This window comes from Muscardinus avellanarius (assembly GCF_963383645.1).
Source record: "Muscardinus avellanarius genome assembly, chromosome: 17".
Lineage (NCBI taxonomy): Eukaryota > Metazoa > Chordata > Mammalia > Rodentia > Gliridae > Muscardinus > Muscardinus avellanarius.
Genome location: NC_137803.1, coordinates 52268573 through 52411989, shown reverse-complemented (window position 1 = coordinate 52411989; position 143417 = coordinate 52268573). Strand labels below are relative to the sequence as shown.

The following is a 143417-nucleotide window of genomic DNA, read 5'->3' as shown; positions in this document are numbered from 1 at the left end:
CCCACCTGGTGAGTGGAGTTCCATGTGCCTCTCCAGGGCTCAGTGCTTCACAGACCTTGTCTCTTTCTCACTCTTTACTGGGGGTTGGACCGGGGGGGGGGGGGGGTTCTACCACTGAGCTACCCTCCCAGCCCCTTTTTAACTTTATTTTGAGAGCAGGGTCTGGCTAAATTGCCCATGCTGGTTTCCAAGTTGTGCTTCTGCTGCGGCCCCCCACATTGCTGGGATTGCAGGCGTGTTGGCAGTCCTGTGAATCAGGGATTATATCCACTTTCAAGTTCCAATGAAGGACTGAGGCTGGAGGTGAAGAAAATTTGCCTAAATTCACTTAGCTGTAATCTCAAGCTAGAACCGAGCCCTGGCTTTCCTGGCCTCTAAGCCGGGTTTCTGCTCCATACAGCAGTGTGCTCTACCTGGCTCCTGTGGACTTGGTAGGGACAGTAGAGGACTCAGCGCTATTGGTAACCTAAACTATTTATGGTGGGAGTATTTACACCACAGGGATCAGTCAACACTGCAGGTCAGGGCTTTCTTCACATCTTCCAGAGAGCTAGCTTCTTAGTGTGTATACCAGGACTACACCACACACTTTTCTACCTCTGGGGGCTGTATAAATGTCACCATCAAAGGAAGTGTGTAGAAAAGCATCTTTTAAAAAAATTTGCTGCTTAACATAATAATGTGACCACTACCCATTTTTCTACCCCAAGACCAAAACAAGTCGGGTGGGGTGGCATACACCTGTAATCTCAGTGCTTAGGAGGCTTAGACTAGAGAGTCACAGGTTTGAGGTCAGCCTTGGCAACTAGACTCTCAACAACCTGGTGAGAATGTTGCAAAACATTAAAAAGGGCTAGGGGTTTCTCTCAGAGGCAGAATGCCCCTGAGCTCAATATCCAGTATAAAAAATAAAACAACACAAAATACCTCTTCTCCCCCAGGTTTCAGCTTGTGTGCCATTTAATAAACCAAACTTTTTGGAGCTGAAAACAGACTGCTTAGCACTACTTGTAGAAACCATAAAACCATTAGCTATTTCTTTTACAAACTGTAATGCTGTGTTTTTATTTTTGTTTGGTTCTTAAAAGCCTCCAAGAACATAATCCATCAGGGTTTCCTGTTTCCCCCCTCTTTGTTTGTGTTAGTAGTTGGGGTAATTGCTCACTAGTTTATATTTAACGAGGTTATCATTAATGTGGTTTGGGGTTTATTGCTGCACATTTAGACACAAAGACAAAAGCTTATAAAGCAGAACATGCAAATGCTAGTGGCTTAGGACGTGGACCATTGCAGTGATGTGGGAGTGTCTCAGAGAGCCCAGTCTTGTCCCTGACTTAGAGGACACTGTGTACTTGAACCGAAGGTACGTTTCATGACGAATGGACGAACCAACCATTCAACAGGAGGCTAATAAAATATTTGAGAATGCCAATGTGCTGAGCGCATTGATTTTTATTTTAAAGCATTTTCCTCACTGACACAATTACTCATACAGCAGGGTATTTTATTAGTTTTTGGAAGGTAAAAGAGTATGAGGAATGGAAGGCAGGCAAAGTCTAAACAGTTTTTTTGCTTAAGGACAAAAGTTGGTCATGGGAGGGGCAGATGGCTGACCGGGTGTTGAGCTGGTTCTCCATGCCTTCTTGTACTGAGTTGACTGAAGTTCCCTTTCGGAGGGTGAATAGTGAAGGAGGAGGAGGACACTGCAATGTCTAAGGTAATTGGGGGTTCAGTTTACCCATCCCCGAACTGACAACCCATAATGTAAGTTGTGCTGACTTGCCTGGTGTTCGGTAGCTCACCAAGTGCTTTCACATATATATATACTTGGTCAAAGCATTTCAAAAAGACAACAGAATAGCAGAGACGACATTGCTGCGTGGGTTAGAGATGCAGTTGTGAAATCCAATTCTAAGCTGAGTTTTAAAACAAAAATGTAGCCATATCACTTAAGAAAAACAAAAGTTTCGCTGGGCGTGGTGGCACACACTTGTAATCCCCGCACTTGGGAGGTGGAGACAGGAGGATCGCGCAGGTTCGAAGCCAGCAGCACTGGCTTAAGAGACCCTGTTTCCAAATAAAAAAAAGTATAAAAATAGGTCTGGGAGTGTTAACCGGAGGTAGAAGGGTTTCCAGGAACCCCAGTACCACCAAAAAAAAAAAAAAAAAAAAAAACCCAAAGGTTTCTATTAAGTGCTGTAAACATTTATTCTCCTTCCACCCCCAAATCTTTGTTTCTATATTGTTAACTGCAGAAGAACAAAAATCCTAGGGCCCACTTGACTTCCAATCTATGAGTTAGAGTCAGTCAAGGTCAGTTTGTTAAAGTACAAAGAAACACTGTGCTCTACTTTGGGCTGGCCAAGTGCCTTCTCATCAAGCTGGGTGCTGATTTTCACATGATAACCTCTGGGGCCAGCCAGCGGACCCTGGGGATGTGGCCCAGGGTGGAAAGTTTTCCTAGGAACGCAGCTCTCTCCAGATAGCAGGTGCCGTCAGTTCCTCCCACTGGGAGTAGACTCCTGTTTTCCTGCACCCTCCGCACTGGATGGCCTTCTCAGCAAAATGTTGGATTCTCTCTCGTAATGAGAGCAAGTTTTTGTTTTGTTTTTTTTGAGGGAGCAGGTAGACTTGAGCAAGGACGGGTGTGAATGGAGCTGAAGTTGAAGCTCTGAGCACGGGATGGAGAAAGAAAACAATACTGATTCTTGTTTTTACCCTTTTGGCATCATACTTGTCCTTTTAGAAAAATAAACTTATACACATCCAAAATTGTCAGCTCTAAGGCGGGCAGACGGAATTTTAGAAAGGGTTTCAGGTGACTCAGGGACACCCTGGGAGTTTCTCCCCAAGGGAGAAGATGAGCAAGGAAGCTGTGAAGGAGGGTCTCAGGGAGAGGGGGTGAAGCCAGAGGCAGTGTGGGCCTCTCCACCATGGCCGCTCGGGAGCGACGGTGCCCAGCGCGCCTCGCCTGCAGCCCTTCAGGATGTCTGTTGTGCAGCACCTTGTCTCTTGCCCTTGTTTCCACCAACTTCTGTCCACCTAAAATCCCAGACTAACCTTACGTGGAAAGACCTTCATCAGTGCAGTTAAGCTGATGTCACAGTAGGTTAGGATGGCCCTAAGCCCAGGACTGGTGTCTTCCTAAGAAGGCCATGGGCGCACAGAACGGGAGGAGATGGCTTGTGCAGACTGAAATGGAGCTAGGAGTGAAGTGTCTACAGTCAAAGAATCCAGGAAGTGCTGGCAACCCTGTGTGCTGGAGCTGGGAGGAGCAAGAAAGATTCTCCCTACACATCCAGAAGAAACTAGTCTTGCTAGCACCTTGATTTGGACTTTGAGCCTCCAGAACTCTGACACTGTACGATTCTGTTTTAAGCCACCCAGTCTGTGTGTTGCAGTAGCCCTAGGAAGGAATACATGGCGGTGTTTGGGGTTAGAGCTGGGACCCAGTTTTCTATGTAGATGCACCTGCCTCTTCTCCCTGGCCAGTGGGAATGGACAGGAGGGCTGTTAGCTTTCCATCACTGTAACAAACACTTGAGATAAGCAACTTATGGAGAAAGTTTAGCTGGGCGTGGTGGTGCATACCTGTAATGCAGGCTGAGACAGGAGATTCACAGGTTCAAGGGCAACCTCAGCAACTTAGACTCTGTTTTAAAATAAAAATGGGCTGGAAATGTGGCTCCGAGGCAGAATGCCCTGGGTTTAATAACCAGTACCACACATGCATATAAAGAGAAGGGTAGGGAGAGAATGAGTGAAAGAATTTTGGCTCATGGTTTTAAAGGTCCCACAATGGGTTGGTGCCATTGCTTTTGGGCCAATGACAAGACAGCTCGTCATGGTCTCGATGTGTGATGGAGCAGAGCGGTATAGCCAGGAAGCAAAGGGGAGGGGGGAGCGGCTGGCCTCAAGTCCCCTCCAGGGCACCTGTGGTGACCCAAAGCCTCCACTAGGCCTCTTAGAGGCTCTGCCACCTCTAGTGACAAGCCAGGACCAAGCCTTGAGCACGGGGGCCTTTGGGGGACAGTCTAGAACCAAATTACAGCAAGTCCCAGTAATGAATTGGGAGAAGGAGGTCTCTAGATGGCTGAGGCACAATGGAATCGGGGAAAAAGCTAAACTGTAGACTGGATATTGCTATTTTTGTCCAATAGATCAGTAGTTCTCAGCACGTGCTCTGTGGTCCAGCAGTACCTGGAAACTTGTTAGAAAGGCAACTGATAAGTCAGTGCAGTGGGACACACCTGTAATCCCAGTACTTGGGAACCTTAGGCAGGAAAATTACAGGTTCAAGGCCAGCCTCAGCAACTTGGGCCCTGCTTCAAAATAAAGTGCCTGGGGTGTAGCTCAGAGGTAGAATGCCCCTGGGTTCAGTCCCTACTACATCAGAAAACATAAAAGGGCAGTTGATTCCCAGGTGCTATCTTGACCTACTGCCACAGAAGCCCAGGGCAGGGCCCGTCAGTCTGTTCCTTTGAAGCCTCCAGGTATCTGATGCCCATTCACGGCGGGCACAGTCACTGGCACACAAAGCTTCCTGTTCCTCCAGCCTTGTACTGCCTGACAGATGTAAACAATGCCTGCTACCTTTACTGTGAGGTAACTTAATTTCACTCAAAGCATTTATTCTAGCCCACATCAGTAGAGGTCACCTCGCATGCAGGGCTCTGCCGAGAGCTAGGTAAGTCGGGTTGGAGGCTCGCAGAAGCATGAAAGCTCAGGCCTCCTCTTCTGTCCACCCTGAGCTCACCATGGATCTGTTGATTATCTAGACTGAGCCCCGTGAGTTCTTTTGCTTTAGCTTTCCCTGCCTCTTCCTATCTGGGGTTTCTGTTCCCTCATCTGTCCTAAAGCACTTTATATTTATTTCTATTTTAAGGTCTTAGTGGTTTTTTTCAAGTATTCAAACATTTATTCAAAGCTGCCTGCCACGTGCCAAGCCCTGGGGATCCGGGGGTGCACCAGAGAGATGAGGCCTAGTTACCATGAATCTTAGCGTCTATCCTGGAAGATGGGCAGGAAAAAAGGCAACCAAAACGTTGCAAGTAAAATCCGCCTGGAGGGTGCTGTGGAGGAGTCATTGAGGCTTGAGGACATCTGCTGGGTATGGTGGCCAGGAAAGGCCTCTCCAAGGAATATGAAGGAATTCAAGCCACCCAAAGAATGGGACGTGGGTTGCCAGCACTGGGAACTACGCATGCACACGGTCCTGGGCGCTGAGATGTGAACGCATTTGAACTGTTTAAGGGAGCAGGCGCGTGGCTGGAGCATGGTGAACGCAGGGAGCCAAGGCTCCACGATTGGTCCAGGTGCCGCGCCCTGAGTCCCCTGTTTACTAGAAGCCACTGGGGTGTGATGTGCACTGGCAGCAGTGTGCCGTGGCTTAGGTTTTAAGGTCCTGCTGATGGCCACATGGAGGCTGGGTTGAAGGGGGACAACGTGGTTGTGAGAGATGTTTGGGAGCCTTGTGCCTCTAGGTAAGAGTGTCCTGAGAGCCACAGTGGCCCCGGGCTAGGACAGGGATGCCAAGGGCTGTTGGGGGGGGAGGTTTCCTGGTGTGAGTTGGAGATGGAATTGATAGGACATGTAGGTGGGTTCGATGGTCTCTGCTATCACGGGGTGCATATCTAACTGGAAAAAGACAGCAGGTGGGAGGCTGCGGGTGTGGTTTGTGTGATAGATGGATTGGCCTTGACCCTCTTAGCCTGTGATTTGTGCCAAGTTGGTGCGTCCAGGAAGGCTTGCATTTGGAGGTAACTGCTTAACTAAGGCCTAAAGACAAATGGGAAGAAAGGAGATCTGGGAGGACCGGAGAGATTCGTGCAGATGAGAGGAACAGCAGGTGGAGACCAGAGCTGGGAGGACTCCTACAGATGGGAGGAGCAGCAGGTGGAGGCTAGGGCTGGGAGGACTCCTGTAGACAGGAGGAGCAGCAGGTAGAGGAGGCCAGGGCTGGGAGGACTCCTACAGATGGGAGGAGTAGAAGGTGTGAAGAGACCAGAGAGTGTCTATCTCTGGTCCAGATGGCAAATGGCGGCCACCTGGAGCACAGTGGTAATGGTGAAACGGGGGTTTCTTGAGAGAAAACCCCGGCGAGTTCTTGTCTACAGAGAGCGAAGAATGACACCCGCAGACCTCAGGAAGGGGAGTAAAAGGTTTATTGGAAGCAGCAGGGAATGGGGCAAGGGCGGCTGAACACCCCCAAAGGGGCTGGAACTCTGGGTCCAGCAGCTGCCTTCAGGACAATACTTAAGAGTAGCCCAAGCCGAATTGCCTTCAGGTGCAGGCTGCTTTCTTCCGGAGTCCACGCGATCTGCCAGAAGGGAATAGAGAAAAGTGGCCGAACACCCCATAGGGGCGGTCGGAACTCCGGGGTCACTACCCGAGTGTCGCCCGAGCCAAGTGCCCATCAGTTGCAAACTACTTTCTCCCAGAGTCCATGCGATCTGCCAGAAAAGAGGTACAGGTCACCCCTAGGGGCCTGGCCAGCCATGATGTCCAGCAGAGGCCTTCAGGTCACTACTCGAGAGTCGCCTGAGCCACGTGCCCTCAGATGCACTCTGCCTTCTCTCAGGGCCAACACGACCTGTGAGAGAGAGAGAACAGCTCCCCAAAAGGGGAGGGGTCCTGAGCGGGAAAGTCCCGCTTTGCCATCCGACTGGCCAGTGCCTGACCACTTGCAAGTCCGTTTGTGGTTAGGGTGACTTTTGGGATTCCAAGGAGAATTTGCATAGGGCATTTGCAAGTCCTTTGAAGGGTCTCCTTTCAGGAATGCCAGACTTGCTCGGTGGGTGATGGGTTTGTTGATTAGGAAACTCAGGATGGCTTTGTGAAGCTCTGGTCCTTCTTATCTCTGAGCCTTTGGAGTTTCAGGCATTTGTCGCCCCTCGGGAAACTCAGGAAATTAGCTGTTTTCTACCAAGGCCTTTTCCCTATCTGCCTATTTCCTTTCTATCTCCTCAATGGTGGTGAAATGAACAGCTTCAGCAGACACAGGGTGCAATTAAATGGATTAGGAGAGACTGGACCAGGAGGGCAGGGACAGGAAGGGATCAGGATTTCTGGTGTGTGGATAGACTAGATGGTGGTGCCATCCTGAGACAGGAGGAAGGTGTGACAAAAGGCAACATTAGGAGTTTAAGAAAATGCTACCTAGCAAAGTTGCACAACCTGATATGATCCTCATTGTCTAGTCCCCTAAATCTCATTGTGTGTGTGTGTGTGTGTGTGTGTGTGTGTGTGTGTGTGTGTGTGTGTTTACTGGGGAATGAACCCAAGTATGCTCTACTGCTGAGCTACGTCCTAGGCCATTTTAATATTTTTATTTTTAAATGGGGTCTTGCCAAGTTACCCAGGTTGGTCTTTAACTCGTAATCTTCCTGCCTCAACCTCCCAAGTTGCTCTCCAGACTCATGTCTGTATTCCTTTAACAGAGGGGTTTAGTAGCTTTGTGTGTGTGTGTGCAGCTCTGGAGATTGAGCCCAGGCCCTCGAACATGCTAGGCAGGAGTTCCCCACTGAAGATGCACACAAGAGGAGTTTCCTTATTTTCCCAAAGCAGAAAATGATGTTTGTGCTTAGAGGTCATCCTAAGTTGTGTACTTATTTCCAGCTTATATCGGCTAAAAATTCTAATATCTTTTAAGGTAAATGTCAAATATAGCAACTTCAGAAAAAGAATACCCCAATCAGGTTTTATTCATTTAATTTTAAGGATAATATAACTCCTTTTTATTAAGGAAAAAATTCTTGTGCTAGATCATTAGATTTTCCAAACAATTCCTGGTTCAACCCGCACAGATTTGCAACTAATTACCAGGTGCTGAGTTCTGAGGCCTCTCAACTGTGAGGGAGGATCTGTTCTCCAGGAGAAAAAAAGATGCCTTTGGGCAGCCGGATAATGGTGTGTTGTGGTAACTGAACCAGGACCCAGCGTGCGGGCGATTTGCTCTTGATCTGTGGTTCAGAGCAGCAAGGCTGGTGCGGTCTGCACACCACAAGCAGCAATCGCATCTTTCTCTGGTTTTCTTGGTGGTGTTTCATAATGATGGCGTGCTTATTGAATCTCACTCTATGAGCTTATGGAGCAGAGCAACAGAGATCGCTTGTCATTTTACAGCTGCCTTTTCCTGGGGGCATGGCTTAGGCAAGTTCCTGAATCTCCTTGAGCCTCATTTTTCACCTGTAAAGGGGGAGCTACTGTTGAACAATTGGATGTCTCGACTGCAGAGAGCAGATCTCATGCTCTCTGTAAAGCTTATCACAGTACCTGGAACTTAGTTTTCAGTAAATATCTCACGTGATAATTATATCTCAGATACTTGGATGGTTTACAGATTTAGTCAGGATTGCTATCTCCATATGAATGAGGGAACGGAACTTGAGAGAGTTAACTCTCCCCAAGTCCCAGCCAGCAGGGCTGGGGGCCTGCCCAACTGGAGATCATAGTCAACCCTTCTGCTCGGTTGCTTTTCTGTTTGTTTCTTTTCTTTTCTTTTTTTTTTTTTTTTTCAGTACTAGGAATTGAACCTAGGGCATTCTGCCTTAGCGTTACACCTCCAGCTCAATTTTTTATTTTGAAACAGGGCCTCACTGAGTTGCAGAGGGCCTCACTAAGTAGCTGAGGCCCCTGTCTCAGCCTCCCAAGTATTGGGATTGCATCGGTTGCTTTTTGAAACATGAGCTTTGATCTAAGCATGTTTTGTGACCTTCCTGCTTTGGGACCTGGGTGGTACTTCCTTCCATATGCACTGTCAGACACTTTTTCTGTCTGAGAGTCCATGCTGGTGTTCTGGTCACTTACCTGCCAGCCCGTTTGACCAAGGTCAAGCCCGTGGGAAGTTGGTACGTGTGAGGAGTGATGGGGCCAGATTTACTATTTTGCCTGGTCTGCTACAAACACAAGTGAGTAATTGGGGCCGGGCAGATTGGAAGCAGTGGGAACGAGATATTTCACTTCAGTCTTCAGTCTTCCTGTGAACAGTATTTCACAAAACTGGAAAGAATTTAGCTTGCAGAGCTTAGTCAAGAGGTGCGACGTTCATCCTGCGTAACTCTAGTTCTTTTCGAGCCAGGAAAATAGAACTCAAGACTGAAATATAAGGAAATGAATGAATAGGATTCGTGCAAGCTGGTGAAATCTGGCATAGAAAGGAATGTACATGGGGGTTCGGCTTCGATTTTATACTGTCGCAAATTGGCGCCAGCTGCCTGCATTTGTGACCATCTCCCGCGCTGCTATGAGCGTGAGTTGGACAGCGCGTCGCCTTGCCGTTTGGAATGCTGATGGACACTTTAGAAGTTTCTTTTTGTTTTCAAAGGGAAAAGATTGTGCAGTAAAGACCCAGAAAACAGAACTTTTATAAATGGCAATTAACAGGAGATGCCCAAGGGAGGAAGTCTCCAGTTTCTTTTTATAGCCCTGGCAGAAGGAATTGAGGTGACACTTTATTAGCATGGGCATCTCCCGCTTGCGCTGGGAGTACTTTCAGCCTTGTGTATGGTCAGAGCTGGCCGCTCCGTGGCCATTTGCCTTCAACCTCAGGGCCGGAGGATAAGAGCGTTTTGGTCCAGGGCTGCAGGGCCTCGTGTGCGCTGGTGTGGCGGGATCCCAGACCGTGCGGGGCACGTCTCCCCATGTTGCATGGCTTTCCTTCTGACTCAGTGTTGGTCTCAACAGTGTTCCTACAGGCTGCTCTTCTTGCTGGCATTTGGATGCCTCGCAGTGAGGGGGAACGGGCCGATGCCTCTGTCTGCTCCCGTGGTGCCCTTTCAGTCAGTCTGCCACACGAGGGTGCGCAGATTCCCCGGGAGCTGTCAGGGGGCCACCCGGACCCCCAGGAGAGCAGAGTCCATTCTGGTTCCAAACCAGGAACGCTGTCGGACTTTGGTGAGAAGCTCTCCCCGAGCGAGGCTCAGCCTGGGAAAGAGGAATGTGGGTTGTGAGGATGCGGTTGGAGGAGGGCCGGAGGGACTGGGGCCACCGAGAGCAGAGAGGCCTGCGCCCACGGACAGGCCTCGGAATTGCCCACCGCGGCTGGGCCAGCCCACTCGGGCGGACGGCGAGGGCCGCTTCGTGCACCTTGGAAGTAGGCGAGAGCTCGGCCCTGCACTCGGCTGGAACCGGCCCAGGGCTTCCCGGCTGCGGACAGGAGACCAGAGGCCTGAGGCGCTGACGCTGCTTTCCAGTATTTTACCTCTTCTAGAGCCAGCCCTGAGCACGCAGTGTTCGCTCTTGGTCTTCCCACCCTAGCCACCTCTAAGGGAGTAAATTTCTGTGGCACAAACTAGCTCACAGTCAGCTCTCATCATGCACAGTGGTTTGTTTTATAAATTTGATGCAAACGCTGAGCTAGTGAATGCAAGCCCCGGCTCGGCTCCGAGGGAGTTCACATTCCTGCGAGCCTCCGGCCACAGCAGTTTCATCGTCCCAGTGCTGTGACCTTGTTTTCTGTGCGTTTCTGCTTACAGGTATTACTGTTGTTGATATTTATTATTATTATTATTATTATTATTATTATTATTATTATTTGTTGTTGTTGTTGTTGTTGTTGTGTGTGGTACTGGGGATTGAACTCAGGGGCTTTTTACCTCTGAGCTACACTCACAGCCCAACTTCATTTTTTATGTTAAAACAAGATCTCACTAAGTTGCTGAGGCTGGTCTTGAACCTCTGATCCTCCTGTGTCAGCCTCCCAGGTTCTAGGATTACAGCTACTGTATTTACTATGCACCGGCCCGTGAGTGACCTCTCCACCAATGGTGCTGAACTCCTGCCTGGACAAAGCTGCTCTCATATGTTTGGTGCCTGAAGCGCAGTTTCTTGGGCTGAGGAACACGAGACCGCACTTCAGCATCATGCTGTTATTTATTTATTTATTTATTTATTTATTTATTTATTTATGTGTGGTCCTTGAACCCAGGGGCTTTTCTACCTCCGAGCTACACCCCCTGCCCTATTTTTTATTCTTTATTTGAAACAGGATCTCATTAAGTTGCTGAGAGCCTCACTCAGTAGCTGAGGCTGGCTTCGAACCTGCGCGATCCTCCTGTCTCAGCCTCCCAAGCGCGGGGATTACAAGCCTGCGCCACCACACTGGCACCATCATGCTTTTAAGTGGTGAAATTGCCAACAAAACGTGCAGACGTGCAAACAACATGGTACAAAGTGAGTCTGAGCTGAAGCACGAGGCAGCGGTGTCGCCTTGCTCACTGTAGGTGGGCGTGTGCGTATTCTCACCACTCCGCCCCACGTGTGTGCAGGCCTGTGAAGGACACTGAACAGCGCTGTGGGTGTTGCTTTAGGAGTTACAAATAAGTTGGAGCAAGCAGGCAAATTTGCAATATAGAATCCACTAATGAGGGCCCGGTGTATTTCATTCAGGCATGCATTCTATGCTGTACCCCTGGGCTGAGAAGAGCTGGATTCATCCTCTTCTCTCAAAGGAAGGTGATTCGAGGCACCAGGTCACAGCGGAAAATGAGTGGGTGCAGACCTCCTGGCTCTGACTGCTTTCCCTCCCATGATGCTGTTGTCTGCGGGGTCCATGATAGGCTGAGTGCCTTGAATGAAGGACTGCAGGTGCTGGCATCATTTTTTTTTTTTTTTGGTACTATGGATGGAACCCAGGGGCATTGTTCCTATGAGCTACACCCCTAGCCCTATTTTTTAGTCTTTTTATTTTTTGAAACAGGGTCTTACTGAGTTGCGAAGGGCCTCACTAAGCAGCTGAGGCCATCCTCTGGTCTTCACCTCCTGAATGCTGGGATTACAAGCTTGTACCACCACACCCAGCCTGGCATTATATTTTAATGCCACTGAAAAATTATATTCTTCCAGCCACGTGTGATTATGCATACTTATATCCCCGATATTTAGGAGGTTGAGCCAAGAGGATCACAGTTCAAAACAGGCACAGTAACTTAGACCTTGTTTCAAAATGTAAAAGTAAGCCAAGTGTGGTGTACATACCTGTAGTTCCAGTACTGGGAAGGGTGAGATGGGAGGATTGCAGGTTTGAGGCCAGCCTCAGCAACTTAGGCCCACAGCAACTTAGACTCTATATCAAAGTGTAGGTCTGGGGGGTGTAGCTTAGATTTAGAATGCCCCTAGATTTGATCCCCAGTACCAAAAAGAGGGTGCTAGAAGTATAGCTTAGAGGTAGAAGACCCTTGGGTTCAATTCTCAGTACCACATACACACATATAAAATTGTCTTCTTCCTATTTTTATATGATTTGATTAGACCAAAAGTAGTATTTCCTTGTGCTGAAGAGCATGGATCTGGAGCCAGACTTACTGTTCTGCATCCTGGCTTCACTGTTCCCTACCTGTGCACTTTGGGCAATTCAGAAATAAAACCTTTCTGATGCTTGGCTCCCTTATTTGCAAAGTAAAGATAGCAATAAATCCAAGGGTGAAGCTACTGTGTAACTCCAGTGAATTAATTCGGATTCTGCGCTGAGGCCCATGAGGCACCCTGAAGGCCCTTTGGTCTTCCGCCCCCAGGATCATGTGCTGTGTTTAGTGCTCAGGAAAAGCACGTCGAGGTCGTCAACCTCAGCTCCAAATACTTGAGGGAAATGGTGGTGTATGGCTATAATCACACAGCCGAGAGCCAAGAAGGGATTTTGTAATTTTCCAGACCTTATAATCTGTTTGGGTTACATAGTATGGACTTGGAAAATCTGTTTTATTTATCCAGTTTGACAGTCAGCTGTCAGCAGATTCAACATGTCGGTTTTGGGAGTGAACAGCTAGCCAATCAGATGAGTAGATAGTAGCGGGCACCTGCTGGATCTAATATTCTCTGCCTCCAGTGTGTGAAGATCTAAAGCGACAGGCGGTAAGAACAGAGCGTGTCGATGATTACCATGGAAGGAGCACATTTCCACGGTACTCCCAACCCCCATCTTTATGGCTACTATGGACAGTCTATCTAAACCTGCCAGTTTCCCGTCCCTTCCTTCTGCTACCCAGCGTCTGCTTGGTGAAAGGCAGCTGCATGTCCCCCAGGGATGGGAGGAGGAAGCCACCCCACGTGCAGGGCCTTGGGGCGGAATCTGCCCTGCAGACTTCTCTCAGGCAACCAGTCCATCCACCTGGTGGAATGCCTTTCAAGTCACCAAGAGAAGATAATTACAAAGCACAGTTACTTTCCACATGTATACTAACTGTGCCTTAGTGATTTGGGAAGTGGGTGGTTTTTCCTTCTCTTTGGGAGCCCTGCTTTCTGCATGTCTTCCTCCATTGACCCTCCTCACTGTTGAGTTGCACAAAATTAATCCTTTGGGAATGTTTTAGAGACCAGTACAGAGGACCTTCCACAGTGAGAACAGCTTAGGAATTTCTTCCTAGACTCCTGGTCTCTGCACCTTCCATTCCTAGAAACCAAGAGGGAGCTTTCTGTTATTTTTACAAAACGGCAGACCTACCTAAGATCCTATTTGCCCTCTTCTCTACTATTAAACTTTGCTTTGCCTAAACTGCAGTAATAATGTGCTTGCTGAAGCAAGGTTTTTAGAACACTATTTCCTTGAGAGAAAAGGGTACGTTTCCTCTAAGCCGATATTTTGTGACACGTATTAAGTGGACCTTGTACCCTAGGAAGTTTCTTTTCTCCTGTGTATACTTTTATCAGCATACAAGTGATTCTTTCTTCTGTGGGTGTTGATTCTGCCCTGGGCGACGGTGGGAGATGCGCTTCTAAATAGATTCCAGTCAGATGATCCCGACTGTGTGAGCTTATAAAAGGCATCTGTTTAAGTTTAAAAATAAATAATTAACACACACGCCTAGACAAAGGGTCGTTGCTCCTATCAAGATTAAAATTAGTCTGCAGTTGTGGACAGGCACTTTGTATTTGTCTCAAAAGAATCTTTCATTTCACCTAATGATAAAATTTTAGGTAAAGAAAACAGTAAAGCTTTCATTTATTCCTTTTTTTTTAATGCATTGGCAATTAAATAGGATATACTTTCGTAGCCCCAGGACTCTTTTTAATCTCTCTGGAGAATTATAAGGCAACTTTTCCTTGGCTACTTAGAAATTTCCTAAGTAAGATTAGCCCACGCAAGGACTTTTGAGAAGATGTTGATTTTCAAATAGTTTTTTCTTTTTTTGGTAGTTGTAGATTACACTTAATCGGCTTAGGTCTACCTTTTCAGAAAAAAAAAAATTACTTAGCATCCCCTGCCTGGGTGTTTGGTCTGCACCCTTATTTTTATTCAATACCTCAAGGTGCACTGGAACCTGCTACTGCACCTGGATTGGCCCAGCACCTTGGGGGCGGGGCGTGGTAGCCCAACCTTAGGAGTCTGTGCTAGATGGTTTGTTACTAGACTCTCGGCTTCAGAAATAGAAAAGACAAGGGAAAGCTGCCTTACAGGATGCTCCCCCACACTCGTCCTGGGCGAGTGAGGGTGCAGAGCAGGAGCGTGGCTGCCGCGGTAGCCCTGTGGTGTGGCCTCTTCCTGGAGGGTCTTCAAGCATGTCCACTGTCTGAAGTCATCACGGTAGAAGGCCAGGTGTGAGGGAAGGCACCCGGTCATTCCCCCAACCACCAGCCGATGTGCTTTGTAGGGCTGTGTGTCCTGTCACCTGTGGCTGGATGCGGTGCTGTGCGCGTGTGGCCCCAGCTACTTGGGGGGCAAAGGCAGGAACACTGCTTGAGCCCAGGAGTCTAGGGTCAGCTTGGGCAATGTAGCGAGATCCTGCCCTGCCACAAAAGTTAAAACTGACCTATGTATGATAAGTCTCATTTTTACCAGACATTGTGGCGCACGCTTGTAATCCCAGCATTTGGGAGGCCGAGAAGGAAGATCGCGGTCCTCCAACAGCCTCAGCTACTACTTAGACCCTTTGCAACTCAGTGAGACTCTGTTTCAAAATAAAGAATAAAATAGCACTGGGGTGTAGCTCAGAAGCAGAATGCCCCTGAGTTCCATCCCTAGTGTCCCCAAAATACATGTGTGTGTGTATTGTTTACAAAATGTAAGAATCGTTCCAGATAGTGGTGCACACATGTAATCCCAGTTCTGAGAGGCTGAGACAGGAGGACATGGGTTTGAGGATAGCCTATGTCCTCAGCAACTTAGTAAGATTTTCTGCAGCCTAGTGAGACCTTACTTCAAAACAAAAATAAAAAGGGCCAGGGGTATAGCTCTGAGTTAGAATGGCCCTGGTTCAGTCCCCAGTACCAAAAAAGAAAATGTAAAAACCAACAGTGGTAACTCTGACTTTGTCATATCTTGTCTATTTTCTCCTAAAATGCTTTACTGCCACCTTTGGGGTGCTGTTTCCCAGGAAAGTTGTGCCTAAGTTACAGTTCTGTTAAAAAATGAAGGTCAATTAAATCAGTCAGATATGCACAGTCCCATCCCCGCTCAGTTTTGGTGCGCTCACCCCTAAGGTGGACTCTGTCTCCATCCAGCCACTCAGCTGTCTGGTATTTCTTTAACCCCCACTGTGCCAAGCACTCTTCCTGGGCACACAAGATGAACCCCAGCTCTGCCCTCATGGAGTTGGTGGGCGAACGTGTACGTGTCTGTGTATATGTACACCTATTTGTAAAGCGGGATCAGGCTTTACACATATTCTTTGAGTTGTCTTTTTTTGCTTAAGTCATGACTTGGCTTCTTGAGATCTCTGAGCTGGCGCAGCCCCCAGGGAGCTGATTTCACTGGGAGCTTCAGGGAGGCTGTTTGGCTGGTGATGTTTGTGCAGTCCCTGAGAGTGCTTCATGGAGATTTAAGGAAGGTATACTGATGCACAGGCGCCTGGAGCTTCTAAGCAAGGAGGTGTTAGAATCAGGGAGAGGGGCCATCAGTATATAGATGATGTTACAGGCAGGGGTAGGGATGGACTCACCAAGGGAGAGGTGTAGAGAGAAGACAGAAGCTCCAGCCTCAGATGGTCTCCCATATCGAGAAGTCAAGGAGACAGGGTAGCCAAGACGTGTAGCAGAGCCAGGTGTCTTGTGCTGTCACTGTTGGGGGGGGGGAGGACAGGAGGGTAATGGAAGAGAGGAGAGGGAGAGACGAACACAGGCTAACCTTTGGGGCTGTGGAGAGGGAGCGGTGCAGACATCGCAGGTGAAGGGGTGTCATGAAGCGCCTACCTGAGGCTAGCAAGTGTGCATTCCTAGTGATACCAAGCCATTGGACTGTGTGCTCACCTAACACGAGAAGCAGGTTATGGTCATTGAGAGCAGGAGTCCCTGCATGGAGGAACAGGTACGTCTCCAGCTACCTTTTGCTATATAATGCTATACTAGTATGTATTTGTTTTGCTTACTATTATTTATGCTCACTCATGTTTACTTTCTTTAACAAAATTGAAAAGCAAGAACTTGCCGGGCGTGGTGGCGCACGCTTGTAAATAAATCCCCACGTTTGGGAGGCTGAGACAGAAGGATGGCACAGGTTCGAAGTCAACCTCAGCTACTTAGTGAGGCTCTGAGTAACTTAGTGAGACCCCATTTCCAAATAAAATATAAAAATAGGTCTGGGAGTGTAGCCCAGAGGTAGAAGAAAGAAAAAAAAAAGAAAAGAAAAGAAAAACAAGAATTTACGAATATTAACATATGTAATCTGTGTCCTGTAGGGTTGGTCCCATTATCCACGTTTTACTGAGGGGAAAACGCAGGCCCAGAGAGCTTACTGAGCTCATGTGAAATCCCCGTGCAGTTGGTGACGTTGATTCTGGGGTCTGGGTTCTTGCCCTCTGTGACTTGCTGGCCTGGGTTCTATTCAGTGTCGTGGTCTTAATCACTTTCGTAAGGCGGTGGATTTGTTTCAGAAACCTAATGCAGTCTGAAACACAACTTTCCCCTGAAGTATCTCAGAGCTCTTTTATCTCAAACCACCCAGAAACAGCACCAGGGGCTAACTTTGCTTTGCAAGTTGGATTGGGCTGACTCTAGCCCGCAGAGTGAGCCTCCTGTGCAAACAGATTCTTGTCTGGCCCCTTCTCGAGGTCCACGCTGGCCAATGCCCCTCACCACCACGACGCCTCACCTTGATGCTGCCCTCTAGGGCCCCACTGTCATTCTTAGGTAGGACACTACACAGGTACTGGTGTCTGTGCTCTGTAGTGTATTAGAAAATACATTCTAAACATCTGGGACCATGTTGCCAATTGTTCAAGCAGGAAAGATTCTTTTTTGTGTTAAGTTTAACTCAAGGCCAGGCTTCTGCTGAAAGGTGTATAATACCAAGAGAGGTTTCTGTGTTTCAGAAATTTCTCCATACATTCACAAATCAAACTGAGCACAGGGCAAACACCACCATGCTAAAGCCTTTTTTCTTGGGGGACTGGATAATTTAAACATTTTATTATGATAGAAATATATTAAACTGTACGTCCATTCTTCAGTATTTTGATCTTACAAAATGAAATTCTGCACCCACTAAGCAGTTCCCCTTATTTCACTCAGCCTAATGCATTAAGGTCCACCCATGTGCTAGCATGCGCCAGAATCCCCATCCTGTTTAGTACTATTACGTTGCAGTATAGACCACCCTTTGACATCTGCTCATTCATCAGTGGACACCGGGTTGCTTTCTGTCTTCTGCCTGTCGGTGACACTGCTGTAGATGTGTGTGTGTCCTGATAAAGTGTTTGCTCTTTTCCCCACTTGTGTAGAAGCAACATCGCATACACATGGTCGAGTTGCAAAGGGAAGGTGGAGGCTGGTTTGAATACAGTGATTCCTCCATGATGCCCAAAAATTTACACTTCAAGGGAAATGAGTAATGTTTTTGTCTGTTGGAAAGCAGCATTTCTAGGAAGTTTCTATGTGCGTAAGCAACCAAGAGGTTATTTATTTTTAGTATTAGTCTTTTATCCTTTTTTCTCGCTCTTCTACCCATTACGTTCAATACTGTTGCTAATTGGTTCTTTACTACTACGTGGAATACCATAATAGTAAACAAACACACACACACACACACACACACACACACACACACGTGTATCTGGGTAGAATATGAATACATCAGTTTTTAAAATTATTTACTTTTAGCCAGGCATAGTGGCGCACGCTTGTAATCTCTGCTCTTGGGAGGCGGAGACAGGAGGATCGGGCAGGTTCGAGGCCAGCCACTCTGGCTTAAGAGACCCTGTTTCCAAATAAAAATATAACAAAAATAGGTCTGGGAGTGTAGCCCAGAAGTAGAAGGGCTTCCAGGAACCCCAGTACCACCAAAAAAAAAAAAAAAAAAAAAAAAAAAAAAACTATTTACTTTTATTCTGATAAACAAAATTTCAGGAAAAAAACTCAAATTGTCCATAAACCTACCAATCAGAGAAGACCATTCGATATTTTAATATAGAACATGTGCACATGAGGATGGGTTAGGTTGTCAGGTATGTGTGTGTGTGTGTGTGTGTGTGTGTGTGTGTTCACTAGGGATTGAACCCAGAGGCATTCAACCTCTGAGCTATACCCCCCAGCTGTAATTTTTTTGAAATGGGGTCTCACTATGTTGCTGAAGGTCTTGGCTAAGTTGTTGAGGCTGGCCTTGAACCTGCAATTCTCCTGCTTTAACCTCCAAAGTACTGGAGTTATAGGCATGCACCATTATGCCTGGCTATACGTGTATATTTGATTAAAAAAAATTGAAGCCAGGCATGGTGGCACATGCTTGTAATCCCAACATTTGGGACGCTGAGGCAGGAAGATTGCAGTTTGTGGCCAGCCTTCGCCCGTTGCAATTCTGCGAGACCATGTTTCAAAATAAAGAATAAAAAATAGGGCTGGGGTGTAGCTCGGAGGTAGAATGCCCCTGGGTTCCATCTCCAGTACTGCAACAAAAAAAAAAAAAAATGGAGAGACCAGTCTGCATGTATTTCTTTGGTAAGCTCCCTTTTTTCGCTGACCAGTACATTGTGATTACCCTCCCATGTCCTTCAGCCCCGCTTTGTGCATGGCTGTGAGTCGCTGCACAGCACGCCATGCTAAGATCATACTGAGTTCTCGGGTTGCTCTTGGTCAGAAGTTGGGATGCGCTGAAGTGTCTGTTCTGTGTGATTTTTCTGCTGAAAGTCTTCATGGAGTAGGAGGGGTGTCCCTGGGAATAGAAGCTGGCTCGAAGGATTTAGCCAGGCGCGGGGAAGCTGGAAATAGAAACCAGATCACTCACTCACTGCCTTTTGTGCCTGATTCACCTGATAAAACTAGTCAAGATCATTATCAGCGGAAGTTATTTCCCCTAATATCCTAGGAGTATGCTTCAATAGTTTTATGTTTGCTTAATGGTAATTTCAGTGCTGCATTTTTTTAATTAAAAAAAGAAATGAACACTTCCTAGGCTTCCTTAGGATGCTTTTGCCTCTTCCTCCTGCATGGCTGGAACTGGTACAACCACTTCACAGTCCAGTCCTGAGAAGGGCCTGGACTGTCCTCCAGGACTGTCCCTGGGGCTGTCCTCCCTGGAGGATCAGCAAGTCCCTATGGCCCAGGGGTGGGCTGATGTTTTCAAAAGCTATTTGGAAATTTTCTGTGTGTTTTATTTGCCAGATGCCTCTTTTCACAGTTTTATTAGCTCGTTCAAAATATTCTTCCAAAGGCCTTACAAGAGGCCGTCATAGGGAAGGTATGTTTTTTAGATTCTCTCGATTTGTGTAGTGTTAATTTGGTGCGATTATTTTAGGGTCTTGAGGTGTGCCGAGTATTTTGGTTTGTTCGGTCATTCATTGTATACCTAATATGATCCAACCCTGGGCCTGGGGGACCCTGAGAAAGCTAGACCGGAAAACCCACCGGGCCTGTGCAGGGCTGCAGTGGAGGGATGGATTCCCAGGAAGTTGGGCTGGGCAGGGAGGAGGGAGGAAGGTAGAGGGGCATTTGAAGCCAGGGCTTGCTGGAACCCACAGGTATTCCCTTGGGGACTGAAATTGGGGCAGGCAGGAGTCGAGCCCTCAGTCCCTTCCCACACCTAACAGCAACAGGCAGGGTCCTGTCAACAGCACGGGGCTGAGCTGACAGCTCTTGCAAAGGACTGGGTGGTGCAGCTCCCTGGGCCCTGGGGCCCTGCTCCCTTCACACCAAGTTTGCTCAGGGCCACACCAGAGCGACACATGCCCTAGAGGTGGGACCAATGCCAGTATGCCCTCTCTGAGTGAAGAAACCAGGTGTGGGATTTTCACACCTATGTTCACGGGAGCATTACTCACCTTGCCAAAATTGTGGGAGCACACCCAGTGTCCACTGAAGAATGGACGGATAACCAAGATGAGGTCCGCGCAAGCCTGGGTGATCACTGAGCCTTAAGAAGCTGATAGCACGTATGTGCTCCATGGACATTTTACTCAGTGATCCGAGCAGTCTCAGAAGGTCAGAGGCCGTACGATCCCACTCGTTGAGGTGCGTGGGGTGGTCAGATTCACAGATGGCAAGGCTGCCGGGGCCCGGGGGGAGTGCTCAGGCAAGTCAGTGCCTGGGACAGTTTGGAAATAGGAAAAAGTTCTAGAAGTTCTAGAAGGGTGGTGGTAATGATGGAAATACATGTAATGCCAATGAACACCACACTTAAAACACAGTTAAATGACAACTTTGACATATATATTTTACTATGATAAATCTGGACTTAGAGCAGTGCGTCCCAGCCAGGCCCACAATGGAGGCCAGAAGATGTCTCGGGAGACACCTGGCCTGTTCTCCCTCCCAGGTCTGCCGGGGCCTTTTGTACTGAGGCTTCCTTGGTAGAGTTCTCCCCAGCAGAATTTTTAGGTATGCAGGATACATTATCACCACTAGACCCCAGTCACCTAACACCTGATTTAATGAAAAAGCACATTAAATATGTAATCTCAGACCTCTTGCAAAGAAGCCTCTGCTCTTTCAGAAAAGCAAAGTTCTCTCTGGTGTTGATGGTGCCTTAGAACTCCCAGAGCAGAGCCCCCACCTGACCCAGGATCCAAGGTTTTAATTCTTAAAACTCAAGTCATTCCTTCTCAGTTGGTTTTCTTCTTTTCTTTGGCAAAAATAACTTTCATTTGAAAATAAACTTTGAAGTCTTTTAAAGCTTAAAAGAAGAAGCTAAAAGCTTTCCTCCCCCTCATCCCTCCAAAGGGGCAAAAACAGAAAAAGCATCACTCCTTTTGAAACAAACTTCAGAATTTAAAGGACTGGGAGACAGATTCCCTGTGCAGGAAGGGACAGGTACTCCAGGGGCTTATTTATTTTATTTTATTTTATTTTATTTTATTTTACTTTTTTTTGGTGGTACTGGGGTTCCTGGAAGCCCTTCTACCTCTGGGCTACACTCCCAGACCTATTTTATATTTTTGAAACAGGGTCTCTTTCGCCAGCGCGGCTGGCTTAGAAACTGCGTGATCCTCCTGTCTCCGCCTCCCAAGCGCTGGGATTACAAGCGTGCGCCACCACGCCCGGCTCCTCCAGGGGCTTAAAGGAGTGTGTAACCTACAGAGACTTCCAGGCTTCTTTGAAATCCAAATGTTTGAGGAGATGCAAATGCTATCACCCTCATCTGATCATTATACCTTGTGTGTGTATATATATGTATGTGTATATATATTAAATTATTGCACCATCCCTCATAAGTATGCATAAATATAAAATTATGTGTTGTTAAAAAAAAACAACCTGGTGGTGCCCCCTGATGGCAGCCAGCTCCTCGGTGGGATGAAAGACAGCGGGGAGTAGGTGTCTTGCCTAGACATGATGGTGGCTGTGGGCTGCAGGCTGGCCCCCCGTGTGGCAGACCGCTGAGAGCCAGCTGTGGGAGGGGCAGCCTTCCCGTGTGGGAGGGGGGATGGCCAAGCAGCCCCCTCGCTCTGAAGACAGCCCCACCTCTTCCTCCACTCAGTGAGCTGCTAGCTCAGGAAGGTCTCTGCACGAATGTGCTCCTATGAAAGTGGGGCCACAGACTTATTCCCATCCACCGTCTCTTGGCTCTGAGGCCTTGGGCAAGTTACATACCATGTTGCAGCCTCAGTTTGTCCATCTGCAAAAGGAATAGTACTCATGTTACAGGTGCTGTGAGAATCTAACAAAGAGACCTGTAAAGCTCTTAGTAGAGTACTTGGTGCAAAGTGTGCCCCAAATAAAATGTAAGCTTGTAACTCGGGCCTGTCTGTTTTTGATGTGTTCCGATGTCCAAGACCCTTTGTACCTTGTGAAGAAAACCCCTAACCACACACAGCCTGAAGTCGTGCATGTCCCGCATCTGGCCTGTGGAGGATCTGGTGGGCAGAGCTGCTTCTGAGCTTTACCTCTTTCTGAGTTCTCAGACCACAGGTATCTGGCAGCACATAGATGTACCTTAGTCCATTTATGCCCTTATGCTTTTTATTGCTCTGATAGCAGAAGCCAGACTGCTGGGGTTTTATGAACCCAGGAAAATGGCCTCTTGATGATTATAAGGCATTAAATCTCAGAGCCAGTTTAATAGGCACAGGTCAGCATCAGCGTGAGCTTTGCAAGTCCTGACGCCTGACAGCTTCCGTTTCAAAGGACATTGTGAAAGTGCAGACTGATCCCGGAGAAGGACTAGCTAACCGGAGGGCTGCTGTGCCTTAGGAGGTTAAGATTGCTCTTTCCCATGGTTTTGGCTGCAAAGGAGAGAGTTGTTTTTGCCCCTCACTAAGTGGCTGACGCTGTTCGCGAACCGCGATCCTCCAGGTCTCAGCTGGGATTACAAGCGTGTGACACCATGCCCGGCTGAGAGTGGTATTTTTTAATACCCATTTTTTAAAGGAGGCCTTCATTTCTACTTCAGTGTTGCTTTGTCTTCTCGGCCTTTTGCCAGATCCCTGCTACTTACAGAAACCCTAGAGCCTGGGCCTGATCCCATAAAACAGGGACTCGGTCACCCACCTGCCACCTGTGCCCTCATTGGAACTTGAGCTCCCCATGACTCCACCAGCTGAGCAGGCCAGCACTTGAAGCTCTGGCCTGAGGCTACTGACCAAAGTCTTAAAGTTTCCTGAAATTGTTTGTTCCAGCTCCATACTAGTTTGTGAGCTACCTAGAGCAGACACTAGCCTTACATTTCTTGATACTTTGTTTCCTGTCTCTGTGGATTTGCCTTTTCTGGACATTTCAGATAAATGGCACCATATGCTGTGTGGCTTCTGTGACGGGCTCTGGCTCAGCATCAGTGACGGAGATGACGGTGATAACCAAGTCGTGGTGCCGGGGTTCGAGTGGTTCGCTGTGTGGGAGCCTGCTCCTCTCCACTCTGTCGCCACCTCTTGGGGTGCTTTTGCATTACAACCGTGGTTTTTCTTGGGATCATTTGGTCTGTTGTACAAAGGAGGGCACACAAATACACACTTTAAATCTGATTTCAGGTTTCACAGAACCCCTTGGGGGCTCAAGGGCCCCGATTAAAGATCTGGCCTTAAAGAATGGCATAAACACTCTTAGGGGAAAAGAAATGGTAGCTGATTGCATTTATTTTAACCTATTGCTTTCTAAAAAATATGGTTGAAAATAGTGTATCTCACACCCTCCCTAGTTGCTAATATGTTATTCCCACAGTAAACTGTTGTATCCCACCAAAGCCCTGGCATGAAGCAGCCTTTTGGACCTCTTGGGTTGGCTTTTGGGTCCAATAAGCATGGAATCCACACTACTGACTATTTGTATGGCTTTGGGCACCACTCTCTTGCTGCAGATTCACGTGGAAGCCTGGCAATTAGAACTGGTTGCTAATTATGTACATAGGGAGGCAGATGCACTTAAATATATCTTCAAAAGGCTCTGAGCGAGCTGTTAAAAAATTAAACCACTTTGCAGATGCTGACAGAGCAGCCTGGATGGTGTATTGGCTTCCCTCTTTGATGACTGAGGGTGCTCACTGGTACCTCTTCTGAAAAGCAGAGCAGCCAGCCTTTTTTAGGAAAGGGAATGATTTGCAAGGATGTTTTCCACCAGAGGCCAGGAAGTCGGAGGGGTAGTCTCAAGGATGCAGAGGGAGGCTTAAGTGTGGACGCCTCAACAGGTGCTTGAGGCAATGTGGGCAGGGTGTCTGTTGCAAAGGAGATCCGCACAGCCTGTGGGCAATGCTGCAGAATCTGCTTAAGTCGAGAGCTGGCCCGTCCACTGCTTTCACTTCTATCTTGAAGCCTGCTACTAAGAGCTGCAAACAGCAGCCAGGGGAGCAGTTCAGCCTGCAGCAGAAGGAAAGGGACAGGCTCTGCAGTGAGATCGCCCAGTCCCCATCCTTGTTCTGTTCTTCACCTCCCAGCTCTGACCTGTGTGAGCCATCAGTCACACCCATAGTTTTCCAAGTACATCGTCTGGAGCCCTGAGGATCTCAGCTGGGGCTTTAGCAGTTCCACAAGTGCTTGATGCCGTTTCTCTCTCTATTTTTTCCTATATATACTTTTCTCTATACATAGATTTTATATATCATATGTAAGTATTTAACAGCTTTATTGAGATACAGTCCACAGGCAATCTGTTTCAAGTGGTTTTTAATCACAAAGTTGTACAACCATAACCACTGTCTAATTTTAGGGCGTTTTAATCTCCCCATAAAGAAGCCCCGTGATCACTGGTGGTCACTACCTGTTTCCCATGCCCCCGCTCCCACCCCCTGCACCCATGGTACTTCTGTCTCTATGGCTTTGCCTTTTCTGGATGCTTCAGATAAACGGAGTGGAATGCTGTGCGGTCTCCTGTGCCTGGCTCTTTGGCGTGGCGTGGTGTTTTCAAGGTTCACGCCGTGGCAGGTATCGGGGCTTTATTCCTCTTCTGGTTGGATAATATTGCGTCTTATTCATGCATTCCTCAGCTGGCAGACATTGGGGTTTTCCCTTCTGTGCCGTAGTGATTGGTGCTGGTATGAATGTTCTTGTGTGTTCGTGTGGACATAGGCTTGCGTTTTTCTTGCATTATGTTTAGGAATGAAATTGTTGGTCATATGAGGTAACTTTAACATTTTGAGGTATTTATATGTGCACATGTGTTATACATATGAAATACACATATAGGTATATACAAAGCTCTAAAAACTAGTAAAATATATAGTATTCTGTAGCAAAGCCTAACACACCATTGACCTTTGCATTAATCAATTAACTGTGTACTAATTAAATCATCCTGTCAAATAAGTAGATTTTGTGCAATTAAGCTTTACCGGCCCAACTGAATTGGGTCCTGCGATGTTTAAAAATGGTCCCCATAGGCACCTACTTATCTCTATCCATGGGGATCATAACACTTCTGTACAACCAGGACTAAAATTAAAAAATTAGATGCTGAAACTGAACCTAGACTGGAGTGCCGTCCGTACCTTCTGGTTTCATCCTTGTTTAATCATCCAAGCAGCTTCGCTGCTCTAATAGTGACCAAGTTACTAGTAAATATCCACGCCTAAATTTGGGACATTTGGAATTGTCCTGGTCTGTTTTGTATTTGGAAGTTTGGTATGAGATTGTTTGGGGAAAGCAGTTGTCCGTGTAAGGATCTGTGTGAGAAGTGTCCTGGGTGGCCTGTGACGTCCTGTCTCATCACCCCGAGCTTTTCCCCCATTCCTGATGTGGCCTGAGCTTCTGCTTTCATGAGGACCTTCAAAGAGCGATGTTCAGCTGAGTCCCTGGGACCATGTACTTCCATCCTTCCCTCCCGGGCCAGATGTGCTGGGGAGTCATTCATGCTGTGCGTACGGACTCGTTGAACTTCTGTTTGCCAGGTCTTGTGCTAGTCGTTGAAGGGGCTTCCAAGAAGGAAAGGCAGTTACCTGTTCCCAAGGTACTACAGTTAGAGCGGAGGCAAATTAGTATAAAATAACAAGGTCATCTAACTTACAAGTACTTATGTATTAATAATCTCAAAGTGGTAAATAAACTAGATGTTGTCGGAATTCAGAAAATGTCAGGGCTGGCTTCACAGAGCAGGTGACCCAATGTGTCTTGGAATGAGGGAGGGCGCTGGTGGGTGGAAGAGGGAAGGTGCTGCCTGTTCTGTTTTCTTTTGAGCTGGGATTTAGTCCCCCAGGTATTCCTTACCCCTGTATCCTCTTATTAGGCCCTGGGTCTGCTGTGCCCAGCCCCCCTGCATCTTTCGATGAAGGGAATTAACACAGGTGGCCAAGGAGAAATCGGCACTTCGGAAAGGCACCCGAAGGAATCAGATAATTCAGGCCCCTTGGTAGGAAATAGTAAAGATGAGGAAAAGGTATCAATCTTTGTTTCTATAAACTGCTGTTCAGTGTGGACCACAGTTAATCTGAAAGACTCCCAGAAAATAAAGATTTACGAAGCTCTGTCAATCTCCAATTCGCTATAAATAATCACCTGCTGTTCCCAAGCTGTCAAAATCCATTTCAGCCGAAGGCCCTTCAGAACAGCGAAAGGTCAGGCTGGAAACCAACGGAGAGTCTCAGGGGAGCATTTACAGCCTGTGTCCTTACCAGGAGGGCAGCCTCCTAAAGGTCCCTAAATACCAGCTTGGATGTAACCAGCCGGCCTGACTCCCTGCTGGTTCTAATTAAATTAGCTCCTGTTGACATCCTGCCTCCCTTGTCCCTGGAAGAAGGGAGAGGTGTTCCCATGTGCAAGCAGGCACTCTCTTGTCTTTGTGTTGTTAACCTCATAGAGCTGGGCCCAGAGGTCCTGCACTTTGCTTTTTAATGAAATATAAGTGTGTATCTGACTTAGAAAGTCTTTAGCATGTAAAGGCATTCTTCTAAAACTCCAGTAAGTATGGGTGACTGGAAAAGGAAGAAGTCTCAGCCCATTGACAGGCATGGTAGAGAGGAGGGTGTCAGATGAAACCAGCTGCCTGAGGGGGCGCCACCAGCAGTGGGCTTGGTACTCTCCTGGCAACCCCAGCCCCCACAGCCTGCTCTCTGGGAAGAGGCCCTGCAGGAGTTCCCAGACCTCCTTTGTGCTGGGTCCACCAAGTTGCCAGTGTGTGTGTGTATTTGTCCATGACGTGGTAACCAGGCCCACCACCAGTGCCAGTGTGTAGCCAGGGGGTTTGCTTGGCCCTGGGGTCTCTGTCCTCTTCCTCCTGGAGCTTACCTAGCTATGTGCTTGGGGGCCTGTTGGTCCCTGGCCCCTCAGGGCTCCTTTCTGGGACCTGACCTCGCTCCAGGTGTTTCTCCTACACTTTGCACGAACCTGTTCCCCTTCAGCTCCACTCTGAAAGGCATGTGTGTGAGGAGCCAATCCCGACTGTGCTCCTGGAGCCTCCGCCACGGTCTGGTCACCCCCTGCCATTACAGTTTGTCTCTCCTTTGAGATCCTGTGTGCCCTCCTCTGACTCAACACCTGGTCTATCCTGGCCTTAAACATCCAGCCTAAGTGCCAGATTCCCAGCCATACTTTTCAAGTGGTTCTGGGAACCCCTGTACGGAAAACACCGAATTTAATTCCTTGAATGCTGATGCCCACTCAGAAATACACGTAAGGATCCAAAGCTCCTTGTGGACGTATCAGGCCCACAGAGCTCTTTTTAGGGTGAAGCTAGTCTTCTTATTTTTGTGGTTTTTCCAGTATCCTGGTGTAGCCCCTACTTGTTATCTCCACCCCCAAGGGGAATCCAGGTGGTTCTGTAGTAAGAACTATGCCCTTTCTCTTCAGCCCCAAGAAATCTTTCTGGCTCCTGACTCTTACACCAACATTCCTGCTTGTCCTGGGCACTGTTTGATCAGTGTGCACCCTCCCGCTGCCTGGCAGGGCCTCTCTTTTAGGATGGGGCTCATTGTGACTTAGACTGAGGCACTGCTACACAGTCAGTGGCCCTGGACCAGCCTCTGGATGTCCCCATATTCAAAGATGCCCCAGGAGAATGGGCAGGTGCCATCAGGGTGGCCAGATGTGTTGTCTGTGCCTGTTTCCTGACCCTCTCCCCAGTCCCCTGTCTAAGAAGTTGAATTTATTCAGGGGGAATCGGTGTGGATCTTCCATGGATCTCATGGAGAAGCAGCAGCAGATAGTGTGGATGGTGAGGTTTACAGGGATGAGGACCTGGCCGGCTAAAAAATCCTACCGACAGCCAGACACGCTGAGATAGATGACCTCATACCCAGGTTTTCCAGGACCTGGCACACGTGACGAGATACTTGAAACAAAGCAAACTGCAGCAAGCCAAATGCCCTCTGTATTCTCTATCAACATTTAGAGAGTCTTTTTTTGACCTGCCTTTAACAACGTAGAAACAGATCTTATTTGAACAAGCAAATTGACAGTCTTGGCGTATTGATTTTAACATGATTTTTGTTGCATTTATCAGTAGGAGACTCAATTGTAGCCAGCTTTAATCAGTTTTGTAGCTTTCTCATCTATTTTTAAAATTTTAACCATTCCTCCTTTTTTTGAAGATGACCTATCTTCCATCCTTTTTTCTCCCTAGTACTAATCTTTTTCATCAAAAATGTTTTATTGGTGCATTGCAGTTGTGCATGCCTGTGAGCATCATAGTGACCCACTCATCTATGCAAATAGTGCAGTTTGGTCTGTCTCCCCCCCTTACCCCCACCCCTCTGCCAGTCCTAATTTTCATGAGGGCCCTTTGTTTTCCTTTATGGCTTAGTAAAACTCCATTGGCCATATTCCGCATGTTCCTTCTTCCACTATTGGACACAAGATTGGTTCCATAATTTGACTATTGTGAGTTGTGTGCCGTAAACATGGGTGTGCATGTATCGCCAGAGTATTCTGACTTTAATTCTTTTGAATACATACCAAGGAGTGATAGTTGGGTCATATGGTGGGTCCATTTCTAGTCTTTTGAGGAACCTGCATACTGATCTCCATAGTGGTTGTACTAATTTATAATCCCACCAAGAGAAGCCCAGGCCCAGATGGATTCCCATCTGAATTCTACTGTACCTTTAAAGAGAAACTGTTTTCCATCTCTCATGAGGAAGTCCCATGAGCCTCCAGGGGATTAGAATTGCTCCCGGTGTTCACCTGTTAGCTGAGGCTGGGGTGGAGGATCTCTGTGCTTGAAGCCAGCGGGCTAGTACACAGCCCCTGGGGCCTCGGCCTGACTGGTTCTGGCCTGACTGGTATACCCGGCCCGGCCACAGCTCAGCCAGTGTGCCACAGATTCCACAGGATTCCTTGGCATTTCTTCTCCTGTCTCTCAAGTAGTTTGTTTCCAGGTGACCAAGAAAGGACCACGTTCATTAGCACCTCTGCGCTGGAAATCTTTGGATCTCTAGAAACAAGACCAAAACACTTACCTAATGAACACATCATCAGGCTGATGCTAAGCCCATTTTGCCTTAAAAATCTCTGTGGTGTCTGTTAGGAAGCGGCAGGTTGGCTTTGAGCTTTGCCAATTCACCCATGGGGTGACTGTAATTTACTGGCCCTCTGTGGCTTAGAACCCTGTTAGTGAAAAAGATGAGGTGGCGTGGGATGTTAGAGGTGTATTTTGCTTTAAGAGTGGCTAGCATTTGAAAGCCAGCATTTTCATAAAAGAAATAGAAATGATAGTATCCTTCTTGGGTTTACGCATTCTGCATTTTAGAGCTCCTTGAAGTAGTAGGCTTCCATAGTAAATCAATTAAAATGACAGATTTATGCCATGTGGATCGGGACTGCTTTTTCTGCATGAGCTGAACACTGTTCCCAGAGCAAAAGAATATGTGTGTGTGAGGTGGGGATGAAAAAGCTTCCACTCAAAAAGTGTCAGCTCTAGCCAGGTGTGGTGGCGCGCGCTTGTAATCCCAGTATTGTAATCCCAGCTGAGACAGGAGGATCCAGGTTTGCGGCCAACCTCAAATACTTAGTGAGGCCTCCACAACTTAGTAACACCCTGTTTCAAAATAAAGAATAAAAAAATCAGGCTAGGGGTGTAGCTCAGCAGTAGAATGCCCCTGGGTTAAATCCCCAGCACCCCCCCCCCACACACACACGTGTGAGCTCTGACATTTTAGAGAGGGATCATCCACTTGCCAAAAAGGCCAGGTCTGCTTTTTAAGCTGGCCCAGCCTTTTCTTGCTGGTCCTGGTAGAGCACGGAGGCCTAGAGATCTTTAAGTCAGTAGAGAGGGTAAGAGATGTACCTCCCTGGTGGACATGGTCCACTTCACTGACCAGACCCATTCCTTCCCCATGACCTCGTGTACTGAGGCATTGGGAAGCCTTCTCAGGATGAGTTCTGGGCTCTATTGGCCAGACCAGGATCTCATATATTAACTAGTGTCCATGGATCACTGTTTATAGAAAAGCACCTACTGCAAGGTTGAGTGCTACTTTGGGAAAAGTCTTGGAATACCCAGCTGCTTGATAAAAGAGTGCTTTAGTTCATTCAGCCCGCTTTGAGTACTTGCTGTGTGCAGAGGCTGGTCCCTCCCTAGGGCACCTGGAAGGAAAGCATGGTCCTCCCTGGTCCTGCCTTGCTGAAGAGAGGCTGGTCAGTGGATGAAAGACACAAGTACTAATGTGGTAGGTAATAAGCTTGTGGGTGTCTTGAGGCTACACTAAAATGTATTTTTATGATTTTTTGGGTCATAACTGTCTGAACAAATGTGAATCATTCTGACCTCAGCATGGCCGTCGCCTGCATAATCAGCGATGTCCTCGCTTCCCACACCTGTGAGAGCTAACTATGCCCTCCAGCAGCCCAGCGTACAGCCAGGAAGGGGAATTCTTATGTGGGGAAACTAGGGCCACAGGGAAAATCACCCTCATGAGCAGAGAGATGGTTGGCCCTAGTGTTCCTGAGGTTCCTTCCTGCTCTCTAAGCTGATGCTTTGTTCCCCGGAAAACAGAACTAGGTCTTCACTTACCTGATTCTTTGTGTATGTAACATGCACATATTCTATGCTTTATCCACCTGCTTATACCTGAAAATGTCCTTCCCTAACCTCATTCTCCAGGCTGTATAGCCCCCTTTCTTTCATTCCTTGAACCTTTTAAGATCCTCATTGAAGGATAAAGGGATATCCGGGGCTGGATATGATCATCCTGAGTGCCAGTGCAGGAGAGTACAGGAGTAACTGAAATATCAGGGGTAGACTCTCACCTCTGATCTGGGCAGGGTGGTGGAAAATGCCTCTCCTAGTGGGACCAACCATCTTGCTCGTCAGAATCTCCTAGGGTCTTAAAAAGCAAACCCTTTACCCAGCCACACCAGGCAAGTAAGGTAGATTCGTGGAGGTGGGCCCAGGTGTGGGAGACTTAACTTCCTCCAGGCAATCCTGTGAACACCAGCCTTGAGCAGTGATTGAACCTAATTTTCCTGTTTCACACGAAACAGATGAAGGCCAGGGTCACTTCCTGGCACATCAAGGGCCAGGCCTGACCTTGGCCCGGAGCCGCAGTGCCCGCTGCCTTGCACTGTCCTCAAGCCTGGGAAGCTTGCTCCGCTGGGCCAGACTGACCCTGTGGCAGACTCACGGGTCAGCAGGGCCAGCAGTGAGCCCTTGCCCCAGCGCTCTCCCTGAAGGCGAAGGTCTTCTGACTGACCACACACTGCTCCCACTGTGGCCCTCACTCTCCCAGGGTCCTCTGGGACCAGGATGAGGACAGTATTGGGAAGGAGGCCTTTCAGGATGGCCAGGTCTTGGGGCCTGCTTTCCCTGGAACAGTTGTTCTGGATGACTGGCCACTATTCCTGTCCATTCACCAATGCTTAAAAGACACTTCAAAAGTGCTGGCCCTGGGTCCGGCCTCTCCTGGTCCTCTGCACTCCAGCTGCATGGTCTTCAGTGGGCATTTTCCCCATTTCCTTCTACAGTGACCTCTCGTTAAACTCTCTAAATGGATTGATTGTGATAGGACCGCTGTGCCCAGTGCCAGGTCCTGATAGTAACTCTTCCTCCCAGATGAACCGTTAGTATTTAATGATGAGGGGATTAATGTGGTCCATGTAGGTACATTCTGATATCCATGTTGTCTTGGGTTATGGCTTCTAACTTAGAGTCATGCATTCAAAGAATATTGTTCTAAAACAACTCCAGGCGCTTTCGGGAGCTGACTCAGATGTGAACATAAGTGTGAACCACACGGCCTCTTAGTGTGGAAGGTCCTAACGTCATTGTTGAGGTACCTCACGTGTACATTCAGTTGGAGACTAGACACAAAGCCTTCCATTTGCTGATGTCAGTGCAGATGCTTTGGATTGAGCCCTGCCAGTCTATTACTGAATGTCGGCTTGGTTCATAAGGTGGCATGCTATTTTGGTCCAAACCTAAGTGTTCTTTATTAGTCATTAAAACTTGCAAAGACCTCTACTTGTTAACTGTGCCCTATGATGAGATGGCAGAGTAATGAGTTTAGCCTCCAGGGCAAATTGTAGGGTAGAATGTGACTGGTTAAGGTTGGCTGCCGCCTGGCTATCGCAGGCTTAAGGACAGAAGGCGAGGGGGGAGACACTAGCACACACCTTGGAAGGATCTAGCAAGGTGTTGGGGTGAAGGGGAGTGCCTTGTGGAGGTGAACAGGTCCTCATCCTGGGTGGGAGAACTGGTGGTGGTCCTTTCTGAGCTCCGTATCTCCATCTCGAAGACTGTCTATTGTTTTATAAACAGTTGGAGTTTGTTTCCTCAAAGTTCTGTAGCTTGGACGTTGGCTCTTGTGCCAGGGTAATCCTGGGATGGTGAGGTCCTCCAGCGAGCAGTCACCTCTCCTGTGTTCTTCTGTGGCAGAAGGGATCCAAGAGTTCTCTGGGATCCCGGTTAGGCCCAAATCTTATTCCTGAGGGTTCCACACTTATGACCTGATTACTTCTCGAAGACTTTTCCCAGCACCGTGACCTTGGGTGTAAGGATTTCAACATACACATTTTAGAAGGGGAGGGAATAGTCTATAATACTGTACATGTGTAGGTGAGAATCTATACCTCTTAGCTCATGAGGAAAATATACCAATGTGATATCTTTAAGAAAACAAAACAAGCCGGGCGTGGTGGCGCACGCTTGTAATCCCCGCACTTGGGAGGCAGAGACAGGAGGATCACGCAGGTTCGAAGCCAGCCACATGTGCTGGCTTAGGAGACCCTGTTTCCAAATAAAAAAAAAATATATAAAATAGGTCTGGGAGTGTAGCCCAGAGGAAGAAGGGCTTCCAGGAACCCCAGTACCACCAAAAAAAAAAAAAAAAGAAAGAAAGAAAACAAAACAAGCTGGGCGTGGTAGCACATGCTTGTAATCCCACATTTGGGAGGCTGAGACCGGAGGATCGCAGTTCACAGACAGCCTCGGTTACTTAGTGAGCCCCTTTGCAACTCAGTGAGACCCTGTTTCAAAATAAAAGAATAAAAAATAGGGCAGGGGGTGTAGCTCGGAGGTAGAATGCCCCTGGGTTCCATCCCCAGACCCGCAAAACAACAACAACAACAACAACAAAGTTCTTGTGCAGCTCAGTAGCATACACCTATAATCCCAGCTACTCAGGAGGCTGAGGTAGGAGGATGGCAAGTTTGAGGCCAGTTGGGCAACTTAGACCCTGTCTCAAAATAAACATTTTTATTCTTTAAAAATAAAAAAGGTGAGCCAGGTGTGGTAGCACATGCTTGTAATCCCAGCATTTGGGAGACTGAGACAGGATCGCCTTTAGTGGACAGCCTCAGTTACTTAGTGATGAGGCCCTTTGCAACTCAGTGAGACCCTGTTTTAAAAATAAAAGAATAAAAAATAGGGGTAGGGACATAGATCTCAGAGGTAGAATGCCCCTGGGTTCCATCCCCAGTACTGGGAAAAAAAAAAGATAAGGAAAGAAAGAAGGAAGATGGTGCACATTTGAAATCCCAGTACTTGGAAGGCTACCATAGGAGAATCACAGGTTTGAGGACAATGTCAGCAACTTAGTGAGATCCAGTCTGAAAATAAAAAATGAATAGGGTGTATGACTCAGAGGTAGGATGCCCCTGGGTTCAACCCCCATTACTACTATTACTATTACTACTACTACTCTTACTATGACGACTGCTACTACAAGTAGTAATCATAATAAAAAAAAAAAATGAAAGCCGGGCGTGGTGGTGCGCACTTGTAATCCCAGCGTTCGGGAGGCTGAGACCGGAGAATCACGGTTCATGGACAGCCTCAACTACTCAGTGAGGCCCTTTGCAACTCAGTGAGACCCTGTTTCAAAATAAAGAATGAAAAAAATAGGGCAGGAGGTGTAGCTTGAAGGTCAAATGCCCCTGGGTTCTATCCCCAAACCCACAAAAAATAAAAAAAAATTAAAAAATAAATAGAATGAAAATGGCTGGGATATACCTCCATGGTAGAGCACTTGCCTAGCATGTACAAGGCTCTGAGTTCAATCTCTAGTACCGCCAAAAAAATAAAAAAGGAAAAAGAAAAAAAAAGCAAGCTGTTGTAACTGTTTAGAAAAAAATTCTAATTTGGTTATTTTCCAAAATAAACACTTTCTCTTCTGGCATGGGAAGAGCTGGGTGCAGCTCTTTGGAAGGGGAGTGCTCGGGTTGGGTGCTTTAGTGAGGGGCCTGTGTTTGTCGGGCAAGCACCTGCTCTGAGCGGCCAGTGAACCTGGGGGCCTCGGCTGCCCTGCAGGGTCCCCCGAGCCCACTTGTGCACCGAGGGATGGGTGAGAACTCCCTATGCTGCCCCTCGGGAGGATGGCCCCAGAGGTCTGCAGGGCCTGAGGGGCTCCGGCGGCCCTGTGGATTCCCACTTGAGTATGAGCCCCAGGAGGATAGGAGCGCAGCCTGATGGGCTTGGTCTCGGGCCAGCCTGGTCCTGCTGATCGAACGGGCATGAGCTCGCAGACAGTGAACCTGGCTGGGCTTTGCTGGGGCCTGGGCATCGGTGGACCTGCGCAGGGTGCCTGAAGCAGGCAGTCCTCACGCCACAGTCACCTGTTAGCACATTCAGCAAAACATTGTCTATTTAATGGTCACCTGAAAAATCGATTCTCCAAGGAAGGCTCTAAATGGGACGGGATTTGTTGAGATTTCCAGTATCTGAAACTGCACATTAATTTTTTGCCTGAGGATATAAGCGATCTCCAATGGCAATTTACATGTGCACACTTCAGTTCCATTTCACTTTCAGTTTAAAAGCTCAGAATATTATCCTGAGATACGGAGGGTAAATATTTGAATCCAGTTTTTCATTGTTAGAAAAACAATGAAACGGGTAAAGGGGGTAGGGCGAGGAGACCGAGGGCGGCCACTAACTTTATAGGTGGCTGGTGCACCAGCCCCTGTGATGCGCAAAGTGTGGGAGGAACTTGTCAGGTGAGCCCAGCAGGAAGCATTTGGGGCCTGGAGGAGGGGCCAGAGCAAGGACAGTCAACCTGATGGAGTGAGCTGAACTGGCGTGCAGGTCAGGGTGCAGCCAAGGGAGAAGTATCTCCATGGACTAGAATTGCTGAGTGCAAGGGCTTTACATAACCACCTCATTTTTAGTTACTCTAATTTCTCCATTTTATAGTGGAAGAAGCCGAAGCTCACTAAGGAGCTTTCTAAGGCCCCAGAGCCTTAGCTCCTAGGCGTGCCCCTTGATGGAATTCGCAGCCCTGTGGATGGAGCATTGTAGGGGCACCTGCTGTTCTTAGGCACATGGGCGGGGGCCCGTTGTCCCAGTCCCAGTCATGAGACTCCATGGCTGCCAGATCTGGCACCTGCAGAGGCTGGGGGATCACTCGCCAGCTTTCCTTAGGGGTATTGTTATTTCAGAGGGACTGCACTGGTTGTGCAGATACTCAGCCACTGCTGCAGGGAGCTGTAACAGGGGCTTGGTGAGCTGAGCCCCTGGAGTTACAGCATTGCACTGGAAAGTCCTGTCTACTAGTGAACTGCCTGCCTTTAAACCCAGGTCCCCACCCCCTTACATCCCAGGTGTGCGGTTCCCAGGTGAGACCAGTGCCCCCACCCCACCCCCCACGGTTCTGGCTCACTGTTGGAGACCTGGAAATATCGTGCAGATGGAAACTCAGTGTTAGTTTATCGCAGAGTGAAACTGCAGATCCTGTAGAAGGTCCACTGTGTCCTGAAGACGATGGCAGTGATGTTGGGGAGCTCTTGGTGCCTGTGCATTAGAATGCGGACCTGAGAACACTGGACCAGTTTACAGTTAGAGAAAGGGGAGAGGGGAGGATGCCCAGGATCTGAATATCAAAGACTATGAAGGTGTCTTGGAAAACTGATGCAATCCTTGAATAGTTTGCAGAAACTAGTTTTTCTGATTGTCTTACAAAGAGTGAAACATGAAGCAAAAGGTTTCATGATAGTTGTTCATAAAAAGTAGACTCAGAAGCCAAAACAACAATAAACAAGGTATTTGATTTTTTTGTTCTTTTTTTTTTTTTAATGTGTGGTACTGGGGATGAAACCCAAGGGCTTTCTACCTCTGGGCTATACTCCCAGACCTTTTTTTTTTATATATATACTTTATTGGAAACAGGGTCTCACTAAGTTGCTGAGAGCCTCACTCAGTAGCTGAGGCTGGCTTTGAACCTGTGTGATCCTCCTGTCTCAGCCTCCCAAGCACTGGGATTACAAATGTGCGCTACCACGCCCGGTGTGATTTTTTTGTTCTTTAAAACAATCTAGAACATAGTTATAATTGTATGCATCTAACCTAAATTTTATCAAACTTAAGAGAAAGACTTTTATCATCTTATTTTTAATCCTATTTTAAAATAAAGACCAATTTCATCTCCCACCCACCCCATGCCACCAAATCTTTGCTGTGGAATGAATGGCTCTTGTCAAAATGAATTTATTTAGTTACTACCACCCTGTCCTGTACCAGATATTCTTAGTTAACTAGGACCTGTTCCTATTTCAGCCTGGCAAGAGAAGCTAGATTGAAGCTTTAGCAGGTGGCATGTGATTCTTTCACAGCCCAGAAAGTTACTGTTGTGCATGGTCACGCTGAATATTCATTCTCAGCAGTCTCTGAGAAGTTCTTTAATTTAAAAGAATAACTTCTTCTTTCTTTCCACTTACTTTTGAAACCACAGCCTTCAAGAGACCCGAACTTTCTTTTGCATCCACTGATTTTGAGGTTTTATTTAACGTGTTCTAAAATCTAATATTTATTAGTCCCTTGGTTCAGATCACTGATATTTGAATACTTAACAAAATTATCAAATGCTTTAGACAGCCTACATCCAGTGCCCAAGTTATATATCTCAAGAGGCACCTTAGGTTTCAGAGGAAATTGCAGCCTAAAAAAGGTTGGTCACTTCTGTAATCACCACAGAGGTTACCTGTCCCCTTGGAGAACAGGCCAGACGGTCCTGGTATCCCCGTGGGAGAGAACAGGCAGCCTCTGAGGACAGCTTGTGTCTAACTTTTTCCTTTCTTTCTTTTTTGTGTATGTGTGGTACTAGGGCTTTTCTACCTCCGGGCTAATACTCCTAGACCCATTTTATATTTTATTTGGAAACAGGATCTCACTAAGTTGCTGAGAGCGTCACTAAGTAGCTGAGGCTGGCTTCGAACCTGTGTGATCCTCCTGTTCCAGCCTCCCAAACACTGGGATTACAAGTGTGCGCCACCACACCCGGCTTAACTTTTTTCTTTCTTAATTGGCTTTTTTTTTTTTAAGGATAGTTCTAGATTTATAGAAATGTCTGATCCATCTTATGATGCAGTTTTAACTCCTAGTGGTTTTTTCCCCTCTCTCTTCAGACGTCGCCTCATCTCCCAGAGATCATCCCTGGAGACCTTGGAAGATATTGAGGAGAATGCCCCTCTCCGCAGGTAATTTTTTAATGTTTTGTTTCTGTATATCTAAGTGGCTGGTAGTACAAGATCCATTTTATAATCTCTATATTTGCAAAGTTCAAGTTTTGAAATGAATGTCTGACTCCCAGGAATGACGAGCCTGTGGAAGCCTAGCTCTGAGGACCATCAAGGCTAGAAAATTAGAATAGCCAGGTTGCCTAAGAGTTTGGGCTGCTTTGGCACTGGGGCTTGGACCCAAGGACTTGTACCTGCTAAGCATGCACTCTACCACGGAGCCTGCGTCCCTTCCCATCCTTTTCGTTTTGCACACTGCTGCTTAATGGAAAGGCAACGAGCTCAGTATTGCCCCGAGTAGAATTACACAGTAGTCATGGTCTTGGAGCTTCCTGTTCAGTGGAAGGGGCAGCCAGGGCTCCGAGGAGGAGGCCATGATGTCATGTCATACCTAGCTGGTTGTTGAGAAAGCCTGTGTGAGGCAGTTTTCAGAGCACCCTTGGTTTTGAAAGCATTCCATTTCCCCCCTGAGATTAGAAAAGTGCTGGCGAGGCTTGTCTCTTGGGTGATGGATATTGCTGAGCTGTGCAGTACCTGTGACCGGCAGGTCCCCCCTTCTAATGCTGCCTTCACCATTGGCCTGCATCTGAACAGAGGTCCAGGCCCTCTATGTGGAGGGCATACTCCCATACCACATCTCCTGGTGTCCTGCCTGCAGGCCCGATCAGGATGGGGCTCAGCCCTGCAGAAAGAGCTAAGACAAGATGGGGATGCCAGGTGGCAGGCAGAGGGCCTGTGGGAGGCTGTGAGTCCTGTGGACTGGCATTGACTCCCCTGAGCCTGCATCTGCACTCCATGCACTTTGGCTGCTTCTCAGAGCTTGGAAGTCCCTGGCTGCCCCTGAGCCTGGGAGGTGCTGCTGAGGAGGGCAAGGTCTCCTGCCCCACCCCCTCACCCTGCAGAAGGTCCTGCCCTCAGGCCCCACCCACTGGAGAAGCAGAGGACTAGGCAGGCCAGGGGCTGCTGGAAGTGTCAGGCCGCAGTGAATCTGGTTTCCAGTGTCATCCCAAAGGAAAGGGCAGGACAAAGAATCTGAGCTGCAGATTTGAAGCCTCTGGGAATACCTCAGGATGGATGGCACAGAGCTGTGTGGCGTGGCGCAGGCATGGTGTTGTCCTGTGGGGTGCTGTTACGTGTTGGGAGGAGAAAGGCTGTTTCCCTGAAGGAGCCGTGTGACAAGCCACATTAAAAGGCAAGATAGAGCCGGGCGCCAGATAGAGCCGGGCGTGGTGGCGCACGCTTGTAATCCCTGCGCTTGGGAGGCGGAGACAGGAGGATTGCACAGGTTCGAAGCCAGCCACGCTGGCTTAAGAGACCCTGTTTCAAAAATATAAAATAGTTCTGGGAGTGTAGCCCAGAGGTAGAAGGGCTTAGGGCTTCCAGGAACCCCAGTACACAGACACACACACACACAAAAGGCAAGATAGAGTGCTGGCTCTGGTCCAAGCAATTGCTGAGCGTGGGAAGCAACATCCTTGGGTGGCAGCAGTGGCTTTGTGTGCCTTTGGTCCTGGAATGGTATGGTCCCTCTGCAAGGCCCCGGGTGCTTTGAGAGGCTGCTGAGGCTATGTGTGGAGCTGTGTGGGACACCAGCAGAAATGTTACCCCCTCAGGGCCCAGGGATTTCAAGGCGGGCCCTGTGCCTAGGGAGGCAGGTGCCCTGTGTCCCCAGGGAGTGAAGGGGAGGTCTGGGGAGGGCCTGGGGGTCACCCCTGCACCCTCCTTGGAATCTGCCCGACTGGCCGATGACTTGAGTTGAAAATGGCTTGTCTACCTCAGCTGTGCCTATCCAGCTCTGACTCAGAGAATATTCTACTGAGTTTCAAACAAATTTTGCATAAATATGAAAAAATTTTAAACATTCAGAAGTCAAGGAAGTTCTAGAAGTTTTTATTTTTCCAAATGGTCCTTTTTATTAAAAAGACAGCTTTATGAATTTACTTAGCAGTGCACTTGCTCTGCGGGCACAGAGTTCCGGTGATGTGAAGGACACTTGCCTGGGCGCCTAGGGAGCGGGTGCTGGGCTGACCGTGGTCTCACAGCCTCACTTGGCATCTCTGGGGCCTTGTTTTTCCCATCTGTAAAATGGAAGTGCCAAGTTCTTTCCAGTTTGTGACGGGGTATGTGTATGGGGGATCTGGGGGTGGAAGGCTTTTAGCCCAACTTGCTTTTAAGTTTTGCACATAGAACAAATGGCTCCAAGGCAGCTGTTAAAACTTTTGCGTAATTACATGTATCCTGTAATCAGTGCTAACAGGAAAGAACTCATCTTTCATTAAATTAGTTTTTAATTTAATTCTATCGCAGCTTAATTTTGCATCACTTAGAATGTATGTTTTTACATGGATATTTACACATTAATGCAGGCGGCTTTGAAGTTAATTTGCTCTCTGCTTAACCTGCCGCGCCTGAGCACTCGCTGTTCCAGTTTCCTTGACAATTGTTGCTAACGCACAGTTCCTTCAAGCGTTTCTTAGATTCCCTGGTGGTTGAGTTGAATGCTTTAAATAAGCAAGACAACAAACAGCTTGCCGAAGGAAGGGGCAGATTAGTAGGGTGCACAGTGGGACTGGGATCCGATCTAGGAATACTGGACTTCGAGTGGCCTGTTTCAAGCCCTGCGTTCCTCGTACACGTGTGGTGTTTTAGTGTCCCTGTATCCACCCAACAGAATTGAGCGCTTCACAATGGGAGGACTTGGGCCGAGGGGTTTTCACCAGCCTGATGGTTACCTGGTATTCTAGAAATAAGGCTTTAGGGCCTCTCTACGGGTGTTGAGGAAACCCCAGTTTGCGACAGATAGGGCAGCCGTCTGTGCTGTCCCAGTTTCCCGGGCTGTCTGGGTTGACAGGTGCCCGTGGCTGCAGCTGTCCACGTCAGTACTCCTGCTGCCCCCTTCCGCAGCTGGCATGGGCAGCTTCTGTTGACTTTTGGTCCTAAGGGAAGGCCAAGGAATTGGGTGCCCTCTTTCTAAAGCTCAGGAGGCAGGGAGCAGCTCGGTCGTCCCTCCCCAGCTGGCATCAGTACTTGCCTCCTAGGTGGCAAGAGGAAGGTTCCAGAGCAGTGAAGGTGGCACGGTCAGTGAGCTGACTGCATTTGTGCACCATCTAGCTCCTGGCCCAGGAAACTGTCTTGGGGTGGAGTGAGGTAGTGTGAGGATACTTCTGAGCCTTCGGCCCCAGCCTAAAACCACTGAACACATACTTTATGCTTTCAGAGGTTCTCTTTTCCAGCAACCCTGTGTTTCTAGAACCTTCTGTGTGTGAGATAGTTGGGAACTTTGGCCCATAGATTCAGCAAGGCAGTCTCAGTCAGGCTCGGCAGGGAGTTCAGGGTGGAGATGGAGAGGACATGGTCTCTGCGGATGCTTCTTGCCCCAGTGGAGCAGACAATGATCAGACAGTGACATGGAGCTATTCTCTGACCCATGGCCTGCGGGAGGCCCTTTCTGGTGAAAGCCACCAAATGTCTGATAGCATGCCTTTACTTTGGTCTACTCCACTCACTCAGTTGTATTTATCTAAGTTAAATTACTTGGGTGTGTCTGGGGTTTTTCGTTGTTGTTTAAAAAAATTAATTACCCTTTAAACTATTTCTAAAGAAAAAATAATGTTCAGCTCTCTGGAAAAGGCTTTCAGAAATACTGGTCCTTACCAGAAGGGTGTGGTTCAGGGTAGACTTGGGATGTGCCAGGCATGGCCTCCCCGGATAGCCTAGGAAGGCGTGAGCCTAGGACTGCACAGTAGGTCTGTAACCTCACCTGCGCCCACTCCATTTCCCATACCTCCCCCACACCGGCCTCCCAGAACTCTGCCTCCTGTTGGGTCTTGTTCCCACTCCTTTGCCTGATGCCTTCAAGTTAGGACTGATGGAACCTGGGTGACGTCCCAGCCCAGAGCTCGGGGTGGGCTTTGGGGAGCTGGTCTGCTTTTCTGGAACAAGGTCATGAGCACCAATGTCCCACATAGGGGCCAGCTTTTGGGGCCCTTGGTCAGAAAAGTCTTTTAGTAGGAAAAAAATTTAGAAAAGTCACAGACAATTCTTTATTGGGTTCTTTGGCGGTGATGATTGGTGTTGTTGTGGCCTTGTAACTTAGAATTTGCCAGGTAACTTTGAAAAAACCATATGTAGATACAGTCTAGAAGGCCTGTGGTCTTTGTCAGACTTACGACACAAGCAAATGTCATATATTCCAAGGGGAAAAAAAACATTTTTAACCTAAGTCATTTTGGTTCAATAGACATTTATTTAAAATTTACCTAAAACAAAAACAAAACAGCAATCGGCTAGCTTGATTCTCACTCAGATTTAAGCTTCGAGTCCGGTCATGTCAAGTTGGGAGTTGAGGCATATGGCCGGGTAAGGCAGGCCAAAGTTCTGCTATGGGAGAGAAATGGTTCAGGGTTGTTTTTAAGCCGAATTTCCCACGTTATCCTTCCAGCCCAGACCTTTTCAATTTACAGCTTTCTGTTCCCTTTACCTGTGTTGATGCAAAAGGATTACTTTTCCTATTTTGATAGAGAGTAATGTCTGGAATCTGTGTAGGTTATGTTATTGTAACTGGGGACAGTAGTTTTCATTAGCTGGCATTTTGGAGACTCGTATAAAATATTATCAGTATTATCAAGGAAGCTGTCTGTCGCTGGGTGTTTTAAAGCTTCCTTGCTTCCAGCCGAATTGTCTTCATTATCCCAGCGACTCCTGCCTGCCTGGGCTGACTCAAACCATGTGTCTGGTCTTTCCTTCCTGTCTTTGTGTGGAGATGTCTCAACTGTCCAGCGGGCAACTGACTCTGTTTTCCAAACTATTTTTTCAGATGTCGAACTCTCTCAGGTTCGCCCAGACCAAAGAATTTTAAGAAGATTCATTTTATCAAGAACATGCGGCAGCATGATACCAGGAACGGCAGGTAGGACATCATGGCAAACGTCCCGCCGGCGGTGGGCGGGGAGGGGGAGGGGGCCCGTCACAGGCCAGAGCGGGGCCAGGCTTGAACCAGGACAGGAACTGCTGTAACCTCCCCATCCCTCCCCACTACCCCCACAATCACCTAAAGGAGGCTCCAGAGGACTGTCCTCCCTGAGGCCCGCGAGAGGCTTAGACCAGCAACAAGCAGAATTTTTGCTAGCACACAAAATAATATTTTTATAAACTTTGAACACAAAAGCAGTCCTTTTTGCTTTTGTTTTTCTGCCTTGTTGGTTTTGTTCCATTTTCACCACTGTAAGCGCTGGTCAGTGACCCCGGCACCAGCTTTGCGCCTGAGCTGGGCCCTGCCCGTGGTGGCTCTGTAGGAGAGAGCCGGAGCTTGGCTGGCTGAGTCCTCCTCAGTGCTGGCCTGGGTTCCTGGCCTGCCAACATCTGTTACAGATGTCTCTCCAGCTCTACACTTGTTCTTTTGAGAAACATTATTAAAAATTACTGTGATTGGAATCAGTATGATCATGATATTAAAACTCCCCAGAGCACATCAGAATTGGCATTGCCAGATGCTTGAATGATTGCTTGGCCCATTTCTCTCAGCCCAGGGCTGGGAACAGAGTTGCCAGGTCTCTGGGATCCCCAGATGCTCTGTGGCCCTTCGGGATAGCTCCTCTCTGCCGGCTGGAATGAGTGATTCAGAGACCCTGTCCCAGAACAGGGTCCTGCCGCAAAGATCATCTTGTTTGACCTTCTGATTTCAAGAAGACCATAGGGACCCCCCCTAATCCTCGAATCCTTACAAAACGAAAATTGCTAAAAAATGTTTTAATGAGACTCATTAATGCCCAGAATTCCTGTGATTCAGCCATAGAAAATAACCTATATAATAATATTAATGTCTGTGGCTTGAAAGGGTTATTTTCTTGAAACTCAGACCTTTTTTTAAGCCTTATAGGTAACCTTATAAAACATATTTTTTGAAAATTTGCGATGGTTTTAGAGTAGCATAATTAAAGTTTCCAAATTAAAAAACCACAGTATATGTTCATACTTTGAATATGGGCCTTTTAGTTAAATTCACGCACCTGTTATTTGTTAACTGGGTTACTCTCACCTTTGTGCTCATTTGTCACTTGGGATTACTGTGCCCTATGTGTTTAACCCCTAACCTTTTTTCTTTTGAGTCTGTTTTTTGTGCCATCTTCTGTATAATTATCATTTATTTATTTATTTATTTATTTATTTATTTATTTATTTATTGGTGGTACTGGGGTTCCTGGAAGCCCTTCTACCTCCGGGCTACACTTCCAGACCTATTTTTACATTTTTATTTGGAAACAGGGTCTCCTAAGCCAGCGCGCGCGGCTGGCTTTGAACCTGCATGATCCTCCCGTCTCTGCCTCCCGAGCGCGGGGATTACAAGCGTGCGCCACCACGCCCGGCTAGTTATCATGTATTTATAGTGATAGTTTTTTCTGTAATATCTTTAACCATAGCATAAACATAGAAAGGTATTAATTCCTAAAAAAAAAAAAAATCAATGACAGTTAAAGGAAGCAGCCAGCCAGGCGTGGTGGTGCACGCTTATAATCCCAGCATTTGGGAGGCTGAGACTGGAGGATCGCAGTTCGCGTACAGCCTCAGCTACGTAGTGAGGCCCTTTGCAACTCAGTGAGACCCTGTTTTAAAATAAAGAATAAAAAATAGGACTGAGGGTGTAGCTTGGAGGCAGAATGTCCCTGGGTTCCATCCTCAGTACCAAATAAATACGTAAATAACAAATAAATAAATAAATAACAAATAAATAAATAAAGGAACGGGCCGCATTCATAGTATTCCCGTCTCTCAATGCTGGCTGTCTAGGACACAGAGTCAGATAATTCCCTGGCATGGTTAGGTAGAGAGAGGATACAGCACATACAGGATTTGGAATAGTGCAATTTCCAAAATGCACACAGAGCTGCCTCTCCCACCCCCTTGACCTAGGAGAGGTTGCAGTGGCTAGAAGTTTTCTTGGGGAGTGTCTAGGGGACATCGAGGGGCCCTTGGCTCATCTCAAGATCTGAACTGGAGGTGAGGGCAGGAACCAGAGTGGGCAAGACTCCGGCTGCAGGTGGCTGCACCTGCCCCGGTGAGAGTGGGTTTTCCCGAGCCAGCAGAACTGGCCTTGGCGTGTTCCCGAGGAGTTCCCTGCCTCCCTGGGGTTTATTAGCAAGGATGGATTGTCTTTAGACCAAATAGGACCTGGGAGGAAACCAGGGAGAAAATAGAATTTCTGAGGTGACAGGAGGACATTGTGGTCAGGAGCTGGTGGGTGGGAGGGTGTGGCCTGGCTTTTGAGAAGGAGCTGTGGGCAGCAGAGGGAGTGGCCTCCCGTGGAGGGGTGGCAGGGCAGCCCCAGCAGTGGTGGGTGGGGTCCTGGTTGTGCTCTCAAGGAGTGTGACCAGAAGATGTCTGGAGTCTCTGATGCTCCCGGATCAAGAGTGGGAGATGAGGTTGTGGACCCTGCACATCCTACAAGGCCCCCCGCAAGCTCCCTCCAGCCTCCATCACTGCTCCCCCGCTGGGCTCTGGTGACCACCATACAGTGTGGCCCAGCCTTAGTCTGCAGGCACCCTGAGGCCCATCCACTCTTCTGCCCTAAAGGCCCTGGTGTTGAGGGTCCTGTGTCCATCTACTGATCGGGTGATAAAGGCCCCATTAAGTAGGGGTGTCTGGGCTCCTCATCTCAGTGAGGACCAGGGGCAGCCCACGAAACAGGACTTGTCACGAAAGAGCATTGTCGTGAGACTGTCTGACCTAACCAGGAGTGCCAAGCACAGTTTTGCGGTGAAAGGGGGAAGGTAGCCTAAGACAGAACCAGAGTCATTGAAAGACAACACTTGTAGCATTAAAGAGCCAGACCAAAGAGCCTGAGTGGACCTGAAGCCCAGTGATGTCAAAGTAGCCGCCAAGGAATAGAGCTCGGGGCCTGAGGTGGCCCCACGATCAATCACACGTCTGTGGTGTCCACTGAGTCCAGCTGGCCTGTGAGTCAGAAGCGAACGCCTTGGATAGAAGCCTGTTGGGGTGGGGGTAGAGTCACTTTTGGCAAAAGGTATGCTCATTCATCTGGAATCAGGGAGTTTTGCGAGGTTGGCCTTGGACCTGCCAGAGGGCTGTGTGATTCGCTGGAAGTCGTGCTGCAGCCACTGGCCAGTGGAGGCAAGAGGGACTGTCCCCAACACAGGTTCCTGGGCAGACAGAGTGAGGGGCCTTCAGCTCCATGGCTGAGCCACGGGGAGCAGCGAGCTCACAACTGGCCCTGCAGGTGGCTCTTATCACTAGCCGTGGGGAAGCAGCTGCTCTCCTAGGTCTCATTCTGTCTTAACACAAAAGGCAAGTGGGCTTGTGCTCCAGGACCTGGGGGCAGTCAGAGTGGACTTGTAGTTAGAAAAGAAAGGAAGGCGTCCCTGAATTCTAGGAATACAGATGTCAAAAAGTTCAGTCTAACCGGGCATGGTGGTGTATACCTGTAATCACAGTACTTGGGAGGCTGAGGCAGGAGGATCAGAGGTTTGGGGCCAGCCTTAGCAACTTCGTGAGACTCTTAGCCACTTTGTGAGACTGTTTCAAAAAAAAAAATAAGGGCTGAGAGTGTAACTTGGAGGTGGAATGTAACTGGGTTCACTCCCTAGTACCCAAAACAGGAGCTTCAACTAAGAAGTGGATTCTTGTGGCTAAAACTATATTTTTCAAAAATTATAAAGTTATGCATATCACAAGGTGATAATGGGTAACATTGAAGTGGTTAATGGCAGCCAGGCTGAAAGAACTTCAAATGCTTTATTTCATTAACTCAGACTTAATCAGTAGCCAGGTATGGAAGCACATGCCTCTAATCCCAGTACTTGGGCAGTTGAGACAGGAGGCTTGCAGGCCCAAGGCCAGCTTCAGCAACTTGGGAAGACCCTGTTTCAAAGCAAAAAATAAAGGGCTGGGGGTGTAGTCTAGAGGTAGAAAGAGAGATAGAGGTGATAAATTAAGATGGTTAATGAGCTGACCTTTAAGTAGGAGATTATAGGCCCAATGTACTGAATCCTTCAAAGTAGAGAGGGATTACCAATGTCAGCTCATGTGATATAAGATCCACCTAGCCTTGGCCGGCTTTAATGATGGGGCCACAAGTCAAGGAGTGAGTGCAGACGCTAGCAGCTGGGAATGGCCAGGAAGCAAGTTCGCCCCAGAGCCTCCAGTGGGAGCCAGCTCTGCTAGCACCTTGAGACCCCTGCGGGAGTTCAACCTTCAGAATTAGAATAAACACCTGTTGTTCTAAGCCACTGATTTGGTGGTCATTTCCTCCTGCAGCCACAGTAAACTAAAGCACAGTCCTCCCAGTTTACAGAGCACAAAGTTGGAAAGAGGGAGATAGAATTTCAGTCAGGTACTGGATGGCAAAGCTCATTCTCTTGTGCACAAAGTAAAGCAGGAGGTGAAAATCCACACACTGAGCCGGGCGTGGGGGCGCACACTTGTAATCCCAGCATTCGGGAGGCTGACACTGGAGGATTATGGTTCGCGGCCAGCCTCAACTTCTTAGTGAGGCCCTTTGCAACTCAGAAAGACCCTGTTTCAAAATAAAGAATAAAAAATAGGGCTGGGGGTATATATGGGAGGTAGAATGCCCCTGGGCTCCATCCCCAGTACTGCCCCCAAAATAAAAAAAATCTACACACTGTTACACAGCATATGGTGGAGGGCGTGAGAGCAGTCGCTGTTGAATTCTGATTTTTAAAAAAATCATCAGGATTAAGAAAACAGCTTAAGCAAACTTGTAAGATTGATGTGAGACTAAAAGTCCAGAATGAGCTAAATGCTGTTAAAAGAAAACGAGAATTCTTGTACATTGTTGTTGGGAATGTGAAGTGGTACAGCTGCCATGGAAAGCAGTCTAGGAGCTCCTCAAAAAGCGAACATAAAACTCATGGGCCAGAAATTCATTGCTAGGTTTAGACTGCTCGAAACTGAAAAGTAGTGTTCAAACAGGTACTTTAGACCAGTGTAGCATTATTCCTGATAGCTAAAAGGTGGAAACAACCCAAGTGTCCATTAAAGTAAAGGAAGGATAATTAACAGAACATGATAGCTAGCCACACACACACACACACACACACACACACACACACACACACACACACACACACACACACTGGCATTCATCCTTGAAAAGGAAAGAAATGCCTCTGAACCTTGAAAACACTTTGCTGAGTTGATGAAGTAAGCCAGAGCCAAGGTCAGGTGCCACCTAACTCATTTGTATTAAGCGTCTCGGTGAGCCCAGAGAGACAGAAGATTAAGGGTTACCACGGGTTAAGGGGAGAGTCAGTCATTGCTCAGTGAGTGCAGTTTCTCTTTGGTGTGATAGAAGTATTTTGGAAATAATGGTGTTTGCACACATTGTGCATGTACCTGGTGATACTAAATTAGACTCTTAAAAACTATATAATAGTATGTTTTATGATACATGTATTGCTAAAATAAGATAGTAAAACATTAAGGGGAACACAGTGGTGATGTTTGTAATCCTGCTACTTCTGAGGCTGAGACAGGAGGGTTGCCAGTTTGAGGCCAGCCTCAGCAACTTAGTGAGACCCTCAGTAATTTAACAAGACCCTGTTTCAAAATAAAAAATAAAATAGAGCTGGGTTGGGGGGAGGAGAGCTCTGTAGCTCAAAGGTAGAACACCCCTGGTTCAATCCCCAGTACTAAGTAAACCATATTCAGCAGAGGAAGGGCAGGATGGCAAACTCCTTGGGGGTCAGTGGTACAAGGGCAGACGTTAGCTACTGGCCTACTTCGAGCCTCTTTACAAAACAGCTATGAAATGTGGACTCTACACAAATATAAGCAGTGTGATGGGCATACAGTAGACACTCGATAAGCACTGAATAAATGGGTGAAAGGACTTTTAAATGGGTTTTGGTCTTTAGGTCTATATCTTGGGGACTGGAAGAATTTAGAAAAACAAATGCTGTTTAAAACACCGTAGAAATGAAAAGGGTCACAGCCTACTGCGCAGGCCAAGATCGCCGAAGTAAAGGAGGGCGGGGCAGCGGAGGCTGAGCTCTGATCGTCAGCCTGGCGCGCCTCGGCTGCTGGCTGGCAGATATTGGGAACAGATGGTTTGTGTGCTTTTTAGAAAAGAGTGTGGAGGTTGCTCGCTGTCCACATGAGTTCACCAAGGCAAAGTCATGTTAAATTAACTTCATTTCCTCATTGATGGAATAACTAGGTTAGGGAATTAGGGGATTGCTGTAGACATGGCATCGCTTGATTTCAGCAAAATGTTAGGCTGCTCCTCATTACAGCACTATCCCAGTGGGTTGTGGTGGAAGTTGGAAGGGCCCCGGCAATTATGAAGCCGCAGAACCTGCCGTGGCTGACGTCCGTTAGGGCACAGTTGACCGTTGTCAGCCTGAGGGGCATTGGAGTAGAAGAGCACCCTGCGTTCTTGTCAGCGTCATCTCTGCCATGTAGACCACGACTGGAGAAAGGCCTGTGCGCCTCACTGTCCACACACGTACGACCGGGAGAGGAGATGAGAGAGAGCACATCACAGACGACGGGAACCAAGAAGCAGTTGGTTCCCCAGCTGGAAGTGCTGAGCCCCATTCACCGAGGTTGCACCTAGCAAGGACAAGTGTAATTTAGTTAATGTGTCAGTTACAGTAGAGGAGACTTTCCAAAGTCTATATGAGAAATATCTTGGCAACGAGATGGACAGTATGTTCCACCAAGGATAATAAACTGATGTAGAATACGGTGGAAGCTAGAAGGCTAGGGTCAGAGAAATGTATGGCATATATATACATATATCAAATTTTTCATTGCATACTACCATGGTTCCATTGTGTGTTGTAATAAACATGAGTGCCACGTCTTAGGATATTGGCTTGTATTCGGATGTACTCATGGCAGTAGATTTCTTGGAAGAGTCATGCAGCTGGGCCTCTATGCAGGAGGCTCACAGGTTAGAGGGTGGCCTAGCAACTTAGCAAGACCCTCGGCAACCTAGGGAGACCCTGTTTCCAAACAAAAAATAAGGGCTGGGGAGTTGCTTGGAGGTAGGATGCCTCTGGGTTCAATCCCCCCTACCACAGAAAGTCATACGCTTCCAGAAAAAAAGTTTAATTATAAGGTTGAAATTTTCTTTTCTTCTTAGTAGTCTCCAGTTCCTTCTGAACATTGGTCTTCCTCACACTGTTCTTACAAGTCTACTTAGGCCATTCTTTTCTTAGTCCTTGGCCTTTAGCGAATGGTTTTTAAACATCAGCATTCAACAAAGACTGTCCTCGCACCACGTGCGGTACTGGAGCATGGATTTCACCTCCCACCCTCGCCTTCAGTTAAGAGCGTGAGCTTGCACGGGGGCCTGGGTGGACTCCGTCCTCCCTCTTTCTGGCTGGCAGCTCATTAATTGCACCCAATGCAGCGGCATGCAGTCTGCTCAGCATGCGCTGCAGACACCCACACCATGATGGGGCTATGAGGATGTTTCAGTGAACAAGGCAGTCAGGGCCTGCTTTGAGAGGTAGGGGATAGTGGGGAGGCAGATGATAGGCGATTAAATACATACCAGGAGGGACGGGATAGATGCCCTGCAAAGAAGGACAAGGCAGCGGAGGGCCGGGGATGCAGGAGCGTGCTGGGGGAGGTGTGAGGAGGTAAGGGAGCCAGCCCTGTGGCTGACCCCACAGGAAGAGCATTCAGGGGCATGGAGTAGCAGTTGCAGGGGCGCTGAGGCCAGAGCAGAGGGCATGCTCGAGGAAGTGTAGGGAGCCAGCGCGGTGGAACAGAGGGAGGAGATGAGCCCTAGGCTGGGGACGTGGGCCTGGGGAGCAGGCCTGGGGGCGTGGTGGGTGCTGAGCAGGGGGCCGCGTGATCAGCCTCACCTTTGAATGTGATCACCCTGGCCAACCCAAAGTCCAGAATAAGCACGGCAGGCCATTTAAGTGGCCTTATCTTCCGTATAGAAAACTAAAGAGTGGTGTGTATTGTCTTCTTAAAGTGAAGTCATTTTTATGTGAAGTTCAAAACAGCTCAGAGTCTTTAAAAAACAGTTTGCAAAGCTATGCACAGCCTTTGGTCAAGATTGGTGGCCAGTGGCCCACGCCACAGCACCTGACAGGCCTTTGAATGTCTTGGGATGAGGCTGGTTGGAAGAGGAGCTGCTGGTCTCCCAGTGCCCACCTACATCTTCACTGAGTCCCACTGGGTGGGGATTTTAAACAGAAACGTAGACAAATCTCAGTCCCTGGGCATAAGATGCACCCTGGAAGGTGACACACATTTGTGAAGCCTCAAGCGAGCAGGGCCAGCTCTCGCCACCAGAGAGTTTGTGCAGGTAGAGATTCTGAGCACACAGACTGAGGATGTCCGTGACTTTCATGATGTTTTTGTCTCAAGAACCTCACAGTCCCTGTAGCTTTCGAAAGGAAAGACTTTTCTTCCGGGTGCTTGTCCTTGAGACTCCTGGTCGTCTGTCTTCTGGAGTGGCAGGAGATGAGAGCCCTAGTGGTCCAGCTGGTGGATGTCGGCATTGCGCACAGTGAGGGGTGCCACATGCCCCAGAAGTGCCCACCTCTTTGTGAACAGGGAGAGAAATGCTCTCGACAGTAACTGGGCCAAGCCCCCGAGCTCTCCTGTCCTTTAGCAAGAATTTTCAAAATGATTTAAAAGGATTCAGATGGAAGTAGATAAGGAACTAAGGGAGTGGAGTGTTTTCTCTTTAAAGTGTGATCCTGGAGAAACTTAAAAAAAAAAAAAGACATAAATGACTTCAACACCTTTTTGTCAGCTTTTTAAAGCGAGATGATAGAAGAACAGGAACTAAAATCACGTCACCTGTTCCTTTTGGGAAATTTGGGGAGAGAAAATTTTAGTAGGGAAATGGGTCCTAAGTAAACAAAGATCTTGTTTGTGACCTCATCAATTCTAATCCATTAGCTTAATTAGTTTGAAAGATGGGTTGGAGGAAATGGCATGTTGTTGTTGTTTTTTTTTTTTTTTTTTTTTTTAAATGGACGTACACTGGCTCTCTTGAAAGATGACCTGGGAATCTGCTTTTTCTCCTTGAAGTGAGTTTATCCAATGTGACAGTGCAGCATCAGCCCTTGCTGAACGTGCCTCCTCCCTTCTCGGAGCTTCTGTTTTTCATGATGAGACTAGATCTCACCACCTCCCCAACAGGTAGAGTTTGGTAGGGAAGTTGCCTCCCTGTTGGCATTTACCATTAATTTTCAGCAAAAGCTTAGTGCTGGGGGGCAGTGTATGAATGCCTGATGGAGCCTCCAGTATTCCCCAGCCCATCGTCATGGCCCCCAGCCCGCGAGTCTCGGCCCATCGGGTTTCTGTTGCTTTCCCCGCCTGTGCTGATGGGTAGCGGGAGGCAGGGGCTTTGGCCTGGGAGTGGTCCCGTGATGCTAAGAACGCAGCCATACCCAGGCGCTGGATCAGCACCGTGTGCACCAGGTTTTACTATTCACACCTCTTCAACAAGGGTAGAGATGATCCTGGCTTTTTCTGTGGCTTTCGAGAGAAAGAATTCTCACTCGTAAGACACTGCTCAGTGCCCCGTGTGTGCATGTGACCTTCACTGCTGGCACGCTCCTGATCTGCAAAGCCTTGTTGCTCGTCTCAGCTGGTGCGACTTACAGGAAACATGAAGGGGCACGGAGGAAAGGCTCGGGGGCTGGAAGCTACCTCTGAAAGGTCAGCACCTTCAGCGGATTCTGTTTTAATCCTCTCCTTGGCAAGAGGGTGTGGGAGCTGTGGGTGGGAGAGGTGGCATACAGTTCTTGGTCCTTACAGTGCTCAGAGAAGACACATAATTACTGCTAACAGGTGGGTTAGGACCTTGAGACCATGGCTACCAGCGCTGTCCTGTTAGAGCAGGGAAGAAGGCTATAGTGGTGACTTCCAGTTCCTGTGACACCGGACTCAACCTGTTATCTTCCTGTCTCCCTGTTAGGGGCTGAACTGTCCGCCTAGAATGACACACTAAAGCCCTAATCCCCAGCACCCCAGAACATGTTCTCATTTGGAAATGGAGCCATTGTGAGTGCGACTGGCTGAGATGAGCTGGTGCTGGAGCAGGGTGGGTGCCAGAGCCAGGATGGCCGGGTCCTCCTGTAAGGCTCTGCCCAGGGTCGTGTTCTACCTTCAGAAGATCTGGGCTTTCACAGCCCAGAGAGAGGCCCGTTGCAGACCCACTCCCAGCACCTGCAGCGAAAGCATGGCCCTGCCCACATAAGGATCAGAGACCCCGGCCCAGAACTGTGCCACAGAGGGTTTCTGTTGTGTTGCTGCGCCATGGTGCTCTGCCATGCGCTCCCAACAGATTGCACACTCCAAGGTTGCCATCTTTGTGAGCTTTGCTGCCGCCTTCAGCCGCTCTCCTTGGAGCTCTGTCCTCACTGCATCACCACCCCACGATGGTGTGCAGGAGCTCGTGTGTGCATACTCCCATCACCCACTGACCTGAGCGCACCTCAGCCCGTTTCCGCTGACGGCTCCAGGCCTCGGAGCTGAGGCTCCCCTGTTCCTGCCGCCTCTCCAGCCGCCCTGGTCTGTTACAGCACTTTCTTGGGTATGGGGCAAGGTTGATGCGCACTGGAAACGCCCACAGCGCCACACACAGCTTCAACAGCTTGCGTTACTCTTAGGCACATTTAGTAATTATCCATTCATTGGCTTCTGGGACACCAGCCTTTTGTTGTGGGCCAGGGTCAAAGCTTGGGTGTGGTGTCAACATGGGCATCATCATCCCCCCATCGCTGGGATGGCCACGATGGGCTTCTTTAAAGGGACCCAGGTGCGAAATCCTTTTGGACTTGCACCATCTGTCCCTACTACCTTATATTATGCTTTATATTTTAGTTGTCTTACTTGTATCTATTTCAGCTGTGATTTTTTCAGAGGTTTGCCTTGCTGGAGTTTTTATTTATTTATTTTTAGTGCTGAGGATGGAACTGAAGGCCTCAGCATGCTAGCTAGGCACATGCTCTGCCACAGAGCTACACCCCCAGCCCTTTTGGAATTTTAAAACATTCAGCAATGTTTTTATAGAAACAACACTTTTTTCATATCTCATGAGCTTCTGCAGCCTTTAATGAACTAGTGTAGACAGAAGTAACAGATACAACAGGCTCGGGATGTACATCCCTGTTGGCAGATGTGCAGCCTATGGTGGTTGTGGTAGCTACATACCTTAGGTGTGCCTTGCAGGAGTCGGGTGTGGGCCAGCACTTGCGGTGGGAAGTGGAGAACTGTGTGCCACCCTCGGTGCCTTGTGTCCTGTCTTGACTCAGGCCAACTCCTGCCAATGTAGCTTTTCCTGGTGGCCCGGCTGCCACCTACCCCTGGGCTCACTTCCTGAAGGCAGCCTACCTGCCCCCCTCAGGTGGGGTGAGATGGTCTGTGTGCTCAAAAGCACCCTCTACTTCCCTGCCCCAGAACTGACACCTCTGTGTTGAGCCGCACCCCCTGCTCCCGGAGCCAGCCCAGCAGCCTCATACATCATTGTGCTGGGCCTGTCTCCTTCATCCTGGACTCTGCTACTGGAGAGACTCTGCTACTATTCTCACTACTGGAATCCTCCTCCTCCAGGGCCTGGCTCCACAGCAACTGCAGTGGGCGCCCGCACTTCTTGAGGCCCTGTGTTCCAGCTCCCTCCACAGGCTCCTTCCCTCCCCTTCCCCCAGCTCCCTGCACGTGGTACTGTCTCTGTGGACGGAAGGGAACAGATCGCTGTGTGAAGAATGTTCTCGGAAGCCCCACAGATTCCCTGCTTTGCCCTTGTACCCAGATAAGGCCCACCCAACAGCAGGGGCATTTCCTAAGGAGGAAACACGCCCCCAGTGGCTAATGAGTGTTTGAATAGGGAGCCCAAGAACATGTCTTTGTGGTTGCTACTGTTTTCGTTCTACTCGCGTTATGTAATCGCCATCCCTTCAGAAGAAAGAGAAAGGGGTCAAGCCCCCTTCTTCCAGATTTTAATAAAGCTTTGTGAGCAGAGGACAGAGTGGCTGTGGGAAAGGGGGTCAAGCCGGCCTGGGAAGACAGCAGGCTTGTCAGGCACCACGCTGTTTTTTTGTTTCCTGACGTTACTCTTTGCCATTTTCCCTTCTTGGGCACCACAAATGTGGCCTGGGTGCCCAGAGGCCCTACCTGCAGGTGATGTGTGGCATGGAGCCAGGCCAGGTAGATAGGGACAAAGTGCCAGCTGTATTCATTTTCTGGAGCTGCCCTACAAAGGACTGCAAGTTGGTGGTTATACCAGTTGCAGAGGCTGCAAATGCAGGGCCGTGTTCCTCCTGAGGCCCATGGTGGACAGCCCCCACCCTGCCTCTGCCAGCTCCTGGTGGTTCTCTGCAGTCTCCAGCCTTCCTGGCTTGTAGGGACATCACTACTGTCTCCATCGCTGGGTGGCCTTCTCTCTGTGTGACTAGGTGTCTGCAGATCTCTTTCCTTTGAAGACATCCCTCATGGGATTTAAAGCCCCGCTAATCCAAAATAACCTCATCCTAATTCTGTTGTATCTGCGAAGGGCCCATTTCCAAAGAAGGCCACACTTACAGGTACTGGGGGTTAATGTTCTAACATATTTTGGGGACACAATCTAACCCACAGCATCAGCAGTTTGGAATGTGTACTTTCTTGCTCCTTGGGCATGCAGTTTGGAAAATGTGTTTCTGTCCCTGTGCCCAGTACTTGACATGGACCCTTGAGCTATGGACAGCCCTGAGCTGTGTTCAGGCCCCACTGTCTTCACCCCTGTTTTGGCAAGCATGATTTTCTTTACCTTATAAAACGGGTTGCTCATTTTTAATGTCCTTGAGAGTATTTCTGTTATCATGGAATAGTCCACCCAGAAGAGATCGAGCCTCTATGGCCTACAGACACCAGGGTTCTAAAAATGGAACCAGAAGCTAGCTTGTGGCAAGAGGTGGAATTCTGAAGCTGGGCATGGTGGCGCATGCTTGTAATACTAGCATTTGGAAGGCTAAGACAGGAGGATCACAGTTTGAAGATATCCTCAGCTACTTAGGCCCTCTGCAACTCAGGCCCTGTTTTATTTTTATTTTTAATTTTATTTATTTATATTTTTTGGTGGTATTGGGGATGGAACCCAAGGGCCTTCTACCTCCAGGCTACACTCCTAGACCTATTTTATATTTTATATGGAAACAGGGTCTCTTAAGCCAGCTGAGGCTGGCTTCGAACCTGCGCAATCCTCCTGTCTCAGCCTCCCAAGCGTGGGGATTATAAGCGTGCGCCACCACACCTGGCTCAGACCCTGTTTTAAAATAAAGAATAAAAAATAGGGTTGAGGGTGTAGCCCAGAAGTAGAATGCCTCTGGGTTCCATCCCCAGTACCATGAAGAACAAAAAAAGTAGAATTCTGGAGGATCCTGGATGGCGCTGGATGTTCCCTGGATAAACATTGCTGGTGCTGAGCTGAAGAGATGAAAGCAGATTCAAGGAAGGTGGCGGTCTGTGGACTAGGGGTTCCCGCATGTCCCCTGGCTGTGCTAGGCACTCCAGTATCTCATGAGTGACCTTGGGTGTGGACGCTCTGTGCGCTGAAGCTCCGCAGTCCCTCCTACCAGACGCACTTTCCCAAGAGCACAGAAATGAAGTTTTGTGAAGAAGAAAGTTAGCTGGTATTCCAGCTGCAGGGCATGCTTGGTGCTTCCTGGAAGTTTTGGAAAAGATTGCGTATCCAGAGGCATCTTGGCCCATGTGGGCGGCAGCCCTGTAGAGCTTTCTTTGCTATTTTTTCCCCTTCTGGCAGATATTTGTGTAGCAGTGTGACCTTTCATTCCTTAAAGACCCATCTCCCCAGAGTTAATTCCTCTTTTGAAGTCATAATCTTTTGCATAATGCTTTCTAGCCATTTTGACTTCAAGTAAAGCATTATATATCACAGATGGAGAATATTACATGGGCTTTTTTGTGTGCCCTTTGGGCATAAAAGATAACTATGGGTTGGAGACAAAGACATGGAAGTGGTCAATTTCTGAAACTAGAAGTAGAGATAGATTTTCTTAATTTCTTTTTTGTGTGTGTGATACTGGGGATTGAGCCCTGCCTGAGGCATCCTACCTCTGAGCTACACCCCCAGCCCTATTTTATTTGTTTTAAAACAAGAGCTCAGTAAGTTTCTAAGGCTGGCCTCAAACCCATTATCCTCCTGACTCAGCCTCCCAAGTACTTGGGGTACAGGTGTGTGCCATCACCTCAGAGATCCCGTGTCTTCCTTGACCACCTACATCTGATTTAATTATTTCAGAAATAAGAGATATTTGAAGGAGGCCAACAGACCTTTATTCTAGGGCATTTCCCTTTTGATGAAACTTTTCCCAGTGGCTGAGAAAAGCACCCTTTTAGCCCCAAACTTGATGGGTCACATGGAACCTGACAAAATTACACTGCCCAAAATTGCTGCAGGGGGAAGCCAAGGAGTCTAGACTCCCACTTGTCTATACATGCCTGCTCTGGCTGAGGCCCTTGGGCGCTCCCAGAAGCACTTCAGGAACCCAGAGATGTGTTCTTGGGAGCCCCGTTGGCTTCTGCAGTGGAGCCGCCGTGTGGCCTATGCTCTAGGTTCCTTCTCAGGCTCCTGCAGAAAGTGGAAAGCCATGAGATGGTTGGATCCTGGAAGGGAAGGACCCAAATATGTTCCCTTCCTCCTGCAGCTGCTTAAGACCAACTAGCCCTTGAAGAATCAATCCCACCGGAACGGTGTGCTTACAGTGCTGAAGTTGGCCTGAGCAGTAGAGTAACCTGTTTATCTGAATGAGAGCCATGTTGTCCATCCCTTTCAGACCTGGTGAGGACTGCCCAGAGCCATCCTTGTTCTGTAGAACAGTGCAGCCCTTTGCCAGTCAGCACCTTGTGGTTGCAGATTTAGGAAAAAGATTAGGATTGCTCTTTGTTCAGTATTCTCTCCTTTTCTTGTTATATTAAAAACGTCCAGGCAAACCGGCATGTGGGAAGGAGAACCATCGCACTGAGCAAGAAGACATCGCGCTGACACTAAGCTAGTGTTTGTGCAAGCACTCTTCCTCTGTGATGCCGAAGAGTGGGTCATTCTAGGCTTTTCTCCTGGGTGGGGGGAGGGGTGGGGAACTTCTGTCCTTCATCTGGAAAAAGGGCCAGGCTGAGCAAGGGTAGAACACAGCCTCCTGAAGCCAGGCGTGGTGGCGCACGCTTGTAATCCCTGCGCTTGGGAGGCTGAGACAGGAGGATCGCACAGGTTCGAAGCCAGCCTCAGCTACTTAGTGAGGCCCTCAGCAACTTAGTGAGACCCTGTTTCCAAATAAAATATAAAATGGGTCTGGGAGTATAGCCCGGAGGTAGAAAGCCTCTGGGTTCCACCCCCAGTACACCAAAAAAAAAAAAAAAAAACCCCACAGCCTCCTGGGCCCCAGCAGAACGCCCAGCTGAAGGCAGACAGACTGGATGACTAAGATGTCTGTGGGTGCCCAGCTAAGCCCCCTGGAGCAGACTTTTCTAGCATGTTGGAGAAGCGCACTCCAGGTGGTGATGAGCTCAATCTGCCTTCAGCACCTCCCTAACTGGCTCATGCTACAACAATGAAAGCTTTTAAAATCTGGCATATAATCAGATGTAGCAAGCGTTAGCCATTGTTACGCCTCCTTGAGTACATTTGCATGGCACTCCAGCAGCATCGGAAGCCGTGTTGCCAAGCTCCATGTGTAAGAGCCCGTGGAACCTGGCTGATGTTCAGCGGTGTTTATTTGACCTATGGCCCTCCAGGACACGATGCTTCTGTCTTTGCAGCAGTTACCAGGATTGGAGTCTGTGGCATCTGGTGAGAAACCTCTCCTTTCAGGGACACATCTCTGTGTGTTGACTGGCCACGTGTATGGTCCTTCAACCATCCCCAGCATGGCCTTTCACAACTTAGCCACCTGGGCATGTAGCCCAGAGGCCTGGAGAGGCTCTGAACTCGAGTACTGTACTGCTGAAACCTAACTTCCACCCAAGTAGCTGGTCCATTGGGAAGAGCACTCCTATTGAGTGCATGTGCTGTTTGCCAGGCAGTATCCTGAGTGCACTACCAGTATGGACACGTTTACTCTTACAACACTACAGAAGATAGCTCCTGATTTTATCCCTTTCTTTTTTAGATAAGGAAGCAGGCTCAGAAGTGCTAGTAAGCAGCCTGAGGTCAGAGTTGCCGGAGTGTTGCGTGGTGCAGCTGACCCCTGCAGATTGCAGAAGCTGCAGCCTGCCCTCCCCTCCACAGGCGCTCGGATGCTGCTCTGTAGCCAGACTGCACTTGAGTGGCATCTAAGTGGACGTATAGGGAGGAGCTGCGTGTGCCTAACCCTAGGCTTTGCCCTCTAGAAGAGGAGGCAGGCAAATGAGCCCACGGATCCCACTGGCGATCCCACCGGTGCACTCCTGGAGTGGGACTAGGAAGTTGAGGCAGCCACAAAAAGAGCCAGCCACTCGGTGAGGAGGCAGGAAACCCTCCCTGGAAGGGGAACTTGTAAGTAAATGTTGAAGAATTGATAGGAGTTCACCACATACTTCAAAGGGGGGCATCACAGGCAGAAGAAGTAGCATGTGGAGGGTGTTAGGGATAAAACAGCTGAATTTTCTTAAGAAGGTGGGCGTGGTGGCACACATTTGTAATCTCAGTACTTGGGGGGCTGAGACAGGAGAATCACAGGTCTATGGCCAGCCTCAGCTTAGTGAGGACTTCTGTAACTTAATGAGACCCTGTTTCAAAAACAGAGAATCAAAATTCGGACCGGGAGTGTAGCTTGGAGGTAAAATGCCCCTGGGTTCAACTGCAAAAAAGAAAAGAGAAAGGTGGAGGTAGTAGAAGAACTCAGCGTGGATGAACGGTAAGGCTCAGGGAGAGCGTTGTGCCGTTGAGACTGGAGAGACAGAGTCAGGAGCGAAGGGTTGCCATGCCAGGGAACCGGGCTTTGTCCCAGGGCTGCGGACAATGTAATATCATAAAGTTGGGTTAAAAGTCCCCAAACTTTGAGGCTTGCAATAGTACTATTTCCCCTGGTCTTATGATTATTGAAGGAAAAGATTACAAAAGTAGTACTTCTGTATGATGTATGTTAACCTTATGTTTAAAAGAATGTTGTTGTTGTTTTTTTTTTTAATCTCTTTTACTCATTTCTCCATTTTTTTCATCAGCAATTCCTCTTGGCAAAAGTTATTCTCAGATGCCAGGATAAGTACTTTGGAGGGTTTTTGTTTTTGTTTTAAATGTTTTTTTAAGTGGCTTTTGATTGCATAAGAGCATCGTGTAGAACTGTTTCCAGTAGTTTCTTTATGGCAGGAATGGAGTTTAAGACGACTGATTATGTAATTGTTCCCTCAATCTATTCTCAGAACCTAACATGTTGCCAGCACATGAAAATCCTAATGATCGTAATGGCATCTGAGTGTCCTTTCTGCTCACGGTTTCTGGCGCTGCTGCTCCTGCATTGTTTACTGCAGAACAGAAATCAGTAGTTTAAATGTGGCATGACCGTTTGCCCAGCGCTGGCCACCCCAACTCGGCACTGCCCGCTGGTCTTGCATGTGCAGCGCACAGCCAGCACCTCTCACGGAGAAAGGGTTCGCGTATGCTGGTGTTGCACGTGTTCATCTTTGGGTGAGGAGAGGCAGCGTACTTCTGCGCTGAGGCTGCATTTTGCAAGGAGTGCAGAATACCATCTGTCGGAGGAGGTGGCGGGAGTATGCAAATATGGCTGTGAATCCTGTGAATGCTTAATTGCTGTAGAATTTTTTTTTGAGTCTTTGCATTTAGTTTGTTATTTTTTGTTTTGTTTTGTTTTGTTTTTCACTTTTTAGAATAGTCCTTATCAGTGGCAGAAGATCCTTCTGTAGTATATTTTCCGTGCTGCCGTATCGGGACAGTACCCAAGCCGGGTATGTATATGCATGCATGCTTTGTAGTTCTCTGGGTGAAGAGTTCAGATGCCAGCGTGCATCATGTGGCTTCCCTTTCCATTTTCTTGAACTTGCCTTCCTTTCATGCTGCAAATCTAGCATTTGTAAATTTGAAAGAAGAAAAAAAAATAGATGTTCCACTTTCTTTTCAGCCAGAACGCTTGCTGCTTAGTGTACGTGTGTGCGTACCCCCTCTCTCCTGTCCTTCCTAAATGTGCATTTTGTCACCTTTCCAATACTGTACAGCAAGAGCAATATGGGTCCACCATATCCCACAGAGTCACACCGACTCTTGGAAAAGGTAAGTCAGAAGAGGAATCAGGCTAAATTCTGTGACTGTCCTCCCTCCTGTGTCTTGGGCTTGGGTTTAGAACCTGACCAGCAAGCCAGAGCTGCCAACACAGGGCAAATATCAAAGCTAAATGGCACCAGGAACAGCCATATGTGATCAGGTAATGGCCGGGGAAACATGCCCCTCCCCTAAGTAAAAAAGCCCCTCGTTTGACTCCGAAAAAAGTAATTGAGGATCTGTCCTTGCAAAGTGTCCGCTGCTTCTCCTCCTCCACCAAGCCTGGACTCTTGCACCTCACCCCATTTCCCCAACCCAGTGTCTGCCAGCGGAGTGCTGCTGCTGTTAAGGGCAGGGCGGTTCACTGCGGAGGATGCTGGGAGCATCAAATGGTGTCGGCTCTGGCTTCTATTCACTGAAAGCTGGGACTGCCCTCTGGTCATTGTGCAACCCAACACTGCAGACCGCTGCCCCTCGGGAGGGCAGTGTGGCCCTGGGTGCTGATTCGCCACTTACTCATCTTGCACCATCGCCATGATGTCTGCCCAGGCGTTCCTGTTGGTCACGACCTTCCCTTGCTCCTACCACCCAGCCAGCTTTACAGCCTATTCAGCTCACTGTAGTCTTTATCCGGACTGCGCTGTAAGCGCCATAGGACAGAAAGAGGCAATTGTTACTCATGGAAACTTGATGCAGCCACTGATTTGATATGTGCCATAGAGCAGGCAAATATGGGGGACTGAGCATGCTTGTGCCAGTCCTTTTACAACAACATTATGAAAGAAGTGTTCTAGGAAAAGTAATGACAAGTATTGCAGCTCAGAAGTGAAGGACCAAATGGGGGTGACCAACAGGCCGGCCTGGAGGGCGTCATGGGCCAACCTGGCCAACCTACTGTGGCCCCAGCTCTGGCCACATCTGCAGAGCAGCAGGCCCATTTCCTGGGGAAAACAGCTTGTAGCAGCTCATAGACCCGCGGTGTGGCCCAGAGGACCAGTCCACTTACCTAACTGCAGGTGGTGTCCCCGAGCCCAGATGTCTGAGTGTGAGCAGCCTGGGTGTCCGCCTCCAGGGGATCTGCACCATCAGTGGACTTGTCTTTGCCGGCATGTCGTCTGCAGGTCAGGGCTTGGCTGGGCATGGTGGAGTGGGCTTCATGTCTCAGGCCTTCTTGCTGATCTTTCTGATACACTGTTTCTTTAACTCATCCATTCCTGTGTTTATTGAGTGCTTACATGTGACCCGGTACTGGGGATACAGGGATGAGGGATGGGCCTGATTATTGTTCTCCTGGTCTTACAGCCTAGTAGAGGAGATGCAAAGTTACACATGATTAATTGCATGTGTTAGTAGATGCTAAAGATAACCCAGCAGGTGACTTCTGTCTTTCTGGCCTCATTCTGTTTCTTCAAGACAGTTTGCTTCTCTGTGTTTTTATCTTTGCAGTGGTCCTGTCAGGTTCATTCTCAAAGGGTGGCACAGTTTCCATGTTCTGGGTCCTTCCAATGCAGTACCAAGGGCCTCTACTTCATTGTATAGATAAGAGCTTCAAGAGCTGTCTCAAATATCACCTTTGGGCCAGAGTGGGAGTTTGAACCCCCCTCTGTCTAGCTGAAGGTTTTTGTGTGAGCCACCCTGGAAGACAGACCGGACAAGTTCCATATTTCTGGAACCTTTCCATAAAATGGAGCATTTATGTTATCTGAGTCCTTCTCACCTGGCACACAGAAAGATAATTGCAGCCGATGGATCAAGGACCCTGTAGTTCTGACAGGAAACAGAGGGAATCATTGTGGAGAACTGTCAAGTTTCTCACTTGGGCTAATCATCTACCTTCTGTGAGCTTCTGTAGTGATGAGAATTCTACATTCTGTAGAATGAGCAGGCAGGCTACTGTCCCACATCATTAATTTGAAGATTAAGTGGAAATCGGCTACAAAACCATTAAGAATATATTTTAACAGAGATTACTCAGGAAGAGATGATCCAAGCCATCTCCTTTGGACATCTTCGTGGATCCATGTGGCCTCTGTTTTTAAACACTGCAGGGAATGTTTAGCTGGCTGGCAGTAGGCTGGTGCCAGGAGATGATAACCAAGTCTCTTTCCACTGTTGGGAGGTCTGTCCTGTTGCAGGAAGGCCCACCTCCCAGGACTGGCAGGTTTGGCCATTCCACTCGTGAGCCCTGGATGCAGCAGCAAAATGAATATGCAGGATAATAGAGTATAACCTTTTGCAGCCTGGACATGATCAGGTTCAAATCCATCTCTCCTCCAGGATGTATAGATGAGGAAGACAAGTGCAGAAAGGTGAGTTCTACAAGAGAATACACAGCTGGGTTCTTTGTTGTACCTAAGAGAAAAGGATCTGCCTGTTTCTGCAGCAAATTCTACCTAAGCACATACGAACTATGAGTCTAGTTCAGAATTGTATTTTAGCAGCCGGATTAAGCAGCCTTTTGTGTGTGTGTGTGTGTGTGTGTGTGTGTGTGTGTGTGTGTGTGATACTGGGGGTGGAACCCAGAGGCTTTCTACCTCTGGGCTATACTTCCAGACCTATTTTTAATATTTTACTTGGAAACAGGGTCTCACTAAATTGCTGAGAGCCTCACTAAGTAGCTGAGGCTGCCTTCGAACCTGTGCGATCCTCCTGTCTCAGCCTCCCAAGCACGGGGATTACAAGCATGTGCCACCACTCCCGGCCTTAAGCAGCCTTTTGCTCTTTTAACTTTTTGGTTTTTGTTTTATTTTGTTTGGTTCGGTACTGGGAATTGAACCCAGGAGCATTCTACCTCAAAGCTACACCCCAGTCCTTTTTATTTTTTATTTTGAAAGAGAGTCTTGGTAGGTTGTTAAGAGTCTCCCTAAATTACTGAGGCTGGCCTGAAATCTGAGATCCTCCTGTCTCAGCCCGTAATCTCAGGGATTACAGGTATGTGTTATTATATTCAGCCTTTTAAAACTTTTTAATGAGCAGACATTCTGTTGATAGATAACCCATTTATTGCAATTAAAGGGTTTTTTTTTACTAATTATTGGGAAATTACTATTTTCCAATTAAAATATACCAGTAAAGTATACTAGTCAATATACTAAGTAGTATGTGCACATAAATGTTTCAGACTACTTTAGTTCATGTACATGTACACTGATAAAATTCCTTTACTTTTACCCTGAGCCCTTTCTGTGACTTAGACACATGTCATAGAATCTCAAGGTTGTGTCTTCTGCCCATCCTGCTCTGCAGCCGAGGCAGCTAAGGCACAGGGGGAGAGGACTGGAATTCATGCACATGGACCAGGCCACGTGTGCCAGATTGTTCCAGAAAAGCACTAATTCCCCAATGAAGGGGATAATGTACAGTACCAGCTTCATCACAAGAAAGTTGCAAAAACAGGAAACAGAGTTCATGCTCTTGTACGCAGCCTCCTTCACCCGGGGAGCGGGGAGCGTCACCAGGCCGGCCTTATCTGCCGGGTCTGTTTTCTGGCTTCTCTGTCCACACACAGCAGCTGCCTGACTCTGCCTCCCCACCACTTGCCCCGTCTCCACTGTGGCCCCAGAGTTCAGTTCCTGGTTCTAACCTGAAACGGACACTGATCTTGGCTCCTAACGTCAGTTGGCCAAAGCAGACCGGCCAATCCTAGGAGAGGTTTTCTTGTCCATTTGTGCATCAGACCATCTGTTCCGTCCCCAGTGAGCACGAAGCCCTGATGCAGATTGAGGGGAACAGCTGGGTAGGAATGAGTCTTCAGTCCAAGCCAACTGGGAGCCCCACGGGTGTGCTGGAGAACACTTTAACTTCCTCCAACTGTTTATCAGAAAGCACTTTGCAGCGGGGCATGGTGGCACGTCCTCGTCATCCATTACTTGGGAGGCTGAGACAGGAGGATTGCAGGCTCAAAAACAGCCTTAGCAACATAGACTCACAGCAACTTAGACCCTGTTTCATTCTTGTTTCAACTTAGATTTCTTGGCCAGGAATAAAAGTGCTGGTGGTGTAGCTTGTAGGTAGAATGCCTCTGGGTTCAGTCACTACCCCCTGCCACACACACACACAAAGCTGCTTTGCTCTCTAACTCCCCTTCAGTCACCCACCCCTCAAGTGCCTCACCACCCTGCACGCTGCCTGTGTGACCTGCAGGCATTACCATGCATAGCAGAGTTTCTGGGTGCACGCAGAGTCTGTCAGGCACCATTCAAGGCAGTGAAGATACCGCAGTGAATAAGAACCTCTTTCCTCGTGAAGCCTGAGCGGAAACAAGCTGTAAACAAACTATCAGGCAAAGGAGCAAGTGAGTGAGTCCTAGGCAGCGTGGCGGGAGCACAAGGACCTTGGTGGACTCGGGTGGAGGGATGGAGGGGCTCCTTCTCCCCAGAGAGGCTGGCTCTTCGGCTGGGCTTAGAGGTGTGAGGCTTGGAGCCCACGCCTCTAAGGATATTCCAGCCAGTGTCCATTGCTGAGGATGACAAAGATGACCCAGCCCTGTGCAAGTCTCAGGCACAGCAGACGATGCTCACACCTCCAGGGTTCCCCAAAGCCTCCTTCAAGCTGGAATCCTAGTCCTGAGGATCCAGAAGTGGGGGGTGGGTCCTGGAGACAGCAGGAGGTGAGCCCTGCCAAGAGACCAGCCCTGGGACATCCCGCACACTAGCCGGGCCTCTGGCTCAATCCCCTCATCTATAGGAAGGGGGTTCAGCTCTTCCAACGTCCCGTTGAGCTCTGGTGGTGGTGGTCAGCATGGCCGATGTGGAAGCGCCGAGTTTTGGCCAGGAATTTATGAGTGAGACATGCTCCTCATACTTCCTACCTGTCAGCGACTTCGAGAGTTCATGCCTAAATAATCTTAGTTCAGCTTTTTAAAATTTGAGCTTTTAGCCAGGTGTGGTGGTGCACGCTTGTAATTCCAGAACTTGGGAGGCCTCGACAGGAGGTTTGCACAGGTTCGAAGCCAGCCTCAGCTACTGAGTGAGGCTCTCAGCAACTTAGTGAGACCCTGTTTCCAAGTAAAATATAAAATAGGTCTGGGAGTATAGCCCGGCAGTAGAAAGCCCCTAGGTTTCACCCCAGTACGACCACCCAAAAAAAAACCCTTTTTTTTTGAGCTTTTAGAAGTGTGCAGGTATGGGGAATTTTTAATTGGTGCATTATTTTCTGGTGTGGGCCACAGGATAGGGGCCATATCAGCTGGGCTCGAGAACAGTGTGAAATGTTTGGGGCCATCTTGCACGCCACCACGTTTATACTAAGCTGGTGTTGAGCTGGGTCTCAAGTGTCTCTAGATGGCCCTGGTTATTTAACAACTGCCAACAGGTTCAAACTCTGCTTCCCTGCCTCTATGTATAGGGAAAGCTACTTGAGAGAAGAGTATTTCTTTAGAAAGCACCAAGACTATGGTCACGTTAGTGTGAGCATGTTAAATACAGCTGGAGCCTGCACTGGGGATGTGCCGGGGTAGAGCACTTGCCTAGCATGTGCGAGGCCCTGGCTTCCATCCCCAAACTGAAGAAACAAAGCAAAAACCCCAGAACCTGAGTAATGTGGACAGTGCTAGGATCATTTCTCTCCTAAGGACCTCCCAAGGTAGGTGCTGAAGTGCCCATTTTGCCAGAGGAGGCTGGAGCGGAGGGAGCTTAGCAGCCTCCCAGCTGGGAGGAGGTGAGGGCGGGCAGTTGAGCTGCTCACTCTGCCCCTGTTGTGTGTGCCACAGTGGGACGGCTCAGCCCATGGAGCACCGGGTGTGTTCCCCCTTAGGACCACCCCTCTGAGGCTGGGCCTGCTGGCTCAGGACCAGCGCGACACACAAGCAGCACAGGCCAGTGTGCATCTGGAGGGCGGCAGGGCTGGAAGGGCAGGACCAGCGCGCCTTTCCTGCTTGGTGTGCCGCACAAGAGCTGCCCCCTGGGGACCCTGGCAGCCCAGCTGCTGGTGGCAGCTGAAGGTTGCTGTTTGCCCCGTGATATTGCATCCTCCAAGACATCTCTGGGTGGGATCCTGAGTCAAAAACAGTCTGTGTCTGCATGTGAGTACTTGTTGTCTTTAGACCAAGAAGGTTCTGGAAGGGGTGTGTGTGTGTGTGTGGTATTGCTGTCCACAGACGTGTGTGTTCCGTTGAGATGCTGAAATGCTGCCTGGTCAGATCTCCCGGCTCTGCCCTGCTGCGCCCAGTCACCCTCTCAGCACCTCCGGGAAGTGATTTAGGATCTCCTAAGAGTCTTCCCTTGATCTGATGCAGGAAAAAGTGCTTTTGAGTGCAAAACAGTTATACGGGAGGAGACTATTCACAGTGCCGGTCTTCACAAGGGATGAGTGGCAGGTCTCTTGAAACACAGGGCTTTCTTAAGCACTCCTAAGATGTTTGATGGACAGAGTTGCTTGCATCCAACACTGCACGAATCCATCTGTTAGCTAAATGAGATACTTCTGATAACTCTCCGTGTTCTCAGCTTTTACTTGAGGAATTTAAGGTCTGGCCTATAGCATGAACACCCATAGTGAAGCTGAGGGACGGGGTAGAGGTCAGGGCTAGTGTACACTCAGTGTCCTACATTGGAGGGTCCTCAGTAGCTCACAGACTCCAGGACAGACACCCAGGGCCACCTCCTGGGATCCTCCAGTGGACACGGTCTTGCATCTGTCCCTAGGCCCCACGCCAGCATTGCCAGAACTTCCCAGGTCTCCTGTGAGCTCAGCTGCTTGGCAGAACTTGAGCTACCTATGGGGTCTGGGAAAGTGGCTCCTGGGTGTGGCAAGCCTGTCTGTGGTCTGCCAGAATGGGCCACTGAAGAAGCCATCTGTGCCCAAACCGTCATGGAGAAGCTTCTGAAGACTCCAACCCAGGAAAACCCCCGCCCCTGACCCAACATCATCCCCAGGAGAGGGCCTCAGGTCACTGAGGGTCCCTAAGAAGCTCCCTCCCCACAGTCACACTCCTTTTAGATAAGACAGTTTTGGGGTTTTGTTTTTATTTGTTTTTTTGGTGGTACTGGGGTTTCTGGAAACCCTTCTACCTTCGGGCTACACTCCCAGACCTATTTTTTATACTTTTTATTTTGGAAACAGGGTCTCTTAATCCCGCACGACTGGCTTCGAACCTGTGCGATCCTCCTGTCTCCACCTCCCAAGTGCGGGGATTACAAGCATGCGCCACCATGCCCGTCTTAATTAAAACAGTTTTGAATCGGATTCTATACGTATCCAAGTTTCCGCACCCCAGCAGCACCGAGTCCTGCTGAGCTCTGGCTTTGAGATGGTAGCGTGGGCTAGCTTTGGCTCTGCCCCCCACTCCCATCTCATCTTCACCCAACCCAGACCTGTGATTTCTCTTCTGTTTGCCTTAAGAAAACAGGACCGAAGCCCTTGTACCGCAGTTCCACTCCTCTCCACTCACGGAAGGCTTAGTCCCCTATCTAACCCCTTTCATGGTCCTGAGCTTTTTAACAAGTCGGGGCCCTTCAGGTTCTGGCCTTGCTTCCCCTCTTGGCCCCAGCAAGGTGTCTGCTATGCATGTGGATACAGTACTCTGCACGATGTGTAGCTCCTTGACTTATGAGGTTCTCCTGCCTTTGTGGCTTTTGTACTTGGTAGAGTTTAGAAGGTGGTTCTGGCCCTTCAGAATCCCAGTGTGGTCTGGGCCTAGTTAGACCTCTCTTCCAGACAGCATTTGGAGGCACCTGCCCAGCGCTGCTGACACCATCCCCAAGGTCACACTTGGAGTTGGAGTCTGGTCATGTCTGTGGTATCTCTCCTTAGGCCATCATGGAGTTTACAAGTGTTCTAACTTATTTTAACTTGAGGATGTGGATTGTGTTTAGTCCTGGAAGTAGTTCCAGTGCTGTGTGTGGTATTTAGCAGACACTCTGGTTACATCTGTTTGAATGCATGAATAAGACTGATGTTTCTGAGGACTGTGTCTCTAGGTTTCTCATCATTGCTAATTTTATGTGAAAATATGTGTGTGCACATAAATTTGGTCTTTAATTTTTCATCCGATATACATATGCATTCATACACACATGTGTATGTATGCACATAGGTATCATTACTCCAACACATGATGGCCAGTCTACTTTAACAAATTGGTCATCTCCGGAGAAATGGCAGAGCTTTTCCAACAGCAGTACGTAGGAGCCTCCAGAGGCTCACGAGGTGATCTGATAGGGCCCTCGGGGCCTTACCACCCTCAGAGTAGCTGTCAGCCCACAGTGGAAGTTGCTAAGCCTAACAACAAAGTTCCACATGCATCCACATACAAGGGCTAAGCCGCAGCCTTCCAGCCAGGCGGTTCCCTCATGATAACCTGCACAGATCTCATTTGGCCTCACCTTTCAGCATGGCAGATCACGTGTGCCATGCCATTTCCGTGCTGCTCACAGATGCTTGCACCCAGGCCTGCTCAGCGCTTTTGCTAAGGCCACACCTGGCTTTTCTGTCTCCCCCTTGAGCCCCATTGGTATCCCCTGGCTTTTGCTGAGTTGTTCACCTAGATCATCAAATCGGGTTGTCTGAACTCCAAACCAGCCCAGTGTGATCACAGTGTAAATAACACAGCCCTATTTTGAGCAGATCAACTCATTGTTTTTTCTTTGGCATGTACTGCTTTTTAAAGCAAGGGACATAGAATCTAGCATAGAAGAGGGCTGCCTTTGCTGGTCCAGTAGTGTGGGGAGTGGGGGACTTCAGCCTGTCCCTGGAGAATGCCATCCAGGGTAAAGAGAAGCCCCTGCCTTGGTTTTTCTCACCAATAACCACCCTTGGTCATATCATCTCGTTCTCATTGCCCAGCACTTTCTGGATGCCAGCCTGCCCATCTCTAATCAGGTACAGGTGTCAGGATGGTGTCAGGACTCAGTGGCCTGTTTGAATTGAAGACTGGCTAGGACTTGTGCCTACCCCGTTCAAATTATACAGCAGCACACCCACAATCCCACTAATCATTACCAGGGATGGGCTGCATTGCACAGCAGCACGCCTACAAGCTAAGCTTCACAAGCAAAACAGAGTTCCAAGGACAGGGCAGTCCTGCCTACACATAAGGAAGCACACTTCCACTTCTTGGGGTATACCTGAGCTAATGCATCAAAGAGTGTTTGAAATGGAAGATCGTTTAGGTAATGCCAATTCCAATGAGTCCAACAGCAAGGAGCACTCTTCAGCCCAAATGAAAGGCTTGTAGAGCTAGAAGGAACTCAGAAACCATCTAGTCTTATAGCTGCCCACCCTCTCCTTAACTGCAGAGGCCATTCCTTCATCCCAGGTTTACACAGAACTCCAATAAATAGAACTATTTTGGAGAATCAGAAGTAAGGAGAAGCAGCCCCACTTTTCTTCTTCTCCACCCCCCCTGCAGGAAAACTACGGTCCATACCCATTGTTACCATGGGTGCCGGTGGGCAGGGAGGTCAGGCAGGGGTCTGGAGCAAGGGATAGAACTGGATTCGGCAGAGAGTTAATCTTGCAAATTAACTAGCCTCGTTAGCGCTGGGTTGACTCATCTGTAAAACTGGCTGTAATGTCAACCTTGGGGAGCTCTGAGATTGTTAAATGAAATGTTGCATAGGAAGGCTCTGAGCACCCACAGCTGCCCTGGGTGCTCACCGTGTGTCTGCTCGAGGTCCGTTTCCGTCCAGGCGCAGAACTGTTTCATTCTTTCTAGATTTGCCCAGCTTGGGCCACAGTAAGTTAGCCGGCAGTGTCCTTCTGCATACCACAGTGGATTTGCGTTCAGATTTGTTTGTATTTGTACCTTAGCTTTTTTTTTTTTTCTCAATTGTGCACATTTAGTAAAGCAAATTTGGAAAATACATATAAATAAAAGGAAGATAAAAATTACTGAGCCTTACCTCCTAAACAAAGCCAGCATTAACACTTCCGTCTTCCAGTGTCCCCCCCACCCCCAGTGAGTGCATTTGTGTGGAACACGAAAAAGATTGTTTGTTTAGATCTTTCTTGCCAGGTCCCACCTTCCACAGCAGGCTGGTGGAGGCCCTTACAGAGAAGGGGAACAGATGTTGCCCATCCTTTCCACTCTGACTGTAACATCAAACCTTCTCGTTGCTGTAAACACTCTTCTCAGATGAGGCTTGTAAATTATACCATTTTCTGGCTGAGCCCCAGTCTCAAACCAGCTCCTCTTCCTTCAGCCATCAGTTGCCAAGACCAGCCTGAATCTCTGCCTTTAATCCACATTAGTCACTGCCTTCTCCATCCTAGCGTGGATCTGTGGTTTGGCTTGGCGATCCTCAGTGCATAAAATGACTTGCAAGCAACTTTCTCAGCTCTCTTCCAACTTAGTAAACAGCTCACCCAGCACCTCTAGCCAAGACTACTCTCCTCCCAGCACTCTCCAGTGCCTATTCTGTCCTATTTTTTGTGCCATCACCATGGGACCAGTAATGGCAAAGAAATTTATAAGTTAAGAAATAGGAAAGAAATTGGGGAAAAACTAGAGCAGCTTAGAGAAAAAGGATCCTGGAGTCCAGAGAAGGAAAAGGAAGTTCAGAGAGAAAAGTGGAATAATGCAAACCCGACCTTTAGAGTGTTGCTGAGGGTCAGCCCCATGCCAGGAAGCCAAGAGAAAGACTCAGCTTCCTCCTGTTTCTCTACCCTCTTACACCCGCTGATCTTTTGCTCTTGATTGTATTTTGGAGCTGGTTCCAGTTACATTATAGGCTAAAAGGGTGTCTTGTGGGCCGATCTCATAACAGCGTTGGTGAGAAAATGCATTCTGAATTTCAGATGGCCAGCTCAGAAACTTTTGGAGCACAACCCACTGGTGAGTGAGAGACTGTGCGTGAGGGAACAGCACCAGTGCCTGAATGTTCTTTGTTTCCTGAAGTAGTTGAACATCATTAGGTATTTCTATATCTATGGATTTACGAGAAGAAAGTAGAAATCCAAAAACCTTGGGATTGGGGATATGTGAAGTAACCACTCTAGATGATTCCAGCAGTTTCTATGGTGTGTAAGGTATGGACCCAATAGGGTAAACATCCCTGGTTGAATCCTAGCCACTGGGTTTGCTTATGCATCATAGGCCGTGCGATGGACATGCGTCGCAGGAGAGAGCCAGGTGTCCCGGTGGGCTTAAAGTCATCGATAGCTTCCACGTGGTGTTTGTGTCCTCAGCTTTTGCATTCGGGGACATTTAGATGAGGTCATCTACTTGGTCAATTTCCTGAGTGTTGATCATTTTGTGACACAGAGAACAGCTTCTTCTATTCTTAGAGCCTTCAAGCCTAAATGCTCCCTGTCTGGCTCCAAGCCTGTCCCCCTCCTTCCCCACCCACTTTCCCCAGAAACTTCTCTTTTCGTTGTGGAAAATTACACATTCACAAACTGTGTTTCTTTCCTCACACCAAAGCATATTCCCACACAGAGACCAAATCTGGAATGATCTCACGGGTGAATCATGCCATTATCCGGCTGTTTATAGGAGCTGCCTTTGGACAAAGATTTTGGTGTAAGCTACATTAAGGCCCCTTCATTGTCCGCCAGTAGCCCTTGTGGAATGGCTTATCCATGAAGTGCTGAGTGTGAGGGCACAGGACTTCTAGACTGAAAGCTGCTTGGATTTCACTTTTTCTCCTATCCGCTGTGGGCCTTGTTCATTGGCTTTGAACTTTGGTGGAGTAAATTTTGGTTTTGAACCAGGCAGGCAGATCTGATCCAAAGTGGAAACTGCATCATGTCTGAAGGGGCAGTGTGTTAGTCAGCTTTCTGTTACTATAACAAATGCCTGAGATAGCCAGCTTATAAAGAGAAAAGGTTTCTTTTGTCTTGCACTCATAGAAGTTTCAGTGTATAATCTGTTAGCCCCATTACTTTGGGGCTTTGGTGAGGCAGTACATCACGGAAGTGTGACGGACAAACTAGTGTGCCTCATGACTAGTATGCAAAAAAGAGAGGAAGAGGGTCTGGGGGTCCCAGTACCCCCTCAGGGGTATGCTCCTCGAGCTAATATTTCCCACCAGGCCCCCCCTCCTAAAGGCTCCTCCACCTCTCCATAGCGCCACTGGCTGGGGACCAAGCCTTGAACACAGGGCCTTTGGGCACTTTCCATGTCCAAACAATTACAGAGAACAGTGGGGCTTCTTCAAATAAGGTAAATACATGTGGAGTTCTGGGGGATGTGTAATCTCTTAATTAAATTAGTTCACAAGTGGTAGTTTCTTTTCTAATCCAGCTTTCAAGCTTTACTTTCTGTGCCTCCTCTCCTCTCCCCACTCCTTTCTCCTTTTTGAAGGGTCTAGAAATTATTTTACTATTTAATTGACTTTAAGTTCTTTACACATCAGAGTGTTGAAGCTACTGTTGTCCTTCAAAGAGCAAATGTCCACTTGTGTCCTGTGGTCATAAGCTTAGGGCACCATTAGAGAAATGATCATGACCAGGCAGGGCAACCCCGTTTGCAAGCAGAAAGCCCTGGGAACCAGAGAATTGGATCACACATACCCTTTTCATCGACTCGCTTGTGTAGAGAATCTAGATCTTGTGTGTGTGTGTGTGTGTGTGTGTGTGTGTGTGTGTGTGTGTGTGGTACTGGGGTTCCTGGAAGCCCTTCTACCGCCGGGCTACACTCCCAGACCGATTTTTTATATTTTTATCTGGAAACAGGGTCTCGTAAGTCAGCGCGGTCCACCTGTCTCCTCCTCCCAAGCGCAGGGATTACAAGCGTGCGCTACCACGCCCGGCCTAGATCATATTTCTAAAGGGTAATTTTAGTTCATTAATCATTCTCCCTAAGGAAGGAGCCAGAGCTTGAACTTGATGTTATCCAAGAGGGAATCTTGTTTTCCCATCAAGATCAATTCCACGCATTATGGCTCAATGAGCAGCCGGCTGGACCTTTGCCAGCGAGTGATGGAAAAGGAAATAAAAATCCATTTCACTTTTTCTAAAAAATGAAATCAAGAGTTGGCCATTTATGGCTAATAGAGACCTAAGTAATGCCTTTGGGCACCAAGATATCTAGAGTGGCCCTCTGCTTTGATCAGATTACCCCACGGTGGCAAAGTCACATGAATTTGTTTGCTCAATGCTCTGGAAGCCAAGACTAAGGCAGGGGTTTGCTACCGTGAAGGTACAGGCTTTCAAGGAGAGCCTGGTGCTGTCCTGTGAAGGATATTGCAACCCAAAGTGAACCAACCTGTTTTTCTTCTTTTGCTTAAGGGTGTAAGTGTCGCTCTGCTCTCTCTCCAAATGTACTTTCATCTCCTGCTTTAATTTCCTTGAACCTTCCCTTAGCCCCACCCCTGTACCTCTTCAACTACTCCCACGTCCCCACTGCCACTCGGAAACATCAGCATCTATACAAAGAAAGTGTGGTGCTGGGTTTCCAAAGTCATCTCGCTGCCTATAGTCTCCGCAGACGTTAACAAACTTGCATGGAATGAGAAATGAGCTCACGCAGGGAGAGAAGTCTGAGCTGCGACATTACCCAGCAATGTCCCTGGTTCCTACCAGTGGTCAGGTAGGGCAACTTCAGAGATGGGATTTTCCCCAGCAGCCTGACGGGCCGTATTTGCCTCTGAGCACAAGCTACAGCATTTAACCTTAGGACACACCATGTTGGCAGTATCCATGTATGGCACTTGAACTTGCCTCTTCCATTCTAAAAAGGAAGTAGAACATAAATATGTCAGCTTTGTATCACTATGACAGAATGGCTGAAAAAACAACCAAGAGGGGGAACAATGTGGCTTGGCTCACGGTTGAGAGGCGCCAGTCCTTGGCTGGCTGGCTGCATGGGGGAGGGTGAGCCACTCGTGGTGCTGGGGAGCAGGGAGCTGGGGACCAGGTACCCTTCCCAGGGACGCCCAAGTGACCTGCTCCTCCAGCTACCCATTGGTTTCTACCAGCTCCCAGTAATACCATCGATTTTTACTGCATCAGTGGATAAATGCACTGATGAGATCAGCGCCTGCGACCTCATCCCTTCTCCAGCAAGCTCTCATTCCACATGGAGCCTTTGGGGGGCGCTATCTCCAAACTATCACAATAAGTTAATATTTGAACTCCATATCTGGGATAATAATAATTGAGGCTTTTCAAAGGAGTTGGAAAGCCCAGCCTTGATTTGCTTTAGTGACTTGGAGGGTTAATGCTGGCATGTGAACTAAACAGATACCTTAATTTTCATTACTGTTTTATGAGCATTCAGAATAATGATCTTAGAAGGAAAACATCAAGATTTATCTCTGCTCCACTGGGACTTTTGCTTAAGTCTTCTTTATTGGAGTTTCCTAGGCTTTTTTTTAGTGAATCTACACCATTCACAGTTCTTTCTGCAGTCAACTCTAACCCCGTAGGCAGCCGAACTGTGGGAGGCAAGGACCACAGGCCTTTTGCTGGCTTTGCACTCACACAAGACCTCAGTTATCTGTAATTTTAGGGGACACTATGTGAAATTGCTGTCATTATGTGAGTTAAATATGGCCAAAGAAAGGCAATTTCCTATAGTGTTTGTTAATATCAGGTTTCTGTGACATGTATCAGAGCGCTTAGCTAAGAAAAATCAACCCAGAGAAGTTTGCCAACCTCTTGGTGAAAGATGTTATATCTTTCAGATCCTGACAGATCCTGACTCTTGCTATGCACAAATTCAATAGCTGTAAAAGGAAACCAGCGTTCATTATAACTGCTTCTAATGACCTCTGTTTCATTTCCTGAGACGTGACTATGACAGCGTTAGTGTAATACATGTGTGCTCTTAACCGAGACCCACTGAGATGGCAGCCCCGAGGCCAGTGACAACCTCGCCCTGAAACCGAGGGAGAAAAACATTCAGAAAAGTGAATGTTCCCATGAAGCAGTCTGTTCCCGAGGGGTTGTGATATTTGTTACCACATCAGCGAAGGGCTTAAAGTGTGAATGTAGCAGATACAAGTGCACTGGCTTCAGTGTGCAAGAAATATCTCTTTTAGTCTACTAAATATGAACTATAGGCCCCCCCTTCTTCAGGGCTGAAGGGAAGCTCAAGGTCACTTACCCTGAGCACCCCTCCCTGCCCTCCCCAGGATGCTGTAAAGAAGGGCCTGGAGGCTTCAGGAACGTCTGAAACTCGGGGAGCACCCACTGGTCACACTTACTGGTGTGCTCTGACACTGACAAAACTACTGTCCCCACCCCGTGACCACTGCAGGCAGGAAGAGCCACCAGTCTGTGCCATGGTGGGCTGTGTGTGAGCTTTTGTTTTGGCTGGAAGCCCCTGCTTCTAGGCCCCTAAGATGGTGAACCCTGCTCGCCACTCCCTCCCTGCCGCGGGAATCCTGCTGTGCTCACTCCATCTGCTAGGTTCTGCCCCATGCATGCCAGACGTGGTCTTGGAAAACATCCCTGAAGCAATAGGCAGATGGCCAGGCCACTTTAGGGGACGAAACCGGGAGATCAGATCAGTGTCATAAATGTGTTTTATGTGACCGTATTTAACATCTTGCCACGGTAAGTTCCCAATCAATGGCAGCCCAAGTACTGATGAGTGAGCTACCTATGGCTGTTTCTATTTCTGTGTGTGTGTGTGTGTGTGTGTGTGTGTGTGTGTGTGTTTCTGGGGATTGAACCTAGAAGCATTTGCCTCTGAGCTACGCCCCCAGCCCTTTTTTATTTTTTGTTTTGAAACAGGGTCTTGCTAAGTTGCTCAGTCTCACCTCCTGTCTCAGCCTCCCAAGTACTGACTGGGGTTACAAGTGTGTGCCACCATGCCCAGCTCATCTCAATTAATTTAAATACATTAAAGTAAAAACTAGGTTCCTTGGTCAGCTGGCCACGTTTGGAATGCTCAGTTGCCGTGTGCGGCCGGTGACCGCTGAAGCCTCCAGCACAGAGGGCGACTTCTGGGCAGCACGGCCCGTCCTGGTCTGTATGTGAGCGCTGCACGCCGGAGCTGGCCCGCTCTCTCCCTTATGTTTTCTTTCTTGGCTTGGTCCTTGCTATTCAGACAATAGAATGATGCGAGTAAAAAGCCAGTGGGAAGCGGCGACTCCAGCGAGTCACACCAATTCTCCTGAGACGACTCCACGGGTAGCCCAGCCCTCTCTCTTCCACACGGTTCTAAGCATCCCCAAGCCATCGGCCTGTGAGTCCCTGTTCCTTTAAATAGAGTTGGGGGTTTAGCGCACAGAAAAGAATCTTGGATGTGCTGTGAGCATATAGAGTCTATTTATGTTATGGCTTCGTTTCCCTTGGGGGGAGCGCAGAGGAGGGGGTTGTGGGAAGAGGCACGGCTAGTTTCTTCTGTTTGCTGTGGTGTGTGTGCGTGTGCGGCACACTGCTGGCCGAGGCGAGGCCATCCCAGGGAAATCGTGGGTCTGCAAGCAAGTTGAAGACAAAAGAGGGCACGGAGGATAAGCACTCCGTTCCACACCAGCTTCATAAGCTGGTGGTGGACAGAGAGGGCCAGGCGCCCTCCTCCCCGGGCACAGCATTTCCACTTAGCAGACGTGTGGACGGGTATGAAAGCGGGATGGGACCTCCCGCCCACAGCCAGTGCTCTGTCCGGGAGTGCTCTTAACACAGGCTTGCTAACCTCCTTTTCTCACTCTGGAAAGATGGCCCCTGCTCTTTATGAAGGTCAGCCCTAAATAACATCCTGTGCCTGGCACAGTGGAAACAAGTTAGGAGCTGGGGATTTTACACACGTGTGTGCTGGGTTTGGCTCTGGGAAGGGCAGGGTGCATGGCACTGTGCCAGGCCCTTTGTGAACCCAGAGCCTGCTGTTTCTGCACCAGCCCCTGCCCCATGGTGGCCCCTGTGCCCCGGCAGTTCTGAGCTCCACCTTGCTGACGTTCGCCTGACTGAGTGCCCTAATTCGCCTGACTGAGTGCCCTGATGCTTCCCTCTTCTCTGTCCTTCATGGTGTTAAGAATCCTCTGGGGAATTTCCCAGGTAGCTCCTGGAGCTGTGGGTGGGGGGGCATCTTGTGGGTGTGGATGGTCCAAGGCGCCTGGTAGCCTCACGGGGCCTTGCTGTCCTCTAGCCTGCTGGACTTTGCAGCAGGGGGCCTGAGGCCAGCACAGGGCATGGAAGGTGATCTGACTTAATGATCCTGCACCTCACAGTCCTCGAGAGGGGGCACCTGTGAGAATTCAGACGCAGGAGGTGGAAAGTGCTTTAGTATTTTTGGAGCCCTTGTTGGGGTGCCACACCTGGCTAAGCATTGCAGTGCACGCTTGCTCTCCCATTCTGTGCCATCTCTGGAATCACCTGAAGTCATTTACAGATGTAGGTCATGGGGGCAGGGGAGGCACTGTTGATAGTAAGTGTTCAGAGTCAAAAGAGCCAGGCGTGGGGCACCTACCTGGAATCCTAGTACTCGGGAGGCTGAGACAGGAGCTATCACAGATTTGAGGTGACTTAGCAAAATAAAAGATAAAAAGGTCTGGGAGTAGCTCAATATAGAGCACGCCTTGGTTTAATCCCCAGTATAAAAAAAACAAAAAACCAAACCCATAGATGTGAAGTTTGAAGACAGTGGGATGCGTTGGTCGTTTGCTTCTGTTCTGTAGGATTTGGTGTCATTTTGAGTATGTCAGTGCAGTCGTCCCCGAGGAGGAAGTTTAGAAAGGAAGCACTTGCTGGGTGCAGAAGGTCTGGGGGTGTTTTATTTCAAAAATTGCTCCCAAATCAGACTGCATTCTGGTAGGAGAAGGGAGCCATGTAGAATGCCCCAGAGAGGGCCATGGTGCATCAGAATCAAAGAAGCCCTGGCTAGCCTTCGGTTTTTGACTTTTCTGTCTTTCTCTCCCTCTCTCTCTCTCTCTCTCTCTCTCTCTCTCTGCCCCTCTCTTTCTCTCTCTCTCTCTTCTCCTTGATTAACTTTGACCAGGATCATCTGACCTTTACATGGTATCTTACTTGCTCTTGCTTAAGTTCTCTGCCCCCTCCCACCCCGGTGTGCCGTCTCCATCCGGGTCAGCAGTGAGAATGCTTTCGGCCTGGGTGGCTTTCATGGCAAGCACTGAGTGCACCAAGACAGGAGACAGTCTCCAAATGTGGCTGCAAGCTCAAATCACCTAACACTTCAAATGCTGGATGCCCAGGCCCGGGCCCATCCTCGGAGAGTTCCCCAGTAGAATCCAGTATGCAGCAAAGTTTGAGAAACTCCTGTAAAGAAGGGGGACCGTCCTTTGATAAAGCAAGCAGTCACACATGAGTGTAGTCACTGTGAGTCCACCTTGCATCTCCAAAGCAATGTGATGGAAGGGAGAGTGGGTGCAAGCCCAGTTCCTGTACCCTGCTCTCCTGGTAGCCTGAGCAAGCCATCTACCGACCCCAGGCCTGTTTCTTCCTCTATAAAATGGGTTAATAGTAATAGATGTCTTTAGGGTCATCTTAAAGAATCAGTACAATGATGTGTGCAAGTCTTCTGAAATTGTGCAGTGTCGTATAAATGCTCATTATTACTGAGAATCCTTACATGAAAACATTTCCAAGTGGTTTGGGGTATCTATTGTGGCATTAATTCTTTCATTACCAGCAGTGAACCCGATGGGTGTGCTGTTTAGAATATTTGTTTCTCCTGTCCGATAAAGGAGAGGAGGTCTCACCAGCTTTTAAAGCCTCAGAGAGCCGAGCGTGGTGGCGCACGCTTGTAATCCCTGCACTTGGGAGGCTGAGACAGGAGGATAGCACAGGTTCAAAGCCAGCCTCGGCTACTTAGTGAGGCTCTCAGCAACTTAGTGAGACCCTGTTTCCAAATAAAATATAAAATAGGTCTGGGAGTGTAGCCTGGAGGTAGAAAGCCTCTGGGCTCCACCCCCAGTACCACCAAAATAATAATAATGATAATAATAATAATAATAAATAAAGCCTCAGAGACCCACCCCATCACCCCGGTCTCCAGTGCTCAGGGAATATCCCCTGGCTTCTCCGTGACTGACCTCCCATCATCTCTAAGGACCTGGGGCCATTGGTAGCCAGCCATTGGCTGTTTTAGCTCGCTTTGGTTTTCAGACCTGCTGTTCAGTCAGATTCCATTGATGTCAGAGTGAGTGAAAGAAGACAGGCTTGCCCCCAGAACATCGCCGCCAAGCCCCCAAGGTGGGCCGAGTGATGCCCCACCTGCCAGCCCCGCTTGGTCCTCTCATCAGTGTGACCGTCCTGTGGCTCTCCTGGGTGCACACAGCATCCTTTGGCTTGTTGTCCTCAGGGATTTGAAGTTGGATGGAGGAAGACAATCGGCAGGTGCCATGAGCTTGAAGGAGGTCATTGGTCTTGAAGGTGTGGAGCTGGGTGCTGATGGGAAGGTAAGTGGGCCTGGCTTTTGGTCCCCAAGTTTGTGCCCGATCCACAAATGTCAGGAGGCAGAGGCAGTAAGTTGGACCGGGGGAAGGCAGATCCGGGGCAGACTCCTGGCACACAATGCTGGCCCACCCCAGCCCCGCCACCGTGAGATTGAAACGCGCCCAGCCGCGATTCCAGAGCAGTACGGTGGGGATTCGGGGGCGGAGTGCGTCCTCCGTTAGTACTGAGTGCGGCACTTGCAGGTGCCCCCTTACCCCACACATTCCAGAATGGAGTGGTGGTGTGAACATGCATTAACTGGTGGTGTCAGCTTGCAACATTCCAGCCACCAGGTAAGTTTTTGGCTTCTTGATTCCAAGAAGCCCAGAGTCCACTTTAAGTGGTGACTGTCAGGCAGCAAAACTCTCTGGTTCCTCTTGTGTACACAGTGCGTAGCTCCCTCATAAGGCAAACCTAGCATTGCCTGGTAATGATCACTGGTTTGTTTTTATCTTCGCCTTTTAGACAGTTTCCTATACCCAATTTCTGTTACCCACAAATGCCTTCGGAGCCCGGAGAAATACCATAGACTCCACCTCTTCCTTCTCTCAGTTCCGTAACTTGAGCCACCGCAGCCTCTCCATGGGCCGGGCCAGCAGCACTCAGGGGAGCCTGGACACAGGTAACCTCTGGTCTGGGTCGCGCGGAGGGCTGGGCCTCAGTTTGTAGCGTGGATTAGGTCTCCCTTCATGCACACTAGGACAGGAGCCAGCAGGCCAGGTGACTTTCTTGCCTGGGGCCCTGGAGGCTCACAGCCAGTTGCAGGTGATCTTCCATTTAGACGCTCAGTTGCCAGCTCTGTAGGGTCCTATCTCCACGGAGAAACGCCATGGCTGTCTGCACCTTACAAAAATGGCTGGGACTCCCAGTTTCTCTCTACCACTCAGTGCCTCATTCCCATTCACCTGGCTATGTCCTACGTTGTCATGGTGTTCGACTTCGGCTTTTATTTTTTCCTGCTTTTTTATTTTCCAAATAATTGGGCCCTGAAGTACAGGATCAGGGCGAGACTCTCCTTTGTGATCGCCACGATGGGTGAACCAAGTTGGCTGCTGAAGGAAGATTTCCTTACTCTAGCCTTGTCCACACAGACCTTTGCAAGAATTGGCATGGGAGGGTGAAAACTCTTTAGGAAGCAGCATTATTTCTACTCTCAGGGACTTTCCAAGTGAATGTGAAATTCTCTAGGTCAGCCTGGTTTCTGTCCTGATGTCCTGGCCACCTGTGGTCATTTAGAGCTGTGTGCATCGGGGGCCACTCTGACTTAGTTCATCTGCACACAAAAGCCTACCCAGGAGCGGTCTCCTGTGTCATGCCTCTCAGATTGCATGACTTGGGTCTAAAAATTTTCTCTGCCAAGTGTATAAAATGAGCCTTTTTACAGCCATACTCTGTAATCTGCCATGGCTCTCTGCATTTTCTGTCCTGTGTGCAGTTTTGTGGGTTGTTTTTTTTTTAAATAGAGAAGTTATTAATACGTAGCTTTTTTTTTTTTTTTTTTTTTTGGTGGTACTGGGGTTCCTGGAAGCCCTTCTACCTCTGGGCTACACTCCCAGACCTATTTTATATTTTTGAAACAGGGTCTCTTACGCCAGCGTGGCTGGCTTCGAACCTGCGTGATCCTCCTGTCTCCGCCTCCCAAGCGTGGGGATTACAAGCGTGCGCCACCATGCCCGGCTAATACGTAGCTTTCTAAAATGGAAAAAAAAGCGTGTCCAAATAGTAAGGATTTGCTGAACCCTTTTGCAGGGAGATAGACTTCTTGGCATGTAGAGATGTCTGCTGAAAGCCAAGCCAGCGATGTTACGCTGAGCCAATGCCCCAAGGCCAAACCAAATTCAGGCCCCGCGTTAGGCGTTCTCCTGGCCGCCTCTGCCTCAGACAGTCCCGGCCTCTAATCATCATTCTGCATGTGATCCTTAGGTAGTGACCTGGGAGACTTCTTGGACTATGACCCCAATCTCTTGGATGACCCCCAGTGGCCTTGCGGCAAGCACAAGCGGGTTCTGATCTTTCCTTCGTACATGGTGAGTAGCGTCGGAGGGTGGATGGCTTGTTTCATTCACAGACTGGCGCTCAGGGCTTTTTCAAATGCTGCTCTGCCTGGGGCATCTCTTGGAGGAGCTTCCTTGTGGAGGTGACCCCCAGGACTGGCACCTGCCTGCCACTCAGGATGTCGCTGGTCACCTCGCCTTTAAATGCTACTTGTAGGAGGTTGAGAAGGCTCCTGAAAGCTACCAGCTTTCTGAGGCTGGCTCTCAGGTAGCTGACCCTGAGGGAGCACACCCCTGCTAGGAGAGGACTGGCCCATCCCTGTGAATGCCAGGTTCAAGTCTTGTGTTTCGGATGGTCTTGGCGACGGCAGGCCTCTGCGTGCACTCACAGCAAACAATTGGCACCAGGTTGGAGATGACAGAATTATCTCCTGGGAAAGCGAAAGTAGGACACTGTGGGTGTTGAATGCAAACGCTTCCCTTGCTGTTTCTATTTCATGGACTATTCCTGCTTTGCGTGTAATTTTGGTTTCTGCTTTGGGGTGATCACCTTGCCCTCCACTGAGGGCTACCATTTCTCCAGACACCAGGGGGCCTGCCGGGGGTCTCTGTACTCTCTTTGGGCAGACCTGCCCTGATTCTGAGGCAAGTAGCCCTGGCTGCTATGGGAAGAGAGAAAAGCTGGGCTTGGGAGAAACCGGCTGGCTAGGCCTCCCCAGCCCAGCGTCAGTGGGGAAGACACCAGCCCACCGCTCCCTGCCCCCTGTGTCACGCACAGTGGGCACTTCCTCCTCTCGTTCCCTCTGTCCTATCCAGTGCTGTTCTCAGGATCCCTGGCCTCAGCAAGGACCCTGGCGAGTAGCCCCGCTCTGGGCTTTTGCATCTGTGGACAGCAGAGTACAGACCAAACCCATCTACTAAAAGACACCCAGCTCTGCACCCGAAACTTAGCTCCTTAGCCTTGTAGGAGAAACACCAGGCAGCGCTCAGCCAGCTCTCGCTCACCGATTACCTTTGGCATGTGGCCCCTGCTAGCTTGGCGTGTTCATCAGAGGTCACTCCGATATGCCACATGAGTCGTGATGAATCCCCAAAGGCGTTTAGCTTAAATCACCCCAGCTCCTCACTCTCCCACACGCATCCCTCAGCTCTTAACATGGGCACAAAACTGTAGCCATGTCTTACCTTCTCCACTCTTTTACCTGGTCATTAAAAAAAAGGACGAGGGGGGTCCTAGCTGGTCTTGGTGGCTCACATCTGTAATCCCAGTACTTGGAAGGCTGAGATAGGAGGATATGGGCTTCAAGGACAGCTTCAGCAATGTAGTGAGATTCTCAGCAACCTAGTGAGACCCTGTTTCAAAGTAAATTGCTGGAGTGTAGCTTGGAGGTAGAATGCCCTTGGGTTAGTCCTGCAATAAATAAAGGGGGGGGGTCATTTGTCTTCCCAGAAGCTAGCACCTAATTAGTGTTCAATAAATGACCAGAAACACTGCCCTGATGTTAAGGACGGAGCAAGTAAAATAACGATTCTTTCTGTGGTTCACAGCTTTATTTATTAATAAAGTTCACTTTATTAAGTACTTGGGCAGGAATCTGTGGCCCAGAGTCCAGGCGAGGCTCATGACTGACGGGCAGGGAACGGGGACTGAGGCTGCAGGTCCTGGCGCAGAGACATGCCACCTTGCCTGGCCGTGTCTGAATGGTCGGTCCCTGGGCAGCCAGCAGTTTAATGGATGTCCAGGGGACCAAGAGAGCGTGAAGGTGCCCTTCTCTGGCTGCTGGTGGGGGTTTTTCTGTGGACTTGTCTGGTGATAACATCAAGTTTCCCCTTTGACAAGCCTGGTATCGGGCTGCTGACAGATCCGGCTTATTTTTTTTTCTGTAATAATTTCATTGTGAGCTTTCAGGTTCTGGGCTGCAGTGCGTGTGTGCTCACACACGTGCACACAGGCAATTTTTACTCCTTGGACAGTGTGTTAGATGACTTGCCAAGTCAGCAGATAGGTCCTCCCTCCCCATTTTACGTTCCCAAGTAGACCATTTTTCATTTCCTCACATTGGCTCTGCAGTCTGCTTCCTACGCGAGGTCACATTTTAGAGAATGCAGTTGCTCATGAAGTGTATTTTACTGGGACGCTCCCTAAGGCCTCTGCCCTCCTCTGTTCTGACCACAGATACCGGTACCTTGATTAGATGCGGGGAATCTACTTTTATTTTATCTTTTGCAGTGCTAGGAATTGAACCCGGAGCTGTGTGCAGGCTGCTGGGCATCAAACTACACTACACTGAGCTATATATCCCCAGCCCTTTTGACTTTATTGAGACAGGTTCTCACTAAGTTGCCCAGGTCCGCTGGCCGATTCTCCCAAGTGGCTGAGGTTAAAGGTATGTGCCACAGCACACTGTTCTCATCTCAGCTGCTGACAGTATGTTCTGCGTTACAAAGAGCCTCAACCCAGCTCCCCAGAGACCTCTTTCCTAAGAAGCAGGTGTGGATTATAAGAGTATTTCTGCCACACATTTGCCTTGTCTTGTAGAAACAGGGTGTAGGTTTTGGTTTGTGTGTAGGGGGTAACAGGTATAGAATTTGCACATTCAGCAAGTTTGCTTGAGGCCCTACTACATGCTTTCATATCTGGTGGAGAACTAACCAGCCTCTATCCCCATCTGCATTGACCTTAGAGGAGGTAGGGAAGTCAGACAATCAAGTAGATTCATTACTGAAGCTGCAGTGAGGAGTTGGAGATGCCCGGGAGAATCATAGGTGGGCTCCCCACAGGAAGACCCTGAAGTGTCAAAGGGGCTGACTTTGTGTAAGACTGCCCTTCCTCTGTACATGTACGTACACACACACACACACACACACACACACACACACACACACACGTCATGGCTGTAGAGCAATGATCCTGATAAACCCTTCCTCCCCAACATGGTGCCGAGCGGGGAGCTGCACCTGTAATAGGCCAGTGAGTCCCAAAGTGAGCAGCAAGAGCTGGAAGGCGTTTGAGCCAAGTTGCTCCGGGGCACATTCGGCCCCTGTGGGGGGTGTGGACCCTGTGCAGGCCTATGTTTTCCCACTGCCCCCAGGGCTTGCACCTTTGCTTGCTAGTAGGAGCAGGCTCTGGGGCCCACTTGGCCTCAGGGGCCTGCTCAGACCCTCAGGACAGTCCCAGTTAGAGCAGCCTAGCAGAGGCCCTGAGCCTGTGCGCTGAGGGCCAGTGTCCTCGTGTGGAGTTTCAGGCTCTGTGAGCCTGCATGGCCTCTGTAGAACCAGGCCCTCAAAGTGGCAGGCTCACCCTTCACCAGGAAACTGCTGCAGCCACATAAGGCGCGATCTCTACACAGTCCAGGCGCTCGCTCTAAGTGGATCTTCCCGTGAATTCTGTTACCTCTCTTCTGACCCAGACACAGGACCTTTCTGACCCTGAGGAAGTACCTTCGTCTCACCCGTTCCCATTCCTTCCATCTGTTCTGCACTAAAGCAATTGCCCTTCTGACTTGTGGCACCACACCTAGTTTTACCTATTCTGGAAATTCATGTCAGTGAGATCTTATAGTGTGTTTTTTCCCCCTCTTTGCTCCGTCTGCTTTCTCCAGGTGCGTGCATCTGTAGCTTGCTTTTTTAATTGCTGAGTGGAATTGGGTGAATCACAGTTATCTAGGCTCCTGTTGATGGATGTCTGGGTTGTTTCCAGTGAAGTGATATTATGAAAGCTGCTGCTAGGCACAGTCTTGCACATGTCTTTTTGTGGGCATATATTTCCACTTTTCTTGGGTAAACACCTAGGGGCGGGATCTGAGTCACACAGTATTAACCAGCCAGGATGTAGTCGGATGTGTATTCTCATCGGTGTTTGTTCTCTACTGTTAAAAGGCCTCTCGTGGCCACAGGGTGTGCCTTCGAGTCGGCGGGTCTCAGAGGTGAGGCCTGACGGCAGAGTGGACGTTGTGCCTTTTTCAAAATGGCATTGCCCTTGTTAGTCGCCTTGGTATTTTTAAACTTTGATCTGTGCATTTGCTCCAACCATCATTCCTTGTGAAAGTGCAAAAGTAACATGTTGAACTTAAAAAGAAGCAGAAACAAAGCCCTGGGGCAGGCATCCAGCCCCGGGGTTTGGCCTGCAGGTTTCTAGAAGGTGACCACAGGACTTGAAAGCACATTGGGCGGGAGGGAGGCCTTGAGTCAGAACCCAGTGCTTCCGCCCTCTGCGCTGCCCGGCTTATAATTAGAGCCTCACTAGCGAGTAGTTATTTATCATTAGAACCTGGCAGCTCATGTGGGTAGTGGTTTTTCACTCCCTTTATGGGTGTGGAAAGCAATTAAGAGGAGAAAGTGAGAGCTGAGGTAATGCAAGCAGAATTAACCCTATTTGAATAGATTCGGGATCTTTTTCCTCTCTTAGGAAGAAATACCTCTCAGGCTGCTTTGACATCACCAAAAAAAGAGAACATCCTTTATAAGATACCCATAAGTAAATGTTCTCATAAGAGCATCTGTTGAACCGGCCTCCATGGTAAAGTGCCTATTCTTTTATTTACTCAATATCAGAATCTCAGTGTTTATAGAGCAGCCTCTTTCTGCACCCAAAAGTGTTGTGGAAATATATTTTAGACTTGAGTTTCTTAGTACAGTGTTAGATGCTGAGCAGCAGAAAATAAATGACACTATAAAGGGAAGATTAGTTCACCCTGCCGTGGGTCGGGCCCCATACATAGAGTTTTTGATGCGATCATTTTCTTGTTTTTCCTTTCATTAAAAGTTGAAGTCAGGCATGATAGCACATGCCTGTAATCCTAGTACTTGGAAGGCTGAGAGAGGGAGATTGCAGGTTCAAAGACAGCCTCAGCAATGTAGCAAGAGTCTGAGGAACCTAGTGAGACTCTGTTTTAAAAACAAAAAATAAGAGGGCAAGGCATGTACATGGGGTTCAATTCCCAGTAAACACACACACACACACACACACACACACACACACACACACACACACACGGAGTTAGTGTAGGCAATTGTTTACCTAGTGGATACGATGGGAAACTAAAGCACCCCGTGCCCAGGCCCTCCACTGCAAGGCCCCTCTGGGTTCACGGTGCCCTGAGGTCTGGTGGCCACAGTATACTCTGTTATTGGGAGGGCTCACTTTAAGAAAAGTACTGTCAATTATAGGAGCCAGATTTTGAGGTGTCCTTCAGGTGCCTGGGCAGCAACTGAGGAGCAGGGTCTTGGGGCCTGCCAGCTTTGGTGTACATGTCAAATTAAAATGCTTTCTTGTTTTGTGGTGGAGGATGGTTGTTTCTATTTTGGGGGGAGGTAAAAAGTATTATTAGGAATAATTCACATACCATATAGCTCACCTCCCTAGTATATAATTCAGTGGATTTGGGTATATCCATGAAGGTGTGTGGTCATCGCCACCCTCAACCCAGAACATTTTCATCATCTCCACAAGAAGCCCCCATGCCCTTTAGCGATCGTCCTTGAACCCACGTAGCCAAGCCGTCAGCACCTGTGTTGTCTCCATGGGCTTGCCTTTCCTGGATGTTCCATATCAGAGAAATCATACGATAGATAGTTGGTCTTTTGTGTCGAGCTTCTTTTACTTACAAGTAATATTTTCAAGATTCATCCATGTTGTAACATGTATCAGTATAGCAATATTCATTTTATTCTTGTAAAAATAATCCCAAGATGTGTGGCATCTGCTCCGTTTCTGTGTTTCTGTCATGGGAATTTAGTCATTACTTAACGATTTGAACATCACTGTCCATCTCTGTGGACATCACGGCTCATCTCTGTGGCCACTGTTCAAGAAGCCTTTGTAAATGTACATCCAGGACTCAGGCCACCTAGGTCACTCGGTGGGTGGAGACAATACTGGAGAATTCTGAAGCATCAGATGAATGTCCAACAGGTCGGACAGAACGTGCTTTACACTGCCTGGTGAAGCCACATGGTGTGTGGACCTCAAGCCGCTTCACGTCAGTGAGGGTCGCTGAAGGGCCATGCCCCGCAGGGAGCGGGTGGAGGAGACCATTCAGGATCCTGTGTTTGGAATCCAGGGTAGAAATAGCAGCAAATGCATTGCCAGGCTGTGTAGACGGCTCATTCCCAACATTTCTTTGTGATTTATTCCCAGGGAACAGGATTAAATGCACAGGACAGCTGAAATGCCCATCTGTCGGTGGGTAGATTTAGTCCAGAGCCGCCCCCTGCTTAATTACCTGAACAAGCAGCAAACATCTGCTTTCCTGCATCAGTGCCCAGCTGAGCTGGGAATGCTGATGGCTGGTGGACAGATGCACTCAAAGCAGAAGAGCCCTGCGTGCTAGACGGAGCTGCCCAGGTCATTGCCTTGTCTCTCTTTCAAGGTGTGACAGGGAAACTGAGGCAGGGGCAGGCTATGTACCTGCCCCAGGACTCCAGCTAGCACCCGATTGACCCTGTAGTTGGAACCCACTCTCTGAGAATGTGGGAAGGTTCTGTGATCCCCAGAACAGTAGCAGTCTACAGCAAAGACACCTGCTCAGAGCTGCTCAAGAATTCCTACAGAGAGCAGAGCACAAAGGAGGCCGGTGTTTCACCAGGCCCTGGGGTGAAGCACTTGTTTTTGTTAGAATCAGACCAGCACCCTGGCAGCTTTGAGCCCGTCACTGTCCTCCAGGATCAGTTTTGGGGCCTGTGTACCCCATCCTCTCTGGCGGTACCCCAACCCTACCTGGGGGTCATCCCCACACAGCATCATAGCTGGTGCTGGGCAGGGCTGGGGCCCCCTTCTCCTCTCATGATGCATTGAAACTGATTGTTTGTATAAAAAGCAGAGTACCCCAGCATCTCCACAGCAGTCGTGGAGGACTGTCCAGCTAGGTAACTGTGCCCTGGCCTTCTGTCTCAGGGATTGCTGGATGTCTGCCCCATGGGGGCCTTCCTAACATGGCTTCCCATCCCCAGCAGGGCAGGCTGGGCATTGTGCGTCTTGGATGTGCTCCTCCTCCCAGCTGCTGTTCCCTCTTCCCCTTTTTGCAGCTGTTCACACACAGCTTCCCTGCAGCCAGGCCGCTGCGAGGAAGTGCATTCGAGTGACCTCGCCCACAGCACGGCTTTGGCCTTCTCTGCCAAAAGTGCCAGCACCTCGGGGCGGGGTTGCGCATCCACCTGCAGCCCAGCCCTTCATCCGGCAAATCCCAACAGCCTGGAGTTAGGTGGCAGTGAACACAGAAGGTCCTGACCAGGAAGGAGCCATAGCCTGCTTAGTTAGCACTTTGAATGATAGTAACACACTCTGGAAAAGCCCTGGCATTGCAAGTTTTATAACTTATAAAATTCAACTAGTAGTGAACTCAAAACACTGACTTTGAGTTTATTCTCTCCCAAGACAGAAAGAGTGGCTGGGGGCTGGAGATCTGTCCCTGCCGCTCAGTCTCGGTCCTTAGCACTGCCCCCTGGCTCACTGCCAGAAAGAAAAGCATTATTTCTGGGGTACTAGGGTGCTGCTCAGGGGTCGTCCTACAGCTCCCTCAAGATGGACGGACTGTGCTGAGGCGCCTCAGCCTGTAGGAGCCCAGAGACTGTTTCTCAGAGGCACAGGAGCTGGGAGGCCAGTGAGGACACCACCCTCTGGCACCTCCTAGAGCCCAGTGGTGAGCCTGGGCATAGGGTAACCAGCTCATGCCCAGCCTAGCATGTGCACAGCCTCAAGTGTGCGCGAGGACTCTGAGTGAGCCTGGGGACTGCCCACCCAGTCGTCCCAGTTGAGTAAACCAGTGGCTGGGTGTGAGGAGGATGTGGGCCAGCCCTCAGAGCAAGGGTCCCACAGCTGGTGGGACTTAAAAGCAAATGGTGGAGGAACCACAGGAGAAAACCATAGCCCAAGAGTTTACGTATTTTGCGCAGGACCACCCAGATACTGTGTGCCAGAGCTGGGCTTAAACCCAGGGGTCTGGTTCCTGAGTCTGCTCTTTCCCAATGAAGCCCAGCTCAAAGAGGAGACAAAGGCAAAACTGAAGAGACAACTGCCATGGCAGGTGGAGGAGGCAGGGAAAGACGATATCAGTAAAGCCCTCTGCAGACCATGGCTTTAGTCTGCCGTGGGGCAGAGGGTCAGCCCGTGAGGCTGCACAGAGACAGCATTAGGAGCAAGCCAGAGCTGTGGGCAGAACTGTGTCCCCACAAAAGATGACCTGACTGCCCACTTCCTTAGGATGTGGGTCCTTGTTCAGAAATAGTCGGTACACATGTAAGTTAGTTAAGATGTCAGAATACAGCAAGGCCTCAGAATCCAACATGGTTTTGTTATATAAGAGAGCAGAGAGACACAGAAGATACAACAGGAAAACACCATGTGAAGATGGAGACTGGAATAATACATCTAGAAGCATGGGACGACCAGGGATACCAGAAACTTAAGAGCAAGGAAGGTTTCTGCAGAGGGACAAAGCAACATCGATTCTATTCCAAAGGAGCACAGACAATTCCTGGACCTCAGGGTTCCTCCCACAAGACTGACACACGTGCTATTCTGCTGTTGTTCGAGGCACCCAGTGGTAGTTGTTACAGCAGCCACAGGAAACTAATACAGTCAACTTCCTATTCTCTACCAGCCTCGGGTGCTCAAGACAGACAAGCATGATTTACCACCATCCTCTTCCCATCTTGAGTCTTAGAGGCTTTTTTCATTGCCCCAAAACCCAACCTGACTCACCCTAAAATAGACAGATGGATGATAGTGACTGTGTTACTGGCCACTTCCTCAGTAGGGTGGGGTGTAACAAGCCTGCAGCGGTCCAGGTTGACAGCCGCCTTTTCTGGATAGTCTTCAGTCCTGCAGTGCCCAACATTGGAATGCTGGTCCCAGCCGGCTTGTAATTTCTCTGTGGAGACTCACTTTCTGGACTCTCCCCTTCTTACATGCTCTTGAGGTCAGGAATCAGGGTGCCATGAAGTGCCAGTCCCCTGAAACATGGCTGCTGCTGCCTCCCTGAGGATGCAGTTGGGCATTTCTGGTATAAACAATGGCTGTCTCTGGACTTTGAGAGAAAGATAAGATTTGCAGAGTCCCCCCACTTCCAGATATATTATGTCTAGCTTAGGAATGACTCAGCCAAGTGCAGGGCAAGTAGATTAGCACATGTTACGTTGGCGTCTGACCTGCTCAGGATAGGAGCAGTCACGAGGATACGGGCCTGCAGCTGGAAACAACAGAGGAGGGTGGGGTTCTGCACGCCACTAGCACCTACAGGTGGCACACCTTGGACTTGAGAGAGTGGCTGTTCTGGGAGCTGCTATTACAATCTACTTGCTGGGGGCCAGGTGCCCCACCCAGCAGCTCATGGCATCAGCTCCCTGGCCCTCCCTCTACCCTCCTCTCCTGGGACCAGTCTTGAAATAAGTGTATATTTCCACTTACCTCAGGAAAGGCAGGCCCAGCTCTGTCCCCCAGAGTGAGGACAAGGCTGCTCATAAAGACTGAGTCTCTCCTGCAGGACTGGGATGGGCCAGGCCCTTCCCGTCCCACTCTGGGGTCATGGGCTGGTTTGAGTTGGAACCAGAAAGATCTCTTACCAGAAGAAGAAAACAGTTCTTCCTGCACCCAAATGTTACAAAACTCTGAGCCAGGCTTATGGAATTGTGAGTTGCTATTGCTGCAGGTTGCCTTTAGTGTCCAGAGAAGCAGAGAAGGTACCATTAAGATCTCTGAGTTGGGATGTGCTGGATATTTGCCTGCTCTTGGCTGTTAACTGCCACTGAAGGCATTCCATGTGCCTGTTCTGAGGCCAAGTAAAACCAAATTTCTTCTATATGGAAGTGTTCAGAGAAAGCTACCAACGTGTCAGGGTGGGGGAGATTGAACCCAGGGGCAATCTATCGTTGAGCTTTCACCCCAGTCCTATTTTTTTATTTGGAAACAGTCTTGCTGAATTGCTGAGAGCCTTGCTAAGTTGCTTCAATCTCCCTATCGGCTTCTCAAGTCCCAGAATTACAGGCATGGGCCACCATGCCTGCCCAAGCTGCTGACTTGTTAGAGCCATTAAAGGATCCTTGGCTGTGTTTTGCTGCGGGTGAACCTACACATCAGAATCTGTAGGTTCTGCTTTCCTTGGTTTTGTCTGATGAAGATTATTGCCTACAGTCAGCCAGAAGAGAGCCAGCCCTTGGCAGGGAAGGAAGAGACTAACCAGTGAAGCCTAGCAAAAGACCACCATTCTGAGTTAACTGTGCAGGGCACAGAGGCGCGAGGAAGGCCAGAATATTCAGAAAGGGCTCAAAGGAGCCAGTCTTCAGGGATGGATAGAATTTAGAGAGGGGGAGGGAACTCAGGCTTCAAGGGACTAATTAATAATAGCTACCACTATATACATACAGTGGTATGTCATTCAGCCTTTAAAAGAGGAAATTCGGGTGCATGCTGCAATGGGGATGAACCTCGAAGATAATATAAGTGAAATAAATCTTTAGTAACAAGAAGGCAAATACATGATTCACTTACATGAGTTAGATTTGTAGAGATAAGAATGTGGAGTGATGGTTGCCAGGAGCTGGAGGAAGTTAGTGTTTGGTGGGTACAGAGTTGCAGTTTGAGAAGATGATGTCATTTTGAGGATGGGAAATATGCTTAATGCCACTAAGCTACATACCAGAAATTAGCTAAAATGGCAAATTATATGTTATGTACATTGTATAATTTTAAAGATGGTAGATAACATTTATTGAACACTTTGTATGCCAAGTACTTACCATACAGAGCACTTGATCTCTTGTATAGTTCTCTTAATGACTACGTAAAGTAGGCACATTACTGTTTTTATTTTATAGCCGGGGCACTTGAGATGTCAGGTAATGATTAAATAAGTCTCCCGAAACAAACTAGTGAATGGTCCACTGTGAACTGAACCCAGATCCGTGCAAGTACAAATCCTATGCCTTAAAACACCACCCTCGGTGAAGAACAGGCTGAAAACCAGGAGCTGAAAGAGGTGCTCCCCTCCCTCTCTACCACAGGCCAGGTTTTCCAAATGTCACCTCATGCTGCTGATATTTCTTTTCTCCAGAAGGCCACTGCCCCCCACCCCGGCTCCTGGACTCAGCAGAGCCTCTACCATGGCTCTGAGTTCCCACTGCATCATGTTGGCTAGGACTTGCACATCACACCCTGAATACATACCTGTCTTGTGCTGTTTGTTGCAGACCACAGTAATTGACTACGTGAAGCCCTCGGATCTCAAGAAGGACATGAACGAGACCTTTAAGGAGAAGTTTCCTCACATCAAGTTAACGCTCAGCAAAATAAGAAGGTAGGAGGGGCTCGTATCCTTGTATGCCTTGAACTCCGCCCCACCCCTCTCCCAGCATGCATTAAGCTCCCACTTTGTATGCTGGCTCTTTCCATTCTTTGGGAAGTGAAACATGGTCATGTTCAGCAAAAAAGATATGCTCACTGCTGGCTGATTTGAGCCTGGATGTGCTAGGAGAGCCCAGGGCACCAGGACCAGAGGCCAAGCTCCTGACCTCTAGTTGACATAGACCTGGGGAACATTTCTCAGGGAAGAAGCCATGTCATGTTACCTGCATGCATCTCACCAGGTCAATGAAGTTTATAGTATGGAAAAATCAGAGAGAGTGGGCAACATTCATGTCTCTACTTTCTCAAATATAGGCAAAGCAGAAGAGAAAAGGATTGGTATCTTATGATATAACTTCACCCACAATCGCCTGCCCAGAGGCCCTAACTTTTAATCACCAAAGCAGCCAAAACATAGACAAGCCCATATTTCCCCTACAGCTCATTGAATCAGCTTCGTGGTGACCACAGATGCTGTCCCAATAGTAATATGACTGACCCCGCTGGGCCAGAGAGGAGCTAACTTGTGTTGTCATGCCTGTATGCCATGACAATAAAATTGCAGTGCGTGTGTATGGTAACAGAAGTAGGCTGTGCACCACGTGATACTGGAATACGTGGCAACATTTACTCCGGTGTGTATCCTAATAACACGTTTGATGCTGGCATGTTCTAAGCCAAAGAATCAAAAAAGAAGTTTTGAAAAAAATTAAGTATTGACACTTGGTCCATTTGCTGGGCAGGTCTCCTAAGGATACTCGTTGACATGCTCTTAGCCGAATTCCTTTTCTTCTCTGGTTAGTGGGCATTACTGATATATGCCAGAGCTTAGATCAAGTACCTGATTTATGTCTATAATGATCTCTCTAGAATGAGTATTATTCCCAGATGGTGTCTCTGACTTTGGCAGCTCCACCCTGGTTTCAGAGGGACTGTCAGACATCCACGGTCACCCAGTGGGGTCCTTCTGCGTTTGTGCCAAGTTCCTTAGCCCTGGCAGGCCCCTCTTCCCCCTCCTCCACTGCCTGTTCATCCTCCTCCTGGAGTGATGCTTTTGGCAACACTAAGCTGCTGGGTCTGGGGCAAGGATAAAAGTAAACATGGTCTGCAGGGTCCAGAGCCCCGGCGCTGTAGTCTGCTCCCCTATGTAATAAAGCCTTCGTAACACTACGGATTCACGCCCACCCCCATCACCCCTGGGAATGCAATGGAGAGATGCTTTCCAGATGGAGTCACCGTCTCTTCTTGGTCCCCTGAAACCAACACGTTCTAACAAGACTCCTCCCGGCTTCCTGTCTCTCTCTAGTCTGAAACGGGAGATGCGGAAGCTTGCCCAGGAGGACTGTGGCTTCGAGGAGCCCACTGTGGCCATGGCCTTTGTCTACTTTGAGAAGCTCGCCCTCAAAGGAAAACTAAACAAGCAGAACCGGAAGCTTTGTGCGGGAGCGTGTGTGCTGTTGGCGGCCAAGATCGGAAGTGACCTCAAAAAACACGAGGTCAAGCACTTAATTGACGTAAGTGGCCCTGTGCTGATGGCCCGGGAGGGCATGCTCAGCCCGGGCTCTCAGAGGGTAGCAGACGAGGGCCCTGAAGTTGTCTTTCCCACAGGGGATGTTGGATGCCTCGAGCTAGGCTGTTTTGCAATAGAGATAATCCACTTGGACAAGACCAGAGAGCCTCAGTGTTTGGTCTGGCCATAAGAATCCATTCCCAGACACCACAACGGGTGAAATTATTCTCACAACTGTGGAAGCCACTGTAATCGCCAGGGTCTCATGAGCAGTGTGACCTGAGCATTCATGGGACCTGCCAGGAAAGGGCCTGGCTTCTACAGAGTGGTATCTCCTTTCTTTTAAAGCACGAAAACACCAGTCTCCTAGGGTTGATTTGAGGAATAGTAAAGACCAAAGGTCAGGAGAAAATTGCCACTGAAAAGACAGTTTCTTCCGGTTCCCAAGAGGAGGGGTGTCCTAGCTAAGTACCTAGCCTCAGCTGCTTAGGCCCTTCACAACTCAGTGAGATCATGTTTCCAAAAATAAAAACACTAACAAAATAGGGTTAGGGTGTAGCTTGGAGGTATAATGCCCCTGGGTTTCATCCCCAGTACCCCCCACACACACACACACAAAAAAAAAAATAGTACAAAATCGCCTGGCTTGTTCTGTAATTATGTGAGCCTGGAGGTGATGATTGGATGCCAAATCTGAGCTGAAAGTAGATTTGCAGAAGTCCCCACTGACCCTTGCTTTGCATGCCCTGGTTTTAGTTTTCCAGTCAACTGCAGTCCAAAATATGATATGGAAATTTTCAAAAATAAGCAATTCATAAGTTTTGTGCGCCATTCTGAGTGCCATGATCCCACCCGGGACGTGGATCTTCCCCTCTGCCCGGGACATCTGCACTGCACCCATGCCCGTTGCACCTGCCATCTGGTTTGTCAGGCCAGCCCTCCTGCTACACAGTGCTGTGTTCACATAACTCCCAGTGGCCTCTGCCTCCTTCATTCAACTCACTTCATCTCGCCACAGGTGCTATACCAGCTCACGGCAGCCACGAAGGGGAGCACAGGACAGAAAATATGAGATGCCATAGTCACATAACCTTGTTATTGTTAGCCTTTTACTGTGCCGAGTGGTTAAACTTTACCACAGTATGTATGTATAGCAAAGAGCATAGTACCTATAGGGCTCAGTCCTACTCATGGCTTAGGCATCTACAGAGGGAGCTTGGAATGTGTACCCTGTGGATAAGGTAGGATACAAAATACATGTGTGTTGAACTAATGAATCCTTATAAATGACAAATGTTAGTAAAAGTCATAAGTAATATTATGCACATTTAATCAGCGTTTAATAATATACCACACAGCAAAAGCTGGTTTGTTACTGTACAGTTTAACACTAATGGTTTGACAAGCCATTTGCAGTACCAATAAATGTAAGATCCCATCCCGGCTATGATACGAGTGTAGTCAACGGCTGCTCTGTTGGTGGGATTCGTGTTGATTAAGCCAAAGCAGAACGTGCCCTAGCGGACGCGCTGCCCCTCCCCAACCGCCAGTGCCTGCTCTGAGTTTCCAGCTCTAGTAGCCCGACCATCAGGAAGACACTATTTAGATACATGACTCTCAAATTAGGACAGATTCACCAGGACTCAGGAAAGATGGAAGGACTGAACTACAAGTAATCATGTCATTCCTGTTCAGAACTTATGTATGGTTATGACTGAAGTGCTGGGCGGTTTTTAGATTTTCTTCTAAGCCTAGATAACTTAGATGTAACCAGTGCTTCTAGAGCCCAGGCTATGGTTGCTTCTCAGCACCACGGTGCTCCACCCATTTGACCCCGGACAGGTGACTGACAGGCTCTCATCTGTAAAGTGGAGATAAACGTTCCATCAGCCTTGGGAGGTTCTGAGGATTAAAAGAAGCCGTGTGACGTGCGTGAGCCTAGGTGCCATCACTGCCAGAACTGAAGGCGGGAAGCACAGCCTCATAGGTGTACGGTGTGTCCCCTCTGAAACTCGCGTTGAAATTGATGGTGCCAGTGTTGGGGCATTTAAGAGGTGGTTAGGTCATTAAGAAGGACTCGTGCCTTTCTCTGGGAGTTGAGTCCTTCTATTAGAACCAGATTAATTACCACGAGAGCCAATTTTATAAAACAAGGCTGCCCCTCACGTCTGGCCTCTTTGGCATGTGTCTGCCTGCCTTTCCACCATAAGCCGAATCCACAAGAGGCTCTCACCAGGTGTGGCTGCCCAACCTGGTGTTTTCCAGGTGCCAGAACCTCTGTTCTTTATAAGTAATCCAGTCTCAGGTATTCTGTCAAAGCAAGGGAAAGCAGACTTGTCAGTGAGTTCCTCCATACACAATACCTTGCTGGTGAACAGAATTCGGAAAATCTACTATTTAATTTCAAAATAAAATATTCATTTTCTTTTATTGCAGAAACTGGAAGAGAAGTTCCGGCTAAACAGGCGAGAACTGATTGCCTTTGAATTCCCAGTGTTAGTGGCCTTGGAATTTGCACTTCATTTGCCAGAGCACGAAGTCATGCCCCACTACAGACGCCTGATCCAGAGCTCCTAGCACAGGCCCGGGCGCTTCCTCTGGGCACAGCAGAGCAGAATGTCCTCCTGCAAGTGCAGAACACAGAACCCGAGCACCGCGCTCCTCTTCCTCTGCGTGTTTTCATGGAGGAGCAGGTCTGGAAACTTTGCAGGGAGGCTTCAGCCTGGCCGGCCGAGGAGTTGAGAGCTGTTTGCTACTCAACGAGCGAAGAGGAGACACAGGCCCCCACTGGCAAGAACCCGGAGCTGCCCAGCACGCCTTGCAGCGTGGCCGGAGCCTCCCCACGCCATTCCACTCGGAGCATGACGTCCAGGAGCACAGGAAGGATGCAGCTGTGCGGGATTGGAGGAAAGCTTTTAAAAGATGCCCTCCGCTGTCAAAAGAGCGTGCCAATCTACTTCTGTATCTGGCGTTAGAAGTGCACCTTTCCCGGGTGCATCTGGGAGATCCTCCATCAGCCCCAAGGCCGGTCCCCCTCTGATTAAGGCAGTGGTTTCTGGGTAACACTCAGTTCCAGATGGACACCCCCACCCTCAGGAAATGGCCTCGCGTCCTGCTCTGACTCCTGCGCTGACCATGCAGCGTTCTGGTGTTGGCCCGTGGCACGGCGCGCTCTCCCTGCCGCCTCCCACGCACACCGTGGGACCGCACGTGTCCCGCCGCGGGGGCTGCGCGGCGCAGCGCGTCCCTGTGCTCTATGTTAGAGTGCATAATGAGCACATTTATTGTGCTAAGTATATATAAGTGTTTTATGACAATACAATATACAGGTGAGACTCATGGCCAATGTGAAGTGGCTTCTGCAGCTGGACAGATGCATTTCAAGCTGCCGTGCAGTTGCTCAAGGAGGCGGTGGCTCTCAGCTCTCGTGACTTGGCCTGATGCCCTGGGCACAGCCTGTGCTGAGGCATGTCACCACACGGTCACCTCAGAGCCACAGACGGGCATCACCTGGCTGAAGAGAGACCGTGGCCCTGTAAAAAGAATTAAAATATTTTCTTTCATATGTACATGTATGTGTGTATGTATGTGAAGACACGGAATTCTCCCTAGTTACCGGGGTCCTCCATGGGTAATTCCTCTGCCTCCACCCCACCCTTCACACAGATTCTAGGTCTGTGTGAGGTTGCAGATCTGGACCCAGAGAAAGGGGTGGGAGGCAGGGGTGGGCTTTTGTTAGCAGAGCTCAAAAGATCCCACAGCCCTACGGGATGGAACTGACAGTCTATGTTGCTAGGGTGGTCTTGAACTCCTGAGCACAGTGACCCTCCTGCCTCGGCCTCCTCAGCAGCGGAGACAGCAGGCACCTGCCACTGCACCTGGCCCCTAAATCACTGTCTTATATTTAACTGAGACAGTCCTAACAAATTTCCTTGGCAGGCTCAGTTGTAAAAGTCATTTTAGTGGGGGTATGATGAATGTGGTCCCTTTGGCTGATTGATGAGAAGCGAAATCAACTAGTATTTAGGGTGCACATTACCTAAAGCACACTGGAAAGCAGAGCATTCAAAGCACCCCAGTTCCTGAGCCACATGGTGCCCTGGCCCTTCTGGTGTCTCACCCGGCACCCCTCAGATGCGCCACCCGGCCCTCGGCCCCTCGGTCAGGCCTGCAGGTGGAGCGCTGGTCTGAGAGGCAGGGCCTGTGGCACGTAGAGAGCTCCGCTGCCATCGCCTTGTTTCCTGCCATGCCCACGGAGGTATTTAGTGGCTACATGGGAGGCCAGCCTGAGCCCTTCCTCATGTTTAGAAATCAGGCTAATAGTTTTAGATTTTAGTGATTTGGTCTTTAGCATTTATGAGATGGGCTCAAGAAGTTATTGGTTCATTTCTTTTTTTTAAGGCTTTTTACTTTCTTTTTTTTCTTTCTTTTATTATTTTTTATTGGTGGTACTGGGGTTCCTGGAAGCCCTTGTACCTCAGGCTACACTCCCAGACCTATTTTATACTTTTTTTTTATTTTTGGAAACAGGGTCAGCACGGCTGGCTTCGAAGCTGCGCGATCCTCCTGTCTCCGTCTCCCAAGCGCGGGGATTACAAGCGTGCTCCACCACGCCCGGCCTAAGGCTTTTTACTTTCAAGCTCTTTTCTGGCCTGAGGAATGGGGAATTCTAATTTGGTTGGTGGGGGGGGGGTATCCTCATGATGATGAAGGCATTTTTTCCAGAAGCTTCCTTTTTCACAGCCTTAACACCAACTTGCTAGAGGCAAGGGAAGATGAGAAGAGTAAGAGGCACAGACACTTCCCAAGCTGCCCCTGAGGCACAGTGCAAAGCCTTGGGCTTCAGCACAGAGGAAGCCTGTGCAGCAAAAAGGTAAGATTTCTTCTGTTCTAGAAGATTCCGAGGATTTGCCCTTTGACCTCTAACACAGGACAGTTTCAAGTGCTCCCTCTCACGACTGTCCTCAAGCCTCTCCAGTTCCCCTCCACATGAACATCCACGGGGGAGCTCTGCCCACCACGGGCTCCTTGGTACAACACCAGCTGGTTCCGCAGAGTGGGCTTGGGCTCGTCTCCACCCAGCCTGGCTATGAGGGAGCAGGAAGGTGGTGCCGGCCTGCGCTGGGTCAGGCCCCTGCCCCACCATGCCAGCCCTGGGGGCCTGAACCCCAGCCACCCAGCAACACCTAGAATCGCCATTTTAACTCCTTTCTCGCCTACTAACACTTAAGACAGGAAATTTGTACTAAATTCAAGTGTATTTTCCTCAGCCTTTTTTTTTTTTTTTTTTTTATCTGATCGAAAATTCCTCTACCAGAAGCTGTTTTCATCAGTCAGCACTCTCCCCTTGGACCAGTCACTCCACACAGACCATCTGCCGCCAGCCCTACCTTAGTGATCAGGGCGCCACAGAGGGGCTGAGGTTCCTTCCCCTCCTTGTTACTCCTTCCTGTCCCCTGCATCTACCCCCCAACAGCAAAAAAAAAAAAAAAAAAACTGCTTAATGTTCTAGCTACGGAATTCTTTATCTCTCCCTCAGCCGTTTCCTGTTGGGTGCTGAGCAGCAGCCCTCTGCCTGGCCCCTGATAACTGCTGAGTCCTGAAGCCTCCCTGCCCCGCTGCACAGGCGTGGCGGGGACTGGAAAGCAAAGCCAACTGGGACCAGGTGGGCCAGATTTACTAGAGAGCTCAGGTGTTCCACAAAGGAAGGCCGTCTTAAAAGCCAGGGGCCACCGTCCCAGCTGTACCAGGCAGGTCAGGCAGGGAGTGCTGAGGGCTGGAGGAGGGACTAAACACCAGGACTACAAGTCTGGAGTCAACTTTTTAAAAATACCATCTTAAAAGATGCTTTCCTGAAATGCAGCCGTAAGGCAGAGCTGAGGTAAAAAGCTATGAAAGGAGGCCAGGAACGGTCCATTTGTCACCTCCACACAGCCAGGCAATGAGGACCCCATCCAGAATGAGAGAGAGTGCTGCCCCAGCAGGTCCTGACCCACAGAGGACCCTTGAGACTCTAAACAGATGGTCCAGCAGCCTGCCAGAGTAGGGCTGCTTATACCGCTAACGTGGGCACTGCTCTCTACCCCACCCTTTACCATCTTGGCGCTCAGCGTGGACCACAGGGCAGCTGCAGTCGCATCACCTGGGGCCTGGTACAAATGCAGGATCTACACCTTAAGATCCCTGGGCAATCCGTATGCACTGAAGTCTGAGACACACCAGTCCTCCATGTAAGCATAGGATATAACATCTTTTTTAAGTATCACTCATCATGTATAGAATTGGTCTAAAATAGACTTTTTTGTGTGTGGTACTGGAGGTCAAACCCAGGGATGCTCTTCTGAGCTACACCCCCAGCCCTATTTTATTTTATTTTATTTTATTTTTGGTTTTGAAACGGTCTTAAGTTACTGAGGCTGGCCACAAACCTGCAATCCTCCTGTCTCAACCTCCCAAGTACTGGGATTACAGGTGTGCGCCACCATACCTGATTTGTAGATGGTTTTTAAAACCAAAATGAATCACTCCAGCCTCTCACTGTGAAGTAGTTCTGACATCAGTTCACATAGCTGCTTCATCTTAACATTTTCTGGTTGCAAAAGGCCAGAAGGATACAAATTGAACTAAGGCACAGTGCATACCAGGCCCCAAGCTCAGAGCTGGCTTCCAGCGGCACCAGCGCTTTGGCTGGTGTTGGCTCGAGCCACTGATCTGACAGGCCTCTGTCCCAGGCCTTCCACGCAGAGGGGTAGGGAGTTTGATGAAGAGCTGGGGTTGCAACCGAGGGTGCTGGGGCAAGTGCTACACTGTAGCTGGATCTGCAGAGGGATATCCTGAAACTAGACCTCCAGCTTGCTAGACATTCACCAAAGACCACCTAACATTTACTAAATGTCTTCTACTGGGTTCTGTGGGATTCCAGAGGGAAGGAGGCCAGTGGTGGCAGTGATCCTGAAGGAGCCCAACCACACAGCAGCTCAAAGGCCAGGGGAGGCCCAGGTAACAAGGTGGGTACATCAGGGCAATCCTGGTCCACCCAGAGGAAACCAAGAGACCAGAACCAACAACTTGTGCTTGGCCAGAGGACTGGCAGGAGTGAAACTGGGCACTCCTTACCAGGGCACCTAGACAGACTGGTGAGAAGACAGGGGCTGTGATGGGCGGATAAACCCAACAAGGGGTTGGAGCTGGAGAAGACTGTATTTACCAAGCTGACATGTCAGACATTTAAAGAATGTGTTCTTAACCTTCCAGCAACCTCTGACGCTATCCTGTTCCCTGTCCATAGACAAGGAAACAGGCCAACACCTTACCTTACACACACAGCTTCAGGTAATTAGAGAGTGACCAAGGCAAGGTGCAAACCCAGGTGTGACTTCCCGGCCCAGCTGGCCATCCCACCTCAGTGTGGGTCAGAAGAAGATGGACGGCCAGGTAGAGTCTGTTGTCCCCTGGACCTGCTGCAGCGGTGCCCTCTCAGGTGAGATGGGGCCTCCTCCCGACGCTGCCGAGGCACCTGGCCCTTTCCCAGGTGGAGAGCCATTAAATCCAGTGTATCACCCCCACCCCATATCTGATGCAGAGCTCGCTTCTGGGTCCCTGGTTGAACACAGGCCATTTGGAAATGTGCTTCTCTAACAGATGAGCTAAGGGACTTTGAACTTAGACCACAGTGAAGTGCAACACAACCCGCCAATGCCCCGCCATCGGTGCTGCACACGCACGGAGGGATGTCCACACTTTTTTTTTTTTTTTTTTTTTTGGCAGTACTAGGGTTGGAACCCAGGGGCATTCTACCTCCAAGCTATGCCCCAGCCCTATTTTTTATTCTTTATTTTGAAATGGTCTCACTGAGTTGCAAAGGGCCAAGTAGTAGCTGAGGTGTCTACGAACCGTGATCCTCCGGTCTCCACCTCCCAAATGCTGGAATTGCAAGCATGTGCCACCACTCCCGGCTTGTCCACATGTCTTAATGGGCGCACATTCTCTTTCCCTCGTGCTCTGCTGTTGCCCCCACTCACAGTCCTCTCTTCTGCTCTCAGGCTAAGCCCAGCACACATGGGGCTGGTGGCAGCTACCCAGGAAGGACACACCCACAGCGCTGTCCAAAACACGGCTCAGAGGCCACCCCTGCCACCGCCAAGGGTCACAGGCAGACCCAAGGGTCTGCAGCCCCCAGCCATTCCTCTACACCACTGGCCCCGCAGGCCAGGACTGGCATCTACCTCCATCTCCCCCGCCATCAGCCACAGGGCCTGGCACACAGAATCCTCCCAAATGCTGGCCGTGCCGAATAAACCATCACAAAACAATTACCCCGTTGTCCTTTGTGCCTCTGAATTGGTTCTGTGCTTGGGTCTGACTGCAGACCACAGCAGCCAGCTCCCCCCGCCCCAGCTGCTGGCTACATTCTAGAAGGAGAGACACTGACCAGAAGTCGGAGCCAGAGGAGAGCAGGTCTGGATGAGTTCACAGCCCAGCCCCACCCCAACCGAGGGACCCTGACCACCCCTGTCCTGGACCCACTTCAGTTGCCCATCACACACTGCGACCCTGCCTGACCCCCAGTTCTCAAAGAAGAAAGCTATTTAAGCACAGGCCATTTGGCATTGTCTATACTCCCCAAACATCTGGAGACAAGGAGGGATTGTCCTGAAAAAAGCATCAGGAACCAATGGGAGAGGTCAAGGTCACATGAGGGCGGGAAATGGCAGCCTGGCTACCAGGAACCTGACCCGGCAGCAGCCCACCTGGGCCCCAGGTGCCCAGACCTGCCCACCAGCCCAATTTGCCCCTGCCACTCATTACCCTGAAACCTTGGGGTTCCCATGAGGGGCTCCTGAACAGGAGCTGATCACAAAGAATAACCAAGAAGGAAACCCAGTGGTCCATTGGGGAGGAAGGTAGCATATTCTGCCAGAGCCACTCACCATAAATTCTTCTTTAAAAACCTTGGCTTTGAGAACAAGGAAGCAGATCCCCTTTAGGCCCATCCAGAAGTCCCTGATGAAACCTACGTACCAGATAATCATTTCCTAAGGCAGCTGCCTTCTCCCGTGAAACCGATTCTCATTTTTATTGGCCAAATAAACACAAGACACAAATGGAACAGCCCACACCCACTGCTCCTGTCCTCTAGGTACTGAGCAGCGGCAGTTGTCAAGTGAAGCCCAGGGCACAGACATTTTTCAAAGAGACTGTCACTAGATGCAGGAGGGCCTGCAGGAGAGACAGCTTTTCAGCAGAGGCCTTTAGAAAGCTCAAAAACGCCGACCCTAGTAGAAGCAGGCACAGGAGGAGGAGGAAGAGGAAGGGCCCAGAGCTGGCAGGCGCGTGGGTCTGAGGAAGTCACTGAGAGCCATGCCTGCTGGGAGGCCCGGTGCCTCCCATTAGAGGGGTTCTGGAAGATCTATTAGAGCCTGGCACACTAGTTGCTCAGGAAGTGGACACAGTTGTTATTCTCTTCACTGAACTGAGGTTACACACATGCATGCCAGCACACACACACACACACACACACACACACATTCTGCTTGATAGAGGAGGACAGCGGAGCACTGATAGAGCATCTGGTAAACCAAAATGAGGGCGATGGCGTAACTCTCCTGGATCCCGTTCCTTTCTTCACTGCTCGGGCCGGCAGAGGTGGTGGCAGCATCCCAGGAAACAAGAGCAATGTCCCTAAAGAGGCACAATCTCCCACCCCTGGGGCCAGCAAAGAGCCATGGAGTACTTTGCTGCTGCCTTCAACCCAAATTACCCCGAGGTGCTTGAGGAACTGCGGACTCTGCGGGGTCAGTGTGACACCACATGGCATCAGGCTTCGTCCTTGGGGATGAGAAGCTTGGCTGCCGCCTGGCCTGGCCCAACTCCCCTGCACAGTGTCCTGGTAGGTGCTCCCCCCCTCCTCCCCAGCAGCGGAAGCACAATCTCGCTCCCATGTCCTCGCCAGGCGTTTGACGGTCGGGAGGCGACACACTGCACCCATGTAGGCTCCCTGAGCCTGTGTCCCCAACTCCAGGCAGAGCATCCCACAGGCAGCCCAGAGAGAGGACGCCACGCCATGCTCAGCCCTACAGCTGCGTCCACGCAGGGCCTGACAGTGCTCAAACTGTGGCCTCCTCGCAGGGTCTAAAGAGCCCAGGCTGCAGGTTGACTGGCCGTGGCCGCTCGCAACTCAGCCAAGGCCCTGTGCTCTGTGAAGAGACACAGCCCCACCTTGTCACTGGGAAGACCCTGTTCACTACCATCACCACAGACGAGAAAAGGGGGCTGCCCTGCCCTTCCCCATCACCTCCTCCGCTAGCCAGCAGCAGCAGCAGATTTCCAAGTGGGTGTCATTACGTGCCAAGTGCGGATTTTTAAATCCAAGCAAATTCTTGCCAGGCGTGGTGGCGCATGCTTGTAATCCTAGCATCTGGGAGGCGAAGACAGGAGGATCTCAGTTCATGGACTGACTCAGCTACTTAGTACTTCACAACTCAGTGAGACCTTGTTTCAAAATAAAGAATAAGCCAGGCATGGTGGTGCACGCTTGTAATCCCAGCGTTTGGGAGGCTGAGACAGGAGGATCGCACAGGTTCAAAGCCAGCCTCAGCTACTGAGTGAGGCTCCCAGCAACTTAGTGAGACCCTGTTTCCAAATAAAGTATAAAATAGGTCTGGGAGTGTAGCCTGAAGGCAGAAAAACCCCTGGGTTCCACCCCCAGTACCACAAAACAAAACAAAACAAAAAAAAGAAAGAAAGAATAAAAAATAAGGCTGGGGGTAGAATCCCCCTGGGTTCCATCCCCAGTAGCGAAAATTAATTAATTAATTAATTAATTAATTAATTAAAATCCAAGCAAGCTCTTCCGGATGGAGTACTCAGCCCTGCTCGGCCCACTCGGGCCCCCTGTGGCTCTCTAAACCTATTTTTCTGCTGGCCCCTCCAGCCCACCTCCAGCCCCCACTCCTCTCTTCTGCACTGGGGAGGGGCTAGCTTCACCCGGCCCCCTGGTCTGTGTGGAGTGGTCCCTCTTCTCGCTGGCTCACCTCTCAGCGGCCACGGTCACAAGGTCTTGAGGGTGCCCACTCCCTGCCCTGTCTGCCTCCAGCCCAGCTTTCCCTGAAGTCCCCCCTCTCCCGATGCCATCCAGTCTCTCTGCACCTCTGCTTCACATCTGAAACCCCTGCCCCTTCCCGGTGCCCTCCCTCAATGCTCCCTTTGCACATTTGGCCGCTACCTGTCCCATGGCCCACCGAGGGCATCTCCTGCCCACACTGTCACACAGCCCCCTCCCAGGCCCCTCCAGGTCCCAGCACACATCTCCACGTTGCACCCCTGAACACAGGTCACCACTCCGCACACACAGAACAGCCCGTGGGTTCAGTTAAGCAGAAAGTCCCTTCGCCACCAGGTCTGGGAAGTCCCTACAGTTCTCCATGGCTTTGGGGATGAGTGTTTCCCATAAGTGTCTGGTCACTGAAGCATCTGGAGCCTCGTTTGGGGAGGACATGCTTTGCCCTGCAGCGTCCCCAGAGCTCCCGTACCAAAGCTGTTTGACCTCATCAAGCCATCCAAAAAGCTGTGCTAACTCATTCAGCCCAGATAACAGCATGCTTTTTATTTTGTTCACACTAAATAACATGGTTCTTAGAAAGTCTCTACAACAGCTTTAAACCAAAGAACTGAAATCAAGACACAAAGAGGAAGAAAAGGAGGAGAAATGGGTTATTTATTCTATAACCTTTTCCTAGTGAAAATAGTTCATCTCTGGATTCCTATTAGCACAAAACTGGGGCTTAGAGGGATTGTTCTAACTGTTGCCAAAAGAAGTTTCCAGAGACCGGTTACTATTTAGGACCAACTGTTTTGCTGGAAAGCTAGAGGCTTTTGCTGTTGGTGGTGGTGTTTGTGGTGCTGGGGATCAAGCCCAGGGAGAGGCACACATTCTGTAGTATTCTACATAAGGTAGGTGCTCAACATAATGTGTAGCCGAGCTACATCTTCAACCCCTAAAGAGGTATTTGATGAGCATCTGTCAAAGTGTGGTCCCAGATCAGAGCCTGCCGAGGGGTTAGACCAGTGCCAGGGCCAATGGCCAGCATCGGAGCCTGCCGTGAGGCAAGGACACTACTGACGCCTCCAAGGCCGGGATCAGAGCCAGCTGAGGGGTTAGGCTGGTGTCGGGGCCAGCGAGACCAGAATTGGGGCCTCCCATGAGGCAAGGCCGCTGCTTGAGCCAGCGAGGTCTGGATCAGTCCACCAGGTAGCCAGGCCACTACTGGGGCCGTCAAGAGTGGGATCGGTACTTGCAACGCGGCATGCACAGAGAAATATCGCAGAAAATATAAATTAGATGCTTCCCCTAATCAACAGGAAGAGGTTGAGCTATAGAAAGGGCCCTATAGTGAAGCAACTAATGTGACCAATCAGAGGGTATGGAATAGTGGAGGATGGAGCCTCTTTAAAATGCAGGAGGCACATAAACAAATGTATCAAAGTTAATCACCAAACAAGCATGGGATTGAGGGAGGGGGAGGGAATGGGATGGGGGCTGGAGGAGGGCTAATTGGATGATGTGTGCTTGTATATCCTCTCAAGTCTTGTACTCCAATGTGATTGATATATGACTACAATGTACCAATTAAAAAATAAATTAAAAAATTTTTTAAATAAAAAAAACAAAGTGCGGTCCCAGTAGAACCAGGTACATTAGAATCACCTGGGGCCTTTTAAAATGAGAATCCCTGGGAATTCTAGACTCTGAGGGTGACGTCTAGGAATTAAGATGAGCAACACATTTCCCAGGTGACTTTCCTATATTCCAAAGTTTGGGAGTCACAGCCATAAAGGTGTCAAGGTATCATAACAAAATACTTTGAGGGCAAAAATCAAAGACTGGTCCCAGCAGGGCTTCTCAAACTGTGACACACATATGAACTTGTTTAAAAATGCAGATAGAGCGCCAGGCGTGGTAGCACACGCTTGTAATCCCCGCGCTTGGGAGGCAGAGACAGGAGGATCGCACTGGTTCGGAGCCAGCCATGCTGGCGTAAGAGACCCTGTTTCCAAATAAAAAAGTTAAAAAATAGGTCTGGGAGTGTAGCCCGTGGGAGTGTATCCCGGAGGTAGAAGGGCTTCCAGAAACCCCAGTACCACCAAAAAAAAAAAAAAAAAAAAGCAGATAGATGCCCTTGCCAGGCGTGGTGGCACACGCTTGTAATCCCAGCATTTGGGAAGCAGAGACAGCAGGATCTCAGTTCACAGACAGCCTCAGCTACTTAGTGAGGCTCTTTGAGACTCAGTGAGACCCTGCTTCAAAAACAAAAGAATAAAAAATAGGGCTTGGGGTGTAGCTCAGAGGTAGAATGCCCCTGGGTTCCATCCCCAGTACTGCAAAAAGAAAAAGGAAAAATGTAGATGCTGAGGACTGGGGCTGTAGATGACATGGTAGAGCACTTGCCCAGCATGCACGAGGCCCTGGGGTCCATCCCCAGCACCAGAAGGTGAGTGTAAAAGTAAAGCTGGGTGTGGTGGCACATTCCTACAATTCCACAACTCGGGAGACTGAGGCAAGAGGATTCCAAGTTCAAGGCCAGCCTGGGCAACTTAGTGAGACCCTATCTCAAAATGAAAAAAAAAGAAGAAAAGAAAAAATAGGGCTGGGGATGTAGCTCAATGGTAAAGCACCTGCTTAGCATCATGCATAAGGCCCTGAGTTCCAACCTTAACACCACAAGTAAAAAAAAGTGCAGGTGGCCAGTTAAAAGTCTAAGATGGGACTCAGATTCTATGAAGCCAGAGTTGTTGGTCCACAGATTACATTTTAGTATGGTATTAATAGCAATGGTCTGGGAGGGTATTTTGTCTGTGCTATCTGCCTATGGTGTGTGTGTGTGTGTGTGTGTGTGTGTGTGTGTGTGTGTGTGTGTCTTCTACAATCTTTTTTTCCCTACCCCCTGGAGGCCATAGGAAGTAGAAGAGCCTTCTGATGGAAGGAGCCTTGGCCCTTGATTTACCATGGAGAAGAAACCAGGAATTTCAGCTAACCAGGAAGGCCCCTTTGGAAGATTATGTCAGTGAGAAATAAATTCTTGTGCTTGGCCCCTGACATTTGGGGGATTGCTCCAATGCTAACACTAACCTCTAAAGACTCTCAACTGGAACTGCCTTGAAGACATTCTGAGGAGATGCCAGGTAGGTTGTGGCCTTTGTGGGTCCAGGGCTCCAAAGAGAGGCTGAGCTGGAAACCACTAACATGCAGGTTCTGCGTGCCTGGGTGCTAGCTCAAGGGGTGGGAACGCATGGCACTGTCCCAGGAGAAAGAACAGGGGGAGAGGGGAGACCCGGGACCCAGCCTTGAGGACCTCGAGTCAAGGCAGAAGACAAGGAGTCTTCAAAGAGGAGGAAGGGTGGGAGAAAGGTGGAGGACAGCTAGTAGAGGGGCAGCTCACGGCCGCTAAGACACAAACTGCTTCCTCAGGGGACAGACTGCCCCAGAGGCCTAGCGAGATGAGGTCCAAGGCGTCCCAATTGATTTAAAGATAGGAGCGTCACTGAGGGCCTTCATGAGCCCAGTGTTAGAGTGAGAAGTCAGGGTGGAAGGCTGAGGAATGGGGAGGAGGTGAGGAAGTGGAGTCAGCAAATGAGATGACTCTTTTTTGAGTTTAGCTGAGAATAGGAGGAGGAACCTAGAAATAGGCTGAGAAGCAGAACCTCTACCCTCAACTCAGCCCAGACACAGAAAAGCCTCCCTTACCCTCCACTCCCCCTTTATTGGTACTAGGGATTGAACTTAGGGGCATTCTACCTCTGAGCACCTTCTTTATTTTTTGTATGGAAACAGGATCTCACTAGGTTACTGAGAATCTCACTAGGTTGCTGAGGCTGGCCTCAAACCTGCAATCCTCCTGTCTCAGTCTCCTAAGTACTGGGATTGCATTAATGAACCTGCCTTGGCCTGTTTCTGTCCCACACAGCCTCGCTGGCCTCCTCAGCCCCCGTATTCTTTCTTAATTGTGGTCATATTACATATGTAGCATAGAATTTACCCTGTTACCTGCTTTTACATGTACAATTCAGCGGCACTGAGTACATTCATATGTCGCACCACATCACTGATTTCTAGAACCTTCTTATCCCAGACAGAACTCCACACCCCTGAGTCATAACTCCCCGTTCCTCCCTCCCTTCCCCGGCCCCTGGCCCCACGGGTCTGCTTTGATGAACTTGCCCAAAGTCCTGAGCTCACTGGAGCCTGCAGAGTGCATATGATAGGGTTCCCAGACCATTAGTGAGGGACAGCTCTCCTGCCCCTGTTTTTTTATTGGTGATGCTGGGACGGAACCCAAGGCCCCGTGCATGTTTAGCACGTGCTCTGCCACCGCGCTGGACTCCCAGGCAGCCCTGTCTTTAGCTGCTGATATAGGAGATGGGGATGGATTTGCAGCTGCCTGTGTGGGTCCCTCAGTCAGCCACCAGACAGCCAAGGCCTGGTCAAGACAAGGGCTCAAGGGACTCTTTCTAAAGCTGGTCCAAAAGAGTCCTTGTCAAAGGGAACACGAGGAATGGACTAGCTTCTGAAGGCCTATGCTCAAATTATAGCGACTTCCATTGCAATTATTAGCTAAAGCAAATCATAAGGAGAGCCCAGTCCAAAGAGCTCCGCGAACACAGGCAAGGGCAGAAAACTGGGACCACCTTCTAACTGAATCCGACTTTCTTTACGAGAAGAGCCTCTTTACTCACCAAGCCCCTTAGGTGGGACGAAAAGCCCCCCACACCCCCTGTACAGCTAAGAATGGAAGGCTTGACTATTCCAGAAGGAGCGTCCTGGAACCGGTCGGCACTGGGACCAGGCAGCTAGGACTGCATGTCCTGATGAGGTTCTCAAAAGAGGGCAGACAGCAGGACAGGTGCCTCATGAACACAGCACTCATGGCAGAAGCCTGGCTACCGGAAGTAGGTGGAGAGAGTCCCACCAGGGCTGGAATGGGGGTGTGTTAGCCATGGTAATAAAATTAACAATGGCCACCATTTCCTGGGCATCTGACATGTCTTAGGCATTGTGCTAAATGCTATACCTTAATCATGTTTAATATAATTAATTAAAACAGTCCTGGTGTTACAATCCCCATTTTTATCAGAAAGGAGATGAAGTCTCAGGAAGCTCAAAACCATGGAGCTGGCAAGTCCAGGGGATTACAATCACTTGGGTTGACACTTAGGAGAAGCTAGTGTGGACGGGCTCTGTGCAAACAAAGGCCAGCAGACGTGGGCCCTGGCTCTCTGGAACTGACAATGCAGGAGGAAGAGCAGACGAGTACAGAAGTCACCCCTACCGTGTGTGGCAACCACACGCCCAACGGGAAGAGAGGAGACCACTTGGTCGGTCTGTCAGCTCTTCCCAGGCCATGTCTGTGCTCCCCTTCCGCTGGGGAGCAAGCGCTTTCCTTCGAGTAGGTCTTTGACAAGTCAACACACACACAAATGCAATGCATGGATTGACTCAGCCATATCCTTAAGACCTCAGTGAGGGCATCTGCTGGGAGCTCAAAGTGGTGCCACCTGAGAGCGATGCCGCATATCTCCCTGACCAACTTCACTACCAGAGGGAGCCAACATCCTTAACCCCAAAGCTCAACCAAGAAAAGGCTACCAAGGTAATAGACTTTACTAAGTGCCTCAGGATAACACGGCACTGGCTAAAGAAGCCCTTAAACCCGGCCACCAGGGCTGGGAGGGTGCCGAGCACGCCCCCTCCTGCTGCAGCCTCTCCAGGGGCCCTTCATGCACCCCCAGGCTCCGTGATCCCTTAGGCTCCCCCATCACTCCAGGTCCCCTGTGTAGGACTTGCCCTCACGCTCTCCCAACCTCAGTACAGAAAGCAGAGAGAGGTGCTAAGAAGGGCTGCATGGAGAGCAGGCTGTGTTCTATCTGAGTTATTTCAGGAGGTGTCGAAGTTTCCAGGCTTGGCTTAACCCTAAGTTACTCCATTTTGGAAAGCATTAGTTTGTCCTGAGTTACTCCATTTTGAGTACAAGTACTAAGGTAGAGTAACTCTACACCTTGTCTGTGAAAGTCAACAACCACCATCTGCACAGCACAACCACAAGGCACAAATTGATAAGTAAATTAATTGTACTAATATGTATTGACCACCTGTCGATTGGTACCAGCAACAAATGAGAATAAAGAAGCTTTACTAATTGAATCAGAAGGATATGGACATGTGGACCTTCCAAATAAAAGCAGAAACACCAGACACAAGAGCTCACCAACCTCACCAGTCATCCCCCTTGTCTGAGATGCATAAAAGGAGGAGCCCCCAAGAATGGTCATGGACTCACACTGACCCCATCACCTGGTCACCTCTCATCACCAGAGTTATCAACTTCTGAGTCTCTGTCCCTGGGTTTCAGATCAGACCAGTGTGGTTTCTCCTGCCTGTGAGAACAACGCAAAACCCACTGTCAAGCTGACACTCCGACACTGCTATTAGTCAGGACCCTCCTGTGGCACTCTGAGGGGCGGTTTTCTTTAAAACTCTTATTTGGCCAGGTATGGTGGTGCACGCTTGTAATCCCAGCTTTTGGGAGGCTGAGACAGGAGGATCGCAGTTCATGAAACAGTCTCAGCTACTTTGCAACTCAGTGAGACCCTGTTTAAAAATAACAAATAAAAAATAGGGCTGAGGATGTAGCTCGGAGGTAAAATACCCCTGGGTTCCATCCCCAGTACCACAGAAAGAAAGAAAGAAAGAAAGAAAGAAAGAAAGAAAGAAAGAAAGAAAGAAAGAAAGAAAGGAAGGAAGGAAGGAAGGAAGGAAGAAAGAAAGAAAGAAAGGAGCGAGCCCGGCGTGGTGGCGCACGCTTGTAATCCCCATGCTTGGGAGGCGGAGACAGGAGGATTGCACAGGTTCGAAGCCAGCCATGCTGGCTTAAGAGACCCTGTTTCCAAATAAAATATAAAACAGGTCTGGGAGTGTAGCCTGGAGGTAGAAGGGTTTCCAGGAACCCCAGTTCCACCAAAAGAAGAAGAAGAAGGCGAAGGAGAAGGAGAAGGAGAAGGAGAAGGAGAAGGAGAAGACAACGATGACGACAACTTATTTGACCAACAACAGTGACCCTCCACTTCCTTATCTACTCTCTGGACAAAGTCTCCTGAACCCTTGCCTTTTAAAACCCTTTCCTAGCCTTTCTGTAGCCTCCATATTGCTGTGTAAAGTGTGGTGTGTGATTTGAGTGTTATACACATTAGAAATTAAGATTGGAATAAAAGAACTTGTGGTTGCTTCAGTCCCCATGCCAAGCGACCCGCAGATACTTGGTTGAAGACCAACCAGAAAGTCAGGGAGAAGACAGGGCGTACACCAGGGCAGAAATTGGACAACTTAGGACAGATTCCATGCAGAAAAAACCACAGCTGTTGATTGGCTTGTATACCTGCAGGTCGAGGAGAAAACTCTATAGGCGTTAGCAGCTCCAAAATGTATCAAATTTCCTCCATAGTAGAAAGTCCAGATTTAAACCATGAGTTACTAAGACTTGCAGCTAACCAACCAAACAAAATCCTGTCATTACGGGACTGGATTGCAGTAAGCTGGAGAAGAACAAGCTCTTACTGTGACCTCACGAAATTGGGGGATAATTTAAATTGGACATATCTAAACCAAGCAAATAAACTGCCAGGAAATTAGCAATTTTTGCAATGATGTAACCAGATAAATGCATCTGCAACATGCATTTGAGGTACCATCACAAATGAGAATAAAGAAGCTTTACTAATAGCTATACCAGAACATCTAAAATTCTCCTTTATGAACACATTAGCAGGCTGCCAGAATATGCGTGGCATATTGCAGACATTCAAACTGTCATCAGGACTATCTGGATCACACAAGATAACATTCATGGCAAAATCATTTCAAAACAGGGCCCATCACAAACTAGAAATCTTTTTACACTCAACATGAAAATATTCAATAGGCCAAATACATCTAAGACAAACTGCTTATCACAGCAAACAGATGAAATTACATGTCATGGACAAACAATACAAATTATACGTCATGTACAAACAGACAAAATTATATATCACAACAGACAACAGAACATACAAGAGACTTAAGGATAACTGGACACCAAGACCATTCCCAGTTACAACCCACAAACTAGAAACAACGTACATAGAGGCAATTCCCTCCAAGAAACCAACAAAGAATGTGCAAAAATAATGCAGTAGGAGGCACACAGAGGTTCTTTTCAAACATGAGAAAGGCCCCAGGCCAGAAATGTCTTCATAGGGCCTGGGAATAACAGGCCAGACATAAAATTGGCAATAGAAATTCAGGGAAATGGAGAAAAACATACTTTCTTAATAGGCACAGGATCACAAATAACCTTAGTAAAGAAACTAGTTGACAGAAGTAATAACCCACACAAATAGAAGTGCTGGGTGGCGAGACAACTAACGCCAGCCCAACCAAAGCAAAAATGTTACGCTGTAATAGCAATCCCACAGAAGTAACCACACACGGCTCCCTTGAATGGAAAATATCTGAGGAATGGATGCAGTACCTGTAATATATAAAAATCGGTGGCCACAAAAACATATAAAATTATAAATGCAAATCAGCCGAAGTACAGATCACACCTACCACACTACACATACCTACAGTGACAATAGCCTTTAAAGGGTGGGCACTAAGAAAAATAATGGAATTATTAAAGAAAAATAATAGTACCTGAAAGGTCGAATAACTTTAATAGTCCTGTATGACCAATGCCCAAACTGAATGGAATGTTAATACGAATTAACAGTAGATTATAGAAACTAAAGAGAGTATCTCCCAAACTCCCAGGTACCTTACCAGATACAGAAGACGTCCATAAAATAACACAATATAATGGAAAATTCTAAGGGACAAATGGCGAATCAGATATTTTCAGACATACACTCCACCTTTAATGCTTACAAAGGGGGAAAATGGTACGTGGGAAATACCCAAGGCGATAAATAGTAAAATAAAAAGGAAAGGAGAGAAGTGGATAATTGGAAGGACCCATATGTAAAAGTTATACAGCGAGAGATGGTAACTATATACACATTCAAAGGACTCGTGGGCGCTCAGAGACTATAAAATAGAAGACAGCGAGGAACCAGAAAGTAACGTGAGCCAGACATGGTGGCACACGCCTGTAATCCTAGTGCATGGGAGGTGAGACAGGAGGATCGCAGGTTCAAGGACAGCCTCAGCAGGACCCTCAGAAATTTAGTGAGATCATGTCTCAAAAAAATAAAAATGTTGGAGGTGTAGCCCAGCGGTAGAATGATGCTGAGTTCAATCCCCAAAAAAGGAAAAGAAAGAGGGAGAGAGAGGGGCCTGGCATGAGATAAGAAAGGCAATCTGAGGATCTGAGAGATGCAAAACTTCTCTGGCAACACTTAGATTCAGAACACCAGCAGACACACGCAAGCCAGACACATTGAACTTCACTAGGCAGATAAACTTTATAGGGTCAATGAAACACCAGGACACAAAAACACACAATCGTGATGGTAGACATCTGCGCAGGATTAGGGTTAGTTTTAGCAGCAGCAGAACCATCGGCAGCTTTTACAACCAGAGCATCCACATAGGAAGCAGCCTCTGGGCTCCTAGGATAACGGAAACTGATCGGGACGCCCATTTCATAGCACGGCCAGTACAACGCTCAAGGGATGAACGGGTTACACAGTGGAATTTTCAGTTACCGCATCACCCTACAGCAGCGGGATACATAAAAGATTTAACGGACCATTGAAAAGAGAATTACAGTTATTGCAAGAATTTCCAACTTTCCAACTGAAACTGCTTCAGGCATGTTTCACTCTGAATCAGAGAGAACACAGAATTAAGTGGAGCTCACGCTCCTATTTACATACACGAGTGAAAACATGGAGAAAAGAGAACCACAAAGACCTACCACGCTACCTCATGAGGTGCGTGTCAAAGCTAAGGATAACACTACCGCCCACAGGAAGGAAGTCTTGGCACCAGAGGTCAGACATACCTACTGAACAACAGGGCACGTGAGAACACAATGACTGCAGAAAGCCAACAGTCTTAAGTGAACTAATCATATTGTCACTCTGACATTTGTGTGACCATAGGAGAAACAGCAACAGCTTTAGCAAAGCCCATACAGAACACAGTAGGAAGCTTAACACTAGCAATCTGTTTGCTTTTTCTTTTTCTTTTTCTTTTTTTTTTTTTTTTTGTAATGGGGATTGAATCTGGAAGTGTTCTACCTCTGAGCTATAGTCCAGCTCTTTTTATTCTGAAACAGGGCCTAAATTGCTGAGGCTGGTCTCAAACCTGCAATCCTCCTGTCTCAGTCTTCCCACCATGCCAGACACTTGTTGTTGTTGTTGTGGTGGTGGTGGTGGTGGTGGGGTGTGTGTGTGTGTGTGTGTGTGTGTTACTAGAAACTGAATAATCTAGGGGCATTCTACCTTCAGAATACACTTTTGTTTGCTTGCTTTGGTTTTTTGCAGTACTGGAGATGGAACCCAGGGGCATTGAAACAGGGTCTCACTGAGTTGCAAAAGGCCTAAGTAGCTAAGGCTGTCTGCAAACCGCGATCCTCCTGTCTCAGCCTCCCAAATGCTGGGATTACAAGCATGAGCCACCACACCTGGCCTATTTTTTTTTTTTTTTTTGAAACAGGATCTTATTAGGTTGCTGCAAGTCTCTCTAACTTGCCGAGGCTGGTCTTGAACCTTTTATCCTCCTGTCTCAGCTTCTCAAGTACTGGGATTACAGGCATGCACCACGACTGCCAGCTCTAACACCTGCAGTCTTGAGTACAATTATAACATTTGGGCCTGAGCACTACTATCCAAGCTCAGACAAAATGCAATTGAGCTGACAACTCCGCAGTATCTTATGCACACTCACAGTTATTATGATTAATCTATAGCACTTAGTTATCAGATCCTACGACTTATTTTGCCCACAAAGGTAGTGCTACTGCCCAGATACTGTGAGCACACCAGCACCTAATATTAGTGCCGTCTTTTAACTCCACAGATATATACATATCCATGTGTAGCTTAAACATCGCTGTAGGAAACTCACTAATGGCATTGCATAGCAGAAACACGGACTGAGATTCGATATCAAGCAGAGATCAAGTAAAACCACTCCCTACGCCCAACAGCGATTGCTTTAGAGGAAGCACACTTCAATCTGTGGTGGCTTTGAGTGCTACTTATAGGATGGGTTTATAGTTTGGACTTCAATTTTTTTGTTTTGAAACAGGGTCTCCCTAGATTGCTGGGAGTCAGGCTAAGTTGATGAGGCTGTCCTCGAACCTGCAATCCTCCTGTCTCAGGATGGACTGATAATAATAAATAAAATCTGGAGCATACAATTTCTTTAAATCCATTGGACATGTTAAGTATTATTCCCAAATCGTGATCTATTACTTTCCAATTCCCCATTAGCGATGGGCTATACTCTCCAACACTTAAGACATAGCAATTTAATTGCCCACTAACAAAAGTTAAAGTAGAACATAACACATTACAGACACCTATGAAAACAAGAAAAATTATTACATAAAGCCACTACCATTAGCACTATTAGACTATGCACAGGGAGACATAAAATTCACTTTTCCAAAGGTTCATAAGAATAGCATTATTCAAAAGAAAGACCCACTGTGATAGAAGACGCATGGCAGAAAAATTAACTTTGACAAGCATCCCAGGTTGATCCTATGCTTGCCAATTATTATTCTGACATGATTTTACTAATAGAATGATAGATGATTTTGAGTACAACAATCAGTACAATCCAACCTGACGTGTGGGACACAAGGGTACCAGCATATGTAACTTCAAGCCTGCCCTCCCAGTCTTGCTACATCAGCCGTGCTCCCAGGACCCTGTTACGGACAGTGTGCTGGAATGACCCCGTGTGGGGACAGTATGCCAGACGTCACAGTGGACGAAAGGACTCACTCCACACACCAATACCTTACAGACCCAATCTACATGAACGCCTAATGCACTGCCCAGCTAGAACAACCCACGAACCAACACCAGCAAGTATCACGTGAAATTAGGATGACTTTGTGCCAGGTTCACAAAACATACCCTGAGGCCAGGTGTGGTGGCACACACTTGTAAGCTTAGCATGTTTGAGAGGCTAAGACAGGAGGATTACGGTTCGAGGACAGCCTCAGCTACTCAGTGAGGCCCTTTGCAACCCAGTGAGACTCTGTTTCAAAATAAAGACTAAAAAATAGGGCTGGGGGTATAGCTTGGAGGTAGAATGACCCTGGGTTCCATCCCCAATTCTGCACGAAAAAGAAAAAATATATATAATACATCTCTACATAACCTACCCAAACTACCACCCATTGGAAAAAAAAAAACCACTAAAAACCCATACAATTTTTTGCAGCACTTGGCATAATAGAAAATTTAGCAATTTCAAGGGTACATTTCAGTATGCAAAAACTCAGGAAATTAAGACAAACTTATTTGATTTATAACATAATTTAAATGCTTTCCAAAAATCAACAGCACATACAGTAACAGCATTGTCCAACTCAGAAAATTTATGGCCTATTATAGACAGGATAATTGGCAGAAATACCAAAAAAAAAATGAATTTACAAACTCTCAGGTACTAAGTAATTAAAAATAGGCTTCATAGCCATGCATGGTGGTGCACGCTTGCCATCCCAGTACTTGGGAGGCTGAGACAGGAGGACCACCTGTTCGCAGCCAGCCTCAGCTACTTAGGGGATCCACATCCACAACTTAGCAAGGCCATTTCTTTCTTTCTTTTCTTTTTCTTTCTTTTTTTTTTTTTTTTTTTTGGTGGTACTGGGGTTTCAGGAAACCCTTCTACCTCCGGGCTACACTCCCAGACCTATTTTTTATACTTTTTTATTTGGAAACAGGGTCTCTTAAGCCAGTGCTCGTGGCTGGCTTCGAACCTGCGTGATCCTCCTGTCTCCGCTTCCCAGGTGCGGGGATTACAAGCGTGCACTGCCATGCCCGGCTGAGGCCCTGTTTCTAAATAAAGAAATTTTGAAAATAGGTCTGGGGATGTAGCTCAGAGGCAGAATGTTCCTGGGTTCAATCCCCAGTACCGCACATAAATAAATAAATAAATAAACAAACAAACAAATAATAAATAACAAATAGGCATCACATGAACCCTATGTAGTAAATTGAACAGCTGCTAGAAAGGAAACAGAAAGACAGTAGAAACAGTGTGCACAGTGGGTCCCTGTGCCCTGGCAGCTGGTCAGTAAGCCACAGCACAAGTCGGCCCATGCAGGCCTCTGGACGCTCAGATCGGGAGGCTGCTCACTACGTAATTCAACGCTCAGGCCGAACTCACCGATCCCATCATAGCTATACCTCTAGCACGTAAAGATCCTAAGTATCAATTTTCAGCGAGAGGAGACCCATTATACACACCAGGGTGCTATATTAACAAGCAAACGGTGCATAAATAGCTATTACCAGTGCATTATACATCAGAGGAGATTACCTAGGCCAGAGATTATTACCCATGAAAATAATAACTGTACCTACATATGTCAGAGGTATGGGAAACTCTGCTTAGATACTATGTCATAAATCCGACAATGAAGTGCAGTATTATAATCATGCCTCAGGATTAAAGGCTCAAGTTGTTATAAACTCAGAATGTGTGAAGTTAACACATGCAATCAGTGTTACTATGAATGGAAAACTTACCTAGCCTCCTATCCCCAAGAAACGGCACACAGGCTCCCGCCTGAATCGTGGCTTGGTATAATCCAAGAAATCTGTGTTGACACAACACAGAGACAGCGTTACAAACAAACCAGGAGGAACTCAGGGCAGCTTCTCATGCCTTCCACAAACAATCCGCGGACGTAAAGAATTCAGGTGAACTCACCAGACACACACACAGTCTAAATGCAAATCCACTGCACCAGCCAAAGATCCTGAGGTCTGTTATCTGGCAATTCCTTAAAGCCCACACACCACGGTATGATTGGATTCCTCTGACTTGGATCAAGACTGGTTGGTATAAGATAACCACCATAATCTGGTCTCATCTAAAAGAAACATTACTTTACTATCAGCAATAATATTTAGATTCTACTTGCTTAAAACTTGCACCATCGGTTTCTATCATGTATCAGATAAAAAGAACACTATTTTTATTTATTTATTTATTTATTTATTTATTTATTTATTTTTTTTTTGCAGGTCTGGGGATGGAACCCAGAGGCATTTGACCCCTGAGCTACACCCCCTGCCCAATTTTTTATTCTTTATTTTGAAACAGGGTCTCACTGGGTTGCAGAGGGCCTCACTAAGTAGCTGAGGCTGTCCGAGAACCGCCATCCTCCGGTCTCAGCCTACCAAATGCTTGGATTACAAGTGTGCGCCACCACGCCCGGCTTAAAAAGTACACTTTTGACAGGCCTGGTGGTACATGACTATAATCCCAGTACTTGGGAGGCTAAGACAGGAGAGTTGCAGGTTTAAGGCCAGCCTCAGCAATTTAGTGAGACCCTCAGAAACTTAGCAAGACCCTGTTTCAAAATTAAAAAATTATTACATAGAAAGCCGGGCATGGTGGTGCATGGTTGTAATCCTAGTATTCGGGAGGCTGAGACAGGAGGATCTCCATTCACGGACAGCCTCAGCTACTTAGTGAGGCTCTTTGCAACTCAGTGAGACCCTATTTTGAAATTTATAAAAGTAAAAAATAAAAAATCAGGCTGGGGGTGTAGCTCAGAGGTAGAATGACCCTGGGTTTCATCCCCAGTACCACACACACACACACACACACACACACACACACACACATTAAATAGGGCTGGGGATGTAACTCCGAAGTTGAATACCCCCGGGTTCAATCCCCAGTGCCATGAAACCAATAAATAAATACATTTTTTAAAGAGTAGGTTGTGATTCCTCTCGTCTCAGAACCCGGGGGCGGGCTGTGGAGGCAGGCTGTGTCCGAGTTATTCCATTCTGGAAAGCAGTAGTTTACCATAAGTTACTCCACTTTTTAAATTTATTTTTTATTTTATTTTTATTTTTTGTAATACTGGGGATTGAACTGAGGGTCATACTACCTCTGGCCTTCTATACCCGCAGCCCTATTTTTTTTTTTTTTGAAACAGGGTCTCACTAGGTTACAAAGGGCCTCACTAAGTTGGTGAAGCTGGCCTCAAACCTGTGATCCTCCTGTCTCAGCCTCCCAAGTACTAGGGTTACAAGCGTGTGCCACCATGCCTAACTTGGGTAATTTCATTTTGAGTACACGTGCCAGGAGCTTATTAACCTCACCAGACACCCCCCGCCTGAGACCCATAAGAGGAGGGGCACCCCAAGAATGGTCACGTGGCACACTCACCCCATCATCTGGTCACCTCTCCTGTCTTGCCTCATCAATTAGCCTCCGATCCCCCCACGCTGTAGTTCAGCATGTTTTAAAAACAAGACTCGCTTTTACCCCGACACTTCAAGCTGACACTCAAACTGCCAGGTCCTGTCCGTACCCTCATCTTGACAGCCCTCCAGGTCCTTAAAACTCTTCTCAGACTACCAGCAGTGAACCTCTGCATCCTCAGCCGCTCTCTGGACAAGGTCTCCAGAGCCAGCCCTCTGTCCCTTTAATCCTTTCTTAGCCTTCCTATGACCTCCATATATTATTGTGTGGTTTGAGTATTATAGATATGAAAAGTTAAGACTGGAATAAAAGAACCTGTGATTGCCTCGGTCATAATCCCAAGTGGCTCATGACCACTTGGTTGAAGAGCAGCCAGGAAATGTCGCTGGTGAATCCACTGGTATTCAATAAATCCTGACATTATGGAAAGACACAAATGTGTATAGACCGCATTGAGGGCACAGCTCGCGCACAACGGGTCGATTTTGATAGAAGTCCGAAATCACTTAAAAACCTCAGCCTGACACAATAGGCCACATATTACATGATCCCACTCATCAGATCTCTGAAACAGGCGAATCCACAGAGGAAGAGAGGACTGCAGATTGCCTAAGTCCGGGGGAGGCGTGGCCATGGGTGAGGGGTTTCTTCTGGGGGTGAAGAAATGTTCTACAGTGAGTGGTGATGGCTGCAGAGCTCCGTGAATATACTAAAAAGTACTCAGTTGCAGGCCTGAAATGAGTGCACTGCAGGGCATATGAATGATATTTCAAAGAAGCTGTTCTGTTTTAAGTTCAGTCTGTGTGTCTTCTTGTAGGCTCAGGGCCTTCCTGAGGAAAGGGTGCTTGAATTTGCTTTATGTCTACAGTCGCAGAAAAAATCACCAGAGTCCTGTCTGCCAAACAAGGGAGACCCTGCCTCAAGGACAACTCGACGCAGCATCTGCCAGCAGCCGGTCCATTCGAAGGGCGGCCTTACCTGGAGCAGGACTGACCTGGCTTCCTCAGGACAGTGGCAGGTGGGCCCTGCTAGAGAAAATGCAGCCGCAACCAAGACAAGGACCCCGTGCCCGGCTGCATGAGTATTTGATGAAGGAAGAAAAGAGAAACTAAATGAGGGAAAGATTGAAATCACTTGCCAAGGTAGTGAGAGGGCGTGGGACAGGACCTAGGGTTTCATAGTCCATGTACAGCCCTTTAAACTAGCAGCTCCAACTAACTCCTCTTTCATGCAAGCCAACTGGCCCTGATGGACTTGTCTGGATTGAGTCTCCCAATTTCCTGGGCCTCCTTGGCTCTCCCTGAGGCCCAGGGTCAAGGCAGCCCTGTTGCCCGTCCCACAGGCCTTTCACGGTGAGAACAGGAAATAAATGACTCAAATGTTCCTCTTGGCTCAGGCCATTGTTCAAATGAGATTTTGCCCTCGGCTGCCAAGGAGGGGCAGCTCCTTGGCTGCTCTTGGCTGGTCCCACAGTGGACCGGACGGAGAGCTTTATGTGCCAATTGGTTTCAGGGCAAAGCACTGCTAATCAGGCCGCTGAAAATCAGCTCACGGCAGGCACTCAGCTGGGCCGGGAGCAGAGACTGTCTGCCCTCTCTGCGGCCCGGCGGGCAGCTGAAGCCTAGGGGAGCTGCAGGCCTCCTGGTTCACTTGGAACCCAGGGACCCTGCAAGCCCAGACGTAAACCCGCATGCGAGAAGGTGCCAGGGAAGACTGGACGATGGCCTTGGGGAGGTTTCCTATCCCTTTAGGGTCAGGAAGGGCAGGGACAGAACTTAAAAGAGGCACCTGCCGGGGTCTAGCACAGGATGGACGCTCACTGTGATGACTTCCTCAGCCCAACATTCCAATCCCAGCACAGCTGACAGGCCTGGGACCTGATCCCACTGCCGACTCCACTCTGTGTGGTGAGGGCAGAATACCATGGAGGTAAGAGGCGAGGGCCTCAGAGTCAGACGGCCCCTCCAAGTCTTTAAGACCCCTCCATCTTGCCGAGGACGTCAGGGAACTCACCTCCTCTGACAGAGGCTGAGGACCTCTCTCCATCACAGCCCCAGGCAGGCGGGGTGAGCAGCATGACCCCTGCCTGCGCTGAGCGAGGGCCGCACGCATTTCCTCAGGCACCTGACCACAGCCCACTTCGGTCTCCCCATCTCCTCTCCTTGGCCAGCCCGAGGGCCCCTGCAGTCAGCCAGTGGTCGGCACCTGGCCAAGGTGCAGCCTGGTGAGCCCGCCCCCACGTGAGCCAGCAGGGGAGGGGCTGGCGACTCCACCTGGGGCATCCCGGGCTTCCCAGGCCCTCCTTCAGCAGCGGCTCTCAGTTGGCCTGCAGCCCCGACAAAAAGAAGTGTGCCCTGCGGCACTGTCTCCCCAGCTCCCCTTCAACTGGCAGACCTCTCAGCCCAACATGCCAGCTCTCAGAAACAGCCTGAGAAGCCGGCAGCAGGTGGATGGCTGGGGAGAGAGCAGCGCCATCCCGAAGGGCTCCTGCTGGCTGCGGCCCGTCCAAGGGGGATGGCAGACACAGCCAGGGAGGGGGCTGGAAGGAACCAGGACACGCTGGGAAGGTGGCGGGAAGGGGACGCAGGCCACAGACCCTGCACTTGGGCGAAGGGAGGACATGTGGCCTTCAGGAAGAAGTCCCCATGGCTTCAGGATGTTAGGAAGCCACACATCGGCATTTCTTGGAGAACTGACACCCCTGTAAAACGTGTGTGTTGGGGGGGCTTCATTTCTCCTTCGCAACAGAACTCTAAAGTGGAGTCTGAGAGGAAGAAAGAGCTTCAGAAGACCACGGCTCGAGTCCCAGCTGGTGGCCCCGGGAAACTTGCTGTGTCTCTGATCTTCTTGGAAAATATGAGAATGTCACCCGTACCACCACGAGGAAGAATCCGTGACATGGAGCACGGACAGAGAACCTAGCGCAATGTGTGGCATATCATAAGCCAGATATTATTACTATTATCTCAGATATTATTATCGGGTTGGTAACCCAGCAGCGGCTGCCTGGGCCCAGTGAGAAAGCGCTTTAGATTGGCACTGACCAACAGAAACATGTCTGCAAGTTAAGCATTTCTAGTAGCAACACTATAAAAGGTAAAAAGAAATTAATTTTGAGAATATAGTCCATGTTTATTTTCATTTCTATATTTCCTATTCAATCAATTTATATTTGATAGATCATATATATGTATATATGTTTAGGAATGTGTGTGTATATATACATATATATATATGTACTGGGGATTGAACCCAGGGACATTTTACCTCTACATGACACCCCTAGCCCTATTTTATTTGAAACAGGGTTTGATTAAGTTTTTGAGAGCCTAAGTTGCTAAGGCTGGCTTTGAACCTGAGATCCTCCTATCTCAGGCTCCCAAATACTGAAATCACAGATGTGAGCCATCATGCTCGGCTTAGATATTTTAACATGTAAACATGTAATTCTGAAATATTTTACATTCTTTTTTTAAATTAACTAAGTCTTTGGAATCAGTGCGTTCTTACGCTTAATGGCACACCTGAATTTGGCCCAGCCATGATTCTGCGTTGCTTGGCCACAGGTGGCCAGTGGGAATATAATCCACAGCCCAGGTCTTGAAGAGGCTGAGGGGGCCCTTCCCTGCGGAGGGAGAGGAGGCCCAGATGTGGAGAGAAGAGGGAGGCTGGACCTGGGTGAAGATACAAGAACTCCTTCCTCAGGTTCTCTGCCCAGCAACCTTTTCTGCAATTCTCCCCTGCCAGGGTTGAAGAGGGGAAAATAAAAGGCAAATTACCAAGAAAATAAACAGTTTATTTCTCTTTATCTCCGCGGCATATTAGTAATAACAGTCGCACAGAGCCTTGCCCCTCTTGACTTGTGCTGTGTTCTTTATTGTACAAACACCCTGCGGCTTTGACTCGGGACTAGCAAGGGCTAGGAGAATCAGGATCCAGACAGAATGAGCGAAGGACGAGCGTGCAGTTACCTGGACATTCCCTGCGGTGGGCCCTGGGCCCTGGGCCCAGAAAACCACAGCCAATGAGAGCTGGGTGCTGCAGTGGTCTGGGGGTGGGGGACCATCTCACAGACATCTGGGCTCGCTCTGCATTCAGACCCTGGGCATAAAAGGTGGCAGTTAGCACTTGAAGAACAAAGCCCAGAAAGCAGAAGGGAATGGGATGCTACGCTGGAGAAACCTGTCCACTGCCTCTTGCTGCTATCAAAGTAAGAAAAGACCTGAGATTTTAAGAACAATAAGATGCTGGAATACAATCTTTAAAAAAATAATACAAACCCCAAAACACACTTGCTAGAGATTGTTAAAACAAAAAAGGCCTAAAAGTTTTCAGAAAACAAGTTTTGAGGTCAGACCTGTTGGAAATGGGACGGAGCTTGCTATGTGTGGTCCTCTCCAGCCTGAGGAATCCACATTTGCTTAAATGGCGCTTGAAAAGGCAGACGTGCAGGATGGCATCTGGACAGATGCCACTGGCTGCGAGTGGAAAGAGCTGGTCTCAGTGGTTAAGAGAGTTTTGAGGAAACAAAGGAATAAAGAAAATTCTAGACCCAGAACTTCTGTCTGACCCTCGATCCATAGGAAGTTGGACAACCCAGGTGGAAAGCGAAAGCTGCAAACTCCATACACACGAGGCCACTCTGAACACTTTGCCCCGAGTGATAAACACACCAGGGAGACGAGGAACGGGATTTATTTAAGGTGCTCGAGTTACAAATATACAAATCGTTCCCATTTGCTTTCTTTGTCTTTTTCCAAGAAGTTGGAGAAAATATGCAGAGATAACGGCCACTGTCAAAGCTGACTTCATCCTTCACAGGGCCCAGTCCTCCAGATGCCAAACTCGGATACCGGGCGTGGAAACCCAGCGATGCAGGGCTGGCTTCCTGCTGGGGAAGGTCCACAGGCTACCTCAAAATGACCAAAACCCTCGGACACCTGGCAGAGCGGCAAAGTATCTGGAACATTATGATGATCAAACATACGCCAGTGTCCAATGACTTGACACCTCTTTTGAGATATAAAGGAATTAAGTAGATTAAAATTCTAAGACATATAAATGTGTATGTGCATACATGTTATATATAGTTCATTCGTTTCACCTGCCCAGGAAAACATCCATCAGTATTTATAGACTCCACCTGCTCTGGTCATCATTTAGTTACCAGCTAAGCCTCATGTTGGGCAAAAGAAAGTATGCAGAATTAAGCTCAGTACGTACCCCCAGTGAGTTACAAGAACCAAGAGAAGTTTAGAAGCAGGAAATAACATCAGTCACAAAAGGCGGACACTCACTCCAGAGGTGAGTGTCCTGGGTCAGAACCCCACTCACCCCCCAGGTCTGCCCTGCCCCACAGGAGATCCTCCTGTACCCATCTCTGCACTCACACACAGTGGGGCAGGCTCTAGGATGTCCAGAGAAGACCCCAAGATGTAAAAACACAGAGCAATGCCAAATACAACTGAAAGCAGTGTTTTGTGAAGCGTGCTTCGTACACAGAGGCCTGCAGGCCAATCGAGGTGCGTTAGCCATCCTGGTGAAATCCTGGATCCTGTTTCTGCAGAACTGTGTGCAGCATGGTCAAGAAAGGTTCTCAAAATAGGAATATATCACACAGAACCATTCCTCCGCTGCAGCGTGGAGCCCCCAGAACGTTGTCTTTGAAGCAGTGAAAAGCGGTCGTGGCCACCACCGCAGTCCAGCTGGTCGCCATGTGAGCAGGTCGTGGGCTCTGCTCACCTGGAGACCCGGCCTGGTGCCACTGTCTTTACATTCTTCTTCCTGACGCACTCTGCAGGGAGCCGTGAGCCGAGGGTGCTGGTTTGGAGCTGGTAAGCTGGGAGTCTCCTCTTGCCCATCTTCATCAGGACCCCTTCCGTTCTGAGAAAACCAGCAAGGCCTCTCCAAGTCCACCCAGCAGGAGGCTGCAAACAACAGCAGGAGGTCAGTTTCCTGCTCCCTGGCACCCACATGCAAGCGAGCAAGGGACACCTCCCTCCGTCTGCAACCTTGATTCTCATAGCGGCCCAGGAGGCCCGGGACCTGCCCTGCCACCCCTGGGCAAACCGCAGTTATGGGCTGGGACGTGAGGGGCTCAGAGGCCACTTTGGTTCCTTCCCTCAGGGAAGGAAGTGGCCCATCCCGCTCCTCCTAACCAGGCAGATGCTCTCTGCAGAGACCAGGGGAGGACACTTCCCATGGGGCGCTCCAGGGCTTTTTTTTTCCCCTCTAAAGAGGGTTAATGGACATGAAATTATATAGATATTCACAATCTTATAATTAGTAAAATGATAATCTGAGTTTTTCTATTTCACTTAGACTAGCAGAACATTAAAAGGTGGACAGACAAATGAAGAATCATGAATTTCCCACCAGCACAGGAAAAAATATGGTCAGTGATTTGAAAATGAAGGTGCAGGGGAAAGCTGGAGACAGTGAGAAAGGGAAGAGTGGGGTATTTTAACAGGCCTCAAATGCACCACGTCCAGAGGTCTCCATTTTCTATTTTAAACTTCTCAGTGGACAACCTGGTGCCTGTCTAACCCCCTGCCAGCCATCTGCGGCCTGGGCTGGCCCACCCCTGAGGGATTATATGGTGAGTCCCAACCGTGAAGGGGTCTTTCTCAGAGGGGCAACCACTCTCTTAGGAGACCCTTTTTCCCTTCCTCTCCATCTACCCACCAATTTCCCAATCCTCCCCGTGCTCACACACGACACACATACGCTCAGCCCAGACTTCTAACCTATTCTGGGGCTGCTGAACGTGTGAAGTACACACAGGCTGTTAGGACATTTGAGTGGAAGATGCCACCCACGCGGGCGACTGACATCTGGGTGACTTTGTACCTTTCCCCACTTTTAGTACAAGAATGAATCGACCAGGTGTGAGAATATAAAAACAATGAGCTTAGAATCAGGCAACCCGAGTTCGAGTTTTGGCTCAGGCGTTTATTGGCTATGTCACCTTATGCATGTTATTTGACCTTGTCTCTCCATCTGGACTGTGGGAGCTGATCACGTCTAACAGTATCTTTGACTTAGAAATCACATACCTGGAGCAGTTCACCCCTGTGCATGGCCTATAACGGACAATCAATAAAGTGTGATTAATGTACCCTCGTGGAATCCCAGAGCGGCCCTCAGGCAGGCTGGCTGCCCGAGCTCTGTGTGGAGGTGTTCAGGGAGGGACGTGTCCTGCTGCACAAGCCAGCCCGCCATGCTGGTGAGCAGCTCTGTCACCTGACAGGTGTGTCTCCGTGGACATCTTCTTTGTGAGAGGACCTGGCCCTGGGGACTTACTGAGACCTAGTACCTCCTCACAATGTCCCAACAGCTGCATCCTAGAACCTCACCTGCGCCAGGCATGGTGGCGCACGCTTGTAATCCCAGCATTTGGGAGGCTGAGACCAGAGGATGGCGGTTCAAGGACAGCCTCAGCTACTTAGTGAGGCTCTTTGCAACTCAGTGAGACCCTGTTTTAAAATAAAAAATAAAAAATAGGGCAGGGGGCAAATGCCCCTGGGTTCCATCCCCAGACCCGCAAAAAAAAAAAAAAAAAAGCCTCACCAGTCTGCTTTCTGGAGCAAAAGAGAACAAAACGACCCCTTCGAACACCAGAGACTGGAAAATCTCGCCAGCCACCACGACCTCTTCCCTGAGCAGAGGGCTGCAGCTAAGGAGCTGGCCACTGAGGGAGGGGTGTGAGGGTGTCCCTCTGCCAAAAAAACCCGGGAACAACGGAGACAGAGGGGAGAGGAAACAAGAGAGATGTCTTGAGCTATAAGCGTCTTGAGCTCTAGTGGGAATGTACTTTTCTCTTTCCCACACAAATCATATTATTATAAATATTGAAGATAAATTGACCAATTCTATTTTTTTTGGTGTGTGTGGTACTGGGGTTCCTGGAAACCCTTCTACCTCCGGGCTACACTCGCAGACCTATTTTTATACTTTTTTATTTGGAAACAGGGTCTCTTAAAGCCAGTGTGGCTGGCTTCGAACCTGCACGATCCTCCTGTCTCTGCCTCCCAAGCGTGGGGATTACAAGCATGCACCACCACACCGGGCGTGACCAATTCTATTTAACTCACAATAATGTAGCTGCAATTACTGTCTACATTATGAACCAAACACACTTCTGAGAATTTTCCTAATCCACAGTCATCATTTATAGGATTATTTCTATGAGAAACCATGCCCAAGTTCCAAAAGACCACATTCTGAAACACAACCGTGTGTGAAGTTGGGAGCCTCTTGTCCGTCTGGCTCAGGACCCCAAGCTGGGGCTCGGTGGCCTCTTCTACCTGGACCAGAGGTGATGCTGCCATTCCAGAGGCCGGCTTTTCCGTTGCAGCAGAGCTTCTGTCCCCTCAGGACCCCTTTGAGGATGCCTGTACCTTCTGAGGGCCTGGGCAAGTGCAGAGTCGCTGGGACCCGCTGCGAAGGCGGCAGGAGCTATAGCCCGCGAGGCTTTGCTTTCTGCACATGTAACTGGGGACTCAGCCATTTTATGCACGTCCCACTAATCCGCCTTAATCACCAGGGTGAGACGGGGCAGCGCTGGCCCTCTGCCACTCGTCTTCCCATCCTCCCCCAGCCTCAGAACAATGCCGGTGTAATGACCTCCCTTTCGGTCCTTTGGCGGAGTTACTCTGGGAGAAACACCCAAGGAACTTAGTGAATGCTAAAATGAAAACAAACCTCAGCTCCTTCACCAAGAGAGCCAGGGAGGTGAGCTTTGATGTTGTTTTCTAACCAGCAGGAAAAGCTGACATGGGGTCCTGGAATCTTAATAGCATTACAACTATTTAAGTCAGAGCTTGACTGAACTGTTTGCAAATCTTGTAATCCCTGTCATTCCTGAAATGAACACACTTCGAGTAGCTAAAGCATAAACATCAGATTGCACAGTACACGCAGCCAGAAATATCCACGCCGAGCTTCTCTTCCAGGGCATTTCAGTGCCTCTGCAGCCCTTCTCTCTTCTATGGGGTGTCGAAGCCCTCGTCCCAACTTTATACCTAGTACTGTGGCTATTGTTAATTCCTACTGAACACAATGGACAGGCCAGAGACTGTATCCTTTGCCTGGCTGCAGGCCCAGCACCTGATGTAGCACCCAATAAATATTTATTCGGTGAATGACTGATTTGTTATACTTGCTTCCCTGTTTCCCATCTATGATTCCAAACTACTTTGCTTTTTTCACTCTTCTTCTCCAAAATGTTATCTACTCAACGTCCCATCCCCTTGGGACCTTGATGAGTGACAGTTTATAATCTGATAAATTAGGATAAAACTTGAGAGGTAACACGCAATAGTAAATGGAAAGGCCGTACTTGGCATTCTAGAAAGGAAGCTTCACATTTTTAACTCAAATAGAAAACTCTGAAATCGATTTCAGACATCATGATCCCTAAAGGTATTTTGGAGTGTATCGGGGAAGCTCTTTCCTTGTCCCTAAATTACCTCTTCCTATGCATAGACCTGGGCAGTCTCCATAGGGCACTTCATAAAGTGCCCTAAAAACCAAGGGCGGGAGCATCTTTACTCAAAGATGATGTAAGATCATTTTTATTGGCGAGGTTTGTTCTAGCGTCAAGCTTGAGCGATCTTCAGGGCTGGTAATCTGTGACCACTGGCAGACATGATTCTGGGTGAAGGAGGAAAGTTGATCGTGGGACACTCAGAGTAAAGAAGTTGTGTTTCCTTTCTCCCCTGGCACCTGAGCCATTCTCCAAAGGAGGGCGACTCTCAGAGTCCGTAAGCGGGGATTCAGAGAGGAGAAGCCAACTAATTCCACTTGGTAGGGACACTGCTCACAGGTCAGAATCTTCCTCTCTTGTATGTGCCAAACCTCTTTTGCTGTAATTTTAAAACTTAGGAAACTAATAGCAATATATGCCAACAACTCTGTTAATTAAAAAATGAATAATTTAATAGAAATCTGGATATTGAAATTACTGTGCTTGAAATAGATTACTTTCCTAATTAAAAACAAGATAATTGGCTGGACAAGAGCAGTTGTATTTCATTAAAGACTAAAAATTGGCTTCCAGGAAGATGGCGACCGAGAAAAGCGGGGCTTAAGACCAATCTCTATTACCACAAAATCAGCGCCTTTCATAGCCAGAAAACACCATCACCAGAGAAACAAAAAAAATCACCAGCCCCAGAGAGGAGGGGGGTCTCATAACAGAGCTCAGAGCCACAGAGGAGATACGCCAGCCTCACAGCCGAGGACGCGGCAGCAGCGCCTTACTGCCGGCGGCAGTGGCGAGCTCACCGGACGGCTACGGCTACAGACCAATGCACTCAACAGCACCCACCAGGCTCCAGAGAGGAGCCGCGGACAGCAAGCCGAGGTGAGCCACTGCGGAAGAGCCCGGACAGCGAGCCGAGGTGAGCCGCTGCGAAAGAGCCCGGACAGCGAGCCTAGGTGAGCCGCTGTGGAAGAGCCCGGCGGGATTCCGCAGATTTTTCGGCGCAGGGAGCATCTAAAGCTCCCAGTGGCTGGGCTCAGCACATGCTGCAGGGACTCAGAGTGGAGTTCAAAAACAGAGAAGAAATACGCCAGCCTCACGGCCGAGGGCGTGGCAGCAGTGCCATATTCCCACCAGCGGCAGCGGCAGCAGCAGCAAATTCACTGAGTCCACTACAGCTCCATCTGTGTATTCAACAACAGTGAGTCAAATTGCGGGCCCCAGAGGAGAAATCCCAGTACTGACTCCCAGGGACTTGACCCAGTGGGGGAGTGGTGGTGGCAGAGATAGCACACCATAGGAGAACGCGCAACCTGGCACCCCCCCCCCACCATGGTCTAAAGCAGCCTCTATTGACTCCCTGGGTCTGAGACTCTGCGATATAACCCAGTAAAGGAGTAGTGGGGACTGAGATACCACAGACTCGAGATCCAGAGCACCTTAAGTGAAGTCGTATTGACCCAAGGGAAGAACCCAGAGAAGGCACAAACTCCAGAAATTATGGGAAAGAGGAATAACAATGGAGTAATGAATGCCCACAATCCCACAACATCAGAACCCGATAAAACAGAAATTCAGAGATTTCTAGAAGATCAAGTCAGGAAAATAACTGTAAAAATAATAGAGGTGTTTCGAAAAGAATTCAGAGAGAGCCAAAAAGAGATAAAGGATGCAATTAATGAAGTAAAGGCCTCAATTCAAAGTACAAACAACCGATTAGACCACATGGAGAATAGAATCTCCTCTTAGAAGATGATCACTCCAAAAATGAACGCATAGTTTCTAATCTAGAAAAAAATATCCGACAGCAGGAATCTGACATTGAAGAAATATGGGCCCATTTTAAGAGAACTAACCTAAGAATAATTGGAATAGAGGAGGGAAAAGAAGGTGAAACCAAAGGGATCAACAATATCTTCAAGGAAGTAACAGCAGAAAATTTTCCAAACATAGAGCAAGAGGTCGATACACAGGTCCAGGAAACTTATAGAACTCCCTTTAGACAGGATCGGAGAAGAGGATCCCCACGCCACATAATTATCAAAATGATCAATGTGGAAGCCAAGCAGAGAATCTTAAAGGTAACAAAAAACAAAGGGCCAAGTGACATTCAGAGGCAAACCAATTAGAATCACCACTCCAGACTTCCCAAACCAAGTCATGAGAGCCAGAAGGGCTTGGAGTAACATATTCCAAACTCTGAAAGAAAACAACTTCCAGCCAAAAATTTCCTACCTAGCAAAACTTTCTATCAAATTAGATGGAGAAATAAGAAGCTTCCATGACAAACAGAAACTGAAGGAATTTATGTCTTCAAAACCAGCGCTAGCGAAAATACTCAAAGAGATTAACTACAAAGAAGAAATAGGTAACACACACCAGAACCAGAGAAACAAGATTTTCCATCCAACAGACAACTAAGATTAGTTATCTGTGGAGATTCATTATTTATGTTAGTCTTATACCTATCTCTAAATTGTATTGTTTGCTTTTATTGTTAATTTTTAGAATTTCTAGTTGGAATATTAATATACCTTCAGATATAGCATTTGGAAATATTTTATCCCATTCTATCAGTAACTTTTAACTCTGTTTACATTGTCTTTGGATATATAGTATTTTAATTTTTAGGGAGTTTGTATACCCTTTTGTTGCCTGTGCCATTGAAATCATATCCAAGAAATCACTGCCAATTTCAATGTTGTGAGGTTTTATGACCCAGATTTTCTTCTAAAAGTTTATAGTATTAAGATTTATATTTAGGTCTTTAATCTATTTTGAGTTAATATTTGTATATGGGATTAGGTAAGGGTCCAATTTTATTCTTTTTCATGTAATTATTATTTTTCAACAATATTTAGTTAAAAGATTATTATTCCCACCACCAAATGTTCGTGAAAACCTTGTCAAAAATAACTTGACAATATATGGAAGAATGTATCGCTAGGCTTTTATTTAACTCCAATGGTTTATATATCTGCCTTTAGAATAGTACTACACTGTTTCAATTATTGTAGCTTTATATGGTTTGAAATTAGAAAATATATATCTTCTAGCTTTGTTCTTTTTCGAGATCGTTTTGGGTATCTAGAGTCCATATTCCATATTAGGATAGATTTTTTCCTGAAAAATAAATATATAAATATATGATAGTTTCACCTAAAAAAAAAGAAAAGAGAAAAAATATTCTCGGTAAGAAAGCAAGCAAAAAGAAATATTAAAATGTTATCTTTAAGTTATCAAAAGCTTGGTATCAGACAAATGAAACTGTTATGTGAGATTATCATTTTTCATTTTGGATAAATTGCTATAATACTAGATGTCAACCACTAAGCCAAGCATGGGAGGGAGGGATGGGGAGGGAATGGGGTGGGGATCGGGTGGGGGCTGACTGGGCGATGTGTGCATGTATGTTTACAAAAGTTTTTTGTATCCCACTATGATGTATGAATACAGTGCACCAATAAAAAATTTAAAAAATTATGATTTAGGAAACCCTAGAAAAATGAATGTGACTGAATTCATATATAGTTGAGGACCTAGAAAAACAAGGGAACAAGAGTTAAAGTATGAGGGCATAAACTTTTATTTATCCTTGAACCCCTTGTAATAAGACATACTTTTCTACTAAGACATTTTGTAGGGCTCTGAGACTTGGGGGACTAACTTTGAAATTTAAAAAAAAAAATTAAAGACTAAAAATTGACCAGCATGGGGTACTTAGGTTGTTAGCTGTTCTTGGGTACGGTGCTTGGAAGCTAACCGCTCCCTGTTTATTCAGCAGGCACCTGGCACTAGACTAGAGCTGGAGGGGGGCACGACGTCCAGTCCCCTTTCCCTAGTTGCTGCAGCAGCGGGAGGACAAGCCCGCACACCTAGCTGTCACCTGGTGCCTCCAGCGCTTTCACAGCCAGGCTCCCAGCGGGTAGAGGCGCCATTAAGAACTCGATGCCTGAGATGAGTGAATTCCGAAGGATCCTGCTGAGGTTTCAAGTGGCATTTTCTCCACTCTCTTCCAGTGGAACCTTGAGACCAGCCCCTCAGGGACACTTCGCTATGTCTAGGGACATTTTCCATTTCAACTGGGGGGTGCTACTAGCATCTAGCGGGCTGAGGTTCACCTTGGCTGTTAGACATCTTACAAGGTGCAGGGTAGTGCCCCCTAAAGAAATGTCTGGCCCCAAACACCAACGGAGCAGAGCGTGAAGAACCCTATTTTAGAGGCTATTTTGTGCAGCCAAGTTGCTGTCCACCCAAGAAGGTGGATCATAACATGTGTATGCAAACCTTGCTGGGTTACGAATGGCCTTTTACTCTGTGGCTTCTGAGCCCCGCACACGCCACACTTGTGGGCAGTGAATGAACACACCACAGCAGGCCGCGAGGACGGCGGCTGGGCGGTCCCTTGGCCTGGTCCTAGTGGGCCCACGCACCCTGGAGGCCGTGCTGAACCGGAGAGCACCCAGAGGCACCACCATCCCTTCCAGAAACAACTGCTGTGTGTGGCGCAGGCCCGACATTAACTAACATCTGTACCATGTTTTCAAAAGCGTCTGGAAATCTGGACGTGTATGAGGAAATCTCCTGATCTCTAAATGTTGATGACTAATTTGAAATTCAAAAGCAAAACACAAGAAACAATAACTGTACAGGAAAATACAGTCAGTCTGGGGAGGAAAAAAAAAAAAAAAGAAATTCAAGCCTGCAGGCCCTGCCCTTTGTGACTTCTGCTCAGTCTAAACTCCCACACCATGAAGGCCAGCCCATCCCGTCCAGGACCGAGAGCTGGTCATCTAGCTACGCCTGCACACACCCAAGGCGCAGACAATGCAACCAGCTCTGTGCATGACAGAAATCTGAATTACAGCCCGCCACTCCCCTTCTGGAGGTTCACTCTGTGGTTGGAAAATTCTTTGAGGTTGAAAACACCATCCTTAACCTCAGGAGTTCAAAAAAATCAGGAAATTCCAAAGCCGAGGCTCCTTTGCAATGATCACACATGCTGCTTCCTTGACTTGGGCATGCATGGCCTTCTTTCCCCTCGTTGGGCATACCCTCCAGGGCACAGGATGTGCGGCAGCCTGGAGACAGCCGTTCACAGACGACTGCCTCGCCAGCATCCCAGCTTGGCATTTCCTTCCCACTGGATAACCGTCTCGCTCTTATTTCTCACGCTCAGCTCAACACCTGCATTTCTCTGGTTCATTTTAAAATGCTGTACAAGATACGGTTGATGAAAGTTTATGGGTAAGGAAGAAAAACACTGTGAAGCATGTAGACTAACACCGTGAAGCTTAAGAATACGGAAATTTGGGGAAAAGCCCCAAGGATATGCCAGGAGGTGAGTGTTTCTTCTCCTGGAGGGTGAGTGTGGGGACATCTAACTGCCCGCCATGGTGTCATTCCTTCCCAAGTGGGTGCAGAGGAAGGAGGAGGGGCATGGATTAGGTGTCTGGTCCATAGATCCAGATTAAATCACCAAGTTTCACCACTGGCTCCTTCTGCCCTGGCTCCCTGGTGGGAGGGGCTGAATCCTGTCCTACTCCTTGGCCTACCTGAGCCCCTCCCCCAGCATGAGGTCCAGTGTCAAGCCAGTTGCAAGGCCCTCCTTCTAAGTATTCCCATCCTCCAACTCTCCCTCAGTCACCGCATTCACTGGGCATTCAAACAGCTACTATCTGATCCATCCATAAATTACCATTTTATTTTTCTTTCCCTTGAATACCCCTTGAGGATTGGATGATGTCTTATGCATCTTAATAGCTTCCATATGCATCGCATACAGCAGTTACTCAATAAATATTTTAAACCTAAATTTAATATTATTTTAAATCTGAGATGATGAGACTTTTAGCCTAAATATGTTGCCCCACACATTCATTGTTTGCTGGGTCAGACTCTACACAAGAATTGGAACTGTCTTGGCTTCAGTAATGCTCCTTCTGTCTTGCTGTCAAACCATCTGGGAGTTCTTTAAAGGAGTTCTGTGTGTGTGTGTGTGTGTGTGTGTGTGTGTGTGTGTGTGTGTGGTATTGGGGTTCCTGGAAGCCCTTCTACCTCTGGGCTACACTCCCAGACCTATTTTGTATACTTTTTTATTTGGAAACAGGGTCTCTTAAGCCAGCGCACATGGATGGCTTCAACCCTGCACGATCCTCCTGTCTCTGCCTCCCAAGCGCGGGGATTACAAGCGTGAGCCACCACGCCCGGCTAAAGGAGTTCTTTATAGATGATCACCACTATGGTTTGGCTAAGTGTCCCCCCAAGGCTCATGTGTTAAAGCGTTGTTCACCAACCGGAAGCACTACTGGGAGCTGGTGAAAGCTTAGGAGGTGGGGCCCAGTGAGAGGAAGTTAGGTATCAGGCACATGCCCTTGAGGGGGGTGTGCTGCTCAGCCCCTTCCTCTTTCTTTCTTTGCTTCCCCTCCACCTTGAGGAGCATCTCAGTCCATCACAAGCTCCAGCCTTGATGCACTGCCTCTCCACAGGCCCACAGGCAAATGGGGCAAAACAACCCTGGGCTGAAACCTCTGAAACCATGAGCTGAACTGAAGCTTTCCTCTTTATAAGTCAATTATCTCCAGTATCTGTGATAGTAACACAAAGCTGAGTGCACTGTTACTCTGGTGGGAAGAGAATCGTTTAAGCCCATTTCCCTTGACCTCCCTTAGGAATGTCTACATTGCACACTGTCTAGACTGCAGGCCAGTCCATAGTATTATTAAATCAGTTCTAGAAGGTTATGGGGCATTGGATACACAGGGGCCTGAGTTTGAATCTTGGTCTAATCACCTCATGTGTATAAAATACTAGGGGAAAAAATTACATGTCTGAACATCAATGTCTACATTTTTAAAATGTGGGTAAGTTTGAAGGATTGCTGCAAAAATGAGATAGTAATAACATAAAAATATTGGTAGCAAAGTAGCTGCTCAACAAATGATTAGTTTTTATTGGAAGGGAGTAAACGAGGCTAGTGGGCAAGGGAAAAAGAGAAAGGTATAGGAATACTTCCTAATTTTTCTTTTCCTTCTATTTTTCTTCTTGTGGTAGTAAATGCCCCATTAGTGGCTGCTGAGAGAAGTCAAGGGTCCCTTTATCTGAGTGCTGTGAGCAAAAATAGTCACTTGTGCCAGTTTGGGATAATTTAAATATGGCCTTGCTTGGAGGCAGGGAAGTGAGCGTCTGTGGACAGCACAGAGGCAGCGGCGGTTTTTCTAGTATCGAGGATGGAATCCAGGGGTTCTACCCCTAGCTACACCCCAGCCCCTTTTTCTTTTTTTATTTTGAGACAGGGTCTCACTGATTTGCTTAGGCTAACCTCAAACCTAAAATCCTCCTCTCTCAGTGTGCACCCCTATGCCCAGGAGCAATTTTTTAGTTTCATTCAAGAACAATTCTGGGAACGTATCGGGCACACGGTCAATATCCACTCATTAAATGAACTTTTCCAGCCCGAGGCCACACAGGGTGCGAGCTCACCTCCTGGACTCCCATCGTGGCATTCCACAGGGCTGCCCCTCACATTTCTCCCACAGGAGTCTCCCACTGATGTTTAAAAATAACACTGCCATTTCCTGGCGGCAGCAGCACCCAAGGACATTGTCCACAGGAAGTTCCAAAGCTGAGAGGCTGTCATGGGCCCCCAGGCACCAGTGCCAGCTCCCACCAACCGGTACCGTGGACCTGAGTCAAACAGGTAACAATTCAGCAGGTTCAATTTGCAGACAAATGCCAAAAAAAGAAAGAAAGAAAAAGAGGGAGGATGGGCCACCATTAGGATTACTATACTTACAGGCACGGAAAACACTTTTTTTCTAGAATTGTGCTATACATGAGCACAGCTAAACCAAATGTGTTTTCTTTGCTGATAATATTGGTAAAGAAACGTAAAAAGCTCTAAAGTTTCTGTGCACGTTAGTGTTGTAGTGCTCTGCTGTGGGGAAAAATCTGCCAGCCAATACACTGAAACTAGGATAGAAATAATAACCATCTTTAAGGGGCCCTAGGCTTGTTTTTCTTTATTAAACAAAAGAAAGGAGACCAGTAAACAGCAACAACAACCAAGAATAATTCTAAGTAACACGCTGCTTCTGTGACTCCCTCCAGGAGGGCAGCTCGTGGTCACAGGGAAGGAGAGCTGTGCCGCCAGCTCCCAAGGACCACTCACGTGGGTCACCTGGCAAGCACTCCAGGCGGCTCCATCCCAGAGCGCTGACTGGCTGGGATGCAAAGATCTGTCTTTCCCTCCCAGCTCACCGGGAACACACGGCCCACCCAGTCATTGCCCTGCTCACCAGTAAACCAAACAGGGCAAGAGGCGGCTGAGGGAGTGAAGGAGACACTGTACATTCTACCTAAGTATCGTGTGTGTGTGTGTGTGTGTGTGTGTGTGTGTGTGTGTGTGTGTGTGTGTGATACTGGGGATTGAAACCAGGAGTGTTGTTCTACCTCTGAGCTACCCCAGCCCTTTTTATTTTTTGTTTTGAAACAAGGTCTCACTAAGTCACTGAGAGCCTCACTAAGTTGCAGAGGCTGTCCTCAAGCCTGTGATTCTCATGTCTCAGCCTCCCAAGTACTGGGATTACAGGTGTGCATCACCACTCTATCATTTAACCTTACCTAAGCATCTATTTCCCGAATTAGGGCACACCCATTAACAAGAGCAGCAGCCAGCAGTTTTAACCTTTTAGTCTTCCATCACTTTCTCCCTCTCCCCGTCCCCTGTAGGTGAAAGACAAAACCCTTGGTCATAGTCACATCTACGGGTCTGATTATTAGTAATCCGGAAGAGATCAAGTTCTGTACTTGCTCAGCTCGCCAATGGACAGACGGGCATAGAGCTCAGAGGTGATCCCACACGATCGCTTCCCTCTACTCAGTTTCTAGCATGGTCATGACCGACTGGGTCTTGAACAAGAGGCATGACCCCTAGCGTTCAAAGGGCCTGCTGTTGAAGGGCCAGCCTGGGAACGCTGGCTGATCGTGGTCATGGCCGAGCAGCAGCCACAGATCCTTGTTATCAGCAACCTGCATTACTCAGCTTTTGTCCCTGTGACAAGAACTTAGAGGAGAAAAGGTTTACTTTGGCTCATGGTTTCAGAGGATTCGTCCATTGTCCACAGACTCCAATCCGAGGCAGAAAGACCATGGCGGAAGGGCATGGCCCAGGAAAGCTGCTCGGCTCAGGGCGTCTGGAATGGGGCTGGGGAGACACTCCCTCCCGGGGCACGCGCAGGGGCCTGCTTCCTCCACTGAGGCCCCGCCTCCAGCTGGTTCATTTGGCTAGTGGATGATCCACTACCCAGGCCCGAGTCCCCGATCTAGTCACTGCTCAAAGCCCTGCCTCAGAACCTTATGCACTGGGGACCATGCTTTCAACACGAGCTTTTGGGGGGACATTCCGGATCCACCCCATAACATGGACCAAATGCCCTTTGTGAATCAGTGAAGTGGGGACTATGGCCAGAGCCACGTGGCCTTTGCCAGGGAACGTGTCCTGAAGGCACTGTCACAATGGCCACATCTACTTTCTCATGTTCTCCTGCAGACAGCAGGTGAATGTATCCTGAGCGGCATGCGGCCACGTTCCGCGTTCACCGTCTACACGGCCTCCAGCTCCGTCTCAGCATCCAGTTTCAACCATCCCTAAGGACTTCGGTCACCGGCTCTGCCCTGAGCACCCCACAGAGTCCTAGCCCACTAGACCCTAACAAACGGAAATCAATGGACATGCACACACACACGTGTGCACACGCGTACACAGACACATGGGCGTGCACACACATGTACATGCATGTGTGCACACACACGTATGCATACACACACACACACACACACACATTTGACATTCTGCACCTGCAGGTTGTGCATCCACAGGTTCAACTAACCTCAGATAGAAAATGCTTGAAAAAACTATCTGGACTTTAGATGAACAGTGTTTTTCTTGTCATTATTTCACGAGCAATACAGCGTAACAACCATCTGCACAGTGTTTACATTGTATTAGGCACTATGAGTAAGCCAGGGATGATTGGGAGTGTGTGGGAGGATGTGCACAGGTTACATGCAAGTACTGAGGCCACTTCACGCGAGGGCCTGGGGATCTGTGGATTTTCTATGCACAACGGGTTCAAGAACAACCAATGGCTCGCAGCCGCCAAGGGAAGAACGGCAGCTCACCCACAGTGGCTGCTCTTGAGTGAAGGGCAGCTGGTGTGCCGGTGACGTTCTGAGCTGTGTGCTGGCTGTAGTATATATGCCATATTCAGATGCTGGATACTCATCAGGGCGTCCATTGCACGAAAGAGTTGTATACGAGTGATAAATGCGCTCTTCAGAATGCAAATTTACTTATCAATAAAAGATTAAAAAAAAAAAGCAATGAATCTGCATCTTCTCCGTTTCTGCACAAGACTCACCATCCCACAGCTGCACTGGTCAGCATCACATCAAAGAGCAAGATTGACAGTCCAGCGGTAATCACCTGCAGAAATAATTTCAACAAAGGTCCATGAGACCTACAGGGCTCTGGGAGCTTCCACAGCTATTTATTACAACCTTAAATGACATCAGGACTCCTGACATCAGCCAGGTTTGTGTTCTCTTCCCCCACTTCCTAGTCCTCTGCATTTAGTATGGCTTCTGAGCAAAGCATTCAGTGTAAAAAATGCTAAGACACCTAGTCTGTTTGGAGGTGGAACTCTTCAAAGAATCATTGAACTTCCAAACTTTGCAAAAGAGGAGGCACACAGCCAACGCCTCCTCATCTTTCTTGGGGAAAAATTCTATTAACAGCACTCATTTCCATCTTGTTTCATGGTGAGGAATCATCTTCGCTAACTTGCCTCCCAGACAAAAACGTATCTGCCCACCCATCTTGTCTACAGCCTCATCTCTGCCACCTGTCCTTGTGGCCCCATCTTTCTGGCCCTTATATTCTAAGAGGCCAGGTGCTTCCCAGGGAAGAGAATAGTTAAATCATGAATTATTTGAAATAGCAGAAGCTAAAGGAGAGAGAAGAGGTTCCTCATACATCTCTCAGAGCCAGCGGTTCCAGAAGAGTCCCTCAGGAATGGTGGTGATGGGACCCAGACTCCAGCGGTGCCTGTAACCAGCTGGCACAGAGTGTGTGAGCCAGTGTCCCACTTTGTCCATTCTTGGAACATCTGCTTGAGACAAGCTGTTTCTTGTTTCCAGAATTCTGAATCCCGCAGGTCAAAACAGGTTCCATGAGGAAGGTAACACTCTGGCTGGGAGAGGAAGCGGAAGCCCACTGTGTTGGGACCGTGGAACTGTCACTGCCCTCCCTGCAGGACTGGAGGCGCTGTCCTGTGGGCTCTCGGGGTCTCCTGGCTGGGGACAAGGAGCAGGTCTGAGGGACCCTGTCCTCTCTCACTTGCTGTCTTTCCTTTGCCATCTCAGAAAGAAGCCTGGAACTAGAACCCAGACCCGTTAGTACATAAACTCTGAGAGTGAACTTTGTGACTTGCCCGTTTACCTCACTTCTGAGTCTTTTGCAAACTTCGTTTGCCTCTTTATTTGTAGCAAAAACCTTGATTGCAAAAAGAGACCTCTGCATCCTCTTCTTAGGCAATGAAGTAGAAAACAGGCCAGAGAGACTACTGCTAGGTGCAACTCAAGGGGGAAAGGAATGATTTCTTGAAGCAGGGGCTGAGTGGTGGGTTGTTTGCTTTTTTATATCGTGTTCATCATGTCTTTCAGCATTCTTTCTTCTTTTTAAATTTAGCGTTTGACTTAGGACTCTGTACCTACAGTCATAAATGAAGAAACACTAAATCACAGTTCCCTGCAACACAGTTGCCTGGTTTTGGAAACAAGGCCATGCCAGTCACACGAGCAAGTCCATCCGCTTCCCTGATAATTCTCCAGTGAAGGATAAAGCCGTCCTTGACCAGGAAAGACAACCCTGGCCCAAAGACCCCTGGACGCGGAGCTTGTAACCATGGTGGCCTTCAGGAGCCATCGGCACTGCCAAGTCTTCTTATTCTACATTTTACAAGTTCTCCCTTTGCACTTTCTCCAAAAATGTATTCCATCTGGGTTTTCCAAATCATTCACACTTAGCCATTTGGAGAAACATTGTATAATATCGTATCTTCCAGTTTTATGATGTTCCATTTACTAATTTATTTTGCAGAACTGGGGTTAGAACCCAGGGACATTCTATCTCTAAGCTACACCCTCAGCCTATTTTATTTTTATTTTTGAAACAGGGTCTCACTAGGTTGATGAATCTCACTACTTGCTAAGGCTGTCCTGGAACCTGTGATCCTTCTGTCTCGGCTTCCCGTCATTATTGTTTGTTTGTTTGTTTGTTTGTTTATTTAAAAAATTTTTGTGGTACTAGGGATGGAACCCAGGGCATTCTACCTCTGAGCTATACTCCCAGCCCTATTTTTTATTCTTTATTTTGAAACAGGGTCTCACTGAATTCCAAAGGGCCTCACTAAGTAGTAGCTGAGGCTGTCTGAGAAACATGATCC

General features: G+C 48.5%; 2 protein-coding genes across 2 annotated transcripts in view; one reads left to right on the top strand and one right to left on the bottom strand.

The window, feature by feature from the left end:
• Nucleotides 1–37416: 37416 nt before the first annotated feature.
• CABLES1 (Cdk5 and Abl enzyme substrate 1) lies at nucleotides 37417–97558 on the top strand (the record flags this gene model as incomplete). Its single annotated transcript, XM_080714283.1, has 9 exons — nucleotides 37417–37616; nucleotides 42472–42564; nucleotides 60471–60548; nucleotides 80006–80102; nucleotides 80605–80761; nucleotides 82063–82166; nucleotides 93318–93424; nucleotides 94778–94985; nucleotides 97418–97558. Exons 1-9 carry the CDS (start codon nucleotides 37483–37485, stop codon nucleotides 97556–97558), a joined length of 1119 nt encoding a protein of 372 aa, XP_080570409.1. The 5' UTR covers nucleotides 37417–37482.
• Nucleotides 97559–127293: 29735 nt separating this feature from the next.
• Nucleotides 127294–143417, bottom strand: part of TMEM241 (transmembrane protein 241) — a gene marked incomplete at both ends in the record, with an annotated part of 136169 nt that continues 120045 nt past the window's right edge. The window contains 2 exons of the mRNA XM_080714795.1: nucleotides 127294–127354; nucleotides 141333–141397. Coding sequence (XP_080570921.1) covers nucleotides 127294–127354; nucleotides 141333–141397 — 126 coding nt within the window. The remainder of the gene's footprint in view (nucleotides 127355–141332; nucleotides 141398–143417) is intronic.